This window comes from Capra hircus, chromosome 12, assembly GCF_001704415.2.
Source record: "Capra hircus breed San Clemente chromosome 12, ASM170441v1, whole genome shotgun sequence".
Classification (NCBI taxonomy): Eukaryota; Metazoa; Chordata; class Mammalia; order Artiodactyla; family Bovidae; genus Capra; species Capra hircus.
The window spans coordinates 52,232,188-52,354,350 of NC_030819.1; the positions used below are offsets into that span (position 1 = coordinate 52,232,188).

At 44.9% G+C, this 122,163-nt stretch overlaps 1 protein-coding gene across 5 annotated transcripts; it reads left to right on the forward strand.

Moving 5' to 3' along the window:
- Positions 20,355-116,806, forward strand: TNFRSF19 (TNF receptor superfamily member 19). Of its 5 annotated transcripts, XM_018056557.1 has the most exons (11): positions 20,355-20,487; positions 21,061-21,217; positions 43,978-44,077; positions 46,187-46,297; positions 65,220-65,398; positions 75,842-75,927; positions 106,628-106,792; positions 107,247-107,372; positions 110,458-110,560; positions 111,644-112,049; positions 114,114-116,806. In XM_018056557.1, the coding sequence occupies exons 3-11, from the start codon at positions 44,012-44,014 to the stop codon at positions 114,144-114,146; spliced, it is 1,275 nt and encodes a 424-aa protein (XP_017912046.1). In that variant the 5' UTR covers positions 20,355-20,487; positions 21,061-21,217; positions 43,978-44,011; the 3' UTR covers positions 114,147-116,806. The 5 variants fall into 5 exon arrangements, with proteins under 5 accessions (XP_017912046.1, XP_013823677.2, XP_005687619.2 ...); XM_013968223.2 differs by lacking the exon at positions 20,355-20,487 and having other exon boundaries at positions 20,706-21,217; XM_005687562.3 differs by lacking the exon at positions 20,355-20,487 and having other exon boundaries at positions 20,706-21,217; positions 114,144-116,806.

A 122,163-nucleotide genomic window follows, 5' to 3' on the forward strand; every position in this document is an offset into this window, starting at 1 on the left:
TGGAAAGGGCATTTTATGTCTGTGGTCTTCCTCCCAAAAACCACAGCCCTGGTCTAGTCTTGAGAGAAATATCCGATGATCCCAACAGTGAGACCGACCACAAAATGCCTGATCAGTGGTCTTCAGGGTGTCCAGGTCAGCAAAAATAAGGAATATCTGAGAAACTGTCAGAGACCAAAATCTACTAAGACGCCATAAGGACTAAATGTGGTATGTCCTCTTCAGGGTCCTGGAACAGGAAAAAAGACATTAGGAGCAACTAAGGAATAGTTTATGTATAAAGTATGGGCTTTAGTAACAGAAAGTCAACATTCATTTATTAACTGTGGCAAATGCACCGTACAAAGGTTATGATTTTCATGAGAGTGAAAATGAGGTGAGAGGCACATGGGACTTTTTCCAGTATCTTCATCAGTTCAGTCGCTCAGTCATGTCTGACTCTTTGCGATCCCATGGACCGCAGCACAACAGGCCTCCCTATCCATCACCAGCTCCTGGAGTTCATCCAAACTCATGTCCACTGAGTCAGTGATGCCATCCAACCATCTCATCCTCTGTCATCCCCTTCCCTTCCTGCCCTCAGTCTTTCCCAGCATCAGGGTCTTTTCCAATGAGTCATCTCTTCGCATCAGGTGGCCAGAGTATTGGAGTTTCAGCTTCAACATCAGTCCTTCCAATGAACACTCAGGACTGATTTCATTTAGGATGGATTGGATGGATCTCCTTGCTGTCCAAGGGACTCTCAAGAGTCTTCTCCAACACCACAGTTCAAAAGTATCAATTCTTCGGCACTCAGCTTTCATTATAGTCCAACTCTCACATCCATACATGACTATTGGAAAAACCATAGCCTTGACTAGATGGATCTTTGTTGGCAAAGTAATGTTTCTGCTTTTCAATATGCTGTCTAGGTTGGTCATAACTTTCCTTCCAAGGAGTAAGTGTCTTTTAATTTCATGGCTGCAGTTACCATCTGCAGTGATTTTGGAGCCCCCCAAAATAAAGTCTGACACTGTCTCCAGTGTTTCCCCATATATTTGCCAAGAAGTGATGGGAGTGGATGCCATGATCTTATTTTTCTGAATTTTGAGCTTTAAGCCAACTTTTTCACTCTCCTCTTTCACTTTCATCAAGAGGCTCTTTAGTTCTTCTTCACTTTCTGCCGTAAGGGTGATAGTTTTTCTTTAAATTGCAAATATTTCTAAGAGTTAACATTTGTTAAAAACAAAACAGTAAGACTTGAGAGGGTTCAGCCACTATGGAGAGCAGTATGGAGGGCCCTTGAAGACCTAAAGATGGAGCTACTATGTGATCCTGCAATCCCACTCTTGGGGACATATCTGGAGAAACCATAATTGGAAAAGATACTTGCGTCCCAGTGTTCACGGCAGCACTATTCACAATAGCAAGACTTGGAAGCAATCTAAATGTCTATCAACAGACGAATGGATAAAGAAGATATGGTACACATGTGCGATGGAATACTACTCGGCCGTGAAAAAGAAGGAAATAATGCCATCTGCAGCAACATGGGTGGACCTAGAGATGATCATACTAAATGAAGTCAGAAAGAGAAAGACAGATACCGTGTGAGATCACTTACATGTGGAATCTAAAAAAAATGATAGAAATGAACCTATTTACAAACAGAAAGAGACTCAGATGTGGAAAAACAAATATGCAATTAACAAAGGGGAAGGGAGGTGAATCTCCCAACATGCTTGGGAAATGTGGGCTCCCCAGGTGCAGGGGACTTCCCTATGACATCGTGGTAGTCCCAGTCACCTTTGCCACTGATGGTGTAATGGTAGAGATGGTACTCATTCTGGTCAGCGATATGAGAAAAGTGGTTTGGAGGGTTGTTTGCTCACATTGTCTAATGGGGACAGGGTTTCAGTTTTGCAAGATGAAGTATGTCCTGGAGACTGGCTGCACAACACTGTAAGTATCCTTAATGCTACTGTACATTAAAGATGGTTAAGATGGTAAATTTTATACTGTGTGTTTTACCACAATTAATCCTTTAAAATATATGTATATTGAAGGTGTCCCCTTGGTGTTCCAGTGGTTAAGCATCCACACTTTCAGTGCAGGGGGGCTGGTTCCATCCCTGATCAGGGAACTAAATACCATAGGCCACAGAGCATGGCTGAAAAAATTTTTTAATTCAACTATGTATATAGAGAGAGTCTTCCAATATATAAACACAGTGTATCTATTTGTTCAGGTAGTCTTTCATTTCTCACAGTAATGTTTTATAGTTTTCAATGACCACATCTTACAATATTTTGTTGCATTTATTGCTAGGCACTTCATGTTTTTGACATCACTGTAAACGGGATCATTTAAAGGCAGTTTTACTACTTTTTCTTAATTTGTATTTCTTCCTTCCTTCCTTTTTCTCTTCCCTCCCTACTTTTCTCCCTTCCTTCCTCTTTTGATGATGTTGAGCTCAGATAGAGAGACAGACATCCTTGCCGTGTTCCCAGTCTTTGAGAGAAAATGTTCAGTCTTTCTCCATGAAGTATGTTGCTAACTCTAGGATTTTCATAGATGAGCAGACTGAGGAAGTTCCCCTATATTCCTAGTTTATTTAGAGTATTTCTTATTAGTGGGTGTTAGGTTTTGTCGAATCCTTTTCCTTGCATGTACTGAGATTACCTGGTGTGTTATTATCGTTCAGTCGCTCAGTTGCGTCCACCTCTTTGCTACCCCATGGACTCAGTCAGGCTTCCCTGTCCTTCACTATCTCCCGGAGTTTGCTCAAGCTCATGTCCATTGAGTCAATAATGCCATTCAACCATCTCTCACCCCTTCTCCTGTCCTCAGTCTTTCCCAGCATCAGGGTCTTTTCCAATGAGTCAGCTGTTCACATCAGGTGGCTAAAGTATTGGAGCTTCAGCTTCAGCATCAGTCCTTCCAGTGAATATTCAGGGTTGATTTCCTTTAGGATTATCTGGTGGTCATGTGTACTCTGTTAATATGGTGAGGTATCTTGATAATTTTTATATGTTAAGCCATCCTTAGAGCCCCAGCATGAAACCCACTTGAATTTGATGCCCTGTCCTCTTCATATCTTAATGTATTTGATTGGCCAACATGTGCTAAGGATTTCTTCCTCTATGTTCGCAAAATATATTTGCAAGTGGCTTTCCTTTCTTGTAATGTCATTTTCTAGATTTGGTATCTGGGCGATATATTATAAAATTAAGAAGTGTTCACTTCTCTGGTTCCTGTAAGATTGATAGAAAGAATCTGGGCAGAATCCAGCCATCCAAAACTCTCTGAGCCTGAAATTTTCTTTATCGAGAGACTTAACCTCAGATTCAAATATTTAATAAGTATAAGCCTATACATATTTCCTATTGCTTCTTGAATCATATTGGTTTGTTTCTTTCAAGTAATTTGTCCATTTAATCTAAGGTGCTAAATTCATTGTTATAAAATTGCTCATAATATCTCATTATTCTTTCAGTACATGTATGATGTGTATAAGGACCCGCTCTTATTCCTGGTATTTGTGATTTGTGTCTTTTTTTCTTAACCACTCTAATAATCACAGAAAACAGCTTCTGCTGGTACTGATTTTCTCTATTGTTTGGTTGATTCCTAATGTATTAATATGTGATCTGCCCTTGTTTTTCCCTTTCTTCTACTTTGGGTTTCATTTGCTCTCTTCTAGCCTATATAACGCCTCTAAATACTATTTAAACTGTCTTCTACATTTACCTATACATTTTTCATTTCGGATGTTTTTCTCTCCTTTTAAGATTCAAGTTCCTAGTATGATTTTACTTCATCCTAAGGAATTTCTTTTAACATTTCTTACAATATAAGCTGGGAAAATGTCTTTGAAGATCGTTTGTCTGAAAATGACTTTCTTTCCTTTATTTTTGAAGACTATTTTCGCTTGTTATAAACTTCTGTGTTCTCACTTTTCTTTCATCAATTTAAAGATGTCTTTCCATTGTTTTCTGGCTTTTACTGGCTCTGAGAAGGATGGGACACTTCTAATTTTGTTCTTATGTACATAATGTCTTCACCCCTCTGGGCTGCATTTAAAATTTTCTCTTCATCCTTAGCTAGCTAGCTATACTGTGCTCCGTCATGTCCGACTCTTTGCAACCCCACGGACCGTAGCCCGCCAAGTTCCTCTGTCCATGGGATTTCCCAGGCAAGAACACTAGAGTGAGTTACCGTGCCCTCCTCCAGGGGATCTTCCTGACGCAGGGATTGAACCCACATCTCCTGTGTCTCCTGCACTGGCAGGCGGGTTCTTTACCACTCACACCCGCTTCATCCTTGGTTTTCAGTAATTTGAGTGTGATGTTCCTTAGCATTTTTTTCCATGTTTTTTTCTGCTTAGTATTTATTGAACTTCTTGGATTATAGGTTTATAGTTTTCATAAATTCTGAAAAATTGTGACCATTATTTAAAATTTTTTTCTGCCCTTTTTCCCCTCAAATGACATGTTAAATCATTTTCTATTTTCCTACATGGCACTAAAGCACTGTTCATTTTTGTTCAGCACTTTTTTCCCTCTCTGTGCTTCAGTTTGGAGTTTCTGTTGCTGTGTCTTTGATTTCACTAACTTTTTCCCTCTGCAGTGTTAAATCTGCTATTAATCCCTTCAAGTGAGTTTTCTCTTTCCAGGTATTGCACTTTTCAACTCCAGAAGTTATACGATATGCATCCTTCTGATTAAGTCCTTGCAGGTCTAACTCATGGGAGACGGTAGGTCTCACACTGATGGTTTCCCCTTCCTCTGGAAGCTCGCTCTGTGCTCCCCGTGGTCCAGCATCTTAGAGCCATTGCTTCAATACTCTTGTATCCGTTTCTTTCTCTTTCTTTTCTTTTTTAAAAAATATTTATTTATTTGGCTGCATAGTTGCAGCATGTGGGATTTAGTTCCCTGACCAGGGATTGAACCTGGGTCCCCTCCATTAGGAGTGCAGAGTCTTAGCCACTGGACCACTAGGGAAGTCCTTGTCCCCTTTTCTAGTTCTCCATGGCAGGAGGAAGAAAAAGAAAGTGAAGAAGAACTAAAGAGCCTCTTGATGAAAGGGAAAGAGGAGAGTAAAAAAGTTGGCTTAAAGCTCAACATTCAGAAAACTAAGATCATGGCATCCAGTCCCATCACTTCATGACAAATAGATGGGGAAATGATGGAAACAGTGACAGACTTAATTCTCCTGGGCTCCCAAATCACCGCAGATGGTGACTGAAGCCATGAAATTAAAAGACGCTTGCTCCTTGGAAGAAAAGCTATGACCAACCTAGATAGCATACTAAAAACCAGAGACCTTACTTTGCCAACAAAGGTCTGTCTAGTCAAAGCTATGGCTTTTCCAGTAGTCATGTATGGATGTGAGAGTTGGACTCTACAGAAAGCTGAGTGCCAAAGAATTGATACTTTTGAACTGTGGTGTTGGAGAAGACTCTTGAGAGTCCCTTGGACTTCAAGGAGATCAAACCAATCCATACTAAAGGAAATCAGTCCTGTATATTCATTGGAAGGACTGATGCTGAAGCTGAAGCTCCAATACTTTGGCCACCTGATGCGAAGAACTGACACATTGGAAAAGACCCTGATGCTGGGAAAGATTGAGGGCAGGAGGAGAAGGGGATGACAGAGGATGAGATGGTGGGATGGCATCACAGACTCGATGGACGTGAGTTTGAGCAAGCTCCAGGAGTTGGTGATGGACAGGGATGCCTGTCATGCTACAGTCCACGAGGTCGTAAAGAGTCGGACACAACTCAGTGACTAAACTGAACTGAACTGATGGCAGGAGGGCAAGTCAGTGACAATGATGACAACATGATTGAAATTGGAAGTTGTTCATAAGCTTTTGACACACTACCTATATCACTTTCTCCCCTTTACTCTCTGTTTTCCTAGTTTTTCCTACTAGCTCTTAAATTCTATAAGGTCTGGGAATTCAGTCTGTTTCCTTGCTGGTACTTCTCCATTACTTAAACTATACCATAAATATCGCTCACATTATTGAGTCAATTTTTTTCCCTGCAATTTAAAGTACTTTAGCCAAGAAAGAATGGTACTATATTTGTCCCAGTAAATTCCAGCTTTGACCTGGCATATCAATGTTCACAATTACAAGTCCACATTCAGAGGTGTTTACATAATATAACTTCAGTCAGCATGTGCTGCTGCTGCTGCTGCTGCTGCTAAGTCGCTTCAGTTGTGAGACCTCACTAATTAGCAAAATGTATGTGAAAAATGGACCCTTGCTGGTGAAATCAAAGGCATTCAGAATGTGGGGATGGGCTAGGGTATTTCAGAGGTATTCCTCACCCTCATAAGATATAAGAATTCAGTGAGTCTGTAATCTGAACTCAGTGATGGTATGAGGCTTAATCTTTAAACAATCTTGTTTCCAGCCATTTCTAGGCAAACATGCTTGCCTGACAGTGACTATGGAATGCTGTCATGCATTTTATGCAAAGCGCTAATCAGAGCATCCAGATGTACAGGGAGCTGGAATTTCATCTAGAGAACCAGTTTTATGTCTACTTCCTAGACAGTACAGGCTGTGCTCATGGAAGGGGGTGAAAACTGAAGGGGCTTCACATCCAGCCAGGCCCAGGATCCACATTACCGCCTATACCACAGGAAAGTGAGATAGAGGTGAAAATCGTACTTCATGGATACAGAAAATACGTCTTCTAAGATGAAAGGGCCATCCACAACTTCCTGTGATATCCGCCACACAGGACACTGCTAGGCTTCTGCATTTCAGGTAAAATCTGAACCCTAACTTCTCCCAGGCCGAGCCTTCACCTCCAAGCTTTTCACCAACTCTTCATTTGCTCACAAGTATGTAGTGCTCATTTCTCTCTGTCACCAGTACAAGCTTCTTTCAGGTCAGGGCTATATTTTATATCCTCTGGGTCTAAGACAACATTTGGCTCTTATTAAAAAACATTAATAAGTATTTTTAAACTAACTGTCTTTCTGGTCACCTTGAAAGCCAAGATGAAAGTTATTTCCTAAATGTTTAAGAGGCCAAGAAAGATTCTTACCACTCTAGGATCAAGGACTACTTCCTGTTGGAAAGTATTCCCTTCCCTGGGTACAGCATACAGCATCTTGCAATAAACCTACCAGGAGAAAAAAGTAGGTCTCTAACTTCAAAGCTTTTCAGAGTGTGAGTCTTTTACAGTTCCTACGGCAGATGCCATCAGAGCAGCCTGACCAACTGTAGCTTCCAGCAGGAAAACTCCTTGGAGAATTTCTCTGTTTCCCACTCACAAACTTCAACAACTGCCTTAAGTAGCTCTCTGCTTGGGAAAGTTCATCACAAAGAAGTCTGGATTCTCTGGCCTGTAGCAGGGTGTTTCTATTTCACTTCTTAAGGTGACTCGGAGGGGCTGGATGTAATCTACAAAGCTCTACTGTCTAGGTAAAAATTCCTCAGAGAGCTCCCCTTTCCCTTCCACATTTCATGGTAATTAAGACACTGGGCTGTATTACTGCTTACAAGCAAAGATCTGAATTTCAGAAATAGGAAATTTGGCCTTGAAGAAGACAGTACTATCTTCACAATCTTCCTACTGTGATTAAGGAAACACATTAGATTACGCAAACACAATTCTGAGTAACACCCAACCTGTCTTTTTTTTTCTGGACAATGGAAATAGGACTAGTGTAATTTTGAGGTGGAATTGAGATACATCAATAAAAAATAAATTTGTCAAATAATACTAAAGAATTTATAGAGCTTCCCTGGTGGTCCAGTGGTTAAGAAGCCACCTTGCAATTCAGGGGAAATCAGTTTGATCCCTGGTCCGTGAAGATCCCACAAGGCCGCTGAGCAGCTAAGCCTGCGTTTCACAACTACTGAGCCAGTACTCTCGAGCCCACAAGCCGCAACTACTGAAGTGCGTGCTCCTAGAGTCTGTGCTCCACGAGAGAAGCCACTGCAATGAGAAGCTTGCACGTGGCAACTAGAGAGTAGAGTAGCCCCTGCTCACCACAACTAGCGAAAACCTGCATCCAGCAATAAAGACCCAGTGTAGCCAAAAATAATAAACAAAAATATTTTTTTTAATTATATAGGAAAAATGGAGATAGCATAATACATAAGACACAGCTTGGAAAAGAGAGTACATGCTAGTCCACCCATCGAGCAAGAAATAGAATCAAGGGGCTCAAATTTGAGAAGCAGGTCATTTCTGTAGAAATTAGTCATTTATTCATTCAGCCACTATTTACTGGCCATCTGCTATGCCGTATCCCCTGTAAGATGCTGAGAATTACTTCCAGTTACTAAAAGACATTGACCCAGTCCCTGAAGGATAATTCAGGTCTCCCAATAGTAATCATGCTTTAAAGTTTCTCTGTTTCAATTGAATGTGTACATAGTCATGTCTTAGTGGGAATCTAGGTCAACTATTTCTCTCCCAATAGTGTTCCTGTTTTACAGCTCATCTGTTTCAGCTGAAATGCTTGATTGGCTCCAGGAAAGCCGATCAGAAGAAAGTAGAGACAGTCCATCAGCAGATGATGACAATAAAAAGTCCTTTCTGTTAACCGCTCCCCCAACCCCCAGGTTAACTATCCCACATTTTATGACTGTTACAAACTTGAAAGGCCAGCTTACATAACTGTGAGCTCGAAATAACCTCAGTTACAATGAAAAGGAAAGTCTTGAGTTGGGTCAAATGCTCCAGGGGTTTACATCCCAGAGCAGCAAAGGAATATTTTCTCTGCCGTCTGCTTCACCAAAGACGACAGCGGGACTGCGCAGAGCAGCATTTGTTAACAGGAGTAAGCTGATACTGTTGAGAGGGTCCAGAGCCCGGCACCCAGATGATCAAAGGAGCTGCTTGTGCGTTAAGATCAAAAGCCCTGGCAGAGCGTAGGCTGGCCGAGCAGTGGCGAGGGGAATGGATGCTGCCTGGGTGCGTGATAAGAGCTCTACAAATATTCAAAAGGTGTTAGCACCCCAGAAGGCAAGTCCTCATCTTGCTTCCTTGGGGGTGACATACTGTGAGAAATAGTAAAGGTAAAACTGAAGCAAGAACAAAGTACCCAGGATATCTGGAAAGATTTCCTACAAATAATGATTGAAGTGTTTTGCAAAATGTCCAGCGTTTGATCCATGATGCCCATAGCAGAAATGAACTGCACAAAACTTCCCTTCCTTTCGAATGTCGTCTTTCTTACCTTGTGACCCACCATTTAAGATTACTAATCCACCTTCCACCTGTTGCCAAAATTCTTTCATGTCCTTAAAAGTCCCATCAGTGACATTGCACCTACCTTTTAATCGAATACGATTTATGTAGCCTCATCATATAGACATCTACAAATAGGAAGCCTTTGGATGGTGGCCATCACTGATGTAATCCCTAGGGTTTTAGGAACCAGAAACAAGCTTGAGGGGACTGCTCTCATCAGAGAGGCTGGGGGACTTCTCTAAAGTATACCAGTCTCATGACTGAGAAGAGAAAAAAACAGGTCTCGCCAACATGGGGCCGAATCCTAGTCTACAGCAATTTTGTTGTTGTTATTGTTTAGTCACTGAGTCGCATCTGACACTTTTGTGACCACCCCCCCGCCCCACCACCCGTAGCCCGCCAGGCTCCTCTGTCCATAGGATTTCCCAGGCAGGAACGCTGGAGTGGGTTGCTATTTCCTTCTCCGAGGGATCTTCCCAACCCAGGAATTGAACCCACATCTCCTGCATTGGCAGTTGGATTCTTTACCCCTGAGCCACCTGAGGAAGCTCAGGAAAGAGTGGAAGCCCACAATAGTGGAAATACAAATGATCAATAAATATGTGAAACATGGCCTAACTTCACTTGTAATTGATACAGAATGCAAAATAAGACAATGTGATAATACTTTTCACCTATCTAGTTGACAAAAAGTGGAAAATACTGATAAATTTCAGCGTGAAGCAAAGGTGAAGGCTGGAGTAAAGAGGTCATGTTCATATGCTGCTGGTGATAATGCTAAACGATCCAACCTTTTTGGAGGGTACTGCAGTGATACCCTAAGACGCTGACTGCATATCACTTGACCTAGCGATGTTCTAGGAATCTTGCCTAATGAAATATTAGCATGTGTTGGCAAAGATATTAACTATGGTACCATTTACAATAACAAAATAATTGGGAATAACTTAATATCCACTAATAAGGAAACATCATGCAAGCATTCTGATACATTTAGTGTACAAAAGGTAAGTTTTAAAACAATAGAGGGAAGGATAGCATAACCACATTTTGTTTTAAAAGAATATGTATGTGTGTACATGGCGTGTGCACAGCGTGGTGTGTGTGTGCAGCGTGTGCAGTGTAGGCATGCTATGGTGTGTGTGCACAGTGTGGTGTGTGTGTGCAGCGTGTGCAGTGTAGGCATGCTATGGTGCGTGTGCACAGTGTGGTGTGTGTGTGCAGCGTGTGTGGTGTAGGCATGCTATGGTGTGTGTGCACAGTGTGGTGTGTGTGTGCAGCGTGTGTGGTATAGGCACACTATGGTGTGTGTACACTGTGTGGTGTGTGTGTGCAGTGTGTATGGTGTAAGCATGCTATGGTGTGTGTACACAGTGTGGTGTGTGTGCAGCATGTGTGGTGTAGGCATGCTATGGTGTGTGTGCACAGTGTGTGTGCACAGTGGTATGTGTGTGCAGCGTGTGTGGTGTAGGCACGCTATGGTGTGTGTGCACAGTGTGGTGTGTGTGTGGAGCATGTGTGGTGTAGGCACGCTATGGTGTGTGTGCACGCTATGGTGTGTGTGCAGTGTGGTGTGTGTGCAGAGTGTGTGGTGTGTACACTGTGTGGTGTGTGCACAGCATGGCAGATGTCTGCGTGCAGTGCGTGTGGTGTAGGCATGGTGTGGTGTTGCACGTGGTATGTGTGCATGATATATGTGTGCAGTGTGTGAACCTGCACAGACGCACACTTGGAAGGGCTCCCATGGCAGGGCTGGCAGAGTCAGCCTGTGTAATGGGATTAGCATCGAAAGAAGGAAGGAGAAGAAGCAGCTCCTTTCCACTGGACACATTCCGTGTCCTTTGAATCTTTATTATAGATTCCTGTACTGATGTTCTGATCTCTGAGTCATGTTTCTCTTTTCCTGCTAGACCTTTCAAGAGGAAATGGTGCAATATCTATTCGAATTCCAGCACAAGAGACCTTTTTCTCAGGAACCTCGTTTGAGGACAGTGTCTTGTTTTGCAATCCACGCACCCCCCCCCCCCAGTGTCAGAGACGTTCCCAATGAAGGGACTGATTGTCAGAGACATTTGTTCCCTAAAGCTTTGCTTGTAGATGTGATTATGAGATAAAGCAGGGCCCAGGATTTCCTGTATTAAATATCACACTGAAGTAGCACTTCAGATCCCGACCAGAAGGTTAAACAAACAGGAGAGGAAGAACAACCTCATCAGAAACCTGCTTGCTAGATGCCTTCTCCTTTCAGGGTTTGCCAGTAATGAAAAGCTTCTTGCTTTAATCATTTAAATCCATATAATTTTTATAAAGAAGATTAAATCAGGATTATGGATGAAATGGATAATATCTTTTTACTTTGCTTTTGTGTACTTATCCAGTTTTTTAAACCAAATATATAGTCTTTGTAATCAGAAACAAAAAAACAGTGCTTGAAATTTAACATTTTTAACAGGAGGACACATAAGCCTCCTGTGGGCATTTCTATAGCCCAAGAAGCCCCAGTAATTTACAGAGGCTATTAACACTTAGGTTGGCAGGACTCCCTACTTGTGAAAACTTAAGCAGGGTTTTAGAAAGACATTTAATTAACAGAAAAATAGTGAAATACTGTGATCTTGTAAAAGAACACAGCATTGGAGTTATACACTCCTGAGACTGATTTTAGCCATGTGACTGTGGAAGGCTGATATATCTTTTCAGCCCCTTGGTCTCCTGGCCCGTGTACTGAGGGAGTTGATTATGAACCTAGCAGAGGACAAGGCTGAAGGAAGGTAGTTAACCAGGAGATGTTGCTAATAGCTCTGCAGAACGCACACGGAAACGGAGAGTTCCACCGTGTCCTCAACCTCTCGGAGACCCCGAAGAAGCTGTCAGATGATCAAGACATCTGAGCAGCAGCTGGACACTTTTCTGCCTCTGATCACAGACTCTTGTCCTGGTGGTGTTCCGGGTATATTGGGCCCCAGGGTCCTTCACTTCTGAACTTTTAGCAGTTGGACTTCCTCCATCTTTCACTGGCTGAGGTCTTTGCTATTCATCATGCCATGTGTATCCCTCCAGACCATACCCTTAGTCTTAGCACATGAAGTTCTGTGACTTCTAGCATCTCCAGGCTTGTGCCCTCTCTCTAGGAAGCCTGTACCACTCCAAGATGGCAGGCTTACAACACAAAGCTGCCCCCAACCCCCAACACACAGACCACCTCTACTGTGTTCCCAGGATTCCTCCTTGTCTCCGTTGTGACTCTTGCCCTCCATCATACCCTTGACTGTGAAGGACTAGACATCCTTCGCTGATGGTGGGCATTCTGTCCCTCCAATAGGGAGGACTCACTCACTGTCTAGCTGTCCCAGTGTGTGAAAATCCCTTTAACTGACTGAAATTTATACACAATATATACACTTTCACTTCTTATTTTGAGAGAACCTTGTTAATCTTAGCATTCATCTAGGGTGGTGAATCCTTAACCTCTAACATGAATGAAGTATCCCCCCTGAAAATTGTCATAATACGCTTTGAACTTTTTGAAGGTATGATACTAAAATATCACAGTTGTTCAGTCGATAAAAGTTGTGTCCGACTCCTTATGACCCGATGGACTGCAGCAAGCCAGGCTCCTCTGTCCTCCACTATACCTGAGTTTGCTCAAATTCATGTCCATTGAGTTAGTGATGCTATTAGCCATCTCATCTTCTGTCTCCCTCTTCTCCTCCTATCCTCAATCTTTCCCAGCGTCAGGATTTTTTCCAATGAATCGGCTCTTCTTAGCCAAAGTATTGGAGCTAAGGAATGGCAAGCCACTCCAGTATTCTTGCCATGATAACCCCATGAACAGTATGAAAATACCACAGTGGCAATTTTAAAAAATCCAAGTTGTCCATATTCAAAGCTATAAAACATGTTGTTTGCCAAGATGCAAAAATACCTTTTGACTTCAACATGAGAAATGCTTAGAAAAAGCAGAATACAGTGTGCTTTTCTCTTCCAAAGACAATTTTTTTCTCATCTGATACAGTCAGAAATGACTCTTTTTTTTTGGCAACACATTAAATAGCTGGGACTTAAGATGTGCTCCATACTTACTACATGCCAGTACTATTCTAAGGTGAACAAAAACTCTAGGGAGTTTTATTGCCCCAAGTTTTAAAGATAAGGAATCTGAAGTTTAAAGTGACTTAATCGCCAGTCTATGTCTGACGCAGGATACAGCATGCTTGGGGCTGGTGCACGGGGATGACCCAGAGAGATGTTATGGGGAGGGAGGTGGGAGGGGGGTTCATGTTTGGGAACGCATGTACACCCGTGGTAGATTCATGTCAATGTATGGCAAAACCAATACAGTATTGTAAAGTAAAATAAAGTAAAACTAAAAATTAAAAAAAATAAAATAAAAAATAAAGTGACTTATTGACACTCAGAATTTCATGTGGAAATACTGGAATTCAAGCCAGCACACCCTGGCATGAGCAACCATTCACTTAAGCAATGTGGCTCCAGTTAACACATTAGAAGGTGAAAACTTGACTAGAACAGTTTCTTTTTTGAAAAATTCCTTATATCTTCTTCCAACAATGTATGCATCTCTTACTTGTATAGGTTCGATCCCTGGGTCGGGAAGACCCCCTGGAAAAGGAAATGGCAACCCACGCCAGTATTCTTGCCTGAAAAATCCCATGGACACAGTCTGGCAGGCTACAGATCATGGGGTCACAAGGAGTCGGACACCACTTGGCAACTAAGAATGCGCACGCACACAATGATCAATGAAGCTGGAAACTAGAGACTAAACTCTGAGGCTCATACAACCTATAGGCTATGATCTTAAACAAAGTTAGGAAAGATTTACAATGTAGTCATTTTTCACACGTTAAAATAGCAACTGCATAGTGCATGCTTTATGAGAAGGTAAGTTTATATCTGGGCTTCCCTGATGGCTCATTTGGTAAAGGATTCGCCTGCAATGCAAGAGACCCCGGTTCAATTCCTGTGTTGGGAAGATCTGCTGGAGAAGGGACAGGCTACCCACTCCAGTATTCTTGGGCTTCCCTTGTGGCTCAGCTGGTAAGGAATCTGCCCACAACGCAGGAGACCTGGGCTCGATCCCTAGGTTGGGAAGATCCCCTGGAGAAGGGATAGGCTACCCACTCCAGTATTCTTGGGCTTCCCTTGTGGCTCAGCTGGTCAAGAATCTGCCTGCAATGCGGGAGATCTGGGTTCGATCCCTGGGTTGGGAAGATCCCCTGGAGAAGTGAAAGGCTACCCACTCGAGTATTCTGGCCTGGAGAATTCCATGGATTATATAGGCCATGGGGTTGCAAAGAGTCCGACATAGCTGAGGGACTTTCATTTTATATCTAGGGAATAAAGAATAACAATTTTACACAAACTTTCATAGAAAATGGAAGAGGATGAAACACTTTCCAACCCATTTTATGAGGCTGGCATTATCAAACAAAGACATAAGAAAAGAAAATGAGTGATCACTATCTTTCATGAACATAAATGCAAAAAAAAAAAAAAAAAACCAAAAAACCTGAATCCAGCAAAATATTAAAAAGCTCAGACAGCACAGCTAAGTCCTACAAATGTAAGACTGACCTCACCCAACATTTAAAAATCAATCAGTGTAATTCACGATACAAACTGAAGAAAAACCATGCAGTCATCTCAATAGATGCACAGAAAGTGTGTCACAAGAGTAGCCATCCATTTATGATTAAAAAATACATTAGAAAATTAAGGATAGAAGAGGCTTTCCTCAACCTGATGGGAAACAAAAGCCAGGACAGAAATCCTGACAGCTGCCATTGAACTTATTGCTGAAAGATAGATGGTTTCTCCCTGATACTAGGATAAAAGCAAGGATGTCTTCTCTCCCCGCTCCAATTCGACACCCTAACGGAAACCCTAGTAATGCAGGAAGGCAAGAAAAAGTTAGCACGAATGGTTATCCATTTACTCTACCATTTTACTTTGCAATTCAGTTTTATTTTGCAGAACGACTCTATTACACTTCTTTTTAAGAATAAATTCTATCTTTTCCTGATTTTATACAGCAATTATCATTATTCTGTGTGTTTTATGCCACCAACATTATGCTAGGTGCTTTTTCAATTTCATTAAATAGTTTGGCTTTAGATCAGCCTTTCGACCCCATAGACGGCAACCCAGGCTCCCTCGTCCCTGGGATTCTCCAGGCAAGAACACTGGCGTGGGTTGCCATTTCCTTCTCCAATGCATGAAAGTGAAGTCACTCAGTCGTGTCTGACTCTTCGCAACCCCATGGGCTGCAGCCTACCAGGCTCCTCCATCCATGGGATTCTCCAGGCAAGAGTACTGGAGTGGGGTGCCATCACCTTCTCCAAGAATTATCACATAGGAAATTTAAACTAACTGTGATTAATATGGGCTTCCCAGGTGGTACTACTGGTAAAGATCTCACCTGCCAGTGCAGGAGATGTAAGAGATATGGGTTTGATCAATGGATTGGGAAGACCCCTGGAGAAGGGCACAACAACCCACTCCAGTATTCTTGCCTAGAGAATTCCATGGACGGAGAAGCCTGGTGGGCTACAGTCCATAGGGTAGCAAAGAGTTGTACACGACTGAAGTGACTTAACATGTGATTAATATATTAAGGACTCTGATGGAAAAAAGAGAAAAGAACAGATGTAAGCAGAGAGATGGAAACTCTAAAAGAGAAAGGGACTTTCCTGGTGGTCCCGTGGTTAAGAGTCCATCTTGCAATGCAGGGGATGTGGTTCAATCCCTGGCTGGGGAACTACGATTCCACATGCTGCAGAGCAACTAAGCCCATGGGCCACAGCTACCGAAGGCTGCACACCAGAACTAGGGAGTCCATGCCCTGCACAGAAGGTCCCGCATGACGCAGTGGAGACCCCATCTGCTGTGACTAAGACCCCAAGAAAGCCAAGCAAATAAATATCTTAAAAATAAATTTAAAAATAAAACAGATATGCTAGAAATCAAAAACTTTGTAACCAAAATGAAGAATGCCTTCAGTAGGTTCATCAATACACAGGACACAGTGAAGGAAACAATCAATGGACTTGAAGAAATATCAGTAGAAACTTCCAAGTGAAAATGCAAAGAAAAAAATGAAGAAAATCTTATGGGATAACTACAAAAGGCACAACTCACTAGTGATGAGAATGTCAGCAGAAGAAAGAAAGAAAGGAACAGGAGAAATATTTTAAATAAATAATAACCACTGAGAATAGTCCAAAATTCATGACAAACACCAAACCATAGATCCACGAAACCCAGAATCTACCAGTCAGGATAAACACAAAAAAATCTACGCATAGGCATATCCTATTTAAACCATAGAAAACAAAAGACAAATTCTTGAAAGACATCTAAAAACAAAAATCAAAGCAAAAACACTTTCCTTATCAAGAAACAAGGAGAAGAATTGCATCAGATTCTTGATAAGAAACTATGAAAGCAAAAGGAGAGTGGGGTGAAATATTTAAAATGTTGAAAGGAAAAGCGAAAAATCATCAAAAAATTCTTCAGAGAAAAGGAAAGTTTCCAGGTGGCGTTAGTGATAAAGAATCCTCCTGCCAATGCAGGAGACTGTGGGTTTGATACCTGGGTTGCGGAGATCCACTGGAGAAGGAAATGGCTACCCACTCCAGTGTTCTTGTCTGGAGAATGCCATGGACAGAAGAGCCTTGAGGGCTACAGTCCATGGGGTTGCAAAGAGTCGGACATGACTTAAATGACTTAGCATGCACACATGCAGTACATTTGAGCTTGCAATACACATTTACAATTTCTGAGTCAACAGATTGAGAAGGAAGAAATTAAATTTTTTTTCTGTTCACAGATGTCATGATTATTTATAGACAATCCCAAAGAACTGACCCAAATAAATGATGGAAAAATTCCTGGAACAAATAAGTGATAAGAGCAAGGTTGCAGGATATAATACACAAAAGTCAACTGCGTTCCTATATACAACCACTGAACAATTGAACCTTGAAATTATAAACACAATGTCATTTATCTTAACAACTTACCCCCCCAAAACTAAAATATTTAGATATAAAATATTTCAAATGTATTATATATACAAGGAAAGGTACAAAACTCTGATTAAAGAATTCAAAGAAGATCAAAATGAATGGAGAGGTATTCTAAGTCCTTGAATAGGGAGATCCACTTTAGGATGTCAGCTTTTCCCAGTGTGATCTAAAGGTTCAGTGGACTCTCAATCAGAATTCTATGTATGACACAGGACATTGCATTTGTCAAAATCTATACAACTCCTTTGTACAATTCTGTAATGGCAGTGAAACTATTCCATCTGAAACAGGATACTATGCATTTGTTAAAATCTGTAAGAACTGTACAACACAATGAGTGACCTTTAGTGTGAGGTAGGGACTTCAGGTCTTCCCTGGTGGTCCACTGGTTGAGAATCTGCCTTGCAATGTGAGGGACACTGGTTCAATCCCTGCTCCGGGAAGATCCCACGTGCCACAGAGCAGCTGAGCCCGTGTGCCACGACTACTGAGCCCATGCACTACCACTACTGAAGTCCACACTCCCAGCCTGCGCTCTGCCGCTGCAGAAGCCACCGCAGTGAGAAAACCCACACACGGCAACACAGAGTAGCCCCCGCTCGCCGCAACTAGAGAAAGCCCACGTGCAGCAGTGAAGACCCACCACAGCCAACAAATAAATAAATCTCGAATAATAACAACAATGTATCAATACTGGTCCAGCCTCACAACACAGCCAGGTGGTAGAGACAGGACGTGGGGAGGAGAAGGAGATATGCCGTCTTCACAGGACGTGGCTCTAGGGATCAGAAACAAGACTTCAACTCAGTATTGTTCAACCGGATCATAACAGACCGGGGGCTGCCATATTTCTTATTGTCATAGCGTATGACTTAATTTCTCAAATCTAAGATGCCCAGAGGAGAGAGAGGAAAGCTGTGCAGGGGGTCCCCTTCCTGGAGCCCTGCAGAAGCAACCACAGTGTGGCCACGTCTCCATATTGCAGGAGCCTTCGTGGGCACAGCCCTGGTGGGTTGGGTCAGGAGGTCAAGCCTTGTTCCAGGCGGCCTTCAGCCACACTCTTCTCCTCTTGACATAGGTGGTCCTAACCTCACTTCCTGTTGTCTCGCATGTTGGGGGCTCTCGGCCACAAGAGAAACAACTCAAAATAATTCTCAGCCACTGGGTGAATAAACTCCTCCTTTGGAGATGATATCACATTGCTAGGCTTCCCTGGTGGCTCAGTGGTAAAGAATCCACCCGCAACATGGGAGACCTGGGTTCGGTCCCTGGGTCGGGAAGATCTCCTGGAGGATGGCATGGCAACTCACTCCAGTATTCTTGCCTGGAGAATCCCATGGACAGAGGAGCCTAGTGGGTTACAGTCCATGGAGTTGCAAAGAATCAGACACAACTGGGCATGCGCAGATCATTGCGTCATCATCGTCACATTTCTAGACCTACTCTGAACTACAGATCTTCCTTGGTGAGGTTCGTGTAAACGGAGGATCACTTGAGTGGTTTTCACTGAAGTCCTTGCTTTCAAATGCAGGTTCCATTGGAAGTGTCAGAATCCCGACTCGGCCCCTCACCTAATTACCATTGGTGTTGAATTCTATCAATACGTTAGGATTTTACATGTTTATCCGAAGAGCCTCACAGAGCATGTGTGTGTGTCTATGTATGGTCAGTTGCTCAGTCTTGTCCAACTCTTTGCAACCCCATGGACTGTAGCCCTCCAGGCTCCTCTGTCCATGGAATTTCCCAGGCAAGAATACTGGAGTGGGTTGCCATTTCCTCCTCAGGGGGATCTTCCTGATTGAACCTGCGTCTTCTTCGCATCTAGGGCTTATAAATTACTATGTTGGTGCATCAGGAAACATAACTTCTGAGGGCTGCTTGGTGGAATATGGATTTCACACTAGGGGCAAGGCTGGGTTAACTCAGAGAAGAGATGAACACATGGCCACTGGGAAGTATTTTGTCCTTTTGGGTATTCTCTGTGTATTCTGTGGAGCCCAAGCATCACAGGAGTTTTCCTGGTGTACTTTTGAGAAGTCATAGGAGATCATACCTTGATCATATACTATCTGAGCTCTAAGCATCTTTGAGAAATGACCTGTGGGGGAAGAAAATTGTAAAAGAAATGCTGGGGGAAATGATTACTTAAATGTTAAATACTGAATTCAACTGTGGAAACCAAAAATTTTGCTATCAAAATTTGAGAATCTCAGACATCTGGAAATAAACATACCATAAACCACATTTTCAAAAATCACATGAGGAAAGAATTAGATGAAATTTATTAGGAAGAGGAGTATATAACTTATATAAATTCCATTGTCTTCTAAGTTTTACAAAAATATTTTCAACTGACTTCTAAAGGTTGGCAAGTTGCCATTAGAAAACAGAAAAATTTCCTTCAGGCCATAGAAGAGTGGCCTGGAATTCAGAAATACACTGTATCCTGGATTGTAAGATGAAATTTTGAAATTATTTTCTATTTTCATAAATACTAAAAATAAACTTATTGAATCTGCTGTTGTTCAGGAAGGATAGTCAGACAATTCTAAATAATATGTAATAAGTTTCAGGTTAAAATATGAATAAATAGACTAAATGTGATGACTTTTAGTGAGTTAGGAGTCCAAACTATGGGTTTAGGAGAAATGGCCCTAAAAGGCAAGGAACACAGCCTTTTTTATTTTTGTGAATTGTATTTTTTAATATTTATTTATTATATTTATTTAATTGACTGGGCCAGGCCTTAGTTATGTGGGATCTAGTTCCCCCATCAGGGATCACACCAGGTGCCCTGCCCTGGGAACCACTGGACCAACAGGGAAGTCCTTCTTTTGTGAATTTTAAATACTCAATAGGTGTTAATGAATTACACCTATCTAAGAAGTAGACGTAGTTTTGAAATCTAATTTTCTGAATCCTAAACTGAGATCAAGACTGTGTCGGGCCCAGTGGCTTAAGTGAGAGGGTGAGAGATATCAAAATACTGGGTAACTTAGTTATCTGCTCGTTAATGTCTTTGATTAAACCGCCGGTGATTAATATTGGCAACGTCTAATAATTTAAGTTGCAAGGAAAAGACAGGTTACTCAAAATCCGTAAGGACTGGTCACAGGGAACGCCGGGAACAGCCTTTGAAGAGAGAGGTCACCCTCTCCCTCAGGGTCCCCACTGCTTCTCGGAACCATCCTGGAGACTGGACGCCGGCTCTGCGGGACGCACCGCGGGCAGGTAAAGGCTGTGTCTCTGGCAGCCGGGACGGCTCGGGGGTCCGCTCCCCATGGGGTGGCCCGGCTGCAGCGGCCATGCGTTGCCGCCGGGGCCGCGGGCGCGCGGCGCGATCGGAGGCGGCTGCCCTGCCCCCGGGCGCGCTCCCCGCGAGCGGCCGTCCTGCCAGGAGGCGGTGAGGTCATGGGACCCGCGGCTCCGCGAGATGAAAGGGCCCCGGCGCGGCCGGCTGGCACCAGGCGAGGCTCCCAGCGCGCAGCCCGGGCGCAGCGAGGGGGCCCGAGCGCCGCGGGCCCAGACTCAGCCCGGGCTGGGGGGCACCGCGGGGGCCTCCTGGGTGCCAGGGACGAGGAGAACGACGGGATCCGGGTCAAACAAAAGAATCCGAGGGCGGGGAGGCGCGGGGGCGGCTACCTGCTTGAAAGGAGCGTTCCTAGAGCCCTGCGCGCGCGCGCGCGCGCGCGCGCACACACACACACACACACAGCCACTTGGCCTGCCTTTGATGTGCGGCAACTGATCACCGATCAGATTACGGGCATTTCATCTCCCTGCTCGTCTGCCTTTGATCTGCAGGCTTCATTTTCTTTTCCCGGGTTGGAGGTTTCGTCTGGGCTTGTGCCGACATACATTTTTGGGAAGGTACAAGAGTTGGGCGCAGAAGGGCTGCCAAGGAGAAACTCAGTTGCCGAAAAGGGTGGTGAGTCCTTGGAAAGACTTCAGCACGTTGAAGGTACAGCGATTTCTGTTTGTTGTGGCTTTCGGTGCACTTTTCCTGCGTGTTCTCAGAAAAGAGGGTTTTAGTCTAGGGGGCCACGAGCATTTCTGTCCTGGAGTACTCTGTGTGTGTGTGGATGAAAGGAAATCCGATACTCCGGGGTCGGTTTGGTAGTTTGTACAAAGGGTTTGCAATCTGCCGCGCACATTTTACTTGGAAATGAGTTGTTCCAACAGGACCGAAGGGGAGGGAGCTAACTTGAGCCATCTCCCCCGCCGCTGCAGAGCCCGAGGTCTGCAGGCTGTAATTGCTCTAAGTATTTACAAGTTGCTTTCCTCAGTAAACAGGCGGAGGGACTCCATGGATGCCAATGCTTTCCTGTTTGCTCATAGGAAAGAGCACTGCATCTCTGGTAATACTGTTTCTTTATCTATTCTCTCACCTCCAAGACGCCGGCCTAAGAAATACATTTCCTTACGCAGTATGTCCCCTCCAAGGAAGCACTGGAGAGCCATTCAAGTACGATTAAAGCCCTTTTCTGGGTAAAACTTGAGAACTGTCAGACAGGGAGGGTTAGGTTGTGCTGAGTTTGGTTTAAAAAGAAATCCTCTGGTGATCTTCTGGAACCTTTGCACAAGCCTCAAGTGCAGACACATCCCGGAGGTTAATATTCCTAAACTGACATGTACTTTTAATGCAGTGACAGCTGTTGTGAGTTAAAATTTGCCAACTGTTTATGAAAACTGGATGATCAACAGTTACGATGTTACACAGTTTTTAGTCCCATTTTCCCTTTAGTTTACGCTCAGTATGGCAAAACCAAAGTATATGGCTGTGCTGAATTTCCAAGTTAACTTGTCAATTCAATGATCACGCATGCACAGTGGAAATGTAAGAGCACCATGTTCATATCAGCTCATTTTAATGTTTTGGTCTTAGTTTTACTTGGGTAGAGTAGGTATCATCACAGTAGTCTATTTAATGCCAGCCGAACCACAAAGCAAGTACAAGTGATGAGATCAGTTATTTTTTAGTCAGAAATTCTGATGAGACCAGAAGGGCCTAATGAGCCTCATTTCATGTGTAATTAATTTTTCAGAGCCAATTAATTAAATTACTTTCTAAATTTTCCTCTTGATATTTGAAGGAGCATAATTAGCATTGTTTATTTAATTTTAAAACTGATAGCTGTTAAGTGGAGATTATTTAAAACCATACCAAACTGACTTTATTTTTAAGATGTATCAGTAAGAATGTGAAAGATTTAACTCCTGTTTTTAGTCATGCCAAGAGAGGCATTTAAATTTTTGCTTTACCGACAATATGACAAAGCATGTTCACAAAATCCTGAATGATCAGCTTAGGTTGATTTTTTTGTTTGTTTGTTTGCTGAAAAAGTCCTCTTTACATCACACCACAGCAATAATCTTCACATTAGGATAAAGAAAATTAAACTTTTAAAGTAATGACTGGAGAAGATGTCTAAAGAAATAGTGTGCTTAAGAACTCAATCACTTAGTTCAGATTTGGGACTTAAAAATTTTTTTAATAACTATTATTCTGCTACTAGGCTCATTCTAACAAACACTTTTTCAACAGAAAACAAAAGGGAGAATTGGCAATTATCTGATTAACTTAGGCTTTGCAGAGAGCTTGCTTGGGCAAGTCAAGTCATTGAAAATCCACTTTAGGGTCTGAATTAATTCAGGGAATTGTTTACATCTTGTGTCTTGGTTGAGAAAAGAAGCAGATTGTATTTGATTTTAAAAGAAGGATGCCTATTGCTAAATGTACAGGTACAGTCTTAAAAGTCGTCTCAGAACTGATTGCTTTATGTTGATTTTGACTGTGATTTAAATCGGTAAGATTTCCACTGAAGAAAACCCTTACATTACATTCTTCAAAGCCCTTTCCTATCTGATGCTTCAATGGCAGCTTTGTTACTGCAGAAACTCCAAGACTTCAAAAGACTTATTTCTAGTCCTGATTCTCTCACTGAGCAGCTATGTGACCTTAAGGGATTCACTTCACTCCCCAGTGTTCTCATGAGGGGAATGAGGGAGTGGACCAGATCGTCCTCCTGAAATAAGCAGGGTGGAATTTTTATAGCTATTGTACTGATGAGGAAACTAGGACTATGGAAAAGTCACTTGACTTTCTTAATTAAGTTACGTGGCCAGTTTTCCAAGTCTCGGTCCTGTGTCCTTCCCAGTTCACCATGGATATTTTCCGACACCTGCTAAAACAAAGGCACTGCTGACTGGAGAACAGGGTTAGTTTGAAAGATCAAGATAACCACTTCCTTCTGCGGTGTAGTTTTTGTTTCCATGAGATATGTGTCAGTCAACTGGACCAGTCCTCTGATTTCCCAACAATTGCTGTTGCTTCTATGTTTCTAAGCAGTCTGAACACAATTACTGCCACACATAATTTACCAGAACATTTAAAGTAATTTTCACAAAAATTTAATATATCTATGCAATGTGGAATTAAATATACTTGTGTCTGTGTGTAGATACAGGTGGGCATATATATATTATGCACATATTTTGACATTATATGCACATTCTTTTTGTGTTTCCAAGGAATCGATACTTTCTTGGAGAATGTCAGTGAAAAGTGAAAAGTTTGATGCAATAGTTAACTAAAGGTTATTATTCCTCCCTGGAGAGTCCCAGTGGGGTTTTGTGAGATTTCAGTTTACAGATTCAATATGGGTTTGTACATAATATATATTTCATATTACATTTGATTATATTAAGAATTCTTGAGCAAGTTTTCACTAACTCCTTCTGGGATTTTTTTCTTGGGAAAAAAAAGAATATATCTCTCGTGAATAAATTTATTTATTGACTATAAATTTTTCACATATATACTGATCTCAAGGCCAAATAGCTATCTCTCATGTGTTATCACCCTCATAAAGATTTCATACAAAACTTTACAGATTATTACTTAGCAACATTCACTAGCATTTATTAATGCACTAGTTATTAATTCACTCATATCTATGGAGTACTTGTGTGTCAAACACTTTGTCAGTATTTTTAGGACACCATCTCATTTAAATTTCCAGCAATTAGTTTTGTTGCTGCAATTATACAGATGAGAAAAGAGAGTCTCAGAGGGATTAAATATCAAGTGCAAGCTCACAGGACTAATTAAGTGCACCACTGGAGTCTGATTTCAATTCAGGTTCTTTTGTTTTAGGGCTGGGCAGTTAATTCTGTTATAAGAATTGCATGGAGCTGAACTTGACTGTTAGCACACATTACAGCCAAAATTCTAGGGGGGGAATGAGCTTTTAAAACACTTTTGTTTGGTATATTTTATGAGAGTTATTAGAATTTTTTGATCAAATTTTCCATTGTTGGCCTAGAATCTTCAACTATAAAGGACCTTGGGATCCAAGTCATTCTTTCTCTGCTTCAGTTCTGGACCACACTCATGCATCCATCATTGGTGTAGTTGGTCAGACTCTCTGTGATAGCAGGGCCAGTCCAGGACACCCTGGAAACTTTCAGAAACCAGTGCACCATTAAGGAGTGATTCTTTAACATGTTGTCAGCACTACTTAGAGGAATGGGCTACGAAAGGGGGCGTAAGGAGGCTCCCTGGTGGGCATGCTCCCTCAGATCCACTCACTGGCTGAAATCACCACTCCAGCCTGACCATCTCTCACATCCTTGCTTGCAAAGTACTTCAGCATCACCCATTGTGACTTAACTCTGCCCTTTGATGAGGGGGCGGAGGGAGATAACATGGGGGTTCTAAGCGACTTGATCAGACCAATTCTTCCAACACAACCTGCTCCCTCTCTGAGAAGCATTCTGAGAAGTACAGCTTTCTCCATCCTGTCAGTGGCACCCAGGACTTAGACAGCCCTACAGCCTAGCCTTGGGGGCTACTGTCCAGTAAGCCTGCTTCTTCATCCCACCATGTACAGAGGAGTCAGTCCCCTGTGTTTCTTGGGGAGCAGAAAAGGAACATCATGGTTTGTTTCTTCTCTCAGTAAACACAGAAGATTTTGACCAACATGGTGTCATAAACTCACCAGGATCAGTGCACCTGCTGCAACGTACAGCAATTTTGCACTACAGATGTCATGAGTTTGACATTATATCAACTGAATAAATACCCTCCTTGGCCTGTGTTAGTCACTCAGGCATGTCCAACTCTTTGTGACCCTATGGACTGTAGCCCACCAGGCTCCTCTGTCCTTGGGATTTCCCAGGTAAGAACACTGGAGTGGGTTGTCATTCCCTTCTCCAGAGGATCTTCCCGACCCAGGAATCAAACCTGGCTCTCCTGCATTGCAGGCAGATTCTTTACCATCTGAGCCACCAGGGAAGCCCTAAGCCACATGTATTAATTTATGCATTCTTGGTATGGTGATGATTATATTAAGAGTCAGGAGGTCTGGATTTTGGATCTTGCTTTGTTATTAACTTGGTGTGTGACCTTGGACAAGTTGCTCCCTGTCAGGCCCCCGCCCTACACAGATGGTCTGACATTAGTGGTCAGCAATGGGTGCTGAGAATTACTTAAATATTTGGGTCTTGGTTATATTCCCCTTTATTTTCCTAACTATATTTGGCAAACTTTGTAGCTCTTTGAGATTTTTACCCCTATTTATTCATTCATTCAACGAATTTTTAATGAGTACCTACTATGCACCAGGCACTGTGAAGGAACAGACAGAATTCACAGTTCTCATGTGACTTGCATTCTGTTCCTTTCCCCCATTAAATAGTGTTGTATGCTGGAAATTACTTGAAAGTCAAGCAGTTTTCCATTAACTTTTATTCCAGTGAGGTAGCTTGTCATGGAAACTATTTTCCCAAGAGGTTTGTTAACTTCACTGGTTCAACTTTTTTAGGAACATATTCTAAACAAATACACTTCAAATCAGCCTAGCTATTGTTAAAACTAGCTTCAGAAAGCCAACTCTTAACATAATCTTTAAAACTACACCTCTACCAAAATCCTCATAAGAATTTGGTTCTTTCAGGGAATTGCTTAGTGGTCTAGCGGTTAAGACTCTGGACTTTCACTGCCATGGACCAGGGTTTGATCACTGGTCCCAGGGAACTAAGATCCATCAATCCCCAGTAGCCAAAAAAAAAAAAAGAAGAATTTGGCTTTGTCAGTAAAATTTCAATTCATTAATAACAACCAGTGTGGAACTTCCCTGGGCTTCCCAGATGGCTTAGTGGTAAAGAATCCTTCTGCCAATGCTGGAGACACAGTTTCAGTCCCCAGATTGGAAAGATTCCCTGGAGAAGGGATTGGCTACCCACTCCAGTACTCATGCCTGGAGAATCCCATGAATGAAGAGAGGATCCTGCGGGTTACTGTCCACAGGGCCCCAAAGAGTCGGATTGAGCAACTGAGAACACATGCATGTGGGACTTCCCTGGCAGTCCAGTGGTTAAGATTCCACACTTCCACTGAGGGGGTGTGGGTTCCATCCCTGGTCGACGAACTAAGACCCCACATGCCAAAAAGTTAAAACAAAAAGAGTAAAATGCACTTAATAGCCACAGTGCAGCTGTTCAGGGCTCCTCGCTATCAAGCACCATTTGGGTTATCACACATCTCTGATGCTTGGCACTGTGTGCCTGCAAAAGGCTGCCATTTAGTGAGCACTGACTGTGTGCCAGACATTGGGCTGACTCTTTCCATCCCTTATCTTACTGAACAACGACCAACGGAACAACGCCTTTCACAGTTGAAGAAGCAGAAGTTTGGGAAGGTCAAGTAACTTTTCCAAGGGCATACAACTAGTGAGCAGCAATTTAGCATCCAAGGCTAGAATGTGCAATGCCAGCGGCCGTGTGTGTGTATCAGACCTGTCCATGGAGAGTTAGCGGGCTCAGGGGAAACTCAGCCACACACACGTGAGATGGTGCAAAATGACTGAACAAAGTAATGTGCTACTGTCTCAAGCAGAAAGGGAGGCCAGAAGAAAACAAAGGAATTCCTGGGCTGGCAGATTAAATTCCTCTCAGAAAACACTGAACATTCATGTGAACGTTCGATACTATCAAAGGTATACGTTGAGCAAAATATGCTGCTTCTTGAAAGCAGAACTCCTTTTAACTCCTTGAGGAAGAAAGCTAACTCACAGAAACAGGGCAGGAGGGAGAATGTGGCAAGTCCTGTCCTTGTCTTAAGAAGGCCTCAGACCTTAGGGAGACTCGTGAGAGCTGTGGCTTCTGGCGTGCGCAGGAGTCAGGTGAGGGAAAGAGGTGAGCATGAAGAGGAAGCTTGGGGAGCAGAGGAAGGGCAAGTTCAGGGCACACTGGAGGCAAGGCATGCAGACCAGTTTGGCCGGAATATGAAGTGGTCGGTGTAGAGAGAGGAAAGATAAGGCTGAAGATGTGGGTGGAGCCCAAACATGGAAATCCCTGACTGCTAATTTAAAGGATGGAGAAGTCATCCTTCACAGTGAAGAATCCTTGTAAATCTTTTCACTGGTCAGTGACCATGATATAAGGCAGGAGGAAGACAGATGGGCTGGACAGGGTAGCGGGAAGGGAGGTTTGAAAAGGCAGGGCATTCAGGCAAAAGGTGCGGAGGGCCTGCACTGTGGTTGAGGTGATGGGGTAAAGAGAGAAAGAGGGAAAAGGATGAATATATGAGACCTTACAAAGAAGCAGCAATAAGTCAGCTTAGGGATGGTAGACGAAGGATCCCCTGTGTGCTAAGCTCTGGGCTACTAAGAAAATAAGAGGTGCCCTCAGGGAGGTGGGGGTCCAGTTAGACAAACAGGTGACTTCCATCTAAGAGGGAGCTTGTGAGTGAAGTTCAGGGAGTGTTGTGGTTCCAGATCACAGCTGACAGGTAGGTTTGGGAAATGCAGGCTCACCTATAATGTGTGCGTGCATGCTAAGCCGCTTCAGTCGTGCCCAGCTCTTTGTGACCCCGTGGACTGTAGCCCTGGAGAATTCTCCATGGGATTCTCTAGGCAAGAATACTGGAGTGGGTAGTCATTCCCTTTTCCAGAGAATTTTCCTGACCCAGGGATCAAACCGGCATCGCTTATGTCTCCTGCATTGGCAGTCAGGTTCTTTACCAATAGCGCCACCCGGAAAGTCCTCAAATAGGATAGGGTATATCATTTGTAAATTATTAAAAGTAAGTTATTATTGCAGTTTCTATTCCGGCCATGACAACCTTGAGGTTGACACTTGGAAGGATATTTTTAAAGTATCTTTCACAGCTACCTAGTACTGCACTGGGCATTCTCAGTGTGGGGTCATGTGTATGGGTAACTAACTGTAGCAACGTATTCAATCTACAAACACTTATTGAAGCCTACTGTGGGCCTTGGGGTACAGAAGGGAAACAGAGGATTTGTTTCCATTCAAAGGAACGTGAAGTTTTGCCAGGGAATCAAAGCCAACAAAGGGAGCAGTGTGCTCCTCTGCACCAACGCAACACGTGTGTGGCATCTTGGGCTGGAGAGAAGTTTGTCCACTTACTCACCGGCCAGATGATGATAATTGCATACATTTCTATAGCATTCTACTGCAGAAAAACGCTTTCTGTACTTGGTCCTTTTACTCCATCCACCAAAGGTGTGGAGTGGGCACCATCAGCTCTGCTTCTTAAGTGTGCAAAGTGAAGTTTGGACACCATCCGTTCACGAGATGTGTGTGGAGGCCTGGATCCCCAGGAGCTTGGACCAGACCGCGTTGGGCTTATGGGTGCACCGGGCCCTCTGGAAGCCAGTGTCCTGTGGACCCGCCGGGAAAAGCCTCTGTAAGTGGGGAGGAGCCCGGTGGGCCAGGTCCTGGTGATCCGGACCCACTGCACTCGTGTCACATGGCTTCCCGAGCCTTTCCTGGCGCAGAGGCGGGCGCGGGGTAGGTGACGAGCAGCGCAGAGGCACGAAGCCTGGAAGCAGGTCCAGGTGGACGCGAGGGTGCCACTCTAGCTGCAGGCAGTGACACAGCCCCGCTCTTGGCGGTCCGGATGAACACTTTCCGCCCTGCCCAGGCCCGCCTGCGGGATGCAGTCAACAGCTCCCGCAGCCCCGGGGGCCACGGGCGGCTCAGCTGCGGCCTAAGGTGCCCGGGGCCGGTGGGAACAGCCCGGAGCCCGTGGGGACAACCCGGAGCCCAGGGGGTGTGCGGTGGCTCTGCTGTGGGCGGGGCAGGCAATGGGCGGGGCCGAGAGGTGGGCGGGGCTGCGATGTAGGCGGGCCATGGGGTGGGCGGGGCTCAGACGGGGGCAGGGCAAGCAGTGGCGCCGCCGGGAGCCTGCGGGCCGGAGGGGACGTGGGCGGGAATCCTGGTGGGCGGGGCCCCGGGTGGGTGGGGCCGGGAGGCGGTGGCGGTTGCCGGGCTACCGGGGAGCGCGGGGCCGCGGGGAGGGCAATGCAGGGCGCGCGCGTGAGGAGCGGACCCCGGCCCAGCTCTGCTCCGCGTACCGCGCGCTCCTGAGCCTCCGATCGCCGTCTGGACCTGCGGGGCAGCCTCCAAGCACCCGGGAAGGTAGGTGCCCGCAGCCCACCCGGCCACGCCACGCCGCTGTCCCAGCCCTCGCCTCGGCGGATCCGCGCGAAAAGCGCGCTGAGGAGGCGACCGCGGGTGGAAGCAAGGGGCTCCAGCCTGGGCTGTCGGTGCACAGGGCAAGGGTCGAGAGGACAGGGCCGGCGGAGGCGACCCCCGGCGAGGGCTGACGGCGGGGGGCACGGAGATGCCAGAGCTGGGGGAACGCCCCCCGGCCCGCGTGGGCGACAGGACCGAGCGCGCTGACCCTTGGTGCAGGGATCTAGTCAACAGAATGCTGAGCGCAGGCGAAGGTGTGTGTGCATGCAAGTGTGTGCTCGCCCGGCCTGGACCGGGCGCTGCAGCCCTCCCGGCGGGAAGCGGTCTGCAGGCCGGCGGACAGTGTGAGAGCCAGGGAGGGAGGAGGTGCCGGCACGGTGATGCACAGGGCCGCTCTCGCAGCCTTGGTCAGGGCTCTCCTGCCATTCGATGGCATAGAGATGTAGCTCATTCCCTCTTGAAGAGAAAGTTTGCAAGCACCCAGCTGCAGCAATCTGTTTCGTTGGTAGAGAGCTATGCGTCACACCTACAGTTACCATTGTAGGAAATGCATGTCACTTGTTTGTTTGTTTGTTTTCATTTAAAAAAAGGACTCAGTTTGCACACAAACAAGACCATTAGGCATTGTTCGGTATTTCTTTAATTGAAATAGTTTAACTCAAACTATGAATGGGTGGTTTTTACTCCAGTGACAGTTTTCCTTTACTGTTTACAATAGAAGACAATTTCTTTATATAAGGAAACAGTTACTGTTAAACATGACTTAGGCAAACAGAAGAATTAATTTTGATGTGTTGTTATTTCATGATCAGATACTTCTATGCAAAGGGGAAGATTATATTGCATTAGTTCAGGGTTTACTCCCTATGTTTTCTGTTGTACAGCTTCACCTTAGGCGTCTTTGCTATGCTTCTTTCATGTAGTTTAAAAACGTCTTATTTCAAGCACTTTATCATCTAATTTAAAGATATATAACTAGAGGGGGCGAGAATAGAGTCCTACCCTGGAAGACAGTTTTTGACAGTTATCATTCACAGAGATGTCAGTGCTTGAAAAAAGTTTTTCTTCACATAATATTTATCAAGTTCTGGCAATAATATAAAACACAGAAATGCAGTTTCATTTTTAAAATACTCCCTTGGCATGACTACATGGTGCTTTATCGTGAGCTCTATGTTTGTTTCTTTTTAACCGTTGTGTCTCATGAGGTCTACTTTGTTATGGAGGCCAGGTGTCTTCTTTTTGGAATTTTTTCCATACTAAGTGCTGATTCTAGGATGTTGCGTTAGCATTTTCTGGGACATTCATGGAATTTATTTGTTTCTTTGATGGGAGTGTCTTTAGGCTCTGAGTCCAGACTGAATTTTGAATTTGAAGGTAAGCACATAGGAAGACTTTTTTATGCACTTGACATTGTAGTGTAAAGTGCCTTTCCTACCCAGATGACTTGAATAAAAAACATTGCTAACATTTGAGAGGCTTTTTAGAAGAACAGAAAATTTGTTTTTTAACCTCAGATGATCATGAAGTTTAACTTACATAGAATGTATTTGTACATGCATGTAATAATTACATGCGGTGATTAGTATGTTAATTTAATTTACTAGTTGTAGCTCTAATATGTGAATCCAGGGTATTTGGGGACATTTGACATCTGAGTGCGGAGTTCTGCTAACACTCCTGAAGAGACTTTGGTTCTCCGTTTTCACCTATTTAAACATCCAAACCCAAGCTTAACCCAGTCCTCTGCAACTGGATCAGCCATTCAAAAATTAACAAAGCACAAACAAAATACTATAGGATCTTTAAGGAAAATAGCCAAGTCCTCTTAAATCTGATAAATCAGTATTTAAAGTCAAGCATTTAAAGATCTGGAAAAGGCCAGCATGCTCTGTCTGTTGACAACAGGTTGAATAAATATATGCCCTGAATAAAGAGACAGCTGCTCATGTGATAAGAGAGCAGAAACAGCTTAACAGTGAGAGGTGTTTGTCTCATGGCAGCTGATTCTTAAATGTTCATAACCTTTCTAAAATGACCTTCTGGCTGAAGGAAAAGAACAGTCAAGCAGTACGAATGCAATTTCCTTTCATGATTTACTGGCTGAGCAGTGAGTTCATTCATCGTATTTTATCTGTCTCAACTGTTTACATTTAGAAGTAAGATGTTTAAACAGTATTGGGTTATCATGTAGTCCACACATCACAGAATATGTGCCTTTTAAATTGAAGTTTTAAGAGCTGGGTTTTTAAAAGGAGGACAGCCAACCTCAGCAATTATATACCAGAGGAGCTTGTCTACCTGAAGATTAAATGTTATTCCGCCAACTCTTCCCCTCTGTCTGCTCGGATGGTTCTAAGATGAGGAAGTTCTAAAAGAATGGAGGCCACTTATAATGGAGAACTCTGCACATGCTAGAGAGGGGTTTTGGAATCTGTCCAGACTTCTAAAGTAAAAATTTAAACAGCTGTGTTGTAGACATTGTTATGCACAATTCTCTGAGAATAGACTGTATGGATGTTTGGGGCCCCCTTAGACCCTGATGCTACAATTGTCCTATTTGTCTTTTAGGATTGAAAAACATTAGTAAAGTTGGGGAAGAGTGCCCAGTTACAGTATGCTAGTTTATTAGACATTTTGAGAACACTGTGCCTTCCTAAGGCAAAAATGACAGCATTTAAAACTCAGAGAAATAAAAAGAATTATTTTCAAAAAACCTATCCTAGTTTAAGTTCTGTTTAAAAGAATTGTAGGAGCCTGACAGTGAGTGGCCCCTAATGGTTTTGAACTTTGAAGGAATTGAAGGTATTGTATTTGGCAACAGAACATTTTAAAGCTTGTAGAGTTTTTAGTAGAAAATATTTCTTGTCTTGAAAAGGGAAATCATTCCCACTTCCCAGCCAACAACAATATGTATATTTTTATTACTGCATACTTTCCTGAGCTTTCTAGGCCGCAAAAGGGGCTGCAAATTCTACTGTGTAAGAAGAACAATTTTCAGGATAGAGTGAAATTGAAGGTGAAGATACAGAATAGCCAGCAGCTAGAGGTTGTTGCCGTGTGTGGAAATAGCAGCACCCTAAATTTCTAATTAATTTTTTATTCTCTTCACATATGGAACTGACATTATTCTCAGCCATTTATGATTGTGTTCCACCATTAAAATATAAGAAGCTGTACGTGTAGCATTGGCGTCATTTCAGTGCTGATTTTATAAATTGTAAGCCTGCCAGTTTAATGTTAATTTCTTTCAAAAAAATCTCAGCTTATTGCATATTGGAAAAATGTATGAGTTGGTTGTGGCTTCATGACCTAGTGTATGTATAGTTTTACTAGATGAAACGTTTTCCTGTTGCATGCTCTGCGTGTCAGATAATAAATCAAATGTCTTTGAAATGTGAGGGGAAGAAAGAAAATTAAGCAACTTTTTCTCAGAAAAAAATTATTTAGATTATTTGAACTATTCTAAGATTCATATATTTTGGTCATTTATAAGATCAAAAATAAGGACCGTTCTTGAAGATGTTACTGAATTGTTAAAATTGGAAAGGTCCACGTGAGCTTTTCCTCCTTGGGGATGTTTGTCATTATTATAGCTCTATACTCAGAAACACCCTCCTCACCCAAACAGTGTTCTCCCACCATCACTTACGTTTCAAGCTCAAGGTGTGGTCGGTCACACACATTTCCCCTTATATTATTTTACTCCATACGACAACCCTAACATTTTACTGTTTCTAGCTAATGAATTTCTTCATTGCTTCAACAGGTATTGTGCACATATTTTGAAAGTGTTACAGTTCTAGAGCAAAATCACAGTTCTCATCACCAAATACTCCAACCCCAACTGGTGATGAACTCTAATTGCTCGGCTGGTGATGCCGGAAGGTTGTGACAACAGGGGAGGTGGGGACCGTATCCCCCAACGCCCGAATTCCTCAGCGGGTGGGATGGCAGCTGCTCAGCTGGAGCTTGGGTCACCTTGACATGGGGCTTGTGGATGCCAGGCTTTCAGTTTTCAGGAAAAGTCTTCATTTTTAATATGAAAACTGATCTTTAAAATTAAGTGCTATAGTGACAGAAGGAAGCTATGCGTCCTGACTAGACGCAATTCAAGGGCGACAGAGAGAGAGAAGGAACTGGACGATCACCCTGTGGGTTGGCAGGACACCCAGGGTGCTGCAGGAGCCCAAGGGAGGGTGCCCATGCTAGATTTAGGGAGACCCAGTATGGCAGATCTGGGGAAGACATGGTAGGTGAGGCCCCGTGTGCAGGAGAGCCTGGGGGCAGAAGCGGGGGAGGCTGGAGGGACCGGCAGGTTGGAGCAGCCCCGGGGTTCAGATCCAGTGGGTCTGTCCAGCTCGGACTGGGGAAACCTGGGGCTGCCACTCCCAGCCACTCCCGGAAACCCTGAGCTCTGCCCAGTGACATGCACCAGCCCAGGTCTTCAGGATCTGGATCAGCAAGGGGAGGAGGGTGCCTCTCATTTCCCCACCTGTTGGATTTACCCTCTCCAGGGACTGGCAGTTAGGTGGGCTCCATGTTAGTTAGCATTCGTTCAAATGAGCAGGCTGAGCAGCTTGATCTGATAAGCAGGCACTTTCTCTGCCTCCGAGAAGTGTTTGCCAGCTCTGTGCTGTGGGCTCTTCGTTTTTGCTTGCCTGGTTCTCTTGACACCTGCTTGCTGTTGTTGAAGAGAGATGGCGAGACAGCAATCCCACATGCCTGGATTCCTGTACACCAGGCATCTTTGGTCTTCTGATTGCCGCGGCTGGTTTCTCTGCACACATTTTGGAAAAACGGCACCAGACTGTTAGTTGATGTGTGTCGTCTGGACGCTGAGGCAAAATATGAAAGCCCCTGTGGGCCCACTGTTGTTTAGTTGCTAAGTTGTGTCTGACTCTTTGCGAACCCAGGACTGCAGCCCGCCCAGCTCCTCTGTCCATGGGATTGATTTCCCAGGCAAGAATATTGGAGTGGGTTGCCATTTCCTTCTCCAGGGGATCTTCCTGGCCCAGGGATCAAACCAACGCCTCCTGCATTGGCAGGCGGATTCTTTACTTCTGAGCTACCAGGGAAGCCCAGACTCATTGTCCATAATCTCATAATGTGTGTATTCTGTGCTTGTCAGGTCCTTCCCCAGATAAACAGAATGCTGGCATCTATAAAAAGTGTTTCTTTACCTGGGCCAGACCCAGAAGTTAAAAGCAATTTCAGTAAATACCTTTTTATTGCCTTATTTTTATTTTAAACATAATTACTTACATGCTTGTTATTCCATTAAATTTTCCTTCTTTTTTTATGAATGCCAACACATTTCATAAGTGATTTCATTTTATTCCAGGAAATTCAAGGTCACGCTTAGAACACTCCACCAACTGAATGGTTTATTTCTGAATAGTTCTTGGTCAGGCAGTCTGAAGAGGTTCAGCCACTCTGCTCCGCCAGGAGCTCGGGCCAAGTGCCCCTTTACCGCGCCCTCCCTCAGGTGGCTGCTCCTCCTTGGAGGCACTCATAGCTGTTCCATCAGAGCTGGCGGGATGAAGGGCTGCACTGCTGAACACATTATTTAGGTGGTTGTGTACAGTGCTTTGCAGTATCGACCAGTTTGGTGGTCGAGCTAAGTGGAAGGGTCTAAGATACTCACTGGGGCGGGTACAACCCTTCGTCAGCCTGGCAGAGAGCCCAGAGCCCTGCCTTGGGGTCACCAGGAATGAGTTTTCTTTGGTTTCCACCATTTCTAGTCCATGTGCCCTTTGGGTCTTAGTGTCCTCCCTTGTATGGGGATAAACACCTTGTGTAGAGGGTAGGCAGTAAGGAAAGAAGCTGGCCTTTTTCCAGAGCACCGGCATGATCCTCGATGCTGTGAATGCCTAGTTCACTGGCCCTGTTCTCAGTCTTCAAACACCCTCTGCAGCCTCAGGTTCAGAGGTCTGACATGCTGCCTGGACGATCGTGACCATGTGGGTGTCCCACATTTGTCCAGCAGGTTGCAGCCTTCAGGGACTATCAATACACTGGACCGTTGCTCCTCAAGGGTAATATCATGAACAAAGGCAGGGTGTGTTCACGCTAAGTAGCTTCAGTTCAGTTGAGTTCAGTTCAGTTGCTCAGTTGTGTCCGACTCTTTGTGACCCCATGAATTGCAGCACTCCAGGCCTCCCTGTCCATCACCAACTCCCGGAGTTCACTCAAACTTACGTCCATCGGGTCGGTGATGCCATCCAGCCGTCTCATCCTCTGTTGTCCCCTTCTCCTCCTGCCCCCAATCCCTCCCAGCATCAGTCTTTTCCACTGAGTCAACTCCTCCCATGAGGTGGCCAAAGTACTGGAGTTTCAGCTTTAGCATCATTCCTTCCAAAGAAATCCCAGGACTGATCTCCTTTAGGATGGACTGTTTGGATCTCCTTGCAGTCCAAGGGACTCTCAAGAGTCTTCTCCAACACCACAGTTCAAAAGCATCAATTCTTTGGCACTCAGCCTTCTTCACAGTCCAACTCTCACATCCATACATGACCACTGGAAAAGCCATAGCCTTGACTAGATGGACCTTTGTTGGCAAAGTAATGTCTCTGCTTTTTAATATGCTGTCTAGATTGGTCATAACTTTCCTTCCAAGGAGTAAACGTCTTTTAATTTCATGGCTGCAATCACCATCTGCAGTGATTTTGGAGCCCAAACAAATTAAGTCTGACACTGTTTCCACTATTTCCCTGTCTATTTCCCATGAAGTGATGGGACCAGATGCCATGATCTTAGTTTTATGAATGTTGAATTTTATGCCAACTTTTTCACTCTCCTCTTTCACTTTCATCAAGAGGCTTTTTAACTCCTCTTCACTTTCTGCCATAAGGGTGATGTCATCTCCATATCTGAGGTTATTGATATTTCTCCTAGCAATCTTGATTCCAGCTTGTGCTTCTTCCAGCCCAGCGTTTCTCATGATGTACTCTGCATGGAAGTTAAATAAGCAGGGTGACAATATACAGCCTTGATGTACCCCTTTTCCTATTTGGAACCAGTCTGTTGTTCCATGTCCAGTTCTAACTGTTGCTTCCTGACCTGCATACAGATTTCTCAAGAGGCAGGTCAGGTGGTCCAGTATTCCCATCTCTTTCAGAATTTTCCACAGTTTATTGTAATCCACACAGTCAAAGGCTTTGGCATAGTCAATAAAGCAGAAATAGATGTTTTTCTGGAACTCTCTTGCTTTTTCCATGATCCAGCGGATGTTGGCAATTTGATCTCTGGTTCCTTTGCTGTTTCTAAAACCAGCTTGAACATCAGGGAGTTCACGGTTCACACATTTTGAAGCCTGGCTTGGAGAATTTTGAGCATTACCTTACTAGCGTGTGAGATGAGTAGAATTGTGTGGTAGTTTGAGCATTCTTTGGCATTGCCTTTCTTTGGGATTGGAATCAAAACTGACCTTTTCCAGTCCTGTGGCCACTGCTGAGTTTTCCAAATTTGCTGGCATATTGAGTGCAGCACTTTCATAGCATCATCTTTCAGGATTTGAAATAGCTCAACTGGAATTCCATCACCTCCACTAGCTTTGTTGGTAGTGATGCTTTCTAAGGCCCACTTGACTTCACATTCCAGGATGTCTGACTCTAGGTGAGTGATCACACCATCATGATTATCTGGGTCGTGAAGATCTTTTTTGTACAGTTCTTCTGTGTATTCTTGCCACCTCTTCTTAATAGCGTCAGCCATGTCTAATTCTTTGTGACCCCATAGAGCATAACCTATCAGGCTCCTCTGTCCTTGAGGATTCTCCAGGTAAGAATACTGGAATGGGTTGCCATGCGCTCCTCCAGGGGATCTTCCCAAGCCAGGGAGCGGACCTGGGTCTCCTGCATCTCTGGCGTTGGCAAGCAGGTTCTTTACCACTGATCCAACTGGGAGGCCCAATAATGTCAGCATCCATTGCTGACCTGTACTGAGTACTTATGTGCCAGGAGCAGTCACATCTCAGAGCAGTCAGGCTTACTTATTGCTCACAGCCATTCTGGAGGCAGTCCTGTCACTACACCCAGTTCAGAGAAGAGGAGACTCGGGTCAGGTCCACAGTTGGTTAGTGATGCTCCCAAGGGCAGCAAAAACCATGGCAACCTCAGCAGCCATCATCCTTTATGCCTTTACTCTGTTCAAGGCCGTCAGCTGTGCTGCTTCCCTGCATTATCTCAGCAAACGCTCCCACACCCCACAGAAAGGGGTTTTTGTCTCTACAGATGTGTGATCTCAGAGTGACTTTGCTGAGAACCCAGGGATCCTGGCTGCATTTTCTCCTGACCATTCGCGATTACCCGCAGGCTATTTTCAATTCTGGTGAGTTTTCCTCAGTTCCGTTCAGTCACTCAGTCGTGTCCGACTCTTCACGACACCATGGACTGCAGCACATCAGGCTTCCCTGTCCATCACCAACTCCCAGCGCTTACTCAAACTCATGTCCATTGAGTTGGTGATGCCATCCAACCATCTCATCCTCTGTTATCCCCTTCTCCTCCTGTCTTCAATCTTTCCCAGCATCAGGGTGTTTTCCAATGTGTCAGTTCTTCCCATCAGTTGGTCAAAGTATTGGAGTTTCAGCTTCAGCATCAGTCCTTCCAATGAATATACAGGAGTGATTTCCTTTAGGATGGACTGGTTGGCTCTCCTTGCAGTTCAAGAGATTCTCAAGAATCTTCTCCAACACCACAGTTCAAAAGCACCGATTCTTTGGTGCTCAGCTTTCTTTAGAATCCAACTCTCACATCCATACATGACTACTGGAAAAGCCATAGCTTTGACTAGATGGAACTTTGTTGGCAAAGCAATGTCTCTGCTTTTTAATATGCTGTCTAGGTTAGTCATAGGTTTTTCCAAGGAGCAAGCATCTTTTAATTTCATGGCTGCAATCACCATCTGCAGTGATTTTGGAGCCAAAAAAAACAAAAAAATAAAGTCTCTATTTCCATTGTTTCGCCATCTATTTGCCATGAAGTGATGGGACCAAATGCCATGATCTTAGTTTTCTTTCACTCTCCTCTTTCACTTTCAAGAGGCTCTTTATTTCTTCTTCACTTTCTGCCATAAGGGTGGTGTCATCTGCCTATCTGAGGTTATTGATATTTCTCCCAGCAATCTTGATTCCAGCTTATACTTCATCCAGCCCAGCATTTCTCATCATGTACTCTGCATATAAGTTAAACAAGCAGGGTGACAATATACAGCCTTGACATACTCCTTTCCCAATTTGGAACCAGTCTGTTGTTCCATGTCCAGTTCTAACTGTTGCTTCTTGACCTGCATACAGATTTCTCAGGAGGCAGGTCAGGTGTTCTGGTATTCCCATCTCTTGAAGAATTTTCCACAGTTTGTTGTGGTCCACACAGTCAAAGGCTTTGGCATAGTCATTAAAGCAGAAGTGGACATTTTTCTGGAACTTTCTTGCTTTTTTGATGATCCAACAGATGTCGGCATTTTGATCTGTGGTTCCTCAGTCTTTGCTAAATCCAGCTTGAACATCTAGAAGTTCACGGTTCATGTACTGTTGAAGCCTGGCTTGGAGGCTTTTGAGCTTTACTTTGCTAGCATGTGAGACGAGTGCAATTGTGCGGTAGTTTGAGCATTCTTTGGCATTGCCTTTCTTTGGGATTGGACTGAAAACAGACCTTTTCCAGTCTTGTTGTCACTGCTGAGTTTTCCACATTTGCTGGCATATTGAGTGCAGCACTTTTCTCAGCTGGAATTCCATCACCTTCACTAGCTTTGTTCGTAGTGATGCCTCCTAAGGCCTACTTCGTGTTCCAGGATGTCTGGCTCTAGGTGAGTGATCACAGCATCGTGATTATCTGGGTCATGAAAATCTTTTTGTACAGTTCTTCTGTGTATTCTTGCCATCTCTTCTTAATATCTTATGCTTCTGTTAAGTCCATGCCATTTCTGTCCTTTATTGTGCCCATCTTTGCATCAAATGTTCCCTTGGTATCTCTAATTTTCTTTAAGTGATCTCTAGTTTTCCCCATTCTATTGTTTTCCTCTATTTGTTTGCACTGATCTCTGAGAAAGGCTTTCTTATCTCTCCTTGCTATTCTTTGGAACTCCACATTCAAATGGGTATATCTGGGTTTACCTGCAGAAGACTATTTGAACTTGGCCTTTATATCATCATAGCCACTCCCTAGATAGTCTGCCCAAGCCTAAACTACTTCTCAGCCTCTTGGTATAAAAAGCCTGGTTAAAAGAGAAGCCGCAGAAAAGAGAACTGACATAGTTCATTGGCACATTTTAGTTACCAGTTTAAGAAATCTTCTGTGAATGACTGCTTGCATTTTTTAAGTAAATTAAGATGTTTAAAAATACATCACTAGTCCATTCTGAAGGAGATCAGCCCTGGGGTTTCTTTGGAAGGAATGATGCTAAAGCTGAAACTCCAGTACTTTGGCCACCTCATGCGAAGAGTTGACTCACTGGAAAAGACTCTGATGCTGGGAGGGATTGGGGACAGGAGGAGAAGGGGACGACAGAGGATGAGATGGCTGGATGGCATCACTGACTTGATGGACGTGAGTCTGAGTGAACTCCGGGAGTTGGTGATGGACAGGGAGGCCTGGCGTGCTGCAATTCATGGGGTCACAAAGAGTCGGACACGACTGAGCGACTGAACTGAACTGAGTGTCATTTAATCCTGTCTCCTGATCTAATGTGCGCTTCCCTGATGGCTCAGCAGGTAAAGAATCTGCCTGCAGGGCAGGAGATGCAGGTGACTCAGGTTCAGTCCCTGGGTCAGGAAGATCCCCTGGAGGAGGGCATGGCAACCTGCTCCAGTGTTCTTGCCAGGAGAATCCCATGGACAGAGGAGCCTGGTGGGCCACAGTCCATGGTGTCACAAAGAGTCGGACACATATGAAGTGACAGAGCGTGCAGTCTAATGTACTGAATGCCTTGAGCAGGTAGTAAGATTTCACATATATTTGTATATTTGTCTGAAACAAAAAATGTTTACCCTGTGCACCACAGAAGAATTAGGTCTGTTACCCGCAACTAAATCTCAGGTGTTTTCCACGAAGTGTTTGTCATTTTTTGTGCTTCCTCATCCACTTAATTCCGCACATGTTCGCTGAGCACCCTGGTGTGCCTGACGCTAGGAACAGAGTCCCAGGTGTGGGCCCTGCTGTGAAGGACCGTGTCGTCTGGGGAGTGGACCTGCCGTGCAGTGTTGTGGGTCTTGTCCCTGAATGTGGAAAGGGCTGTGGGGCCAACGAGAGTCGCGCTCTTCCCTCTGCTTGACTGTGGACAGCATTCAGCAGAGTGGTTGCTGAGCTGGCTCTCGGAGGGACTCAGAAGGAGAAGGGCTCTCCAGACCCAGAGGAGCAAAATCACGGGCGTGCAGCAGAAGGGTGGATGTCAGGGTGTGGTTGAGCTGGGCGGGCAGCGTGGGCAGGGACCAGTGATGAGACCTCTAGGCCAGCGGGCAGATGGACAGGGCATAGGTGTCTGGAGTTTAGAAGATAATTAGCAGGCACTTTGCCCCTGGGTGCCCTGGAAATGCAGGCGTAGCAGTGCTCCTTTTGTATTTCCCATTTAAACTACTCAATTTAGTGTGTGTTGGGAAGATAATATTTGGGGCTGGCCAGGAAGTTCCCATAACATCTTACGGGAAAACCTGAATGAACTTTTTGGCTGAAAGAAAAGAGTGAAAGTGAAAGTCGCTCAGTCGTGTCTGACTCTTTGCGACCCCATGGACTGTATAGGCCATGAAATTCTCCAGGCCAGAATACTGGAGTGGGTAGCCTTTCCCTTCACCAGGGGATCTTTCCAACCCAGAGATCAAACCCAGGTCTCCCATATGGCAAGCAAATTCTTTACCTGCTGAGCCACACGGGAAGCCCGAACTTTTTGGCTAACCCAATACAAATCAGCACATTGGGTCTTGTTTCATTAATTTTTGTCTACCCTATCATCTAAAAAATTTTTGTGATGCAAAAATCATAGTACTTTGTTCAGTGTCCTCCTTTTTGGGTAGTATGTGTATGGTTTTTATCTCATCACCTCTTTTAATTTATAAACTTTTAAGAAGGATCATGTTACTTACATTTTTGGCCCCCAAAGCACTGTACATGTATTTGTTTCATTATTAATGAAATATTTATACTACAAAGAATCTTCAGGATAAAGAGGGTAAAAAATCCCCCCAGATTGCCACAGTATAAACCTAAACCATTGATAATATTTTGGCCTATTTATTTTCGTACATAAAATGGGTGTGTCTTGTGAAGTCAGAATCGTATTGCCTTGACTTCTAGCTTAAGCTGTGTGTCATCAGTTGTCTTTACAAGAAGATGCTGCATGTTTTGTCTGCCTTCCACAGTGATTAGCCTCATGCCCCAGTAGAGTTATCTGTCCTAATTAGATGCTCAACTGTAGACTGATTATTCCCAGACTCTAGAAGAAGGGGATGACAGAGAATGAGATGGTTGGATGGCATCACTGACTCAATGGACATGAGTTTGAGCAAACTCCGAGAGATAGTCAAGGACAGGGAAGCTTGGTGTGCATCGGTCCATGGGGTTGCAAAGAGTCAGACACGACTTGGCCACTGAACAATAACAACGATGCACAGACCCTAGCAATCTCTTTATTCCTCGTGTTCTATATATACTTTGGTATTTATAGCCTCTTTTCTGCGTTAGTTTAATTCCACATAGGTTTTGCTCTTTTTATCTTAAAAAAAATTGAGGGCCTTGCTGGGAAAGAGACAGCCTGAAGCATACCATTCAGGGAATGTGATGTTATCTTCTGACCCCTATCCTGTGTCTACACAGCAGCAGGTTGCATGGTTGGGTAATTGCTGGATGATTTTGAGATATGCAAGGTGGGTGGGGAAAGCTATGATCAAGAAGCAGGAAAAGAAAAAAAAGAGCTGTTTGAATTCACTCAAAATGGGTTAGTCACTCAACCAAATTTAAAACTGACTTTTTGTTGCACTGATGTTTGGACCTGCTCGGGCAGCTGGGATGACCACCTGACAGTCTCCTGGCGGGGGTGGGGTGCCCCCGGCTGGCTGTTTGGTCCACAGTTGGGACGGCAGCCTGCTCAGCTCGGCCTGCTTCCTTTGTTGTTACTGTTGCTGTTTCTCTTGAGCTGTTTGATTTTTGCTCTGGTTTCTTTCCAAGTAGTCAGGCTATCTGCTCTGAGTTCTTGTTAGAAACTGAACCACTGTTCCTCTGCCTGATTGGTGGAGGGAACAGATGAGTCTTTACTTTTTAAAAATGTTCAGATAAATCTCTTCTCTTGACATTGCATGAGTCTGTAAAAACAAAACAAAACACACTTGTCTCTACATTTGGGAAAGAGAAAGAGGCTTAATTTGTTTGTTCTTCTTGAAGTGTCAGGGTAGTGCCTCCAATTCATCACTTATAAATGATTTTTAGGTTTTTTTTAATAAATGCTCATTTTTCTGCTAGTAGATAATTTGCGCTGTACTGGTTTGGGGAAGAGTTCGCAAATGCCAGATGTTAGTTGTTCCTGCTTCTTAGTGAAGCTCAAGATCTGAGGCATAAGCATGCAGTTTTTATTAAATGGAACAGGTTGATTTCATGGTGTCTGTCATGGGGACACTGGAGCCACCCACCGGGGTTGGCATCCAGCTCTGCCTTTTACCACCAGTGTGACCCGAGGCAAGTGACTCAGCCCTTAATTAGCCTCAGTTTCCTCATCTCTAAAATGGGGATAATGACAGCATCCACCTTCTAAGGTAGTTGTGAAGATGAAATGAGTTCTGCTAAGAATGGCGTTATGTGCTTAGCGTGTGTTAGTTATTTTATCAACGGTATCATCCTATATGACTAAACCCATATAAATGGGAAGTTTCTGTAAGTTTGAATGTAATTTTCTGCTGGGTGAAGTTGACACTGTAGAGGCTTGGACAGAAAGAAAATAAAGGCATGTGTAGCCTAGGAATTCAGAGCCAGGAGGTGTTTTCTATGTACCGTGTAGGTTAATAAAGCTTCAGTTCTCATAACCTAAATTTTTAAAGAATTGTTTAATATTTATCTCTGCTATCTTTGGAAAAGATGAGCTCTTTTTAAAACCTAAATAATATTTTGTTTTACTAACATACTAAATAGTATTATGTTTTACTAGTGTATATAGTAAATGGTAGCACTGTGTGGTAAATACAAAGCACAGTCACTCCCGTATTAACGTTAACTGTATCTTCTTCTCTTTTAGAGCTCTTCAACCAGAAATACATTTAATAAGAGCAATGGCTTCAAAGGTGCTACTCAGGCAACAGAAATCTTTCACGGTTGTAGTTTTACTAGCCTGTTTGGTAAGTCAACTGTTTACTTTCATAAGAATGTAGGGGGAAAATTCATAGAACTAGTACCCAATCTATTTCCCATTTTTACCCCCATATCTTCAAATTTTTCCTTCAAATTCCTTTTATCATTGTTGCATTGAATTAATAAGTCAGAGGTTGCTGTTGGGTCTTGACTTTTGTGGCAATAATTGCGCTTATTTATTTCAGTCTCGATGAGATCATCAAGTCATGGCGTTATTTGTAGCCCCAGGATAATGATGCTTCATGGGCTCACAGGCAGGTGACTCCTGGAGCGACTTACACTTTCCTCTAAGACTGGTTGTCAAGTGTGGTTAAGAGAGGCTGGAGGTGATTACTAGACCTTTAGCCCCAAATTATGATCTTGAACCTCACCTTGAATTCTCCCTCCTGCTTGCTCTAGAGGATAAGGCTGGGATTTTATTTAAGGAGGTTGGATGACATTGTTGTAGATATTTGCTTCAAGTGGAGGCAGTTTGTACTGAATAACTGCCCATGCTGTCACCACTAAAGCCCGTTCTATGCACTTCCGTGTAAAGAGCATTACACACTCCAGTCCCTATTCCGCCCATGCCTCCTGAAGCTCTCAGTTTTCATTTAGGGCAACAGAATTAGCATCAGGAATATTACTGAGGGGGCCCTTGCTTGGCATGAGAGTTTGAGCTGAATGTTGTCACCAGTCTGAGATTCTATTAATTCCAATACTTTTTAATGAAACACCGGCTATTAAGAAGCAGATATACATACTTTTGCAGGATGAGTGCATAGAAGATGAACTTAACTGTCTTTAGGTAAAATAAGAAATAAAGTCTGTATCTTGAAAATAACTTACAACCTTTGTTTTTGCAAAGTAGATAGTCCTTCCATTTAAGACCTATGCTGTGAGCCAAAGTATATTGTAAGGGCATAGAGAACAGACTTTCAGTTGCCAAGGGGGAGGGATGGAATGGGGAGTTAGGGTTAGCAGATGCAAACTGTTGCATGTAGGATGGATAAATAAAAAGTCCTACTGTATAACACAGAGAACTATGTTCATATCCTGTGATAAACCATAATGGAAAAAATATTAAAAAATAAAGTATATACATATATAGTGGTAAAGAACCTGCTGCCAATGCAATGACGTAAGAGATGTGAGTTCGATCCCTGGGTTGGGAAGATCTTCTGGAGGAGGGTGTGGCAGCCCACTTCAGTATTCTTGCCTGGAGAATCCCATGGACAGAGGAGCTTGGCGGGCTACAGTCAATGGGGTTGCAAAGAATCAGACACGACTGAAACGACTTAGCATTTATGCATACATATATATGTGTTAATATGTACATATGACTGAGTCACTCTGCGATACAGCAGAAATTAGCACAACATTGAAAATCACCAATACTTCAATTTTTAGAAAAAGGATATTGTTAGGTCCCAATTAAGTGGCAAAATGGCAATCAATAGGAAAGCAACAGTTTTACTTTGAAGAGCAGAGGATTTGGCCATTTTTGTCATCATCATAATTATCAGGAATTTTGCTGATCTCAATATTGTCAGAATTTTTTGAATGATGGCCTCTAAGTAAATGTAATTCAACTGAAAAGATGGAAAGTTCTGCATCAAAGTTGGGTGTTGGATATGTCTAAAAGATAGTAGCAGAGTTCTTGAGGCCAGTCTATATATTCCATTTATTTATTTATTATTCAATTCATTATAGCTGAATATGTTTATATTAAAAATCAAAAAAATTATTTCTAAATTCAGAATTTTTCCAGTTGAAGAAGTACCCTGGGTCTCTGCATAACTGTTCTTTTAGTCATCTTCTCACTTAGAAAAGAGACCAGCATCTAGCAGTTTTTACCTTGGGTTCACAAATGTGTAGGAAGAAGATGGCGATTGATTCCAGAAAAGGGGAGTTCTCATTCAGAAGCAGAGAGAGAACTCGGGCTTGAATTGTTTCGCTGACTTTTCCAGAAAGTGGTTTTCCTTCCTAAAGTGGAAACTGAATTAATGTTTACCTTCAGTGGTTATGTCGATAATACTGAAGATACTGTTCCCTTCTTGTGACAAACAGAATTACCTCACCTTAAGATAACGTTTTGTGAAACGTGTTTTTTTCAGGCATGTGAAGTGATTTGTGAAACAGGAGACTGTGGACAGCAGGAATTCAGGGACCAGTCAGGAAGCTGTGTTCTGTGCAAGCAGTGTGGGCCAGGCATGGAGTTGTCCAAGGTGACTGCTGGGCGCGTGGGATGGTTGCACGCCTGTGTTTGTTATTTATGCTTATTTGCTTATTTGCTTGGATGCCTCAGGTCTTGGTTGTGGCACGAGGGATCTTTTGCTGCAGCTTGAGAACTCTGTAGTTGTGGTGCACAGGTTTAGTTGCTCTGCAGCACGTGGCATCGAACATGGGTCCCCTGAACTGCAAGGTGGATTCTCAGCCACTGGACCACCAGGGAAGTCCCACGTCGGTGTTTTTTCTAATGCATTCTTATCAGCTGAATTCTTTTTCAGTTGATGACTGGTGATGATTTCATCATTTAGCCAAGTATTGCACAATTCCCTCCTCAATACGTTCGATTCATGTGTCTCACTGAGACAAAAGAAGTCGATTCTGGTAACCATAACTCAATAAATGTCATAGTTCTGTACACTTTAACATTTACCATATTTTGCTAAAAGAATAGAATCATTAAACAGCAAGGTCTCACTGTGTAGCACAGGAAACAATATTCAATATCCTGCGATAAACCATAATGAAGGAACATGAGAGAGAATGTATATATGTGTAAAACTGAATCAGTCCATGACATAGCAGAAATTAACACTGTAAATCAACTATACGTCAATAGAATAATTTTCTAAAGTAATTTTGTTGATTTATTCTTGTGTGTGCTGGGTCTTCGTTGCTGGGCTTTTCTCCAGGTGCGGAGAGTCGGGGCTGCTCTCTAGTCACAGTGTGCAGGCTGTCAGCTGCAATGGCTTATCTTGTTGTAGAGCACGGACTGTAGGCACACAGGCTTCAGTAGTCATGCTACTCCCAGGCTCTAGAACTTGGGCTCAATAGTTGTGGCTTTGTTGCTCTGTACCACGTTGGATCTTCCTGGATCAGGGATCGAATCCTTGTTTCCTGCATTGGCAGGAGAATTCTTTGCCGCTGAGCCACTAGAGAAGCCCTGAAACAATCTCCTTGAAAAAAAAATCATTAAGGTTTATTTGCATTAATTAAAAAGAATCAACATTCTACTAATGATTTAAAAATAAAGCATTGATAGCAGAATATGTTAATGCTCCTATTTACGGGGCCTTCTTTTTCTTAAGATGAAGGTTACCATTGCTAGTCAAGGAACAGAGTCCAACAGTGTGTTAAGTAACCAGGCTCCAAGGGAGCAGTTGTTTTCCAAGCCAGAGTTTTGAACATTCTTGTGACAATGCCAGTGTGATTATTATTTTTCCCATGCTGAGTATGGAGTTCCCAGGTAGTGCTAGTGGTAAAGAACCCACCTGTCAATGCTAAAGACGTAAGAGATGCAGGTTCGATCCCTGTGTTGGGAAGATCCCCTGGAGGAGGGCATGGCAATCCACTCCAGTGTTTGGGCCTAGAGAATCCCAGGGACACAGGAGCCTGGTGCACTACAGTCCAGGGGGTCACACAGAGTCGGACATGACTGAAGAGACTTAGCAGCAGCAGCATGCTGAGTATAAGCACCTTTCAGGAACATCATAAATAGACTCATCTTCAGGACTGCTTGTGAGTCAGCCGTGTTCTAAGAGGGTAGACGCAGCATCTTGGGTGTTCTGGGGCCCTTCTCTGTCCTGAGCACCTTGGAAGCTATGCACCCATTTGCTTTATTGACTGGTCTTCCGAAGATGTTACCAGTTGTGGACAATTGATGTATCATTTTGTTCTAAATAATGCACCAAGATCTTCCTGTTAGAAAAGAAACAAAAAATGTCTCTTTAAGTGATTTTTCGAAGAGAAGTCCTTTCCCCTACAGTCCACTGTTCTCTGAAGTTGAGTCTTGTCACTCATAGATTTTTGATCGATGATCTGCAAACATCGGGAAACAAAGAATTATGCATTCCACAAGTAATTCCTGGTGGATGGCCTGTCTGGGTGTTGTGTTCAATATGCGATGGCTTTCAGCCTCCTGGGCCGTCCGTCTGGGCAGAAACTGGCTGAGTTTTGAACTCTGCAAAGTGAAGTTAACTGGAGCACCCTGACTGACGTTTTTTAATCCCTGTCTGTTGTAAAAAGGTCCTTTTTAATGGCAGACTGCATATCTGGGATCTTTCAGCAGTGTTAAGAATGCAGTCACACCTGGGAGGAAGGTAGCGGTGTTTCTACCCCTCAGAGTTCTTCATTTTCCAAATCTCTCTTAAACCTGAATGAAAACTCACAGATTTGAAGAGATGAGTTAAGTCATTTCTAAGAAACCATTCACTAACCTTCATCATTTATCTAGAGAATGAAGATGAAGTTTCTATGTTTCTAAGCTCCAATGTTTTTTTAAAAAAAACTCATCTCCTGAGGTTAACTGATAGTAGTTTCCATATTTCATAATTTCCCATGGATAGCCAGAAGAAGTATTTTTCATTAGGGAGTAATTTTCCCTGATTGTTGCAATAGCTGTCCAACTTTATTTCATTAACAGCAACAAAAGGAAGCAAGGAATAACTCTGCTCTGTGTACTCTTTTTATTAGTATTTATGATCCATTTCCTCATTTTAAAAATGTCCAGGACAAATTAAGGGAAAAACAGTAAAAGTGAAGGTAATGATGTCCCTGAAATATTAGATTCCAGAAACCCACTCTACTACTGTAGGCAAGAATCTCTTGGAAGAAGTGGAGAGGCCATCATAGTCAACAAAAAGAGTCCAAAATGCAGTACTTGGATGCAGTCTCAAAAACAACAGAGTGATCTCTGTTTGTTTACCAGGCAAACCATTCAGTATCACAGTAATCCTAGTTTATGCCCCCAACCAGTAATGCTGAAGAAGTTGAAGTTCAACGGTTCTATGAAGACCTACAAGACCTTCTAGAACTAACACGAAAAAAAGATGTCCTTTTCATTATAGGGGACTGGAATGCAAAACTAGGATGTTAAGAGATACCTGAAGTAACAGGCAAATTTGGCCTTGGAGTATAAAACGATGCAGGTCAGGAGGATGCACTGGTCATAGCAAACACCCTCTTCCAACAACACAAGAGAAGACTCTACACATGGACATCACCAGATGGTCAATACCAAAATCAGATTGATTATATTCTTTGCAGCCAAATATGGAGAAGCTCTATACAGTCAGCAAAAACAAGACCGGGAGCTGACTATGGCTAAAATCATGAACTCCTTATTGCTAAATGTAGACTTAAATTGAAGAAAGTAGGGAAAACCACTAGACCATTCAGGTAGGACCTAAATCAAATCCCTTATGATTATATAGTAGAAGTGAGAAATAAATTCATGAGATTAGATCTGATAGACAAAGTGCCTGAAGAACTATGGATGGAAGTTCATGACAATGTACAGGAGCAGTGATCAAGACCATCCCCAAGAAAAGAAAAGAAAAAGACAAAATGGTTGTCTGGGGAGGCCTTATAAATAGCTGAGAAAAGAAGAGAAGCTAAACGCAAAGGAGAGAAGGGAAGATATACCCATTTGAATACAGAGTTCCAAAGAATAGCAAGGAGAGATAAGAAAGCCTTCCTCAGTGATCAATCCAAAGAAACAAAGGAAAACAATAGAATGGGAAAGATAGAGATCTCATCAAGAAAATTAAAGATATACCAAGGGAATATCTGATGCAAAGATGGGCACATTAAAGGACAGAAATCGTATGGACCTAACAGAAGCAGAAGATATTAAGAAGAGGTGGCAAGAATACACAGAAGAACTATACAAAAAGGATCTTCATGACCCAGATAACCACAATGGTATGATCACTTGCCTCAAGCCAGACATCCTGGAATGTGAAGTCAAGTGGGCCTTAGGAAGCATCACTATGAACAAAGCTAGTGGAGGCAATGGAATTCCAGTTGAGCTATTTCAAATCCTGAAAGATGATGCTATGAAAGTGCTGCACTCAATATGCCAGCAAATTTGGAAAACTCAGCAGTGACCACAGGACTGGAAAAGGTCAGTTTTCATTCCAATCCCAAAGAAAGGCAATGCCAAAGAATGCTCAAACTACCACACAATTGTACTCATCTCACATGCTAGTAAAGTAATGCTCAAAATTCTCCAAGCCAGGCTTCAATAGTACGTGAACCATGAACTTCCAGATGTTCAAACTGGATTTAGAAAAGGCAGAGGAACCAGAGGTCAAATTGCCAACATCCATTGGATCGTCAAAAAAGCAAGAGAGTTCCAAAAGAATATCTACTTCTGCTTTATTGACTGTGCCAAAGCCTTTGACTGTGGATTACAACAAATTTTGTGAAAAATTCTTTAAGTGATGGGAAAACCAGAACACCTGACCTGCCTCCTGAGAAATCTGTATGCAGGTCAAGAAGCAACAGTTAGAACTGGACATGGAACAACAGAATGGTTCCAAATTGGGAAAGGAGTATGTCAAGGCTGTATATTGTCACCCTGCTTGCTCAACTTATATGCAGAGTACATCATGAGAAATGCTGGGCTGGATGAAGCACAAGCTGGAATCAAGATTGCCAGGAGAAATATCAATAACTTCAGATATGCAGATGACACCACCCTATGGCAGAAAGGGAAGAAGAACTAAAGAGCCTCTTGATGAAAGTGAAAGAAGAGAGTGAAAGTTGGCTTAAAACTCAACATTCATAAAACTAAGATCATGGCATCTGGTCCCATCACTTCATGGCAAATAGATGGGGAAACAGTGAGAGACTTTATTCTGGGAGGCTTCAAAATCAGTGCAGGTGGTGACTGCAGCCATGAAATTAGAAGATTCTTGCTCCTTGGAAGAAAAGCTTTGACCAACCTAGACTGCATATTAAAAAGCAGAGACATTACTTTGCCAACAAAGGTCCATCTAGTCAAAGCTATGGTTTTTCTAGTGGTCATGTGTGGATGTGAGAGTTGGACTGTGAAGAAGGCTGAGCACCGAAGAATTGATGCTTTTGAACTGTGGTGTTGGAGAAGACTCTGAGAGTCCCTTGAACTGCAAGGAGATCCAACCAGTCCATCCTTAAGGATATCAGTCCTGAATATTCATTAGAAGGACTGATGCTGAAGTGGAAACTCCAATATTTTGGCCACCTGATGTGAAGAACTAACTCATCGGAAAAGACCCTGATGCTGGGAAAGATTGAAGGCGGGAGGAGAAGGGGATGACAGAGGATGAGATGGTTGGATGGCCTCACCAACTCAATGGACATGAGTTTGAGAAAGCTGTGTGAGTTGGTGATGGACAGGGAGGCCTGATGTGCTGCAGTCCATGGGGTCACAAAGAGTTGGATGCAACTGAGCCACTGAACTGAACTGAACTGAAGACCCACTCGGAAGCAGAAATTTACATACGCTGAGGGTGTTCCTACATGTCCTGATATATCTACCCTGCAGGCAGGCACCTGGTCAGCTTTCACCCTCAGTGTCTACACAGACTGCCCAGCTCCGTTTAACAGACACTTAGTGTGTCTTTGCTAGAGGAGTGAACAGATCGGTCAACCTCAAATAGGTTTTGGAAAGTAAGTGCTAGTACATAGTGTACATGGTACTTAGGCACTCAGTCATGTCTGACTCTTTGTGACCCCATGGACTGCAGCCCGCCAGGCTCCTCTGTCCATAGCGATTCACCAGGCAATAATACTGGTGTGTTGCTGTGCCCTCCTCCAGGGTATCTTGCCAACCCAGGGATCGTACTCAGGTCTCCCACATTGCAGGCAGATTCTTTACCATCTAAGCCACTTGGAAAGAAAGGTAAAATCTAGTAATATAAAAGTTAATGAATGTGTGATTGGTGTGTTACTAAAAATATGTTTGCCAAGTCTTTTAGTTTGGTTTTAGCTCTTAGTAAATAAAATTAGCAAGTGAATCTTGCTCAGGCTCTAAACTGTAAAATATAAGAAAGGCAAAGGAGTCAAACATACCAATGGAACTAAAAAAATATTTTTATTTCCCCATTAATTAATCAAGGCAAAGGATATGAGGCTTTTTGGTTTTTTTTTTTTTAATATAAGCCATTACTTTGGAACTAGAAATCTCCAAACTGCCTACCCATGAATTTGCAGTTTTTTCCTTCCAGGCTGATTTTATTAAATTTTTAGCAAGAACATATATCTTTCAGAGGAAAGAAAAGTTCTGAGTATATTAAAATCAGATAAATCACTTAAATCAACAATTATGTTCAATTGGTTAATGAGTCACTTCCAAGTTTTTCAAAGTGAGGTAAAAAAATTTTTTTCACTAAGTTTTTTTAAAATTGTTATGTATCAACATTTCTAAATAATCTAATTGCTTTCTGCTTGGAATATTCAATACATAATTTGGAGGAAGAATCTGTTCATTTGTAGGGAAGCAGATGAGTACAAACATCTTTGCTTTTTTAACTGAGGCTTACCAGTTTGGTTACCTGTGGTGTTTGATATTTTAAAAGCACAATAAATGCTTTTAGATTAGTTATGAAAAAGTAGAAAAGCTGGATCAAATGATCCATACCCACAACCAAAGTTTCCTTCATGTTAAGAATTTTAAAAGGAGCATTTTCACCAAGCATAGAGCTTTGAAATAATCTTTCTTCTAACATTACTATATAATGTATTTTGCTGTACTAAACATAATTTAAAACTTCTATTTTCTACTATCGTGTCTCTCTAAAATAACAAAGTCTGGGTCATGCAGTTCTTTGAATTGCAAACATGTATCTGTATTTTAAAACTCAAGCTTGGAAATTTGTTGGGTGAGCAGGTATACTTAAAATTTCCATCTGTGGTTTTATTACTCCTAATTATTATTTTCTTTGGAAAGCTTTCAGCCCTGCCTCTTCGCAAGGTGTCTGGCTTCCTCCCCCATGGTTAGGTCCCTACCCTTAGGACACGCAGAGGGGCTTGTTGCCAGCCGTGGGGAGCGCTCGCCCGGGGCGCTATGCTCTCCGCTCACCTGCGGTGTTGGTCACGGAACAACCATTCCGACCGCTTTTCACTTCCTACTGGTAGTGAGAGTGTAAGGCGTCTACCCTGCAGCCCCAGGTTCCATAAGATCCTTGTGGCTCATTGAGATGGACACCCCTTCCGTCTTTGGCCACTTTTTAAACGAGTACTTGTTTGGAGACTTCGTGTGTATACTTTCTGTTACGTGCTTCTGCAGAGTGTGTCTTATAAAAACTAAGGCCTCTCTCTCAAAATGTCTGTCCCTGTGACTCTGATACCGATCATACAACGAGAGTGGACAGTGGTGGCTGACGTCACGAGCCAGTTTCTGGGTGATCTCCGTGTGTGTCACCAGAAATCCCCACAGCGTAGGTCTGAAGAGGGGAGTCTAGCTGCTCCTGTTCACAGATGCGGAACCAGAGACACAGAGATTAGCCGGCGTGTCCACCACCGCTGTTCATGAGTGACGGCGTGGGGAGGGTGGTGGGGCCCCTTGGGGTCACCCTCTGCCTGTCGCTGCCAGGCCATGGCGTACCTGGCCGGGCTTTCTGTGCCGAGGGACATCTCAGCAGCCTGTTTGGTTCCCAGGTTATCCGCCCCCCTCCCACCCCGCCCTAGAGCCCCAAGCACCATCTCTCTCATTTAGGCCCTTTTTTAAGAAAATTTCATATTCATTTTGTTACTTACCATGATATAGTATTGGGTTGGCCAAAAAGTTCATTCTGGCTTTTCCAAAACGAGACTTTTGGCCAAGCCAGTACTAACGTGGTTGTACTAACGTACAAGCCAGTCTTAACATGGTCGTAACAACAAATTAATACATTTCAGTACTCATGTAGCATTAATGGAACCATGATAGTGGTTATTATCAGTGGGTCACTGTAATCTCAGGTATGTTAAGGTAAACAAACACTTAAGTGCACCTACGTATTTGTATGTGTGAATATGTATTATATTAGCATTACATAATTGATATTACATAGCTAATATATAAGGGACTTCTCCGGTGGCACTAGTGGTAAAGAATCTGCCTGCCATTGCAGGAGACCCAGGTTCAATCCTGGGTCAGGAAGATCCCCTGGAGAAGGAAATGGCAACCCACTCCAGTATTCTTGCCTGGAGAATCCTAAGGAGGGAGAAGCCTGGCAGGCTACAGTCCATGGGATTGCAAAGAGTTGGACACAACTGAAGAGACTTATCACAGCACAGCTAATATAGAATATAAATACATATACAGTGTATATTACATTTATAGTATATGTAATCAATATTCTACATAACATATACTGATACATAAGTAACCTGTATGCAAATTTTAATTATTTTAATTAGACAAATGTATTTGATCAGCTTCCCTGGTGGCTCAGAGGGTAAAGAATCCGCCTGCAATGTGGGAGATCTGGGTTCAATCCCTGGGTTGAGAGTCCCTGGAGGAGGGTATGGCAACCCACTCCAGTATGCTTGCCTGGAGAATCCCATGGACAGAGGAGCCTGGGGGGCTACAGTCCATGGGGTCCCAAAGAGTCGGACATCACTGAATGACGAAGCACGGCACAGCACATTTGATCAGCAATGTATGATCCATGCAAATGGTAGCTCAAACTCTGTTATTTAAAATTAAAAACTCAATTAAGGAGAAATTTAAATGGGGAACAAAAGAGAAATCTTCAAAAGAAAAAAAAAAGACTTTTTAGTAACTCAGCTTAGGAAGTAGATTTCCTGAATCTTTTGGAAAATAATGTGGTAAGTCATGGAACCATTTGGAGTCTGTTTTGAGGGTTTTATTCCCTTGAGCCATATTTACTGTCTCCCCCACTGCATGGTTTAGGTTTTAGTTTTTGAGAGTCTATGATAAAGATAATGAATAATGTCTTTTTCCTATTTCTGATGCAAAAAATACCCTGTGTGGTTTCCGCGGCTCTGTGAACAGCCCCGCCGGTGTTTTGCCCAGGACCGTGTGCGTGAGTGTCAGGTGGTGTCCTGGGGGCTCATGAGAGCAAACAGCATTGGGATGTGTGGGAGATGATATTTTTGTTTTCCCGAAGTGACCACATTAGACTTGGATTCTCACCATCTCGAGTTTGCCCAGCCCTTCCCCCGCACTGAGTGTTGATGCCAACAGTGAGCTTTTAACACGGTCGCCTCTCAGCAGTAAATCAGGAAACTAGTTTTTGCATGAGCCTCTGGAAACAGACTTCAAGTCTCTGGCATGGCTTTCAAAGTAAGCTTTGCTAAGCAATTATTGGGATGATTTTAGTTAATGTGAAAAAATTGACTCTTGTAAACAACAAGAGTTTATGCGAGTCTATGCGGGGATTCCTATTTTTAAAGACGTCTCCCTCTTGGAAAATTGTTTTCATCCTATGAACAAAGTTACACAAAATTTAGTGTAATTTTCAAGCATAAAAGTATTCATTTCTGCCATTTAATTACACTGTTGCTCACTTTATTTGTGTTTAATTATACCTAATCGAGCCCAGTGATGTTTGGCAGATATTAACAAGCTCTAGCTTGTCATTTTTCTTTAGAAAAACTCAACTGCGGGTTTTCACAAACCAAAAGTTTGGAGTGGGGGGATGCGTCTTTGTGTCTTTGGTGTTGTTTTATTAAAGGAAATTAAAAAGCTGATTTCTAAACACTGGCCACATGAATCTATTTTGTCCTTCCCATTTCTGTGCCCTAGATTTTCTCTATAAATAACTTCTTCTCCGTCCAAGTTGAGCTTTTAAAGTTCAAAGAACCCAAGTTAATAGTCACTGGCCACACAAATAAATAGTGCTTTCGACTCGAGCACCCAGAGTGTGTCTCCGGGACATTTCGTGGTCTGGGAGGATCTCCCCTGTTGGGGGTGGGGGCCTGCTCCCCCAGCATGTAAGTGGGATCCACTTGTGTTTTTGTTCAGTTCTGGGTTTGCAGAGGAGGGAGGAGAGAAGGGGATCTGAGGACTGTTTACTTTGAGTCATTTTGCTACTGGAAAGCCACCAAGTGTGGCTTAAAAATATTGGGCAGAGTGACAGAGCCGTGGTCGCCGGCTCGGTCCAGCCTCCTGCCGCCTCGGAACCAAGACAAGGCAGCCGCTCCGTGCATCCCCGCCCTCCCCGGAGGAAGGCTTGGCCTTGCCGACTGGGAAATATTGCCATGACCTTTACAGGCTTGCTCCCTGGAGTTAAATAATGGCACCAGCAGTAGTAGTGATAGTAATAATAACAATACACTTTAGGAAAATGCACAATATTTGTTCATCCATCTTAAACAGCAGGCAGTTCTTTATTACACACTGGCTTAACTACTGCTAAAGAAAAGTTACTCAGTGCCTCTTGTTGAGGATGGTGGAACAGGGGTGACTCAGAACCTTTGCAGCAGGTGTGGGGTGCACTGTGGTGGGATTTTACAGGGGGAGGGGGTCATCTCTGCATACATCCTGGAGAGGTGGGAATTCATAGCCGAGGAGCACTGTAGCCCGCCAGGCTCCTCCGTCCCTGGGATTCTCCAGGCAAGAATACTGGAGTGGGCTACCATTCCCTTCTCCAGGGGTCTGCCCAACTCAGGAATGAACCCTTGTCTCCAGCAGGTCATAATTTAAAAAATAAAGGCCATAGTATTGTCTTGAAGCCTCCATGCATTTCTAGCATGGATATCAATGGGAAATGGTCCTCCATAAACAAAAGTGAAAGTGAAGGGAAACTCAGTCATGTCCAACTATTTGTGAGCCCCTGGACTATACAGTCCATGGAATTCTCCAGGTCAGAATACTGGAGTGGGTAGCCTTTCCCATCTCCAGGGGATTTTCCTGACCCAGCAACCGAACCAGGGTCTCCTGCATTGAAGGCGGATTCTTTACCAGCTGGGCCACAAGGGAAGCCCAAGAATACTGGAGTGGGTAGCCTATCCCTTCTCCAGCAGGTCTTCCCGACCCAGGAACCGAACCGGGGGTCTCCTGCATTTTAGGCAGATTGTTTACCAACTGAGCTAAAACATGTCACTAATTCTAGAGCCCAGGCTGGTGACTGACTCACTCTTCCCTTCCACATAACTCCATGTCAGACACACACACACACACACACACACACACTCCTTCTAATAAAAGGGTCAGAGGGAGAGTTCAGGGCTACCTGGGATGTGTCAGAGGTTAAAGCAAAAAAGAACTTCTGTTCAGGAGCTTTTGCATCAGAGACTTCAGCCTACAACTGGGTTCAGTTTCAAATCCAGGTGGACATGTGGGGGACGAGCGCCCAGGAGCAGGATAGGGATTGGGGTGGGAACTCCCGAAGAGGAAGCATCAGGGGAATGTGCGTCCCAGCTAAACAGACGGGGGGATTCCTGCTGAAGGTGGGCAGACGATCAGACATCACCGGTGGGTGGGGAGGGTGAGGAGAGCTGGTCGGATACGGAGAATAGGCATGTGTGGAGAATGGGAGACACCTGGGCTCTTCAAGACCAGACCTAAGAACAGGGCATAGTTGAGAAAGTGGCTCAGAGAAGCTTGTCCAGTTTGACCAAGTGGAGGGTCTGTCAAAGGTAAGAGGAAGCAGATCCACCGCAGGCAGCCTGCTCCCTGCCTCCTCTTCAGAGACCCGTCCATACTTCTACCTCTGTACTCAAAGAAAGCACTTTACTAGAGAAATCACCCCCTACTAGCCCAGAGTCATGAGGGAAAACCCCAAAGATCAGATGCTATTTTGGTTAGATGCCCTAGTGTAACACATAGTCCTCACCAGTGAGTTTCACCCGGGGCGGAGAGCTTGCCCTTGGGATGCAGTGGTGAGACCTGTATCCTGAACACTGCCACCATGCCCTGAGACAGGCAGATGCACTCAGGTTGTACACACATGCACACACACAAGAAGGGTGTGTCTGTGAGGTTTCCGCAAACCTGGCTGTAGTGTTTGTCTGGGGGTGGGGGGCAGGAAGTTACAAATGAAGGATGGGTTGTTTATTGAGCTTAATATGGAAGATTTCAAGGCACTCCAACCACTTTGTTTCACTGAATGAAATAAAAACATCACAGTAGACATTTATAGTGGGATATAATTTAATATTTATGTGCTGTTTACTTTATAGCCTGGATTTCAAATAATTATGGCATCTGTCTGTTTACGGTGCTTTAGAAATACGACAAATTGGCTCTAAAAGTGGTTGCTGCCTTGGACGTTGTACAGTAATTCTTTGGAAATAATTGCTCTGAATTTCTAGTTAATTCAAGATGTCTAGTTAATTCAGTGCATGAAATGGTCACTTCACACACTTAAGCTGTCATGAACTGCAAGCTGTGATGTTATTCTTAAAAGTTTAAAAATAGTATTAAAATAGTATTGTTTTAAAAATGGCAAATACTTTAGAGAAAATATATACTTTAAAAAATTTTATTGAAGTATTTATTGAAGTAATTTATTGAAGATTTACAATGTTGTGGTAATTACTGCTGTGTAGCAAAGTGATTCAGGTATATGAGATATATACATTATTTTTCGTATTCCTTCCTATTATGCTCTATCACAGGATACAGAATATAGTTCCCTGTGCTGCACAGTAGGACCTTGTTGTTTATCCATCCCGTATATAACAGTTTGCATCTACTAACCCCAAACTCCCAGTCCAACGCTCCCCTCCTCCTTCACCTTGGAAGCCACACTTCTCTATGTCTGTGAGTGAGTCATGTCTGACTCTTTGTGACCCCATGGACTATACAGTCCATGGAATTCTCCAGGCCAGAATACTGGAGTGGGTTGCCTTTCTCGTCTCCAGGGGATCTTCCCAACCCAGGGACCAAACCCAGGTCTCCCGCATTGCAGGTGGATTCATTACCAGCTGAGCCACAAGGGAAGCCCAAGAATACTGGAGTGGGTAGCCTATCCCTTCTCCAGTGGATCTTCCTGACCCAGGAATTGAACCAGGGTCTCCTGCATTGCAGGAGGATTCTTTATCAGTTGAGCTATTTGAATAAAATTCACCCAAATAATCAATCTCTGTACAAGTATGACCCATGGTTCCTGCTCTGTACATTTTGGTACTGTTTTATGATGCTAATGATACAAAGCCTTACCTCAACCTCTCACCCAGTGCTACACCAAAGAAAATTGCTGTTGCTGCCAGTAAAACATGTGAACGCCAGGCGGAAATAGTGAGCCATGTCCAGTTATTAAGGAAGCCTATGATACAGCTGAAGCCCCACTTTTTTCTTTCTATATATTATTTGGTCCAGTGTCAGTTCAGTTCAGTCGCTCAGTCGTGTCCGACTCTTTGCAACCCCATGAATCGCAGCACGCCAGGCCTCCATCGAGTCCGTGATGCCATCCAGCCATCTCATCCTCTGTCGTCCCCTTCTCCTCCTGCCCCCAATCCCTCCCAGCATCAGAGTCTTTTCCAGTGAGTCAGCTCTTCACATCAGGTGGCCAAAGTACTGGAGCTTCAGCTTTAGCATCATTCTTTCCAAAAAACCCTGGGGTTGATCTCCTTCAGAATGGACTGGTTGGATCTCCTTGCAGTCCAAAGGACTCTCAAGAGTCTTCTCCAACACCACAGTTCAAAAGCAGCAATTCTTCGATGGTCAGCCTTCTTCACAGTCCAACTCTCACATCCATACCTGACCACTGGAAAAACCATAGCCTTGACTAGACAGACCTTAGTCGGCAAAGTAATGTCTCTGCTTTTGAATATACTATCTAGGTTGGTCATGACTTTTCTTCCAAGGGGTAAGCATCTTTTAATTTCATGGCTGCAATCACCATCTGCAGTGATTTTGGAGCCTCCCAAAATAAAGTCTGACAGTGTTTCCACTGTTTCCCCATCTATTTCCCATGAAGTGATGGGACTGGATGCCGTGATCTTCGTTTTCTGAATGTTGAGCTTTAAGCCAAGTTTTTCACTCTCCTCTTTCACTTTCATCAAGCGGCTTTTTAGCTCGTCTTCACTTTCTGCCATAAGGGTGGTGTCATCTGCATATCTGAGGTTATTGATATTTCTCCCGGCAATCTTGATTCCAGCTTGTGTTTCTTCCAGTCCAGCGTTTCTCATGATGTACTCTGCATAGAAGTTAAATAAGCAGGGTGACAATATACAGCCTTGACATACTCGTTTTCCTATTTGGAACCAGTCTGTTGTTCCATGTCCAGTTCTAACTGTTGCTTCCTGACCTACATGCAGATTTCTCAAGAGGCAGATTAGGTGGTCTGGTATTCCCATCTCTAGATGGTCCAGTGTAGAATGAGCCAAAAAAAAAAAAAAAAATCATGAAATCCTCATTCTACGAAATCTAATGCCATGTAAATGACACACAGCGATATATGGCAAAAACTCTTTGGCCAACAGTCCTCATGTGGGATATACACTCTAGAATACAGCCAAGAATCAAAAAAGAAGCACAAAGATTTCTCCGACACTAAAGTATATGTTCTTTCTCAAGAGAGATGGGACTATCAACACCCCTGTGTGTATTCTTTCAAGTCGGATCATTTACCCAGTTTCTCAGGAATGGGGAGAGGAAGCGAGTAGCTGTGGACAGTGATGCCCGGCAGAGGAGAGGGAGAGCAGCTGACTGCCTGGCAAGGGCGTTAACACAGCCGCAGCCCCTGCAGGCCCAGAGCTGCCTGGTTCTTTGTGCTATAGCGCAATGCAGCAGTGGATTCAATCAGGAAAGGTGAAATTCTATTTTGTGTACCCATTTTCAAAAGCAAGTAGTTGAGACTAATTTTAAACAGATTTTTATTCAGTAAAAATGTTTTAGATGAAAAGTGATGCTTTTGTTATTGTTCAGTCTCTCAGTCGTGTCGACTCTTTGTAACCCCATGGACCACGGCACGCCAGGCTTCCCTGTCCTTCACCATCTCCTGGAGTTTGTGCAAACTCATGTCCATTGAATCAATGATGCCATCCAACCATCTTATCCTGTGTCGTCCTCTTCTCCTTTTGCCCTCAATCTTTCCTAGCATCAGGGTCTTTTCCAGTGAGTCAGCTCTTTGCATCAAGTGGCTAAAGTACTTCAAAGTGATGTTTGAAGTCACCTGAAAAACTGGGGTCTGCAGATCCCTTTGTTCCCCAGTGAGACTTTATTATACTGGAATCAAGAAAACTTGGACTGTAGAGTATCCAGAAAAGTAAAAGCCATTGGTTTCCCTTCTTTGCCTGGATGCTAGTGCTTGATTTCTAGTTTGGAGGCTTTATATGTTTTCCAGTTTATTTCTCAGAATAACCCTGTAGGGCCGGGTGATTATCCCCTCTCACAGATGAAGCAGCTGAGGGTCAGAGAGTTCCCAGAGTAACTTGGCTGGCAAGTGGCCCATGTGTCTTTATCTCCAGTGTAGGAGAATACCCCCATTCTGCTGTGTCAGCCTGGCCAGGGGAGCAGCGTTTCAGAGGTGTGCTGCCAGTTCACGGACCCCTACCTCTTTCCCTCTGTTTTGCTTGTCTTCCTCTCCCTGCTTCTCCTTCCCCTCTTGTTAACCTGTATATGAGACCCATGCAGTCCAAGCCGCCTGCATCCAAGAGCGATTTTGCAGTTGTGGCGCCAGGGACCTTTGACGGGGATGCTGAGCTTGAGGCCCCGCCCCGGATGTCACATGCTTTGATCCCTGATGCTGGGGGCACGGGGTGGGAGGTGCCCTTCTGTGCCAAAAGAAAATCTTGGGATGCCCGGCTCTCTCTGCAGCTAATGTGGTCCCAACGCAGATCACACTGAGAGGCTCAGCCCCCCAAATAGCAGGGGCTCCCCCCCACCCCACTGAGACCAAGCACACATCCTAAGAACTCTCTAGATGTGCATCTGTGCTGTTTTCCTGATTGCTACAGCTGCTTTCTGTACGAAAATCAAATCATTACGGAGTCATGAGAACTGAAAACACCTCATCATTCCACCCCCATAAAAAAAAGAATCCCTGTTAACAGTTTTAAAGAGATTCTAATTTGTGAATTGGGGCTTCCCTCACGGCTCAGATGGTAAAGAATCTGCCTCAATGCGGAAGACCCCGGTTCCACCCTTCTCCTGCCCCGCCCTCCCCCGCCTTCGGGTCAGAGCTTTGTCCAGCTGGAGCCCTCAGGGTTGAGGAGGGGCTGACCTCCTGCTTTGTTTTTCTCCCCAGCTCTTTGCTGTGCTTGTTCAAGACACATCTGAAAGACGGACAGAGGAGCTGCAAGGGGGACGAAGGGGCCCCTCCTCCCAAATGTGCATGAGTTCATTAGTGGATTGAAGCCTTATTGCTAATACCCTTTATTGAGTTCCTTACTGAGTACAGGCAATACTATTCTTTGTATTGGTTTTTGTTTTTTAATTGAAGTGTAGTTGATTTACGTGTTAGTTTCGGGTGTACAGCAAAGAGATTCAGGCATACATATATACCTATTCTTTTTCAGATTCTTTCCCCATCATAGATTATTAGAAGATATTGTGTATAGTTCCCTGTGCTATATCGTAGAACCTGCTATTTATCTATTTTATATACAGTAGTGTGTATCCGTTAACCCCAACGTTGTCCCTCTCCTCCACCTCCCCCTTTGGTAACCATAAGTTTGTTTTCTATGTCTGTGAGTCTATGTCTGTTTTATAATTAAGTTCATTTGTATATTTTTGTATGTGTGTCTGTTGATTTTGATTTAATTTTTAATTAGTTGTCTTTGTATATAAATATGGATGGCAGAAAGTGAAGAGGAACTAAAAAGCCTCTTGATGAAAGTGAAAGAGGAGAGTGAAAAAGTTGGCTTAAAGCTCAACATTCAGAAAACTAAGATCATGGCATCCAGTCCCATCACTTCATGGCAGATAGATGCAGAAACAGTGTCAGACTTTATTTATTTTGGGGGGCTCCAAAATCACTGCAGGTGGTGACTTCAGCCATGAGATTAAAAGACGCTTACTCCTTGGAAGAAAAGTTATGACCAACCTAGATAGCATATTCAAAAGCAGAGACATTACTTTGCCAACAAAGGTCCGTCTAGTCAAGGCTATGATTTTTCCTGTGGTCATGTATAGATGTGAGAGTTGGACTGTGAAGAAAGCTGAGTGCCAAAGAATTGATGCTTTTGAACTGTGGTGTTGGAGAAGACTCTGGAGAGTCCCTTGGACTGCAAGGAGATCCAAACAGTCCATCCTAAAGGAGATCAGTCCTGGGATTTCTTTGGAAGGAATGATGCTAAAACTGAAACTCCAGTACTTTGGCCACCTCATGGGAAGAGTTGACTCATTGGAAAAGACTCTGATGCTGAGAGGGATTGGGGGCAGGAGGAGAAGGGGGACGGACGACCGAGGATGAGATGGCTGGATGGCATCACTGACTCGATGGATGTGAGTCTAAGTGAACTCCGGGAGTTGGTGATGGACACGGAGGCCTGGCGTGCTGCGATTCATGGGGTCGCAAAGAGTAGGACACGACTGAGCAACTGAACTGAACTGAACTGAATGGATGGAGAAATTGAATGTGTAAATGTTATGGAGAAATGAGGATTTTGACCTCCCTGGACCTGTGTTCTGGCTTCCATGGTTCCCAGAAGAGAGAGCTGAGGCTGTGAGGGGAGCCCTGAGTCCCACTGCCCCTCTGGCTGCCCGTGGGCCCCTGGCACACCCTTGTGTAGGGCCGTGTGGGCCCCTGACACACCCTCGTGTGGGGCCACGTGGGCCCCTGGCACACACTCATGTGGGGCTCTGTGTGCAGCTTATGAGCTGCTGCCTGATTTTCTTTTTAATGGCCAGTGTTCTATAGAACAGAGAAGGTGATGACACCCCATCCAGTATTCTTGCCTGGCAAATCCCATGGATGGAGGAGCCTGGTAGGCTGCAGTCCGTGGGGTCGCGAAGAGTCGGACACGACTGAGCAACTTCACTTTCACTTCTCACTCTCATGCATTGGAGAAGGAAATGGCAACCCACTCCAGTGTTCTTGCCTGGAGAATCCCAGGGACGGCGGAGCCTAGTGGGCTGCCATCTATGGAGTCAGACATGAGTGAAGCGACTTAGCAGCAGCAGCAGTTCTATAGAAACCATCACATAGTCAGTTTAACTATGATATGTAACTCTTCAGACATCCTCCTGTGTACATGTCAGATAAACTGCCAGAAAAGCCCACAGTATAATAATAGGAAGTCTGGCTGTGGAATTAAATGGTGTAGGTCTTGTACCTTGTGCCCCAGCAGTTCTGCTCCCGGGTACATATGAAAAAAACAAAAACACTAATTCAAAAAAATACATGCACTTCAGTATTCATAGCAGTACCACTTAAAATAGCAAAGGTATGGAAGCAACCTAAGTGTCCATCAACAGAGGGATGGATAAGAAAGATGTTGTGTGTGTGTGTGCATGTGAGTGTGTGTGTGTGTGTGTGTGTGTGTGTGTGTGTGTGTGTAGTGTTCTTTTAGGTGTCATATAAGCATCTTCTATCAGACAGCAATAAACAGCCAGGGCTTCCCAGGTGGCACAGTGGTAAAGAACCTCCCTGCCCATATAGGAGACGCAGGAGATGCAGGCTTGACCCCTGGGTCAGGAAGATCCCCTGGAGAAGGAAATGGCAACCCACTCCAGTATTCTTGCCTGGAGAATCCCATGGACAGAGGAGCCTGGTGGGCTATTAGTCTATGGGGTTGCAAAAGAGTCAGACTCAGTGTTTAAACGATGATAACAAACAGCTGAATATTTCAAGGCAGTTCACTGGATAGGTTTCTAGGCTTGTGAGCCTCTGACATTTCATATGCAGCTGTCCTTGCACTCTAGTACTTGCCAAAGCACTTATTTTCTGCCTTGATAAGTGCGTGTGTGTCTGCCTGTTTCCCTGACTCCAGTTTCCGAGGACTCAGACGACCGGCCGAGTTAGAGAAGAAAGTGCCTGATTGCGCCCTAAGCCGCGATAATTCAGCAGCGGGAGGCAGAGAGCCTTTCGTATTCAAATGCTCACGCTGCTGGAATAAAGTGGATGACAAAGTATACTTCTGGTCGTAAGAGAGATTATTAGCAGGGAGACACATGGGAACCGCTGAAAGAGGGGCCTTTGTGTGCAGGGAGGCGGGCGCTGGGTAATTACCAGCCCGGTTCCCCGTCGTATCTCGTCGTCCTCCTTTTTCACACTTGCGGGGTCTGAATAGCCATCTCTTGTCTGTTCATCCCCACAGGAATGTGGCTTTGGCTACGGGGAGGACGCCCAGTGTGTGAAGTGCCGGCCGCACAGGTTCAAGGAGGACTGGGGCTCTCAGAAGTGCAAGCCGTGCCTGGACTGCGCCCTGCTGAGCCGCTTCCAGAAGGCCAACTGCTCGGCCACCGGCGACGCCGTCTGCGGGGACTGCCTGCCTGGGTACGTGGCCAGTCCTCCCCGGGAGATCAAGTCGTTATTCTGAGCAGGATTTTCTTTCTGGTTCCCTTCCAGACGCGGATGCCTGCTGACATCCAAGGTTGCCGAGGTTCACGGCTTTTCTGTCTCCCGGGCCTCCCGCGCGCCCTGCATGGTGACAGGTGGGGGGTTAGGATCAAACAGATACGCCAGTAACCAAGGCTCAGTGTCACAAAAATCTGCAGAGTCCTCACCAGTCAATAAGAAAGAAAAGATGGACAAAGGGATGAAAGAATAAGGCAGCTCACAAAAGAGGAAGTGCATGTGGCCTGTGATGCTAGGAAAATGGCCATCCTCCATATGATCAGAGAAATGCAAATACCACCGTCCAGCTGGTCACTTATGCAGTGTTTGTGGGGCAGCTGCCAGGTGTTGCTTTTGGGAGGGAGACAAAGACTGCGGCCCATGGGCAGCTTACATCCTAATATGGTTTGAATGATACCTGCATAGTAAATAATAAGAAGTTGTGCAGAAAGGTAGAAGTTGGTGGTTCCTGGGGAAAACAGAAAGTCTTCAGCAGCTCAGGGGTCTGGGTGTGCCCCCCAGGAACAGAGAAGAGAGGCAGGTGGCAGGATCAGAGTGGGTCATCAGGCTGGGTGATGCTGAAAAGCTGAGGTGTCTGTGGACGCAGGCCCTGGGGTGGACATGTGTCATTTCAGAAACGGCCGAGAGGACAGGCAGGTAGGTGTAGGAGGCAACAGAGCGGGCTGGAGGGAGAGGCAGAAGGGGTACTAGGGGTGGACTCGTGTGACGCTGGAGACCTTAAATGTACACAGCGGAAAGGAACCCAGGCCGTGGACAGAAAGCAGACCACACCTGGGCCAGGTGGAGAGACAAAGCCCAGGAGGAGGGATTTTTAAAGTTTTAAGTGCTTATGGGTAACGATTGGCTGGACCTGCCAGATAAAACAGGCAGCTGGAAGCCAGAGTGGTGATGAAAACTGGGACCCACTGGGGCCGAGTGGTGGTCTGTTAGAGAGCGAAGAGGCCTTGCTGCAGGAGGTAAGGCAGGGAAGAGACCAGATGACTGCCAGGAGGATGTGTTTAATACAGAGCAGAGCCAAAGGAGAGACAAGGAATCCTGGAGCTCACCTGGAACCCAGGTTCTATGGCAAAAGTGAATTGACCAGGGCCAGCAGCATTACGGGAGCAGCAGACATGTATTACTTAGTGGCTAAGCACTCTGTATCCTCTGAAGGAGGAAATGACAACCCACTCCAGTAACCTCGCCTGGAGGATCCCATGGACAGAGGAGCCTGGCGGGCTGCAGTCCATAGAGTTGCAAAAAAGTCAGACAGGACTGAAACAATTTAACAGAGAAGCACTTTACATGAATTATTTTCTGTAGTGTTCACAGTGTTTTAAAAATGAAGAAACTGAGCTTTGTCACTAAGGTTATTCAGGCAAGATTGCATAGACAGTACGAGGCACAACTTGGAGCCATGTCCGGGACTCTGCTGCCAGAATCCACGCTCCAAGTCATGACAGATGGAGGGCCCTCACTGCACTTGACCAGCATGTGCCCACAAAACCAGGCATTTGACAGATGCCGGGTGCTTGTCCTGGGGCTTGTATTGAAGCCAGAAGATAGCTAAAACTCTGGGCCCAAAGGAAGAGCAAAAAATAGCCTTATGAGTCAGGTCCTCATGCAAAAACTTACCACCCAAGCAGATGCAAAAAGTAGTGGTCTTACACCAACAGCACAGCAACCAAAGGGAAAATAGCTGTATTGGACTTTATCAAAATTAAAATCTTTTGTGCTTCAAGGATACTGTCAAGAAAATAAAAGACAACCCCCTGGAATTAGAACTATTCATAAATCATAAATCATATATGTGATAAGGAACTATCTTATCTAGAATATATAAAGAGCACTTACAACTCAATAACAAAAAGACAAGTAACCCAATTAAATTATGGGCAAAGGATATGAATAGACATTTCTGCAAATAAGATACACAGATGATACTCATGAGTGAGCTCGTGAAAAGATACTCAACATCAGTCATCAGGGAAATGCAGAAAAATGCCCACACATATACTTCACATCCATGAGGATCAGTTCATTTCAGTCACTCAGTCATGTCCAACTCTTTGCCAGCCCATGAACTGCAGCACGCCAGGCATCCCTGTCCATCACCAACTCGCAGAGTTTACCCAAACTCATGTCCATTGAGTCGGTAATGCCATCCAGCCATCTCATCCTCTGTTGTCCTCTTCTCCTCCTGCCCTCAATCTTTCCCAGCATCAGGGTCTTTTCCAATGAGTCAGCTCTTTGCATCAGGTGGCCAAAGTATTGGAGTTTCAGCTTTAAAATCAATCCTTCCAATGAACACCCAGGGCTGATCTCCTTTAGGATGGACTGGTTGGATCTCCTTCCAGTACAAGGGACTCTCAAGAGTCTTCTCCAACACCACAGTTCAAAAGCATCAATTCTTTGGCACTCAGCTTTCTTCACAGTCCAACTCTTGCATCCATACATGACCGCTGGAAAAACCATAGCCTTGACTAGACGGACCTTTGTTGGCAAAGTAATGTCTCTGCTTTTTAATATGCTGTCTAGGTTGGTCATAGCTTTCCTTCCAAGGACCAAGCATATTTTAATTTCATGGCTGCAGTCACCAGCTGCAGTGATTTTGGAGCCCCCCAAAATAAAGTCAGCCACTGTTTCCCCATCTATTTGCCATGAAGTGATGGGACTGGATGCCATGGTCTTCGTTTTCTGAATGTTGAGCTTGAAGCCAACTTTTTCACTCTCCACTTTCACTTTCATCAAGAGGCTCTTTAGTTCTTTTTCACTTTCTGCCATAAGGGTGGTGTCATCTGCGTATCTGAGGTTATTGATATTTCTCCTCATAATCTTGATTCCAGCTTGTGCTTCCTCCAGCCCAGTGTTTCTCATGATGTACTCTGCATATAAGTTAAATAAGCAGGGTGACAATATATAGCCTTGACATACTCCTTTTCCTACTTAGAACCAGTCTGTTGTTCCATGTCCCGTTCTAAGTGTTGCTTCCTGACCTACATACAGATTTCTCAAGAGGCAAGTCAGGTGGTCTGGTATTCCCATCTCCTTCAGAATTTTCCACAGTTTATTGTGATCCACACAGTCAAAGGCTTTGGCATAGTCAATAAAGCAGAAATAGATGTTTTTCTGGAACTCTCTTGCTTTTTCCATGATCCAGCAGATGTTGGCAATTTGATCTCTGGTTCCTCTGCCTTTTCTAAAACCAGCTTGAACGTCTGGAAGTTCACAGTTCATGTATTGCTGAAGCCTGGCTTGGAGAATTTTGAGCATTACTTTACTGGTGTGTGAGATGAGTGCAATTGTGTGGTAGTTTGAGCATTCTTTGGCATTTCCTTTCTTTGGGACTGGAATGAAAACTGACTTTTTCCAGTCCTGTGGCCACTGCTGAGTTTTCCAAATTTGCCGGCATATTGAGTGCAGCACTTTCACAGCATCATCTTTCAGGATTTGAAATAGCTCAACTGGAATTCCATCACCTCCACTAGCTTTGTTGGTAGTGATGCTTTCTAAGGCCCACTTGACTTCACATTCCAGTATGTCTGGCTGATTTGAAACAGCTCAACTGGAATTCCATCACCTCCACTAGCTTTGTTCGTAGTGATGCTTTCTAAGGCCCACTTGACCTTACATTCCAGGATGTCTGGCTCTAGGTGAGTGATCACACCATCGTGATTATCCGGGTCATGAAGATCTTTTTTGTACAGTTCTTCTGTATATTCTTGATTCTGTGTCCACAAGGATGGCTGCAGCCAAAAGACAGACAATAGCAGGTATTGGTGAGGACTGGAGAAACTGGAAATGTAAAATGGTGCTGCTGCTTTGGAAAACAGTGTGGAAGATCCTCAACAAGTTACACTTTGAGTTTCCTTGCAACCCAGCCGTTCTGCCCTTGGATATATAACCAGGGGAATTGAGAACGTGCCACACAAAAACTTGTACACAGCTGTTCACAGCACTATAAGTAATAGTAAAAAGTAGAAGTGACCCCAATATCCTTCAGCTGATCAACGGATCAACAAAATGGAGTGTAATTAACGAATTAATGACAGAATGCTGTTCTGCAGTAAAAGGAATGAATTACCGATACAGGTGGCAACGTGGGTGAGCCTAGAAAGCATGATGCGAAGTGAGAGAAATCCATCACAAGGACCCTGTTCTGTGTGGTTCCATGTGTGTGACATGTCCTGCTGTGGCAGATCTAAGAAACAGAAAGTAAATCAGTGGCCATCGAGGGCTAGTGACTGGGGAAGATTGAGAAGAATGAGCAGAGTTTCTTTTCTAGAGTGATGAAGATATTCTAAAATAGTCGGTTCTGATGGAACACAGGATGCGTCAATGAATGCTCTGTGAATGTGTCAATACTAAAGACTGTTTACTTTAAAGAGATGGAGTGCATGGTATTTGAAGTATATCTCAATAATCTACTCTGTTTTTTAATGAATTTTTTATTTCTTGACTGTGCTGCACAGCACGTGAGAGCTGTTCCTGACCAGGGATTGAACCCGTGCCCCTGCATTGGAGGTGCAGAGCCTTAACCGCTGGACCACCAGGGATGTCCCTAATCTGTTATTTAAAAAAAAAAAAAAGGAAAGTAATCTCAGAAGGTGCTGATACCTGTTGAGCATCATTATGCCGAGCTTTGACCTTGTGCAAATCTAATGCAGGGATAGAAACTGAACACCTGTCTTATCTCTGTTCCTGTCCTGACAAAACCGAGTCTGGGCGCCTCTGCCCTCTTCACTGGGGTCGGGCGTGGGGGCAGGGGGAAGAGGAGTCCATGGGGGCTGCCACCCAAGGTGGGCAGTGCCTAGAGACCCAGGACTCGCTGTTTGTGGGACTGGGGAGGAACCCAGGTGTGAGCTGCTGGACCGTGAGAGGATCCAGCCTCCCTCAGCCCCCTCCCAGACACACTTCTTCATGTTCCACCAAATTTGCTGTCACCTGAACCCACAGCTTTTAGTTCGATCAATGTTTGCTCATCCTGTAAATGAATGCTTCCATGCGGGAAGGTTAGAAATGAGTAGATATTTGAATAGTGTTTCATAGTTTATTTATATGATTAGTTTAAAATTACATCCTTTCTAAGCCAGCATGAAGGTATGGGGCAGGCAACAATTACAGAGTGACTTGTACACAGGTCTTCCTGGGCGTGTTCAAAGTGCTCACCCAGCTTGACTGTGTTTGTGTGAAAGAGGCAAATAGTTCACACGTGCTCTACAGACAGGAACATTGAGGTGCAAAGAAAATAAACAGGGACGTCCCTGGTGGTCCAGTTGCGAAGACTCTGTGCTTCCAATGCAGGAGGCCTGGGTTTGATCCACGGTCAGGGAACCAGATCCCACATGCTGCAACTGAGATACAGTGTACTCAAATAAATAAGTAAATATTTTTTAAAAAAGAAAGAAAATAAATGAATTGCATATTGCCTCCAGAAAAATGCCAAGATCAGGCACAAGGTGGACATTTTTATTCCTGCTGCCACGCCCGGCTTCTGCATCCATAGTCTTGCTGGGATAAGGACCTGACCATGGGCTTGGCCCCGCCGAACCCTGGGGTGGAGTCTGTCCTCCGGGCTACAGTTTGACCGACCAGGGAAAGTCAGTGCCCTTGTTCCCAAGTATGGTCGTGGCTTCCAGCCAGGTACTTGATTTCTCTGACATCAGTTCTTCTCATCTGTGAAAATATCATCCATCTAATAGAGACTTCCCTGGTGGTTCAGTGGTTAAGGCTTCGCCTTCTAGCGCAGGATTTGATCCCTGGTCAGGTAACTAAAATCCCACAGGCCTTGTGGCCAAAAAGCCAAAACATGAGACAGAAGCAATATTGTAATGAATTCAACAAAGACTAAAAATGGTCCACATCAAAAAAAAAAAATCTCTAAGATAAATAAGTCAATTATGTAAAAATCAAGGCTGTGGTTTTTCCAGTGGTCATGTATGGATGTGAGAGTTGGACTGTGAAGAAAGCTGACCATCGAAGAATTGCTGCTTTTGAACTGTGGTGTTGGAGAAGACTCTTGAGAGTCCCTTGGACTGCAAGGAGATCCAACCAGTCCATCCTAAAGGAGACCAGTCCTGGGTCTTCATTGGAAGGACTGATGCTGAGGCTGAAACTCCAATACTTTGGCCACCTGATGCAAAGAGTTCACTCATTGGAAAAGACCCTGATACTGGGAGGGATTAGGGGCAGGAGGAAAAGGGGATGACAGAGGATGAGATGGCTGGATGGCATCACCGACCCGATGACATGAGTTTGAGTGAACTCCGGGAGCTGGTGATGGACAGGGAGGCCTGGCGTGCTGCGATTCATGGGGTCGCAAAGAGTCGGACACAACTGAGCGACTGAACTGAACTGATGCATATATCATGTAGTAATGCTACCAACCTGTAGCACTGTTGGAAGGGTTAAGAATAGAGCTAATGTCCAGAGCCTGGCAGAGTGCCTAGGGCACAGGAAGCACTAAATACATCATAGATATTACTGTCAGTTAATGTTGTGCGGGGCCTATGAAAGCTTTGCAAAAGGGGCCACATGGCCTCTGGCCCGAGCCCCACACATCTTTCTCTGCTGAGGGGGCCTGGGTCCTGCCCTGGAAGAGGGACCCACGTGGCCAGTTCTTTGCTGCTTTTAGTAACCAGGATGGCTGACATTTTCCAAGCACTCTGTATGGATTCGATGATTTAATTGCCAAACCACTCTGTGAAGAAGGGATTAGCATTACCCCTTCCTTGCAAAGGACATTTTTATTGTTGTTCTTGTTCAGTCCCTTAGTCGTGTCTGACTCTTTGTGGCCCCATAGACTGCAGCACTCTAGGCTCCCCTGTCCTTCTCAAACCCATGTCCATTGTGTCGGTGATGCCATCTAACCATCTCATCCTCTGGCGTCCCCTTCTCCTCCTGCCTTCAATCTTTCCCAGCATCAGAGTCTTTTCCAGTGAGTCAGCTCTTTGCACCAGGTGGCCAACTTGCTGGAGCTTCAGCATCAGTCCTTCCAATGAATATTCAGGGTTGATTTCCTTTAGGATTGACTGGTTTGATCTCCTTGCAGTCTAAGGGACTCTTGAGAGTATTCTCCAACTCCTTGATACAAAAGCAGCAATTCTACAGTGCTCAGCCTTCTTTATGGTCCAACTCTCTCATCTGTAGATGACTAATGGAAAAACCATAGCTTAGGAGTTATTTAAATACTCTAGACATCAACCCCTTATCAGATATATGATTTGCAAATAAATTTTCCCATAGTATATGTTGCCTTTTCATTCTTTTCATTGTCTCAATTGTTTTTAACTTCCGAAGAAACTGTTACTAAAATTCAAAAGTCTTTTTTTTTCGGTTGTGACATTTTTAACCACTTTGTGGAAGTATGATTGACTAATGCTGTACATATCTATTGTATACCACACCATGAGTTTGGTAATAAGTACATATCACATTGATAGTATCCTTTGATATGCAAAAGTCTCAGTTTAATATACTCCCTGTCTATTTTTGCTTTTGTTGTCTATTTATTATATCCCTTTTGATGTCATATCCAAGAAATCATTACCAGATGCTGTCAGGAAACTTCTCCTGTATTTTCTTCTAGGAATGTACAGTCTGGGGGTCTTATGTTTAGGTCTTTAATTAATTTTGAATTAATTTTTTTATTTGATGTAGGATCAGGATCCAACTTCAGTTTTTTGAATGTGGCAATCTAGTTTCCCAGCACCTTTTGTTGAAGAGACTGTCCCAGAGCCATTAATTAGACCAAACGTTCAGACTCATCCAGTACTTGCTCAACCTTCCATTTTCGACTGTGAAGATCTGCTTACATGATTATAATATGGTGACTTTCCACCACAATTTAATAAAAAAAATTTCTTTTGGAATTTATAAAGTACAAATCAAAGAACAAAGTTGGAGGAGTCACACTTCCTGATATCAGAACACATTACAAACTCCAGTTTTCAGTACAGTGTGATGCTGGCATAAATGCAGACACACAGAACAGAACAGAACAGAGCCCAGAAGTGAACCCGCACATGCGTGGTCAGACGATTTTCTGCAAGCTTCTACAAGGAAGTGTGACTCCTCCAACTTTGTTCTTTGCCTTTTACCTCATAAATTCCAAAAGAAATATTTTTTATCAACTTGTGGAAAGTCACCATATTACGATCATTTAAGCAGATCTTCACAATCAATTAAAAATGGAAGGTTGAGCAAGTACTGGATGAGTCTGAACATTTGGTCTAATTATCTAGTTTAAATGCAGATTTTGCTTCAACCACAAATCATGCAGATTTGCCAAATAATCCAGTTCCACAAAATAATTGCATCTACCTGTCTCTATAAACTTGATCTGTAATTTATTCTCCATATCACTTTTTTGTCATGGAAAAGTCAAAAAATGCATGTGTCTATAATACATATATCATGTATACATATGTATGTATATACAAATCACTGGAATCCCCACCATTTAGAAATAATCACTATTAATATTTGGTGTATAATATACCAATGCAGCTTTACACACATAAATGTCTTTAGCTGTATTGATAAATAATCTGAAAGAATCTATACCAAAGTGTGTGTTTGTGCAAATTAGAATTATATTATTCACAATTCATTTTCAGTTAATGGTGTTTCATGAATTGAAAAAAAAATAGGTACGTAGACCTGCATTGTGGTTTCTAAAGGCACCCTCATATTCCACAGCCTTGGGTCCACCATGGCTGAGGTCACATCTGCTGTTGGGTGTGGGCCAGGCCTCTTGGGTTTTTTTCTTTTATAAGCAATGCTGTGGTTTCTCTATTTACATCCAATTTCCCCCACTTGATTATTTTTTAAGGATAAATTTTAAAACATGAGATTACTGGATAGGATGTAAATTGTTCTATTGAGTTCTGATGGCCTGTTGCTAAATTGCCCTGTAAAGCAGCGGTTTGTATTCCCACTGCACATGTGTGCCGGTTTGCCTAGGTGCGTGCCAACAGGTTCCCAATTTTCTAATTCAAAACAGTATATTTTCATTGCAGTTTGCATTTGCTTGTTAATAATGAGGTTAAAGATTTTAATGTTAAAATTTTTTTAAGTTCTTAATTTCATCATCTTTTCCCTCTTAGCTCAGTTGGTAAAGAATCCCCTGCAATGCAGGAAACCCTGGTTTGATTCCTGGGTCAGGGAGATCCGCTGGAGAAGGGATAGGCTACCCCCTCCGATATTCTTGGGCTTCCCTTGTGGCTCAGCTGGTGAAGAATCTGCCTGCAATGCAGGAGACCTGGGTTGAATCCCTGGGTTGGGAAGACCCCCTAGAGAAGGGAAAGGCTCCCCACTCCAGTATTCTGGCCTGGAAAATTCCATGCACTGTATAGTCCATGGGGTCACAAAGAGTCGGACACAACTGAGTGACTTTTTAAATTATGAAATTTTAAAATTATGATGTGTCCTTTGGAACATTAATGTTCTTTGTATGTTTTTCAGTTGCCGTATTTACTTTCATAAAAATTTATTTATTTTTTAAAAATTTATTTTTGGCTGCACTTGGTCGTTGCTGCTGTGTGCAGGCTGTCTCTAGTTTCGACAAGTGTTAATAGTTGTAGCCCTGGGGCTCTGTTGCTCCGAAGCATGTGGGATCTTGCCAGAGCAGGGATCAAACCCATGTCTCCTGCATTGGCAGGCATATTTTCAACCACTGGACCATCAGAGATGTCCCATGTTTACTTTCATCATAATGATTTTTAAGTTAAGTTATAGACAACACTGTGATTAGAACTATTTTCCAATTTTCTTCTGCCCACTAATTATGTTGACGGTTTGTTTTTGCTCTTCAGACGTCTCTAGTATTTGTGCATGCATGTGTGTGTGAGTGTGTTTATGTGTGTGTGTGTTCACAACTGTTAATCTCTTCTATTCTGGTTCCTGGATTTCTTGTCATTCCTAGAAAGGTGTCCCCGTATCAAGATTGTACAAGTACCTGCCTACATTTTCCTGGTGTTCTTATGGTTTGCGTTGCATTTTGGTTTCTGAATTTCAAAGGTTAAAAACTAGCACTGCGTAAGGTATTTTGTCAGTTAAATAACAGTAGAAATGTCCAGATTTCATATTCCCTCTTGGCGCTCCCCCCACACACACACCTCAATGTACAAAAGTGGGGCTGAGTAGAATCTACAAAGTTACATTTAGTGAATTGTCATTTCTTAAGGTCCACTGCATGCTCAGAGTGCTTTCTAGAGTTGTGCCTGTCTAAAATATACTGTTACCTTTAAGCCTTTGAGAACCTTATTTGAACAGAGAGCTGGTAATGGAGACTGGCAGTCATTTATGACAGAAATCTGTTTGCTGCATCTGTGAGCTGAGATGAAAAAAGCAACACAAAGATTATTCTCCTTTCTCTTCTAGGTTTTACAGAAAGACAAAACTTGTTGGTTTTCAAGACATGGAGTGTGTGCCTTGTGGAGACCCTCCGCCCCCCTACGAGCCGCACTGTGAGTCATGCCTTGCACACAGAGAGGGGCTCTGGGCCTTTGTAAAAGCTTCCTCCAGTTGGCAGATGGAACACGGTCTCTCTCTACTGCTGGCTTAGAGGGTACAGTCTTTTGTCAGGGGTCCAGCAGGACAGAAAGCCCTTTTGTTGTGTGTCTCAGTCAGCAAACTGCGTCCACTGATTGGAACCTCGAAGGGAAGTACAGACATGTTGCTGCTCCGGTTCCATCCAGACTCTTATCCTTCAGTCTAGATGATGATTCGGGCAACTCCAATTAACTAGGGGTCCAGATTCTGCCTGATGTGTCCTGTTTGCGCTGTGGCCCCCTGAGTCTGTGTGTTTCCCTTCCTGCTCCCCAGACCATGGACAGAGGAGCCTGGTGGCTACAGTCATGGGGTTGCAAAACAACAAGAGAAAACTCGTTTGCATGTTGGTAGAGAGAAAACTGTGCCTTCTCTGTTTGTATTAACGAGTTAAACTTTCTGACCATGTTGTTTCTTAGATATAAAAGGTATTTGTTACAGGTTATCAACCTGCCTTGATTTTGATTAGGAAAGAGAGGCTGCTGACTCGTCTTAATCCTAAATATAAATCTGGCCGGTGAAAACCCCTCCGAGAGATGGTGAAGGACAGGGAAGCCTGGCGTGCTGCAGGCCACGGGGTTGCAAAGAGTCTGACATGACTGAGTGACTGAACAACAGCAATGAAAACCACTAACAAGGGTCCAGGAGAGGAGTCAGGGTGGGCGCCCCGCCATCCCCCAGGTGTGCTCAGGGTGGGCTTATCTGTGCTGAGCAGGGCTTTCCTGAGCTGGGGGAGCAACAAGGTCCAGGAAGGGGGACGGAGGAGGACACTGTGCTCGAATGGGTGTTGCTCTTTCCTTTCAGGGAGCGTAATACAGACATTTATTTATTTAGGGATTCAGTTCAGTTCAGTTCAGTTCAGTCACTCAGTCGTGTCCTACTCTTTGCGACCCCATGAATCGCAGCACGCCAGGCCTCCCTGTCCATCACCATCTCCCAGAGTTCACTCAGACTCACGTCCATCAAGTCAGTGATGCCATCCAGCCATCTCATCCTCAGTCGTCCCCTTCTCCTCCTGCCCCCAATCCCTCCCAGCATCAGAGTCTTTTCCAATGAGTCAACTCTTCACATGAGGTGGCCAAAGTACTGGAGCTTCAGCTTTAGCATCATTCCTTCCAAAGAAATCCCAGGGCTGATCTCCTTCAGAATGGACTGGTTGGATCTCCTTGCAGTCCAAGGGACTCTCAAGAGTCTTCTCCAACACCACAGTTCAAAAGCATCAATTCTTCGGCGTCAGCCTTCTTCACAGTCCAACTCTCTCACATCCATACATGACCACAGGAAAAACCATAGCCTTGACTAGACGGACCTTTGTTGGCAAAATAATGTCTCTGCTTTTGAATATACTATCTAGGTTGGTCATAACTTTTCTTCCAGGAGTAAGCGTCTTTTAATTTCATGGCTGCAGTCACCACTTGCAGTGATTTTGGAGCCCCAGAAAATAAAGTCTGACACTGTTTCTACTGTTTCCCCATCTATTTCCCATGAAGTGATGGGACCAGATGCCATGATCTTCGTTTTCTCGATGTTGAGCTTTAGGCCAACTTTTTCACTCTCCTCTTTGACTTTCATCAAGAGGCTTTTTAGTTCCTCTTCACTTTCTGCCATAAGGGTGGTGTCATCTGCATATCTGAGGTTATTGATATTTCTCCCGGCAATCTTGATTCCAGCTTGTGTTTCTTCCAGTCCAGCGTTTCTCATGATGTACTCTGAATATAAGTTAAATAAGCAGGGTGACAATATACAGCCTTGACGTACTCCTTTTCCTATTTGGAACCAGTCTGTTGTTCCATGTCCAGTTCTAACTGTTGCTTCCTGACCTGCATACAGATTTCTCAAGAGGCAGGTGAGGTGGTCTGGTATTCCCATCTCCTTCAGAATTTTCCACAGTTTATTGTGATCCACACAGTCAAAGGCTTTGGCATAGTCAATAAAGCAGAAATAGATGTTCTTCTGGAACTCTCTTGCTTTTTCCATGATCCAACAGATGTTGGCAATTTGATCTCTGGTTCCTCTGCCTTTTCTAAAACCAGCTTGAACATCAAGGAGTTCTTTGATATAATTCTCCATGCCCAGGATTTGACCTCTTTCCTCTTTTCATGATAGAAACCCCCTTAAATTGATTGAAATTTACTGCATTATTTGATAAAGTCACATGGTATTTTTGTTTCTGAGAATGTCATGGAATTTTGAAGTCGCTATTATTATGTCCTTTACCAAAGTGCATTCCTTTCTACGTTTCAAGTGACAGGAAGGCCAAGGGCTTGACTCTTTTATAGAAATGCCGCTGACCCCTCTCTTTGTAATAGGTAAATGTTCACCAAATAATTCATTGCAGTTAACAGATGCAGTATTGAATGTCTGTTCTGTGTGGGGCACAGTTGGTTTTACTTAATTTTCTCAGGGTCTCATCATCAGCTCACAGTCATCAGTGTGCACACCGGTCCAGAGAGGTTAATGACTCTCCGCTGTTTGCTGGTAATTGGCAACCGCGGGTCTGACTCCAGACACTGTGTTCTCCCCGCACAGTCCCCAGCCGTCCAATTGATCCTCTGTTGGCTGATGCCATCCACTCCATGCTGACTTTTTCTTGTATTATTTGCTTTACTGTTCATCATCTAAGGAAAACTCTAAAAGTCCAGCTCAGGAGAGATGCTGAGTCTATTTTTGCTACATAGCTCAGAAAAGGACATGTCCTCTTGCCAGTTAGAATGGCACAGCTACCAAGTAAAGTGAGTCAGACAGAGAAGAATTATCATATAACATCCCTTATATGCAAAAGCTAAAGAGAAATGATACAAATGAACTTATTACAAAATAGAAATAGACTCGCAGACTTAGAGAATGAGTTTACAGTTGCCGGGCGTGGGCGAGGGGATGGGAAGAAGGGACCATTAGGGAGTTTGGGATGGACATGTACACACATGGGCCTTGGTAGCCCTACTGTGTAGCACATGGAACTCTGCCCAAAGTTAACATGGCAGCCTGGATGGGAGGGGAGTTTGGGGGAGAATGGATACATGTGTATGTGTGGCTGAGTCCCTTTGCTGTCCACCCGAAACTCTCGCAACACTGTTAACTGGCTATACCCCAGTATAAAATTAAAAGTTAAAATGAGGCACCAGCCTAGTCTTGCCTATGGCTCAGCTCAGCCATCATTCTGTCCAGAAGGCAAAGATTATCCCCTTCATCCAAAACTATCAGAAAAAGAGTTAGTGAAGAAATTGATATTGCCCATAGAGTTAGAAAGGACTAGGTTTTCTGTTTTTTTTTTTCCTTTAATTTATTGGGCTTAAATTTAATGTGATCTAGTCATATTTGAGGCACTGCGGTTGTTTGCCTTTGGGGAATCTGGCTAAGCTTGGACATCATAAATTAGCTTTTAAGCATAGATTTCACATTTAACTTTTAATGTCTTGTAAAGCCCTAAGTAAGTGATCATTCAAAAAGAAAATTGGCTAGTTTTATGTGTGTATATATATAGATATATAATATTTCTCCAGTATGAGACTTTGTAGAAAGCAAAGAAAAAAATAAATATTTTTTCCAAGTCAGAAATGCAGTGCACGCAGCTAATAGCTTTTCGAATTGTGAAACAGCTGTCTGGTGGTCTTTAGTGAGCCTTAATCCTTATCTCTTTAAAGGAATGTTTTGCTGCATTTGGCACAGTTCTTGGGAATAATTCCAGAACGCGGCTAATCTCTTCAAAAGAGTTCTCGAGGTCTTTGGGGAAAATTATGTAAGGCGCCTCATGTTTTCGTTTCTCCTGCTTCAGGCTTTTGCACTCATCTACAAACAACTGCTTCTTTAGTGACTTTCCCAGAGGCGTTCCTGTGTTATTTAGACTCAAAGCCCGAAGGTGGTGGCCTCTGGGAAGCTCCCTGCAGAGACAGGCTTCGTTTCAGGGAGGCATGTGGTGGTGGGAGACTGGACTCCCCAGACCAGGAGCAGCCCCTGCTCGAGACCCCAGGTAGCCCTGGGGTCTGGGGACTTCGGCCCCTGCAGCAGGAGGTTCCCTGTGGCTACTCTCTCAGCCTGCAGGCTCTGCTTAGGCCTCCTGGCCTCCCCTCGCTCTCAGCGGGCTCCTGGGGTGTGTGCTTGCCCCTTCAGGCTCCTGAAGGAGAGAATCCGGCAGGTGCAGGTGAACACCATCGTCCTGGGAGCTCCGCCTTTCCCACTTACCTGCTGAACAAATACTTGGGTGTCTACGAGGTGCACACCCACCATGGGGCAGATATGGGCACAGCCCGTTCCTTCATGGAGCTCACGGTGCAGGGGGCGAGCTGTCAGGCCACTCAGACGCCACACACCTGGACGCAGCTGGTGACGGTCAGTCCCGCGTGGGAGGACCCTCGGCTCTAAGGTGATGGTGCAGGAGCCGCAGGGAGGGTGGCCTCAGCTGTGACCCGGGAGTCAGCCGGGGGAGGGTGAGCCCGAGGAGGGGGACCCCAGGAAGGAGAGTGCTCCGTGGCGTGGGGTGCTGACTGTGGTCCAGCCAGCCAACTCTGGCAGTGCCTGTGGACTTGGTCCCTGGGAAGTCTTCGGTGGCTGTTTCATTGAGTGATGGAAACAGGGCCCAGGCGATGGGGACGTAGGAGGCAGTACAAGGGAAGGAGGGAGCTGACGGTAGGTCACTCGGTCCAGAGCCTGCCTCCACAGTGACTGTGGGGAGCGTAGTCAGGGGAAGGGGGTCTCCTCCTCAGGGGAGAGGCTCGCCTGTCTGTTTGCAGGTTAAAGGGAACAATCCAGCTGAGACAGGCTGACTGTTTTATCTGAGAGGTTGAAGGATCCAGAGAAGGGTTGCCCTCTGGTGGAGGCTGTGCCGGGCTCCATGCTGTAACCAGGGCAGGGGCAGGCGAAAACCTGGGCATGTGCATCCAGTGGCTGGCAAGGGGCTCCTGCGAGGCTGTGTGTGTGTGTGTGTGTGTGTGTAGCACGAAGCACCACTCTCCCGGGTGAGACTGGACTCAGGCCTGCAGAGGCTGGGCCAGCATGGATGTCCGAGGTTCCGTCATCGAGAGTGGATGGGACAGGGGAGAAAACAGTGGGCTCCCAGGAGTACCAAGGGTCCAGCTGGATCAGTGGTCATGGTGAGCCTTGTTTCCACCTCCTGTGATGTCTGCAGGGGCTTCTATGCCACAAGACGCACCTAAACTGTGCCTGAAATGTGCAGCTTACGGTTGTTGTCGTTCAGCCGCTCAGTCGTGTCCTATTCTTTGCAACCCTGTGGACTGCAGCACGCCAGACTTCCCTGTCCTTCACTATCTCCCAGAGTTTGCTCAAACTCACATTCACTGAGTCAGTGATGCCATCCAACCATCTCATCCTCTGTTGTCCCTTTCTCCTCCCACCTTCAACCTTTCCCACCATCAGGGTCTTTTCCAGTGAGTTGGCTCTTCGCATCAGGTGGCCCAAGTATTGGAGCTTCAGCTTCAGCATCAGTCCTTCCAGTGAATATTCAGAGTTGATTTCCTTTAGGATTGACTGGCTTGCAACAAGGTCCTTTAAAAGGATGACTGTCTGTGTTAATAACACAAGAATAATTTTAAAAGAATATAAATACATTTTATTTTTAAAAAATTTTTCATTGAAGGCTAATTGCTTTAGTGTTGAGATTGTCTCTGCCATACATAAACTCAGATCATTCATAGTTATATATATGTATATATCTATATATCCCCCACTTGAGGCTCCCTCCCCTCACCCCGTTCCACCACTCTGGGTCATCACGAAGCACCAGGCTGGGCTCCCTGTGTTATATAGCAGCTTCCAGCTAAGTAGCTCTTTTTTACATGGTAGTGTTTTTATGTTGGGCTTCCCAGGTGGTGCTACTGGTAAAGACCCCACCTGCCAATGCAGGAGACGTAAGACATAAGGTTTGATCCTGGGTTGGGAAGATCCCTTGGAGGAGGGCATGGCAACCTAATCCAGTATTCTTGCCTGGAGAATCCCATGGACAGAGGAGCCTGGCAGGCTGCAGTCCACAGGGTCACAAAGAGTTGGATACGACTGAAGTGACTTAGCATGCACACACACCGTCTTGAGAAAGGACTCAGGACTGACCAGGGCTGTGGGGTTTAGCAGAGGCCGTGGCTCAGAGACCAGCAGTGAGTGTGGGAACCTGGACGGGGCATAAGGAGAGACAGAGGGAGCTTCAGCCGTCTGTTCTCTGCAGCTCAGATTTATGACCAAGAGTGTCTCGGTGGCAATTTCTCTCTCTGAAGCATGTACCTGCATTCCTTATAAACTGATTTAGAAAACTAGAAGGAAGTTTCTATCCAACCGCCTGCCTTCCGACTGTATATATTGGCCCAGTCTTAAGTCCTCAGGCCCTGGCGTCCAAAAGCAGCCGAGGGTGGGGCACAGCGTGGAACCAGCGAGAAGTCTGGGCACCCTTTCCTCTGCCCCATGGCCCAAAGCACCGCGCTCACAGCCCAGTCAACATGAGCTTTAAGCTCCCCTGCCCCTGAAGAATGGTGGGTGTGTGAACCTTCATTCACGCCCAGGCTATGCCTTGGACCGCAGATGTCACCTCGGGCAAGTCAGCTCACCACTTTGAGCCTCCCCTTGCCCCTCGGGAAATAGGGATAACCGTGCCATGTTGGCAGAGGGGAGACAGACACAAACGGGATCACGTCCAGGAGCGCCAGCCTTCTTCCCAAAGATGACTGCACCTGGCCTGCCGTGCCGCGGCCCCACCCGTCCAGGTGTGCCCTGCGTGGGAGGTGGCGGCTGGGAGCTGCCCTGTGCGGGGAGGGTCCCAGATGCAGCTGGCTTCAGTCCTCTCCTAGCCCAGGGCGGGTGGGGGTGGGGGGTTGAGGGTTACCTGGATGGGGCTGCAGAGGACTTCTGTGCTTGGTGACCCGGATGGCCAGAACACCAGGCCGCCCACTTTCCTCTGCCCCTTGGCCCAAAGCCCTATGCCCGCTGCCCAACCAGCTCGAGCTTTAAGTTCCCCTTCCCACAAGCAGAATGATGGGTGTGTGAACATCATGGATTAGTCCACCCAGAGTATTCTCATTTGTGAGGATGGAGCTGCAGGTAAATAAAGGCACCCTTTCCATAGAAACCCCTGTTCCACCCTTTGATAAGGGGCAGCTGTTTACGGCATTAGGAGAAACATAGAAAAACACAAGAAATTTTAGAACTACTTCCTGCCCTGGGCCTGATAAGAAATGCAGGATTGGCGTGATTTCCTTTAAGCAGTATTTACTTAATTTGGAACAAACACTGTGGTTGGAACAAATGGTTTTGAAAACATTCAAAGCGGTTTTTATTTAAGGGTGTTTAACCGAGATGTTTGCTTTGTCCTTGGGGGCTTAGTAAAACAAGCCACGTGATTCCTAGGAGATAAGCCATCAGATAAGTCGCCCTGTGGGGGAGACGGGAGGTCTCGAGCTGTGCTGACCGTGGCTCTGTAGGATTTCACATAACTTCGTCCTCTCAGAAAGCCCGCCGCTCTCCGCACCAGTAAGGCATTTCATTGTTAAAGGCTGACTGTTTTCCAAAGGAAACTCAAACCATCTTCTAGAGAGTAAACGTAATTTCAAAATAAACTTTAAAAAGAACTCTTTGCTCATGGAGCTTCCCTGGTGGCTCAGCGGTGAAGAAACTGCCTGCCAACACAGGAGACGCGGATTCGATCCCTGGGTCGGGAAGATCCCCTCGAGGAGGACATGGCAACCCAGCCCAGTATTCTTGCCTGGGAAATCCCACAGACAGAGGAGCCTGGTAGGCAACAGCCCACAGGGTCCCAAAGAGTCAGACGTGACTTAGCAACTAAACAACAACTCATTTGCTATTTAATTGATCATTTTTTTAAGTTTAGTAGGAAAAAAAGAAGGGGAGATCATCGTGAACAAAACATTTCCAGCATTGACACATATGGAACAAAATTACAGTATTCTGATGGTCTTTTCAGCCTTTGTTCTATCTATACTACTGATTTTTAAAAAAAAAAAATAGGTGTAATTATGCTGTACAGTTTTGTAACCTTTTCCCACTTGAGATGTATATTCATATACTAATCATTACTTCAGTGATATTTTCGAGTAAGTGCTGCGGACTTCAGACTTGAGGTGGACTTCAGGGCTGTCTGCCACACACACTGCTCTGTGCACACGTGCGGGAGCCCTTCCCCAAGTGTGCAAGTGCCTTGATGCCCACAGGTGCTTATGTGTCCAAAGGCATATCTTTCATATCTTTCTCTCTTTCTTTCTTCCTCATATCTTTCTCTCTTTCTTTCTTCCTCATATCTTTCTCTCTTGACCTGTGGTGCTAAATTGTTTTAAATAAGGGCGCCTGGTAAACATCTTTTTTAAAGAAAACCAATTTTTTTTTCTTTACTTTTTTATTTTTACTTTATTTTGCTTTGCAATACTGAATTGGCTTTGCCATACATTGACATGAATCAGCCACAGTGTACATGAGTTCCCAATTTTGAACCCCTCTAAAGGAGGGCTTCCGTGGTAGCTCAAATGATAAAGAATCTGCCTGCAATGCAGGTAGACCCAGGTTCGATCCCTGGGTGGGGAAGAACCCCTAGAGAAGGAAGTGGGAGCCCACTCCTGTATTCTTGCCTGGAGAATCCCATGGACAGAGGAGCCTGGCAGGCTGCAGTCCACAGGGTCACAAAGAGTCGGACACGACTGAGCGACTAACACTTCCTTTCAATTTAAGAGGAAACAAATGGGGAGTGTTCTGAAATCGATGCCCGTGTGGGTTTTCAGGTTGCCTGTGGTGGAGAGCAGGTGACTTTAGCCGCTACCCGTGTTCAGCTGAACCCCTGAGAATCAGAAGTCAGTTCCTGCTACCTCCCCGCACCCAGGACTCTTCATCCGGGGACTCAGCGCTCACTGAATCTGATCAGAGTGATGTAGAACAAGGTGCAGAGAGATGTAAATTATCCGAAAGATTTATAGCAAAGCCATGTGCTTCAGAAGCATCACGTGGTGGTGCTGCATCTGTGTATGTTTCCTGTTCCTGCAGGAGAGAGTTCTTCTCCTGAGTTTGTTCATACTTAGTGGCCTGACTTTCCAGAGAACTTGCTGGATCCTCTGCCGGACAGGCCCACAAAGCCACCCTGTGCTGATTACGGGTTCAGTTTACACGGGATGTTTTCGGAGTCTGTGGTCCTCGGGCCAGGAGTGTCGGGAGGGAGACTGGCGCCCTGGCTCCGGTGGGTGTGCCCGGTTTGGGGACTCTTTTCAGGGCCGACAGGCGCTCCCGGGGCCTCCTGAACAGTAGGGAAGGGCAGCTTCTTCAAGATGCAGCTCTGTCCTGCTCACAGAACAGGGTGAGGAGCGGGAGGACAGGGCGATCAGAGAAAACAGCCCTGGCTCCTGGAGCCGACTGCAGAGCGGCCCCCAGGCATCCAGAGCACGTTCCCCGCCGCTGCCCGCTCGTTAGTCACTGGTTTCGGAAAGTGCTCTCTTCTCTTTGTTCATCTTTCCAGTTTCCTGCTTTTGTTCCCTTTCTCTTTCTCAGTTCCTTATGATTTCCTTACTTTATTGACAAACAAGCTAACAGAGTGGACACAGAAAGTGGCTTACATGGGAACCAAGAGATGAAAACCCACCAGGGTGCCCTGCACGGTCCCTGCACCAGGGCTTGGCCCCAAGACACCCTGAGGGCCCTGTGGGGTCCACGGAGGCTTTACTGTGGACGATGCTCTGCCAGCTCCGCCCGCCGGGCAGAGGACAGGAAACGGGGGCAGCTACGGCAGGCAGAGACTCTCGGACGCAGGAGGAGAGCAGGGTGGCTTATGCATCCGGCCTGGGGGTGGGGACCCTGGACAGAGCACCCAGCATGCTCCAACTTCATACAGATGGACCCCTGGGTTATCTGATACCACTTGCTACGGTCATTGCAGTTTTCATTATTACTCTGGACCCAGGAAGGGTGGGGAAGGGGAGACCCAGTCACATTGGTTGGAATCTTTTCCTGAAAACAGAAAGCTGCTCTCCTTTCTTTGAAATGGTTTCCATCACACATAGTTAATCTGGGTTTTTGTAAAAGCAGATTTGCTGCTCGGGTAAGGAACTATTTTCTAAAGATATGTTGAAAATCTGTCATAGCAAATGGCTTGTTTTCCAAGGATGTTGAAAAAACAGTAGGGCAGCTTTAATGTCTTGGCTTCTTTAGAGAAAGAAGTGCTTGGTGAATGCAGCTGCTTTGAGTGATTATTTAGCTATTTCAAATATTTGCCTTTCCTTAGCCCTAGTTTCATTAAAGTTAACAAAAATTGAGACATTTTAAGAAAAAAATGTTTCTTAGACTCACGTGCTCTACATGCGTGCTTTTCTCCCAGTATAAAATGGCCAAATGTTTGTCAGCCATGGTCCCACATAAGGAGAAGAAAAGCAAAGAACAATCTGAGTGCTGTCCCCGGGTCCCTGGACCATGTCCCCCGACCCTGGAGATGCTTCAAGAGCTCATCTGCTGGGCTCAGTCTGGAGGCAGGGGTGTCCTGAACTGGAGGTGCAGAAGGCTTTGATCCGGCCCCTTGAGAACAGGAGCGGCTGATCATTACCCAGTCGGCTGTAAATCCAACTCCTTGGCGTTTCTCTGCAGTCTCCTTTAGACATTTAAAGTCAATGAGCTGGTTTAAATATTTACTCACCGAGAAACAGGTTGTGGTTTGTTAAAGGCCATCACTAAATTAAATGAGTGTTAGATTAAGTACAGTTTATTTTAAAAACATAAAATCCGGCAGGCCTGTTTCATTAAGTCATGGACTTTTGCAAAGAGAGCAGTGATTTGTGTGTGTACCCATTAAATGCTTAAAATAAAAAAGTGTGGCGTAAAGCGACCTCACGGTGCACGCCAGACCCAATGCAGAGACTGTCAGAGGTTCAGCTTAGCAACAACTCCATCCCTCAGAGCCGAGCATCTGTCCTCAGGAGGAGGTGTGTGAGCTCTGTCCTCTTGGGGCCACATCCCAAGGGCAAATGGAATAAGCGTAGCTGCACCCATGGAGGGGGTCCTTTTGTCTCTAAACCTGGGTGTGTATCCAGCCCCTTTGCACACCAGCTCTTGACCAGGAACATCATTGGAGGAGCATCACTTTGAGGAGGGAAAGAAGAGGAGAGCCCCAGGAGAGTTTAAAGCAGCAAGCGGGCCTTGAGTCCTGGAGGCAACCACCCTCCATGTGCTTCTCTCAGCCTGCACCAGCCCCACGTCACCGCCAAGAAGCGGCCACAGCAGAGAGGCAAGCCTGGACCCGCAGTCAGCCCCACTTCTCCAGGCCAGCTCCAGGACCAGGAGCGAGGGCGGTTTAATTTTAAACGTAAGAAAGAAGTCCAAATGATACTTGAAGCGGAGTCATCCTACCTGGAAAAGAGTTAGACCATACACAAAGCTGAGCGCTGAAGAATCGATGCTTTTGAATTATGGCGTTGGAGAAGACTCTTGAGAGTCCCCCAGATTCTGATCTGAAGAATAAGATGCAGGAAGTTTCTCTCTGACTTCTAATGCTCGTTAGCACTGAAAGGACATAACTGTCTTACCCTATCATCTCCAAATTAATGCCAGCCAGTCTCTACGGGAGCTTGCTTTTGAGTCCTTGTCCCAATCCTTAACTGCCAGACAAGTTATTTAGGTGGTCTGTGTCCCAGTTTTTCATGAATCAGTTGAAGATTCTCACTGCTACTGCTGCTAAGTCATTACAGTCATGTCCTACTCTGTGCGACCCCATAGACATCAGCCCACCAGGCTCCCCTGCCCCTGGGATTCTCCAAGCAAGAATACTGGAGTGGGTTGCCATTTCCTTCTCCAATGCATGAAAGTGAAAAGTGAAAGTGAAGTTGCTCAGTCGTGTCCAACTCTTAGCGACCCCATGGACCGCAGCCTCCCAGGCTCCTCCATCCATGGGATTTTCCAAGCAAGAGTACTGGAGTGGGGTGTCATTGCCTTCTCCGAAGATTCTCACAGTTTTTAAAATTAATTTTACCTGTTTCTCTGATTTACTTATCCAGTTTTGGTTGTGCTGCGTCTTCACTGCTGCGTGGGCTGTCTCTAGTTGCAGCAAACAGGGGCTACTCTCTAGCTGAGATGCGTGGGCTTCTCATTGTGGTGGCTTCTCTCGTTGTGGAACACGGGCTATAGGGCAAGAGGGCTTCAGTAGTTGTGACACATGGACTTAGCTGCACCGTGGATTGTGGGGTCTTTCTGGACCAGGAATCAAACCTATGTCCCCTGCATTGGCAGGCAGATTCTTAACCGCTGGACCATCAGGGAAGAAGCCCTGAGCACCTGTGTGCTCAGTCCTGTCTGACTCATCACGACCCCGTGGACTGTAGCCCACCAGGCTCCTCTGTCCATGGGGTTCTCCAGGCAAGAACACGGGAGTGGGTTGCCATGACCTCCTCCAGGGGATCTTCCCAACCCAGGGATCGAACTCCGGATTCTCACAATTGTAAAAGAGGAAGTAAAATCTTGGTTGAAGTCCTAACTATGCACCACCTTCCAAACCTCAAGACATATGGGCTCTTTCTGACCTAACCCAGACTTGGGTTCTTCACCAGAAGTTCTGTCAGCTGTAAGATGATGAATAAATTAAGAGCAAGGTCGATTCTGCTGGCAGGGATGGCAAGAAACACTGTTTACGTCCAGGTTTTTCTCTTCAGCCTCACCCCACCATGCTAAACTGGGCAGAGACATACACAGTTTTCTTTTCTTAGTAAGAAGTTAATGGGTCGAAGTAACTTGAGTTTTATCATCTTAGAATCATTTCACAGTACTGCAGTGAGGTAAATAGGAATTATCCACTCTACTAATATCAGGGAAGCTGATGATTCCAGGAGCCAGAGTCCTTAGGTTTAAGCATGCCAAGCTGGATGCTGCCTTCCCTGTGGATGAGCTTGAATGACAAGGTTCCCTCCAAGGGAATATGGAGTTCAGGGCCCCCAGTGCAGCCTGGCACTGCAGGGGTTAAGCGGAGTCCTGTTCGGGAACAAGGAGGGCAGGGGCCCAAGTCTCCTGTCTTTGTTCCAGCTCCCAGATGGCAACCCCATCCGTTAGTCCCAGTTGAGGCAAAACTATTTTTGAGCCTGTGTATCCTTCAGCACAGATGGTCGAGGCCGTAATAATGTGTTTCTTTTATGGTGTCTTTTCTGTTTCTTGGTGTGGAGGTTTCAAAGCTTCATTGTTCCATCAGTCAAATAAACACAGTGAGACCTTCTGGGACTGGGGGATAATAAAAAGAAGAAAAACATCCTTGAAAGCAGGAAAAAAAAATCTTTTTATCATATCTACAGAGAAATGCTATAGACAAGCTGCTGCCATTTTATGGCTTATGATTTTTTCAGTATTAATTATGACATTTATCATAATTAAAATACCAGACAGTTATTTCTAATTCACTCACTGCCAAACGTAAAGTGATGAGCTTGCTCTGGGTGTCATGTCACAGACTTTCTCTGAACTGCACAAGCGGTGGAAGTCATCAGTCGACCCTGTGGTTGAACAGTGGGCAGTGCTGGCCTGGGGTTCACCTCCCTGCCCCTCCAGCCGCTCACCTGTGGCAATCACCTGCTCTGCCCTTTCTTCTTTCTGTTTGCCATAAAGACCTGCATGATCATATCTGGCTCACTTCTGGCAGGGAATAGATCTCCAGGCCAAGTAGTCTGGAAGCAAGATGAAGAAGAGCAGAAACCAAGTTCAGTTAAGTCATTTACTGAGTCTCAGCATCTGGGACCTGCAGCCCAGCTGGGAACAGGTCCCCTGCCAGGACTTTCCTGCCCAGGGCTATTTCTGCTCGCTGGGCTTGGGCTTCAGGACGCTCCCCCTGACCTCAGCCTTCCAAGTCCTTTCCACCCCCAGGCCTCCCGGGATGCCATTCTACCTGTGGGAAGCCTGAGGCCCCTTTCCGTCATCTCAGCCCCTGTCTTAACACCCCTGCTGACCCCTTTGCCTGCCCGACCTCCTGTCACACTTGCTCCAGGCCCATCGCTGGGCCGCCGAGGGCCCTTGAATCCTGTTTTTGTTTGGTTTTATCATTGCATTTCTGTTGGCACACCCAAGGACACACACATCTTAAAGTATAGAAGACTCTTTGTCTTGTCCATCTATAATTTTCTTTTGTCCTGCTGAGAAAAAAATACAGCTGTTCAGTTCAGTGCCTTATGAATATGGTTAATTTTCATTTTCTGGATAGAAGCGTTGAAGTTTTGTACTAACAAATGAGATCCAAAGCAAACCTGAGCTTCCCAGGTGGCGCTCGTGGTAAAGAACTGGCCTGCCAGTGCAGGAGACAGTGAGACAGACAGGTTCGATCCCCAAGCCGGGAAGATCCCCTGGAGGAGGGCATGGCAACCCACTCCAGTATTCTTGCCTGGAGAATCCCATGGACAGAGGAGCCTGGCGGGCTACTGTCCAAAGTGTTGCAAAGAGTCAGACACGACTGGAGTGACTTAGCATGCACGCACCCATAAACCAAATTTAAAGAAACGAAAAGCAGGAAAGCTTTTTCACTCCCGTTGGTAGCAGTCGTGGACAGCGGCATGAGCATCCGTGGCCGGCACGTGCAGGGACGCAGGCCTGGCAGAGACGCAGCTCGCTTCCCAGCTGCTTCTCGCCCCTCCGGCCAGCACCGCACCAGGGCTTGGTGAGCCCACCAGGGTGGGCTGTGCGCCCCTTCCCCCTCCGGGCTCTTGGCCAGCAACAGTGAAAGCTGGTGGCTTTCAGTCCACAGCAGCCACCGCTACAAACAGAGCAGCCCCGAGGGACCGATTCCAGCAGCAGGCGGGGTCTGTGGGGAGCAGGTGAGTGGGAACCAAGTGGAGGCTGGTGCGAGAAGAGGATAGAGACCTGGGGATCTGGAAAGACGGCTCTCAATGCAGTGTACACCCTGCTGGATGAGAAGGGACATCCTAAAATCATGATTTTCTGGCCACTGAAAGACAAAGTACTGTCGCTTCACACCTTGAAACAAAACAGATCGCCGCTGGCGGATACCGTGCTAGTTGTTAGGTGGCTGAGAGCCAGTCAGCTCACTAGACATCTCGGAGGTGTTCTCATGGGCGAGCACGCAGCTGGTGGCAGATGGAGTGGTGGGATGCTTGGTGGTGCCCCACTCTCAGGAGGAAGGCGGTCGGCTGCCCAGGATTCTGTTCAAACACTATAGGGGCTCGTTTACGTAGTTGGACGAGGTTTACAGTGGAAATGCAGCCTCAGTTGGATGGGGAACCAAGCCCTTGTCTGCATACACTCAGGAGAGACTTGGTGACTTCTGCTCGATTTTTTAAAATCAGTGTTTGCAACCATGCAGGTTTTGATTGAAGTCAGAGATGGTAGTTGTTGTATAGCTGTATTGGTGAGAATGTGAGCCTGCCACATTCCTCTGTAAATTCACACCGTCAACTTATTGTAAACACACACATCACCAGCTTCCTGACCCTGAAGTGTCCCCAGGTAGAAGTGAAAGTGACACTCAGGTAAAAGGTCACACGTTAAGATGAAACATCCCTGACATTGGGGGCACTTCCCCGTCAGTCAGTGTCTTTCTGGTTGTAAATGCTGTGCTGGCCGGGTGGTGGTCCAGCCTGCTTCCTCTTCTCTATCTCTCCTTCACCTCTCTTCTTCTCAGATAGGAGGGTCTCTCTTCCCACGCTGAGACCCATGGCTTTGAAGATGCACATTGAGCATCACCATCCACCCTCAGGAATGAATTAAGTCAAATTTCCTTGTCCACAAAGACAGTTATCACACATTCATGGAACTGGCCTTTTTTTCTGCTGTAATTTCACAGTGAGGCTGACCATATAAATATTGGTAGCAGAATCAGGCAAATATATACATGAAAAAGTAGTTTTCAGACAGTCATTTCTATTAATTACCTTCTATCAAATAGCCTTACAAATAGCTGAGAAAAGAACAGAAGTTAAAGGCAAAGGAGAAATGGAAAGATTTAGCCATTTGAATGCCGAGGTCCAAAGAATAGCAAGGAGAGAGAAGAAAGCCTTCCTCAGTGATCAATTCAAAGAAATAGAGGAAAACAGTAGAATGGGAAAGACTAGAGATCTCTTCAAGAAAGTTAAAGATACTAAGGGAACATTTCAGGCAAAGATGGGCACAATAAAGGACAGAAAAGATATTAAAGAGAGGTGGCAAGAATACACAGAAGAACTATACAAAAAAGATCTTCATGACCCAGGTAACCATGATGGTGTGATCACTCACCTAGAGCCAGGCATCCTGGAATGTGAAGTCAAGTGGGCCTTAGGAAGCATCACTACAAACAAAGCTAGTGGAGGTGATGGAATTCTAGTTGAGCTATTTCAAATCCTAAAAGATGATGCTGCAAAAGTGCTGCACTCAATATGCCAGCAAATTTGGAAAACTCAGCAGTGGCCACAGGATTGGAAAAGGTCTGTTTTCATTCCAATTCCAAAGAAAGGCAATGCCAAAGAATGCTCAAACTACCATGTAATTGAACTCATCTCACATGCTAGCAAAAGAATGCTCAAAATTTTCCAAGCCAGGCTTTAATAGCATGTGAACCATGAACTTCCAGATGTTCAGCTGGATTTGGAAAAAGCACAGGAACCAGAGTTCAAATTGCCAATATCCACTGGATCATCAAAAAAAGCAAGAGAGTTCCAGAAGAACATCTACTTCTGCTTTAATGACTATGCCAAAACCTTGGACTGTGTGCATCACAACAAACTGTGGGAAATTCTTAAAAAGAGATGGGAATACAAGACCACCTTACCTGCCTCCTGAGAAATCTGTATGCAGGTCAAGAAGCAACAGTTAGAACTGGACATGGAACAACAGACTAGTTCCAAATTGGGAAAGGAGTACGTCAAGGCTGTATATTGTCACCCTGCTTATTTAACTTATATGCAGAGTATATCATGGGAAATACCGGGCTGGATGAAGCACAAGCTGGAATCAAGATTGCCGGGAGAAATATCCATAACCTCAGATATGCAGATGACACCACCCTTATGGCATAAAGCAAAAAAGAACTAAAGAGCCTCTTGATGAAAGTGTAAGAGGAGAGTGAAAAAGTTGGCTTAAACCTCAACATTCAAAAAACTAAGATCATGACATCGGGTCCCATCACTTCATGGCAAATAGATGGGGAAACAATGGAAACAGTGAGAGACTTTATTTTCTTGGGCTCTAAAATCACTGTAGATGGTGACTACAGCCATGAAATTAAAAGACACTTGCTCCTTGAAAGAAAAGCTATGACCAACCTAGACAGCATATTCAAAAGCAGAGATATTATTTTGCCAACAAAGGTCCATCTAGTCAAAGCTATGGTTTTCCCAGTCATGTGAGAGTTGGACTGTAAAGAAAACTGAGCACTGAAGAATTGATGCTTTTGAACTGTGGTGTTGGAGAAGACTCTTGAGAGTCCCTTGGACTGCAAGGAGATCAAACCAGTCAATCCTCAAGGAAATCAGTCCTGAATATTCATTGGAAGGACTGATACTTTGGCCACCTGATGTGAAGAACTAACTCATTGGAAAAGACCCTGATGCTGGGAAAGATTGAAGGTGGGAAGAGAAGGGGATGACAGAGGATGACATGGTTGGATGGCATCATCAACTCGAGCTCCAGGAGTTGGTGATGGACAGTGAGGCCTGGCATCCTGCAGTCCATGGGGTCACAAAGAGTCAGATGCAACTGAGCAACTGAACTGAACTGACCTGGTCTTCTCTCAATGCCCCCTTTTGTATGTAATTTAAATTTATGACACTATTTATGCTTAATGTCTATTTGTATTTATCTATCACTAAGTTGGTAATGGGGCTTCCCTGGTAGCTAAGCTGGTACAGAATCCTCCTGCAATCCAGGAGACCCCAGTTCAATTCCTGGGTTGGGAAGATCCCCTGGAGAAGGGATAGACTACCCACTCCAGTATTCTTGGACTTCCCTGGTAGCTCAGTAGGTAAAGAATCTGCCTTCAAGGTGGGAGACCTGGGTTCAGTCTCTGGATTGGGAAGACCCCCTGGAGGAGGGCATGGCAACCCACTCCAGTATTCTTGCCTGGAGAATCCCCATGGACAGAGGAGCCTGGCGGGTTATAGTCAATAGGGTCACAAAGAGCCAGACATGACTGAAGTAACTTAGCATGCATGCACGCACATGTAGGTAATAAGTCCAAACCATGGTCTTCGTGTTCAAGAAGCTAAAAGAGAAAGAAGCATACTATTTTCATTTATTCACCCCCAAACCTGTACAAACACTATTTAATAAAAGCCTTTGAGGAAGACTTAGAAATCTTGGACAAACATCATAGTCAGTTGTGGCTCTTGCCTGGAGTCTCATTTACTCAGAATTCCCCACCAGTGTCTTTAAGGAGCAGCGAGTACAGGTCCTATGGCTTGTCTGCCATGTCCCTCCTGCTCTGTATTCTCCAAGCTGTCTTTGTGCCTGACCATTAATATTTTTGTTTTGCCTGAAGTTTTTTCCTACAAGCTCTTCTTAGTAATAGCTTTACCATTTTATTCACAATATTCCAAGGGGTTGACTTATTTTGCTCGTGGTTGCTTATTCTTATGCAACATTGCTTAATGTTACTTTGGGCAATCGTATGGCGGGAGGAACCCTTTGAGACACTTAGCTAAAAGTAGTGGCAGCTGTGTCTTTTGTAAGACATGAACTTGAACTTCTGGGGAGAATTCTGTTGGTTTGTCTTCACTGTGCACTTTCCTGCCCTCCAGAACACTGTGATGAGGACACAGGCTATCCCATCAGGGTGCTCAGCGGCCTGCCTGCTACATAGGTGATTTCACTTGGTTTAAGAGACCATCCAGATTCTGCCATAACAACAATTAGAATATAATGTCTGATTCTGAATAATAATAGGAGAAAGGATGGCTAACTCAGGAAGTTCACTGTGGGAGGAACCAAGATGACCCTCTGTGTATGCATCACTTCCTTCAGGTCTCACAGACCTTTAGGTAGATACTTTTATTTCCTGGCTTTACTGATAAGGAAACTGAAGTCATCATTTGCTGGTTGGTGACACAGCTGGTAAGTGGCTGAGCCAAGATTCAAACCCAGAGTGCTGACAGCAAAGCTCTTAACCAAGAGTGTGCAGCACTTTACAGTATATTTTAGAGCCAGGAAAAGAGGGAAGAAAAAAGGATAAAGACCCCAGATGTCCACAGGCCGCACTTGGGCCAGTGGAGGGAGGCTTCTGCCTGTCCTTTTTAAATTTGAGCTCTGGTCCTTCAGCAGCAAAGTGCTAACATTCATCAGCCTACAGTGCTTCCAGTTCAAGCAACAGCCCCTGACAGGCTGCCCAGGAGAAAAAGCTGTACGTTTGCTATTTTAATTTTCACTCAGTAGAATCAGGTTCATGTAAACACAGCATGCATGAGCTCTCCACATACGGGCCAATTACCACGAGGCTCTGCTAGTTGCTTGTCATTCTGCATGTTAACTTATCCAAAGGGCCACTGCCACTGTCTTCTGCCCCGCCTTCAGGAGGTCTGCTCAAGTGTGCCAGTCGCTCAGTCGTGTCCAAAGCTTTTTTTGACCCTATGAACTGTGGTCCACCAGGCTCCTCTGTCAGTGAAATTCTCCAGTCAAGAATACTGGAGTGGGTTGCCATTCCCTTCTCCAGGGGATCTTCCCTACCCAGGGACTGAACCCAGGTCTCCCCCATTGCAGACAGATTCTTTGCCGTCTGAGTCACCAGGGAAGTCTCAGGAGACCTAATCATAAGCAATTGCTTTCCTGTGTAATCAAAATACTGATATTGCATTCTTATCTTTAATCCTTTGATTGGTAATAACATTCTGTCGCTTCCAAACTCTTAACAATCAATTACCTTATTTTGGCATTTGGTCCAATCACTTCATGGCAAATAGATGGGGAAACAGTGGAAACAGTGACAGACTGTTTTGGGGGGCTCCAAAATCAATGCAGATGGTGACTGCAGCCATGAAATTAAAAGATGCTTGCTCCTTGGAAGAAAAGTTATGACCAACCTAGACAGCATATTAAAAAGCAGAGACATTACTTTGCTGACAAAAGTCCATCTAGTCAAAGCTATGGTTTTTCCAGTAGTCATGTATGTATGGATATGAGAGTTAGACTATAAACAAAACTGAGCACCAAAGAATTGATGCTTTTTGAACTGTGGTGTTGCAGAAGACTCTTGAGAGTCCCTTGGATTGCAAGAAGATCCAACCTGTCAATCCTCAAGGAAATCAGTCCTGAATATTCATTGGAAGGACCAATGCTGAAGCTGAAACTCCAATACTTTGGCCACCTGATGGGAAGAACTGACTCATTGGAAAAGACCCTGATGCTGGGAAAGATTGAAGGCAGGAGGAGAAGGGGATGACAGAGGATGAGATGGTTGGATGGCATCACCAACTTGATGGACGTGAGTTTGAGTAAGCTGTGTGAGTTGGTGATGGACAGGGAAGCCTGGCATGCTGCAGTCCATGGGGTTGCAAAGAGTCAGACATGACTGAGTGATTAAACTGACTGACCACTGACTTTAGTTAAGATTTTCTAAGAGCAGAGATAAAGTTGGAGATAACAACTAATGGGCGTGTGGTTTAAAGAAGTTTCTGCTTTTCTAAACACATACCTCTTCTAGGGTAAGGAATTCAGGAAAAAATGTTTTCATAAAAGCTTTCCAGAAGGCAATAAAGGGCTTTGATTCATATCACTAGTGTTTTCATTGCAAGATTTGGACTTTCTGTCTTTAATTCAAAAGATAATAATGGAATAATTGGAACCATTTTGGAGTATTGGCTATAATCATATCTTTTTTAATGTCTCATAATACAGGGTAATATTTATTAATAATCTAAATTGCTTCCCATGTGGCACAGCAGTAGAGAACTTGCCTGCCAATATAGGAGACATGGGTTCAGTCCCTGGGTTGGGAAGATCCCCTGGAGAAGAAAATGGCAATCCACTCCAGTATTCTTGCCTGGGAAATCCCATGGACAGAGACACCTAGCGGGCTACAGTCCATGGGGTCAGAAAGAATAGGATATGATTAAGCCACATGAGGACTTGCACTTACAAAAGAAAGACTCTGTGTATAAGATTGTGAGAATAGACAAAAATGTGAAGGACATGTATGCTTTCAATTTAAGAGTGAATAGAATTATGTCCACCACCCTCCCCCTCTTCAGCTTCAAGAAGAACAGTTTGCATGTTTTCATGGTTTCCTCCCAACACGCATGGTAAAGGCTGAGAATAGCAATAGGGCAGCGGTGGGCAGGCAGCCCAGAGGGAAACAGAAACTGATGGAGGCAGAATGGGAGATGGAGTGAGGGCTCAGAGGTCCTCCACCAGGGTCTTCCGCTCTCAGTCACCTGGGGAGCCACCATCCCCTAGTCTCATAATCAGGGACCCATCCTGACATCGTGAGGTACCCTGGGTTTCTTTGGTTCCGTAGCCTTGCGGCTTTTGCGTGGTGCTTCATTTATCCTCGGTGATTCACCCAACTTGAGCAACTGGGAAGCAGAGACACAAAAGTTTACTTCTCAGAAGCCGGCTCTGCTTATAATAGAACTGTATTTATGAATCATCTGTATTAGTATTAAAAGAAAGCAGAGTGGAGGCCGCCTCGGGGTTCTGCCTTGATTCACTTGAGTTTAAATCATGAAAGGACTAGTAACTGGGGCAGTGCCCGAGAGGGAACTTGAAAGAAGGAATCAAGCTCAGAAGTTCTGTGTTTATAAACAGATGTTACAGCATTGCTCAACAAAGGAAAAAATGTTTGCCTAGCTGTACTGTTTTTGGTATGCTCTTAAGTTCAAAAAGGAAAATAAATTAAAAAAAAAAAAAACAGTTTAGGGCATTAGCTTGGAAACTCAGCACTCAGAGCATGTTTGAAAAGCAGCCTGACACAATGAACTTATGGTTTTACTTGCACACAACTGGCTGCCCCAGATAAAATTGTAAGAAGGTGGTCTGGCCAGACCTTACCAGGCTCAGATTCTGGTAAACAGAGACATTAAGTTGAATAGTTTGGGTGAAACCTCAAAAGTAAGGTCAGAATGATTCCTTTTTAAAAAAGAAAAAGATACAAATCCTCATATAATCCTTCTACCATTCATTTGAAAAATGAGGCTTTCTTAATTTAGATAATCTTGCTTCTGATGAACAAAATCTTGCTTATATCTTGATTACTGTTTTGTTGTAAACTCCCGTTGAGCTTTGCTCCTCTTATTTTACTCAGTGATATTGTATTTGAAAATCACATTTTAGTTTCATTTTAATCAGATGGTTTGTTTCTCTGATTTTCAGTTGTGTGAAAGTGTTAGTTGCTCAGTCATGTTGGACTCTTTGCGACCCCACAGACTGTAACCCACCAGGCTCATCTGTTCATGGGGATCCTCCAGGCAAGAATACCAAGGTGGTTGCCATTCCCTTCTCCAGGGGAAGTCCCAACCCAGGAATGGAACCCCATTCTCCCACACTGCAGGCAGATTCTTTACTGTCTGAGCCACCAGGGAAGCCCATATTTAAGGAACCATTGCCAAATCCAAGGTCACAAAGATTTTACCCTATGTTTTCTCATTTTTAAGGTAGAGTTTAGAATGTCCATACTGATTAAGGTACATTTAAGAGAAGAAGACTCTGGAGAGTCCCTTGGACTGCAAGGAGATCAAACCAGTCAATCCTAAAAGGAATCAACCCTGAACATTCATTGGAAGGACTGAGGTGCTGAAGCTGAGGTGCTAATATTTTGGCCACTGATGCAAAGAGCCAGCTTATCAGAAAAGACCTGATGCTGGGAAAGACTGAAGGCAAAAGGAGAAAGCCGGCAGAGGATGAGATGGTTGGATAGCATCACTGACTCAATGGGACATGAACTTGAGTCAACTCCAGGAGATAGTGGAGGACAAGGAAGCCTGGTGTGCTGCAGTCCATGGGGTTGCAGAGTCAGACACGACTTAGCGACTGAAGAACAACAACAAGAGGAATCATATCTTACGTAACTTTGAAAGTTGCCTGTCTTCATCTTGTACATGCCACTCTAGCACATTTTATATTGGTATACATCATGCTCTTCAAGCCAGTCAAACTTGGGATCCCCAACATCTCTGTGTCAGTAATGTAAGGTGTGAAACTAGCAGATTCAGTAAGGACCTGCTTCATCCTCACCACACTGGGCGTCTAGATGCCATTTGGGTTGGATTTACAGGATGGGGAGCGGCGATGATTCCTGGCCTGAGTCTCCTAACAGCAGAGATGCAGAAGGGAGGAGAAGATCCCCAGGAGACCGGCTGTTGACTGCAGACCGCTGCCACTGGCCTCGGGGTGGTGGTGGAGGAACTGGGGGCAGCCGTGGTGTCCTGGGAGGAGGACCTAAGAGTTCTCAGAGTTGTCTGATTGGAACAAATCTGCCTGGGTGGGAGCAACACCTGCAGCAGCAGCCCAGTCCAAGCCTGCCCACCACCACTCTGCCCACACCTGCCCCAAAGGCACATGGCACGTCTCGCTGGGTGTGCGGAGAACTGCTGGCTCAGGGCAGGCACTGGCAAGGATGCCTACTAGTGTGTTGAGCGCTTGTATTTTAAAAGGACATTGGGTTTTGTCAAGTGCTTTTTAAGTACTGTTGTTCCCCTGTGGGCCCATTGTTGTTTAGCTGCTCAGTCATGTCCGACTCTTTGTGACACCATAGACTGTAGCCCGCCAGGCTCCTCTGTCCATGGGATTCTCCAGGCAAGAATCCTGGAGTGGGTTGCCATTTCCTTCTACAGGGGATCTTCTCGACCCAGGGACTGAGCCCAAGTCTTCTTGCACAGGTGGATTCTTTACCTTCTGAGCCACCAGGGAAGCCCCTTTCTAAGCGTAATTGAGGCAATTAGTGTGGTTTTTTTGTCCCTTTCATTTTTCCTTGTCATGGGTTACATTGATTTTGGTATGATACATCATCATTGCCTTCCTGGAATGAATCCCACTTGGCTGTGATGTATAATCCTTGAATATGCACTGACTTTTATAAGGTATGTTTTGTTGAGAGTTTTTAAATCTGTACTTGTCAGAAATCTTGGTCTGTCGTTTTCTCCCCTTATAGTGTCTTTTTCTGGCTTTGGTATCAGGATAATATTAGCCTCATAGAATGAGTTAGGATGGATTCTTTCCTCTTCATTTTTTACAAGAGTTTGAGAAGGATTGGTATTAATTTTTCTTTAAATATTTGGCAGAATTCACATGAAGGCATCTGGTTCTGGGCTTCCCTTTGTCAGGAGGTTTTTAATGACTGAGTCCATCTCTTTGTTGTGGTCTATTCTGATTTTCTATCTCTTCTGTGTCAGTTTCATTGGCTTGTGTATTTCTAAGAATGTCTTTTTTACCTAGATATCCAGTTTGTGGTAGTGTTCTCTTATAACCTTTTCATTTCTGTAAAGTCCAGCGCAATGTCTGTGCCTTCATTTCTGATTTTACTTACTTGAGTCTTCTCCCTTTTCTCCTTTGTCAATCTAAGTTTCGTCAATTTTGTTGATCTTTTCAAAGAACCAGCTTTCGGTTTTATTGCTTCTCTCTGTTGTTTTTCTCTATTTATCTGTCTCTGTGCTAGTCTTTATCATTTCCTTCCATCTGCTAGCTTTTGGCTTAGTTTACCCTTATTTTTGTAATGTAATCAAGTTAAACATTAGGTTGTCGATTTTAGATCTTTTGTAGCATAGACATTTACTGCTCTAAGTTTCCCTCTAAACGCTGCTCTTGCTGTATCCCATAAGTTTTTATATTTTGTTTTTTATTCTCATTCATTTCAAAGTGTTTTCTAATTTCCTTTGTGATTTCTTCTTTGACCCATTGGTTATATAAGAGTAGATTATTTATCTTCTGCATATCTTTGAACTTCCCAGTTTTCCTTCTGTTACTGATTTCTAGTTTAATTCATCTGTGGTTGGAAAAGAGACTTTGTATGATTTGAGTCTTTTTAAAGAAGAATATACATTCTGCAGTTGTTGAGTACTTCCTATTATTCTTAGAATAGAACGCAAGCTCCTCACTATGGGTTAAATTCCTACAAGTACCGATCCTGACTAGCTCCTCCGGCACTGTCTCCCTCCACTCTTCTCTTGGTTTGCTCAGGAATTGTGTTTCTTCCCCCCTGATTTATTAACGTGATGCTCTAGTGTTATAACATTAAGTATGTGAGTGACTGATTAACATAATGCCTTAGTGAAAGAACACTAATGTATACCTTTTGATAGCATGTGGAGCCATTGTGTGTATCTTTGTGAAACGTTGAAAAGTGTATGGAGAAAGACGGAACATGAATGTTCACAGCAACATTGTTCACAGTAGCCAAAAGGTGGAGACAACTCAGATGTCCACCATCTGATGAACAAATAAACAAAACATGGTCCACTCATCCAATGGGATGTTATTCAGTCATAAAAAGGAATGAAGTTCTGTTGCATGCTGACATAGATGACCTCGAAAACTTTCTGCCAAGTCAAAGAAGACAGACACAGAAAGTCCTGTAATATTTTTATGGTTCCTTTTGCAGGAAATATCCAGAATAGGCAAATTCAGACACAAAGCAAATGAGTGCTTGCCAGGATGTGGTGGTGGAGAAATAGGGGATGTGGCGTGACTGCTTCATGGGTCGGGGGTTTCCACCCTAGTGGTGGTGGTTATATAACATTGTGAATGTGCTCAGTGTCACTAAGGGTAAATTTTATCTTATCTATCAGTTCAGTCAGTTCAGTTGCTCAGTCGTGTCCGACTCTTTTTGACCCCATGAATCGCAGCACGCCAGGCCTCCCTGTCCATCACCAACTCCCAGAGTTCAGTCAGACTCACGTCCTTCGAGTCAGTGATGCCATCCAGCCATCTCATCCTCAGTCATCCCCTTCTCCTCCTGCCTCCAATCCCTCCCAGCATCAGAGTCTTTTCCAATGAGTCAACTCTTCTCATGAGGTGGCCAAAGTACTGGAGTTTCAGCTTCAGCATCATTCCCTCCAAAGAAATCCCAGGGTTGATCTCTTTCAGAATGGACTGGTTAGATCTCCTTGCAGTCCAAGGGACTCTCAAGAATCTTCTCCAACACCACAGTTCAAACGCATCAATTCTTCGGCGTCAGCCTTCTTCACAGTCCAACTCTCACATCCATACATGACCACTGGAAAAACCATAGCCTTGACTAGACGGACTGTTGTTGGCAAAGTAATGTCTCTGCTTTTGAATATGCTATCTAGGTTGGTCATAACTTTTCTTCCAAGGAGTAAGTGTCTTTTAATTTCATGGCTGCAGTCACCATCTGCACTGATTTTGGAGCCCCAAAATATAAAAGTCTGACACTGTTTCCACTGTTTCCCCATCTATTTCCCATGAAGTGATGGGACCAGATGCCATGATCTTCGTTTTCTAAATGTTGAGCTTTAAGCCGAGTTTTTCACTCTCCTCTTTCACTTTCACCAAGAGGCTTTTTAGTTCCTCTTCACTTTCTGCCATAAGGGTGGTGTCATCTGCATATCTGAGGTTATTGATATTTCTCCCAGCTTGTGCTTCTTCCAGCCCAGCATTTCTCATGATGTACTCTGCATAGAAGTTAAATAAGCAGGGTGACAATATACAGCCTTGACGTACTCCTTTTCCTATTTGGAACCAGTCTGTTGTTCCATGTCCAGTTCCAACTGTTGCTTCCTGACATGCATATAGGTTTCTCAAGAGGCAGGTCAGGTGGTCTGGTATTCCCATCTCTTTCAGAATTTTCCACAGTGTATTGTGATCCACAGTCAAAGGCTTTGGCATAGTCAATAAAGCAGAAATAGATGGGTTTTTGGAACTCTCCTGCTTTTTTGATGATCCAACGGATGTTGGCAATTTGATCTCTGGTTCCTCTGCCTTTTCTAAAACCAGCTTGAACATCTGGAAGTTCACGTATTGCTGAAGCCCAGCTTGGATAAATTTGAGCATTACTTTACTAGCGTGTGAGATGAGTGCAATTGTACAAAAAAGATCTTCACGACCAAGATAATTACGATGGTGTGATCACTCACCTAGAGCCAGACATCCTGGAATGTGAAGTCAAGTGGGCCTTAGAAAACATCACTATGAACAAAGTTAGTGGAGGTGATGGAATTCCAGTTGAGCTATTTCAAATCCTGAAGGATAATGCTGTGAAAGTGCTGCACTCAATATGCCAGCAAATTTGGAAAACTCAGCAGTGGCCACAGGACTGGAAAAGGTCAGTTTTCATTCCAATCCCAAAGAAAGGCAATGACAAAGAATGCTCAAACTACCGCACAATTGCACTCATCTCACATGCTAGTAAAGTAATGTTATGTATATTTCACCACAATGAAAAAATCAATCCAGTTTAAAATCTTTTTTTTTCCTGTGCAAAAGAAAGCACTCATTTTCAAATAATGTTTATTATCAGTATTGAAAAACAAACCACATTGTTCAAAGACCAAAGTTTAAAATGAAAAATAAGTAAAATAATTAAGACTCATTCTTTTACATGACATTACATCCAGTGTCAGAGAGCTTGGTATAAAATGGACTTTAAAAAGTCCAGCTCTTTTGTTTATTGGCAGACTATTCTGTGGTACATCTGGAATTCATATGTTGAGTGTTACAGTAGATATTTTTGTTTAACCAGTTTGGATGAACAAGATAAAGCTTACACTCCAGGCCTGTATCCTTGCCTCAGTTAAGATTGAAAAATGCCCTTTTAAGTATATTTTTTAATTAAAAAACATAGCTAGAAATCGATCCATCACGTTTTGGTCTCGTTACACAGTTACTCAACATGAGTTTTTTTGGTGGTGGTGGTGATGAAAGAGCACAGAAAATAATGAATTGATTTGTTGTTTACTTGAAAAAAAATATGAAAGTCAAAGATAAATATGTTACTGAAAATTATTAGAGAATGTCTGTTTATCTTCCAGAACTAATTGTCACTTGAATTACTCATGACAAAACACAGCCATCAGCAAGTGGAAATGCCCACGTGTCCGATTATGGTGGAGCTTCCATGTCACATAGCATGCAACCTGATGTTTTATTTTCTTCTGTGAACTCTCTGATGAAAACACCAGGTGTTAGTGAAATCTTAAACATGGAAGCCCAGACAGAAAGCATAATTAGTTCATATATGACAGTTCATAGCCTTCCCTAGTCTGTTTAATACTCATCTAGTTATACTATATAGACCTTAACAAGAATGTTTAAAAAATAAATTTAAAGAGTCATATGTTATTTTTCACTGTGATAAAACCCAATAGCCTCTTTAATCTTGGGGGTAAGAGAGATTGGACTTGTGAAGCTCTGTTTGTGTTTTAAATTAGGTCAAGTTGCATTGTATATGTTAGCTAATTAACTAGAATTTACTGGTCTGTACAAAATCTGAATAATAGCCCTTCACACTCTTGTTTTGTTTTGCTTTGTTTTCTCTAAACAATACTGTTGGAATGTTGGGAGGAATATAGCATAATTTTTTTTTAAGAACATATATTTTAGAGTTGGACAGATCAGGCCTAAATCTTGATTCAACCACCTGATGGTTAAGTGAAAACCCGTTTCTAGATTTGTAGAGACATCTTCATCTGTAAGACCCTTGCTGTAGAGGATTGTCATGACATTTTGAAGGTGGGCAACATGGGGCCAGTCCTCTGCAGGTATCCATTGTGTGGTCTCTGTGATAACGTTGATGGTAATTTGGATGACTTTCTACCAAAAATATTCAAGGTCTCCTGTTGTTAGCAGATCTCTAAATGGTCTCGTCATTTTTTCTATCCCCCTGTGTGGTTTTAGGGAGTGCTCAAATTGTTTAGTCGTGTCTGACTCTGGGCTTCCCAGGTGGCGCCAGTAGTAAGGAACCTGCCTGCCAGTGCAGAAGATGTTAGAGATGAGGGTTCGATCCCTGATTTGGGAGGATCCCCTGGAGGAGGGCACGGCAGCCCACTCCAGTATTCTTGCCTGGAGAATCCCGTGGACAGAGGAGCCTGGCCGACTTTTCTGGCTTCTTTGGTTAATTCACAATGGACATGAGTTTGAGCAAACTCCAGGAGATAGTGGAGGACTGGGAGGCCCGGTGCATTGCAGTCCATGGGGTCACAGAGTCGGACACGACTTAGTGACTGAACAACAACTGGACAGGTGGTGCCCCAGAGAGAATCTGAAGGCTAGGGTCTAGTTCTCAAGCTGTCTCATTCTGATGACAGATTGGCCAAAGCCTAGTGTTGACTGGAGCTTGGTTACTTGATGGAAAATTTAAGCTACAGGGCCCAGTCTCACTCTGAAGTACACCATTTTCTCACAAACATGAATCAACCTCACAGTTTGGTTGCAATAAGCAATACTCAAGTTTCCCAAGTTACTTACCATTCATTGTAGCCCACACTTTTACTTGCGTTAGACATAAATTTCTATTCATGTGTTTATTTGTCACTGTTTACACAGCTGTGTTTGTTTATGTTCATACATCCTCGCGTGGATATGCCCGCTTATAGAGGCTGTTTCGGATTTAGGTTTCATCTCTATCAGGTCCGAGGTATGATCTTTGTAACTTGCTGTGTGGTGAACATCTAATGCGTGCTGTTTGATTATGACATTATGTCTGCATAACTGGAAGCAATATTTTTATGAGTATTAAACATGTTTACCAACAAATATCCTGTAAAAGGTATGATTGGATTATAATTCTTATTCATCCAGGTCCGAGCCATATGGTATTTGTGCCTTTCCCAGGAACAATGGGAAACGTGTATCAGGGTGGCCCAGAGTCATGGAGCCCGGATACACCAGGACTCAACATCCCCAGTGACCATTCTTGTTCTTGTTCCGGCTGTCGTGTTTTTATGGTTCAGTAACTCGACCCTGATGTTTCTCTGTGGCTCTGGCCTCGGGGGTCGTGGCCAGAGGAAACCTGGCCACAGTGGAGACTTTAGGGGTTGGGATGGGGTGCTCCTGTGTGGCCAGGGACAGGGCGAAAGCCCCAGGTGTTCCAGGTGGGCTTTAGTGCCTCGCAGCTCAGATGCTGGTAGCAGCCCGGTGTCTCTAGAGCTGCCGAGTCCATCACGGTCAGCGGCAGTTGTGCGGGCGAACAGGCCCTCAAAACGGGCTCCGTCCAGACGGAGGTGTGTTGCCAGTGTGAGGTCATGGTGGTGTTAGGGTTTTTTTTCTCCAAACCGTAGGTGTTGTTCAGTACTGTAACAGCAACAGTGTTAAAATAAAGTAATAATAAGAATGTTCACTGTCTCAAAACACGGGGGCCCACGGTGAGGTTGTAAATAATCCAGTTCCTTGTTTGCCCCAAAAGTTGCCTTCCAGAGCACACCTCAGTTCAGCCTGCTTAAAACTGATTCCAATTTGCAGAATATTAAGTGCTTGCTCTGTGCCCTACGCTGCTGGGTGCCGGGGAGACAGAACACAGTGACAGACCCCCGTCTGGCAGACGGTTTGGTCCGGTGGGCCTGAGGACGTGTGTGTCGGGGTGGCACGTGGTTGCTGCTGTGGAAACAAAGGAGAGCTGCAGGTGGAAGTGCGATATTCCAGCCATGTCCCGGGTGGAGGGAGTGTGTGAGCCGCCTCGCACACCTTCCCTCCTCACCCCGATGTTGCACGAAGGCCTCTGCAGGGGACCCCGCGTGCAGTGTGCGCGTCCGAGTCTCCTGGGTGGTGGTGATGTGAGAATTCTGTCCCCGTGGTTTTCAGGTACCAGCAAGGTCAACCTGGTGAGGATCCCGTCCACGGCCTCCAGCCCGCGGGACACGGCCCTGGCGGCCGTCATCTGCAGCGCCCTGGCCACCGTGCTGCTGGCCCTGCTCGTCCTCTGCGTCATCTACTGTAAGCGGCAGTTCATGGAGAAGAAGCCGAGCTGTAAGTCCTGAGCGCTTGCTGTGTCTTGGCATCCTGCCCAAGGGTGTTGATCATCATCACTGTCCTCTGAGTGTCCAGGGAGGACCTGAGAGGAGCGTCAGGCTGCGGCCACGGGGACAGAGAACACGTGCAACTAGGCCTCCCAGGGGAGGCGCCGAGGGTGCGGCCGAGGGGCGGCATCACTTCACCGGGGCCTGAGGAGGCAGGGCCGCCCCCACCCTCCACAGAAACACAGTGCATTCTAAGTTCTGGCAACACAAGGGCCCCCCATCTCGAGCTTTCTTGACCAATTGTTTTGTTTCTCTGCCTTTTTGTAAGAAGTATTTTTAAATGTGAACCGCAGCTGTCCTTTCCTCCCAAGCTGCAGAAGCCGGGGTGGTTCTGGTCGCGCTGTGGTGTTCCCGGGCTTCCCCTGGGGAACTTGTCTCGCTGACCGAGTTCTCGGCCTCCACAGGGTCCCTGAGGGCCCAGGACCTGCGGTGCAACGGCTCTGAGCTGTCCTGTTTCGACAGACCCCGGCTCGGCGCCCCTGCGCCCCGCGCCTGCTGTCAGTGCCTGCGGGACTCGGCCCAGGCCTGCGGTAAGTTCAGAGCTTGGGGTCCACTAGGAACGCGGGCCCCGAGGCCGCAAAGAGCGCTCCTGCTCTGCTTCCCAGTTAAAGCTAATTGAGTTCAGTCACTCTCCCTCGTCCCCAGAGGTTTGGGGTGTTGTGCGTCTTTTAAGTATTAACATCAAAGAGAAAAGAAGCATCTCATTAAAATTCTAGGATTTCTCAGTAACTTTTAAAACAAGTTCGCCTTCCTTTTGGTGTCAATTGATTTAAAGTAACGTGAACCTTTTGTAGAGTAGGGCTGTCTGTCTCCTTTCTTGTCTGGTGGGTTCAAAGTGAAGCTGCACATGGCTGTCTTAGTGTCTTTCTGGGTCTCTTTTTCTTTTAACTAGTTTATTTCTTTATTTTTGGCTGTGCTGGGTCTTGATTGCTGCGTGGGCTTTTCCCTGGTTGTGGCAAGCGAGGGTTACTCTCTCTTTGTGGTGTGCGGGCTTCTCATTGCAATGGCTTCCTCTTGTTATGAAGCAACGACACTAGGGCTCATGGGCTTCAGAAGTTGGGGCCCCCAGGCTCTAGAGCACAAGCTTAGTAGTTGGGGCGCACGGGCTTAGTTGCTCTGTGGCATGTGGGATCTTCCCAGACCAGGGATCAAACCCATCTCTCCTGCACTGACAGGCAATTCTTTACCACTGACCCACCAGGGAAGCCCTGGATGTCTTACAGAAGAGGGAGGAGGGAGACCTGTGACAGGGTTTTCCACAAACCAGTGTTGCGTCTGGGATAATTGACAGAGATGGAAGTTCAGGGAAGTCCAGGCAGACCCCGGAGAAACTGGGGTTCGGTTCCAGACCATTGCAATAAAGAGAATATTGCAATAAAGTGAGCCACGGGACATTCTGGGTTCCCCGGTGCATATAACATTATCTTTATGCTATACTGTAGTATATTAAGTGTGCAATAGCATTATGTCCTAAAAAATAACATATAAACCTTAGTTTAAAAATAATTTATTGCTGAAAAATGCTAACCATCATCTGAGCCTTCAGTGAGTCACAATAGTCACATCAAGGTCCCCTGAGCACAGACCATCATAACAAATATAATAATAATGAAAAAGATTGAAGTACTGTGAGAATTACCCAAATGGGACACAGAGACACAGAGTGAGCAGACGCTGGAGGAAAAATAGTGCCCCTAGATTGTGAGACACGGGGCTGCCAATGACCTGCACTTCGGGAAAAAGCAATAATTGTCAGGCACGATACAGCCAGGTCTGCCTGTAATTCAGGTGGACTAAGGTTTCTAACATGGGCAAAGGTCAGCAAAGGAATACTAACTTACGCTTAACTTCTTGCCCCACCCCTGCGACCTCACCTCCACTGCAGGGCATAATCAGGGTGGCTGCAGCCCTTCCAGAAGCCTGCCCTCTGCCCGCTCCTTCCTCACCTGTGTGTCCCCCGCACCTGTGGACACGGCACCTAGCAGTGTGTCGTCTCCTGTAACCATCCATGAGGTTCAGTGTTTCCCAATTCAGTGTCTGGCCCTCTCAGAACTGTCCGATCTTTCATTTCAAGACATCGAAGGGTTCAGCTTTTCAGTCTAACATTTGATACGGGAAATAAGGCATTTTTAAGCACAGTTCTTTCTCCGCTGACCATTACTGTCTGCATTTATTAGTGGACTTCCTAGGTAAGCAAAAACTTCCCTTCTTCCCCATTTATTCTTTCCTTTAATTACTGTGGACGCAGTGTCCCTGATAAAGGGGTGACGGTCCTTTTTGATCATTATTTATTTTGAGGCCCAGATTTTCCCAGGTTTGGCCAGAGGGAGTCCCTTCACCCTGCTCAGGCGTCATTTGGACATAGCTTTATTATCCTTTTAGCTTCTCTCTTATTTTCTGGCTCAGAAAGAAGTTCCAGGCTCATCTTGTATTTTCCAGCTGGAGCGCTAGAACCAGCCATTTCTACAGGGAATGGCGGTGCCTTTCTTTGAATAAATTTGAAATGTCCCACAGTGAGGGTGGCTTGCTGAAATGATTGGCGGTGGATCCAGGTGTGTCCCCACGATCATGGCCTCGAGAGACAAGGGCTGCTTCCGGATAGAACCGGCTGCAGGCCAGGCGGCCAGCCCTCTCAGCATGGCTTGTTGCTGCATCTCAGTGGCTAGCTTTCATTTTTAAAAGGGAAATGGTTTCATCATCTTCCTTTCCTTTTGATAAAAGAAAATAATTCATCATGGAATCTTTGGATACGTGTACGTTTGTGTATTAATATGTGATTTCCTCAAACCTTTCTCTGTATATTTAATATGTGTGTGTCTGCATTTGTCAGTATGCTTTACTGTGTTTATGGTTTATAAAATCAAATTTACATATGTCTGGATGCATAGAGAGAGGAGTCTAGAAGGCTATTCAAAAATGTGGACAGTGTTTTGCAGTGTATAGAGTTGGGAATAGAGTTCAATTTCTGATCTAGTCTCTCTATTTTTAAAGTTTGTCTTCAGTGAATGTGTACTGTCTTCATAACCAAAACTAGTATACATACTGCTTCAGTGACCAGAGTAGTTAGTAAAGCTGTATGCACGTAGTCATTTCTTAAGCTATGTTCCTAGCAGTAAAAAGTAGAGTGTGAATACGTGTTGAGTTAAAGGCTGTGGACATTCGCTTTCTGCCCAGCATCGCCCTGCCTGCTCGCAGAAACACTGTCCTTCCTGCCCTCGTCAGCCATGTATGAAAGACTCATTTCATTTCCCCCCTCTTCGTGCCTTTTCAGTATTATTTTCATTGCAGTGAAATTGACGTCACATTAAGTTTACCGTTTTAACCGTTTCCCAGGGAGCAGTTCGGGGACATTAAGCACGTTCACCACCACCATCCCCAGAACGCTGTCCTGACCCCACACAGGAAACCCCCATCTTCCTACCTCCAGCCCCTGGGGACCACCCTCCGGCTGTCCATCTCCAGGTCCTTCATAGCAGTGGTTCATCATTTTTTTAAGAGAAAAGAGAAAAAAATTAAACCTCATGGCCCACCCCCCTCAGAAACCACCCAAAGGGGAACAGCTAAATGTCCAGGTGCAGTGTTGAAGCAAGGTGACAAGCCCTCCGACTCTCCTAGGGCCTGTCCACCTCGTCCCGTCACGCTGCTGCGGTGGGGCCTGCGGCATCGGCCGGGACGCTCCTGGTTGTCGGGGGCACTGCAAGGCTGCCCTTCAGGACAGGTAGGTGGGTGGGTCTTTCTAAAATATTTCTTCATTTAATTGCTTGGCAGCACTGGGTCTTAATTGCAGCACATGGGATCTGATTCCCTGGTCAGGGATCAAACCCAGGCCTCCGGCATTGGGAGCTCGGAGCTCTAGCCAGTAGACCACCAGGGAAGTCCCAAAGTCGTGTTTTTAATCAATATAATTTCATACTCCCTTGTGCAAATATACATCCTACTTATTTTCATTTCATGTAAAACTATGGGAACATCACTTTCTTAGTAGTATTAATGACATTCTAGACATTTAAGAGAGTGGGAACTTTGGAAAGAATTAAGTCTCTCAGGGTTACTTAGAGCCAATGCAACATTCTTTATACTGTATATCCTGCTAATTTTATTTTTGTCTTATATTCATGATTTGTAACACTTTTGTCATCTCTAAGTAATTTTTAGTATGCCACATACCCAGAGAATTTCAGAATAGTAGTCAAACTCAGTGAATACCTAGGACACTCCATATTTCAGACGTTGGATTAAGTATAAATATAAGGAAATGGCAACCCTCTCCAGTATTCTTGCCTGGAAAATTCCATAGACAGCAGATCCTGGTAGGCTGCACCTCAGGGTCACAAAGAATTGGACATGACTGAGCGATCAACACGTTGATTAGAAGAAGTAGGTATAGAAATTCAATTTTATAGTAAATGGAGTAATTTAACTTATTGTACTGAAGCAAGTTTATAAAAAAGGAAGCACGAGAATTCTGACTTAATAAAATGTTGTTTATTTCACTTTGTTGTTCAGTCGCTCAGTCGTGTCTGACTCTTTGAGACCCCATGGACTACAGCACGCCAGGCTTCCCTGTCCTTCACCATCTCCTGGAGTTTACTCAAACTCATGTCCATTGAGTTGGTGATGCCATCCAACCATCTCATCCTCTGTTGTCCCCTTTTCCTCTTGCCCCCAGTTTTTCCCAGCATCAGGGTCTTTTCCAATGAGTTTCTTTCACCTAGAAAACTTGAAAGCATAGCTGGAGTGTTGCTTTATAGGAGGTTTTTCTCCCGATAGAGTACTTATACAATTTCGAACATGTGTCCAGAAACACAGGTCCAGCGGGGGAGGCCATACCCACTTTCTTCGGGTCCCTGTCAAGGTCCCTCTGTGGTGAGTTCTCAGACGCCTGGCCTCTGATGCAGAATCCCGGTGGTGGTGACGACGTCTCCTCCTGCGACTCCTGCCCTGAGCTCCCTGGAGAAGACACTCACTCTCTCGACCCAGAGAGCACAAGCTTGGCTTCCCTGGACTCAGACAGCCATCCGGGTCTGGTCGGTGGAGCGGGACCAGTTCTAGCTCATCCGGAAACCTTTACAGACACTACTGATTTGTCGAGACTCAGCGACATGCTGCCGGAGCTTGTGCGGGCTCGGGTCGTGCTCACTGCTGGAAACCAGCTGGATCAGGGGCGAGGAGATGCCCCACACCTGACCACACAGCCACCCGCCCAGGTGAGGCCCCCCCCAATGGTGAATCTCAGGATGGGTGCAGTACTGACTCAGGAATGCCCAGAGAGAACCAAGCTCTGACCCCAGAAAACGTGGGGGACCCCGGGGAGAAGGTCTTTATATCCTTCATACCTTCTTGTGTGTTATAGGAAAGTATGTTTACATTAAATTTCAGGAGTTGCTTTTTTTTTTTTTGTACTAACAACCCCACCCCTTTGAAAATAATTTATTTCTATTTTATTTTCAATGAAACTTTAAATTCCTACCCACACACACATTTATATTTTAACCTCTGTTTACTCTTTCCCCCCGCCCCCAGCTTTATGGAGATAGAATTGACATATAACATTGTATAAGTTAAAAGTGTGCAGTGTGCTGATTTGATTTATTGCCAAGTACATCCTGGCATGTCCCAGTTGGCTGTTCATGTGGTAAAGAATCCACCAACCAGTGCAGGAGACATGGGTTTGATCCCTGAGTTAGAAAAATCCCCTGGGAGAGGAAATGGCAATCCATTCCAGTATTCTTGCCTGGAGAATCACATGGACAGAGGAGCCTGGACAGCCACAGCCCACAGAGTCAAAAAGAGTTGGACACAACTAAGTAAGCAAGAAATTAAAAAAAAAAAAAAAAATATATATATATATCAGATTTCTAACCTGTGATGCATTTGTTCCCCAAAATGTATTTTTACGCAGTAGTCTTCTTATGGATGGTTTAAGCCCCCCAGAGTCTGACAGTGATAGTTATGGTGGTGGTGGTAGAGTCGCTCAGTCGTGTCTGACTCTTGCAACCCCAGGGACTGTGGTTCGCCAGGCTCCTCTGTCCATGGGATTCTCCAGGCAAGAATCCTGGAGTGGGTTGCTGTCTCTTTCTCCATGTAGTTATGGTTCAGGATAAAGCAGGTAGGAGTGAGCAGCTTCCTTAGTCTGTGTAACTCAAATTTAGCCACATTTTCCCTCAACACACCTCTCCAGAAGGGAAGAGGACTAAGATGTTGAGACATCACTTGCAAAGACGTTTGGGGAATGAAATAGCTTGTTCGATTATAGGAAAAGCTTTTGTGGATGGTGTTTTTTAACAAACATTTTAAATGTCAGCCTGAAATGTCGGAGGAATGGTAGAAAAGAGATGAGATGACCTGGGTTCTAGTTTCTCAATCTATTAAATCCTCTCTTTTTTTTCTCTCTCTCTATTGGCGAACTAAGTATAATTTGCCTTCCATAGTAGCATTTACATGGTTGGTATTATCGTATCAGTTGACCAACTTATTTGACAAAACTATCTTATTATTGAGAGAACCTCAGAAATTTCTATTTCAAGATAATCTGCTTAGACTTGTGAAAAAAAATTTACTGTAGATGTATCTGATGTGTCATCAACGCCAAATTAGTAGTAAGTTGATGAAAAGTGACTGCAGAAATGAGGGTTTCACGCACGTATGATAATATGCAGTGGCCAGACCTCAGCCCCTCCCAAAGTCAGGTCACTGCCCTTTTGTGACAGGGTCACACCTAAAGGCTGCTCCCTGCCAATGACGTTTGCCCTGTGACATGTATGAGTGTTCCAGGGAGGTCATTTATGAGAGGTCTCCTTCCCAAACTCTTTCTAAGCTTTCTCCAATAGCATCACAGAAGGTTTAAATTCAAAGACCAAGAATGGCACTAATCATTAACCATCTTTGTTCTTTCAAAGAATAAAGAATCCTAAAAATCTTTGCCCATAGTTGCTTTAAAGAAGTGCGACGCAGAACCAGGCTTGAAATGTTTGACAGGTTGAAAATCGGCAGAAGAACTGTCCATTGATATACTTTCTTGGGGTTCATTTTCATCTAAGGGCTGTTTGCCCAGATGGAGTGAGTGGGTTGTTAGGAAGTCTTTATTTTTATTCCCAGAGTACGTGGGTGCCTGATATTAGGATGCCATAACAGGATCTTCCTGTTCATGCGTCGTTGAATTCACGTGCACCGTTAGGAAAAATGAAACACCACCCACCTTCACAGTCGCAGTGTAGGGCCCCAGTTCCTAAGGTGCTGTGTTCAGAGCACTCCTTGTGTCACCATTTCAGGGGGATGAAAGGACTTGCTTCTTTCTTCAGTGAAGTGTCCAGCAGAGCCTGCGTGTGGACTCGCTGCCGTCTGGACTTCTCATGGCTTCTGGGGGAAAAAGTGAGTCTGAACTGACCTGATGTCATGTAAAGCTTCTGAGCCAGGCCCGCCATGAGCCGAAACCTTGAGGAATGGAGCCTCCAAGCTTTGCATCTTTTCCGCACAAGGAGCGTCTGAGCGGGAGGCCAACTTCAGAGACACAGTGGGCCGGGTTTGCAGCCTCCGAGCTTTGGGGTATAATGAGAAGCAGAAACAGTCATGCTTCTTTTCACGGTGGATATGGTGGTTTGACGAGACTGAAGGCCCAGAGTATAACTTTTCATTCACACTCTCTGGAAATAATTTCGCATCTCCTACTAAAAGTCAATGTCAGATCGGTTACCTAGTTTTTACGTAGGATGGGTTCACAGGTGAGTGTTTCTATGTACTGGAGGTCACCTTTTCATCATCTGAATAATCAGCGTGGGAGGTTAGAATGGACCTCCCACGGCCTGCCTGAGTCTTGGCTCTTCAGATGGTGGCCTGGGAATCAGAAGAGATCAAGTCTTACAGAATCGACACTTCTCCATCAGCCACTGTCTCATCAACCCCAGCAGAGTTAGTGACAGGAGGGGCCTGAGTTAGCGAACGTGGTTGGGAAAGGGCTACCCAACCCCTCCCCCGAGTTAAAAGCTCCTTAATCCTCATCCTAGATTAGCAGATTTCCTCAAAAATCCACTGATATGGAAGCATTTGTTACTTCTGTCCCTGGGACTAGAGCTCAAAAGATCCAGATTTTCTCTCCTATAGAAAAGCAGTATTTATAATAATCTTTTGTTTGCATCGTGTTTTATAATAAAGGCTCTAGAAATGCCAGCACATGGTGTGTCCATGCTCCTGAAACACGATGCCAGGTGAGTAGTCTTAGGAGACGACTCTGCGTATTAGGACCAGGAGAACAAGCACAGTGAGGTGGACAGATTGTAACCGCCGTCGTGTCGTCTGATCAGCACGTTACAGGGCTCCCTCCAATCTCCTAAGCTTGGTCAGCACAGCAGTTTCCACTGCAGCCCAGCAACGCTGGATTGAAGAGTCCAGTGCTTCTACGAAGGCGATCCACCCCCGCCACCTTGGTGTTGACGTACTAGAATTTGCTCTACAGCTAAGACAGAAACCCAGCTCAGTTGTGAACCAGGGGACGGCTCCTTAGCTCTTCATCTCTGCACGCTGGAGAGGATTTATTTGAGCAGGATTTCTTTCTTTTCCTACCACGTTCATAATCAGTCCTGGCTGTTGCCTTTTAAGTGATGTCTATTAGCTTTGTTCCATTTGACATTAAAAAAGACATAAATCTTCAAACATCCATGCGTTAGAGAATGCTCACATATTTTGTTTCCGAGTTTCCCGTCTACCTGGTGCCCAGCCAGAGTTAACTGGCTTTGTTTTTTCCTCTTCCTTTTTTTTTTTTTTTTTGTCTAAACCAATGATTCTTAAGCTCTGGCATTCACTAGCTCTTCTGAGATGTGCCTTTAGGAAACTCATGCAAAGTACTTAGAATCTGAGCACAAGAGGGCCAGGAAAATGCAGATTTCAGCTTAAGTCACATGTGCTGTAGTCTGCAATCCAATCACTTTTGTTACAACAGGGTAGGCCAGGGCTGCGTTCCTTTTTTCTAACCAGAGTATATCTTCCATGTGTAGAGCCCTCAATAATGTCAAAGGCAAACACTTGGAGGAGAAAGCTAAGATTGATGGAAAAGAGGCTCTGGCTCCAAATCTGGAAACATCACTTTTGAAAAATAGAGGTATTGTTGTTGTTGTTTAGTTGCTAAGTCGTGTCTGACTCCTTGTGACCCCATAGACTATAGTCCACCAGGCTTCTCTATCCATGGGGATTCTCCAGGCAAGAATACTGGAGTGGGTTGCTATTTCCTGCTCCAGGGGATCTTCCCAGCCCAAGGATTGAAGCTGCGTCTTCTGCATTGGCAGGCAGATTCTTTATGGCTGAGCCACCAGGGAAGCCCAGTAGAGAAAATTAGGGTTACAAATGGATTTTATTTGATACAACATTTGAAAAAATCCTGGGTTATTTTAATCAAGATGAAGACATTGTCCTACCACGTACTATGGGAACAGACAATGATGTTATATCCTGTGCTCTTTGTAAACACTGGAAAGGACAGTCCAGCTGGCATCTCATATCATTGGAATATTGGCAGCACTCAGATAAAATCAGCTGCCAGCATGCCAGGAAATCAGCATCAGGTGATAACAGGACTGGGCGTGCGAATCCTCGCTACTTTCTGCACCACAGACACTCACCAACAAGGATGAGATGAGGATTGGACAGCAACCACAGAAAGGCATGGATTTTCTGATTTTGTGTATATGGAATATATTTTTCCAATATAGATTTTTCTACTTTAGATAAAGTGTTCATGTTGCTGTTACCTAGGTCAAGCACTGTTGTCTGTGCTAATAAAAAAAAAAAAAGAAAAAAAAATAGAAAAGGAAAAAATCCCATCATTGCTTTAAGGCAGTTGGCTTGCATCCATTTAGACCTCATCTTGACTATTTTGCATACTGAAATTTATGAATTTGTAAATGTTGGTTTTCTTACACAACTAGTTTTGTAAGACCTTTTTTTTATTTGTGAATAAAATTGTTACCTTGTATTCCTGTCGACACATCGGGTGAGAAAATGATGGATGGTGTGAATGCAGCTGTGTTTCCCCTCCTGCTCCCCATGGAGGGTCTCACTAAGATCGTGTCCTCCCCACGACCCCTCTCCGGACCTCTGACCTCTGAGGACTTAGAATCCTCCCCAGTGACCTGGTTACATCTCTCAGGCATGAGGCGGGTCAAGCTACTAAAAAATGTTCTAAGTTATCTGAGAGGCTTTGGTGTGATTTTATCATGATCTCTCTTTTTGGTCCTTCGTTTTGTGACACCAAGTGGGCAGGTCTGAAGAAGAAATTCTCCATTCATCCTCTTTGGAGGTCAGTGGGGCTGGGGGAAGAGGGGCTGCCCTGGGGCAGCAGTGGTCACCTCAGAGCCTCTTTCCTCTTGGTTCCTTCCCTTCTCCTTTCTCGGCCCCTCTTCTTCCCCTCAGTAAAGCTTTGAAAGCTGTTCCTAGATTTTGAGAGGACTTTAGACTTCCTGAGCAAAACATGGATTATTCATTTTTTGAATTTAATTTTTATCTTAGAGTTGATTTATAATGTTGTGTTAGTTTCAGGCATGCAGCAAGGTGATTCAGTTATATGTGTATCTATTCTTTTTCAGGTTCTTTTCCAAAAAGAGAGCTTCCCTGATAGCTCAGTTGGTAAAGAATCTGCCTGCAATGCAGGAGACCCTGGTTCGATTCCTGGGTCGGGAAGATCCCCTGGAGAAGGGATAGGCTACCCACTCCAGTATTCTTGGGTTTCCCTTACGGCTCAGCTGGTAAAGAATCCGCCTGCAATGCAGGAGACCTGGGTTTGATCCCTGGGTTGGGAAGATCCCCTGGAGAAGGGAAAGGCTACCCACTCCAGTATTCTGGCCTGGAGAATTCCATGGACTAGGGTCGCAAAGAGTCGGACACAACTGAGCGACTTTCACTTTCCAAAAATAGGTTATTTAAAGCGTCACTGTGTTCTCTCAGCTCACTGTTCAGTGTCCCTGTGGACCCCATAAGGGAAGGACACTCATCACCTTCTTTCCTCTTTCCCATTGTCCATACAGACGGGGGCTGGGGGCTGGAGGTGCCTCCAGCTCTCTAAGGAAGGCAGCTCAGATCCAAGCAGGGTTCCACAGGGGGCCCGAAGGACTCTGCCGTCACTTAAACGGTGCACATGCGTGATGACTGCCGTGATGAAGGTCGGTTGGCAGTTGCCTACTTGTCATTCTGAACTTGTCTCTTTGTTCCATTTCAACTTGAGCAGCTGCCATTTAAAAAAATATATATTTGGCACCTGATAAGGTATTAAAATATAGCTTAAATGTACCATTTGGTTATCTTGAAACTAAATGGCAGTCTGAGAATTTCCAAAATCTTCTATAATTTCTAAGACATTTCACGATTCAAAAGCGGTCATTATGCAGAGTCAGCAGAGGAAGGTCAAAGCTTTCTTTCTGCCCTCCAGATTCCGGCAGGCAGCGGGTCCTTTCACAAACCACAGTTGCCTTTGAAGTGGTGTGATTTATGGCTGCTTTCAAATCAACCTCTCCAAGAGCCTCGAATGTTAAAAACTTAACCAGCAAAACACTTTCTCTGGAGCCATGGGTGGTCTTCCGAGCCAGGTTTCAATGATTCATCTGTAAAAATGGAGGATTTCTTTTTATCTTAATTTCTAACAGCATTAACTATTCCTGTTTAAGACAGAAAGAGCTGTGTTCTTTATATTTTGTTTGGGGTTGAGCATAGCCAGCAGGGCCCTGCAGAGGCATCTCCTCCCTGGGGTGGACTATTTACAGTCATTAAAAGATCTGAGAAAAGGTTGGTGATCCTTTAATTGCAGGTGAAGGGAGGCAGGTGGCCCATGCCTGGCACATGTCCCCCGTGGTGTATCAGGTAAGAGCCGTCTCCCTTGAAACCTAATCAGGAATCTAATTCCTCCCAGAGGCCTGGCTCTGAAAAGACGCTGTTTCCTGTGTCAGGCCTGCCTTCCTTCCTTCAGCGTATAGCTGTAGAGTTATATAGTGCTGCTGTTTAGTTGTTAAGTCGTGTCTAACCCTTTGCAACACTGTGGACTGTAGCCCACCAGGATCCTCTGTCCGTGGGATTCTCCAGGCAAGAATACTGGAGTGAGTTGCCATGCCCTCCTCCAGGGGCTCTTTCCCAACCCAGGGATCAAACCTGGGTCTCCTGCATTACAGGCAGATTCTTTACCGTTTGAGACATCAGGGAAGCCCTGGTCACAGTCTGTAGCTCCGTGTGTATAAATGTTGGTTTTCCTCCAAAATTGAATCCAGTGGGTAGAGTTCCCCAACCAAGGATATGCCCGCTTTGGAGGCAACTCTGAAAGATGCACTTGAAAGAAATCTTAAGTAACAGCAGCATTATCAGAATAATGAATTGTCCAACCGAGGAACAAACATCTTTGAAGTTAATGATATTTATCCGAATATTCAAGGCTTGTTTTTCTTTTTACTCTCAATACTTAACTGCTAGACCTTGTGTGCTGGACATTTCTGTCAGACGTGATGAATATGCTCAAAGCAAGATTCTTCGCTTGGGGACCCACATGTGACATTTGAAAGCAGCTCATGTCTTCTTCAGCACATTTACATCTGTTTTCTCATTTGACTTCAGGTCTGTCCTATGAGCAGAATTACGATCTTCCTCTTACAGAGAGGGAAATGGAGACTCAAGACAGTAAACACCAGTCTTACAGTCAGTGAATGGTAGGAAGTGGTAGAAAACATGGGGAAGTTTTCAGCCAGTAGTGTTGGAGCTGGGATGTGAACTTTGGGTTCCAATCTCATAGTCACGATCCCCCAGCTGTGGAAGCAACCGCAGAGTCCTCCACACTGCAAGATGGGGAGTAGGGATCCCAGTTTCTGGCTGCATTTGTGTGGGCTGAAGGCACGGGCTCTTAGCTTCATCCTACAGCCTCAGGCTGGAGCTGGAAGGACCGCAGAGATGGGTCCAGCCTTTTCAGCCCAGAGATCTGAGGAGGCTGCCCCAGGGAGTAAGAGAGGCCTGTAGGCAGTCCCTGGTCCATCTCGGCCCTGCTCCAAACACAGGACCATTCACCTCTTACTGTGCAAGTGCACAGACATGGGGACAGAGAACCTCCACTTCATCCCTGGTCTCCTGGCTCCGAGCATGGAGGACAGCTGTGGCTTGATGAAGCTGGACACCGAGGCCAGATTCCAATGAGTCCTGCCACCAACAACTGGGTGAGCTTGGGCACGTCACTAACCCTAACCACTCCCCACCCACAAGGCTGCCGGGGGTCCACCCTGACCTGGCCTGGGGACCCCTTCATTCCTGGTCCCAGCCTTGTCAGGCCAATGGAAATGTGCAGGGTCACCAAGGGTGTGGAGAGTCCAGTTCTTGGGAGGCACGGAGCCCAGCCGCGGGCAGGTCCTTGAGTTTCACTCTGGCCTGGCCGTGGCCTGTGTCCCACCGGCCCCCACCCCAGCCCTGCCTGCCCTGTGAACAGGGGTTGGCGGGGCTTCACTCAGCTGGGCTGGGGTGCCAGGCCCTGCCCTGGCCTTGTTCTGGCACCTGAGCCCATGACCCCACTTCTCTGCGTCTTTTCTTAACTGCGGCGAAACAGAGCATAGAATTGACCGTCTCAGCCCCCTTAATGCACCGCTCGCCAGTATTCGTCCTTTCACACGGTTGTGCAGCCGTCACCACCCTCCATCCCCAGATGGAGGGAAGTGTTTTTCCTTCCAAACTGAGTTTCTGCCCCCATTAAACACTCTCGCCCCTGCCCACAGCCGTCCAGCCCCTTGGCGAGCACCGTTCTCCCTGTCTCTGACCGTAAGGATGCACACAGGTGGAAGCATACAATGTTTATCCCTTCGTGGCTGGTTTGTTTCACTGGGCTTAATGTCCTCAAGTTCCATCCGTGTTGCAGCCTGTGTCAGAAATCCACCTTGAGGTTTTTTTTTTAAACTACTTCTGTGCAAAATGGTGACTATTTCTAACTCTCCAGAAAGAATATTGTAAGAATCAGAAAATATCTAAAGCTGTCACAGAGGGGTCCTCAACAAGTGGAAGATATCATTATTTCTACATGTATTACCAGTGTGATAAGACGTGGAAACAGTCTGCAAGCAAAATGGAAAGAGTCTTCAGACAAAACACCGTGGCCTGTCATTCCAGTGAATGAGGAGTGTTGCTTCCCGTGAACCATCCGCCACTGCAGCCGCCCTGGTGGTGCACGGAGGGGATTCGGGATGCAGAAAGACAGGACACTGGCCCTGGAAAGTTAAGATGCAGATTGAGGGAGTAATTTGCATGAGCCCAGACCTCTTGCCTCTTGCCAAAGATGAAAGAACTGAAACCATTAACTTGAGGTATCTGTTATTTAGGCTCAGCGGTAAAGAATCCACCTGGATACGAGAGACTTGGGTTCGATCCCTGGGCTGGGACAATCCCCTGGAGAAGGGCTTGGCAACCCACTCCAGTATTCTTGCCTGGAGAATCCCATGGACAGAGGAGCCCGGCGGGCTACAGTCCAAGGGGTCGTGAAGACAGACATGGCTGGGTGACTAAGCACTGCAGTTATTTTTGACCAGCAGTCATCATTTGCTGTTTCACTATGTGTTTTGGGGTTGTTGTTGTTGTTTTTTTTTCCCTCCCCAGCAAACACACCTGCATATCCTGACTCCTCCCTTCCTTCCCCCGAGAGGGGGAAGTTTCTCAGAGGACCTGAGAGGCCGTCTCCAGGGCTACAGTCCTCAGTGAGCTCTGGGAATAAAACCCAACTTGATACTTTTAGGTTGTGCATTCTTTTCAGTAAACAAGTCACAGCTACCTGTTCATCTGGGCCGGTGGGGCTTGGGGTGATTTCTCGCTTCCCGTGGTAACATGGGGTTCTTTAAAGGCAGAAGAAGAGAAAGGCAGAGCTGTGGTTTGCGGCCTTGTTCCCTCCAGGAGGAGGTGTGTGTGAGGGGTGGGATGGGGGCTGCAAGGAGACCAGGGTGTCCCAGCCCCAGGTGGGGGTAGGTGTGCAGGCCCTGCAGTTGGGAGCTCCTCAGGGCCAGCATGAGGCGTGGGGCCCCCGGGCAAGATGCAGAAACCAGACGTGCAGACATACAGCAGTGAGCGGCTGACCCCCGTGGGCTGGGAGACCCTGGGCCCGCTTCCCAGGGAAACACCCAGAACTTAAAGGGAGAGCTCAGCTGTGAGATGCCACTGCTTTGGCTGGTGGCAGGGGCCAGACCCTCAGGGGTGACGGGAACAGCAAGGTGATAGGCCGTGGTGACAGCGGCTAGGCAGTGGGTGTCGGCAGGCGGCTCAGGGTGCATGCATGCGCCCCTGCTGCGTGGGGGCTGGGGTTCTACCAGTCCTTGCCGGGTGTGTGTGTGTGGG

Excerpts from the sequence above, each read along its gene's own strand:
- TNFRSF19 (XM_018056557.1), top strand. The coding sequence starts at position 44,012 with ATGGCTTCAAAGGTGCTACTCAGGCAACAGAAATCTTTCACGGTTGTA. Across the intron at positions 107,373-110,457 it reads GGACTCGGCCCAGGCCTGCG|GGCCTGTCCACCTCGTCCCG; the intron begins GTAAGTTCAGAG and ends CGACTCTCCTAG. Across the intron at positions 112,050-114,113 it reads CCACACAGCCACCCGCCCAG|GGGGATGAAAGGACTTGCTT; the intron begins GTGAGGCCCCCC and ends TCACCATTTCAG.